At 42.7% G+C, this 125,820-nt stretch overlaps 1 protein-coding gene across 1 annotated transcript; it reads right to left on the reverse strand.

The window, feature by feature from the left end:
- Window positions 1–2,796: 2,796 nt before the first annotated feature.
- On the reverse strand, window positions 2,797–117,408 carry ENTHD1 (ENTH domain containing 1). Its single transcript, XM_043965142.1, has 6 exons — window positions 116,906–117,408; window positions 98,416–98,661; window positions 84,012–84,130; window positions 63,414–63,534; window positions 18,366–18,836; window positions 2,797–3,398 (listed from the first exon to the last, which is right to left on the reverse strand). The coding sequence occupies exons 1-6, from the start codon at window positions 117,252–117,254 to the stop codon at window positions 2,797–2,799; spliced, it is 1,908 nt and encodes a 635-aa protein (XP_043821077.1). The 5' UTR covers window positions 117,255–117,408.
- Between the last annotated feature and the right edge of the window lie 8,412 nt (window positions 117,409–125,820).

The following is a 125,820-nucleotide window of genomic DNA, read 5'->3' on the forward strand; positions in this document are numbered from 1 at the left end:
ATTGTTACAGTCCTCTTCTGCTAGTGATGTTTTCACACTCTCGAATGTGCTAAGATCCCTTAATAAGCACAAATTTAAATAACTCCCAGAGGGTGTAGAATAAGGTCTCTCCATGCTTCAAGTAGAACCCCGCTTATCTTCAGGTCCATAGCTCTCCATTAGAGAGGAAGAGATGAAGTAGGGATTCAGAGAACCCAAATTGACCTGCAGTCTAACCAGCTACACAAGCCATATTGAGATACTTTAGACTGTGGATTTTTCCTCTATTCGAAGAGCTATGACTGCCTGCAGCCATGATTTTACAATAATTACCATATCGCTGAAAACTTTTGGCACTGTCAGTGAGAAAACAGAATTCAAAATAACCAAACAAAATCATCTTGAAAATGCAGTTCCTTCTGAGCCAATTTGCTCTTTTCCTAAGTCTGCCTGCTGATAAAAGATGGAGAATATTTTCTGGTATAGCAATAATATGCTTGGCCTCCTCCAATCACTTAGAGCTTGGAAGAAAGAAAAGCTTCCGTTCCACATAGCAGAACTCTTTCATCACATTTCAGCATGCTGCTAATAAAAATAAGGTACAACCTGGCGGAAAAGTTACAGTCATCTCAACCTCGATTTTTAACTTTATTTTATTAATTCAACAGTCTATTGTTTTCAATATTCTTTTTGCTAAAATGAAGACGCATGAAAGTACTGTAGCTAAAAGAAAAAGAAAAAAAAAAGCCTAGCCAGAGGCAGCCCAGTCAAATTGAAAGCAGTTGGTAGGAAGATATGTCACCCGAACCTCTAGTGGTCTGTTTTTCAAATCTATTTGACCAATTTCTTAGCTGAGTGGAGTGTGAGAAAGCTAGAAAACTATAATTTCTACCATATTTCATTTTCAAAACAATCCTTTTATTGGCTGCGAGGCCTCTTTCTTTGGCTAGCCATCGGCACCTCTGAATCCTGACCTCTTCCACAGTTGGCCCGAAGACTGAAAACGAAACTGCCCATTTCTGATCAGTTTCCCGGAATCTTTGGTGATGACATACTCTTGTAACAGCAAGGAAACCAGGTGAGAAAAAATTCATTTCAAAAAAACCACAGGCCTGTCTTGGAGAGGGCAGCCCCAAGTACCAAGGAGAAATACAAGTATTCTCATCAAGAAATACCATCTGAGGAAGTTTGGTTTTTTCTTTTACTAAAAGACTTCAAGTTGAATCAGGTTACAATCCCTCTTCAACTCATCAAGCTAGTCTTTCTTTAGCCTTTTTTATAGAGGTGACTAAATGGAAACTCAAAGGAGGGTGGTTGTTAATTCTGCTAATTGACCAATTAAAGTATATGGGCTATGTGAAACCTACTTGGAACTTGGAGTAATATGTTGGGGGCAATTTCTCAGAGGGCCTAATTTTTGCCTACTCAGCTACCTGATTGCTTCCAGAGACTGGAAGTAGGTGTTTAGGACTGGTGGAGGGAACAAGGAAGGGAAGGGAAGTTAAATGACCTAAAAGGGCTTTTTTTTCCTTCCCTTCTTGTCAATAGTTATCCTCGGATTTGTTTTTAGTGGGGCCCTTAATAGCACCAAACTACTGCAGCGTCCTGTCCCCTAAATTATCCGTGTATTTGAAGGTTCCTTCCCTGGGGTTCATTAAGAAATGCAGGGAGCAGGGGCAGCTAGGTGGCACAGTGGATAAAGCACCAGCCCTGGATTCAGGAGGACCCGAGTTCAAATCTGACCTCAGACACTTGACACTAGCTGTGTGACCCTGGGCGAGCCACTTAACTCTCATTGTCCCACAAAAAATAAAATAAAAAAGAACTAAATATGACAAAAATCATGCAGATATGTGAAATTTAAATGTTCTCGGAAAAGCAGATTTCATCCTCAGTTTAACCTTCTTAACCATCCAAAGTACAAAGCCAAAACAGGGAATGGACTTTTCAGTGTAATGAGGTCTTTACTGCCATTCCCAGATCTCTCTGCTCTTTAAGCTGGTGGCCAGGCTTAGGAAGCAGTGAAAGCCCAGAGGAAGACTAGCAAGGGGCCTGGAGAATCACCAAACTCTCATTTTGCCCTCGAATCACGTAGTCTTGTCTGTGTTTGAAAGGCCAGCCTAGTCTACCAAGAAAAGACAAAAAAATAAGATAAAAACAACCAATTTATTTCCCTTAACAAAAGAAGAAATGAGCCAGTGTATGTCTGTAGTTATATTTTAATTTAAAGGAACAATAAAAAGCTGTGATTGACAGCTACTCAGGGACCTGCAGGGGCCTCTTTTCTATTGAATCCCTAGCTGGCCATGACACCCCAGAGAGGGAATCACAAGTCCTGGTTTATGGTTTGCAGACTCAGTGGCAGGGAGACCAAACTCCCCCTCCCCCAAGGCTAAGGTGTATCAAGAAAGGGGCTTTCTCTAAGTGAATACAAGTGGGCTCATGCTGCCTTTATTTATGACCCCTAGAACAGAGAGATTCAGTTGGGAGAGCTTTATTCATTTGGAAATAAAACAGCACATCAAAGATAAAATTCCCTTAGGCTTACAATGCACTCAGTAGCTAGAACCTGAAAATGTGGATCAAACATAAAATCTTTTCTCTCCCTTAAAAAAAAAAAGACACACACCCTCCTGCTACCACCCAAATTTACTTACTGATTGGAGAAATATTTGCTAATAAATGTAAAAGATAAAGAGAAACTGCCACACGAATCCTGCTGCTGGGACTAGAAACCTGTGAAAAGTCAACTCTCTCGTATCTTGGGAGAGCAGGAGAAGACAGGAGGAGGCCTTATTAACATGGTCCTTTGGAGGGTCAGAACTGATTGACACCATCTGTGGGAACTCTGGGCTGGAGAGGCTTGCTGTCCTGTTGGCTGTTTCCAGCCTCCATCTTCACCAGGTGGCTGTTGACAATGCGCAGCTCTTGGACCACAGCACTCAGATCTCCATGCAATCTCCTAACAGCCTTTCGGATGTCTCCTAATAGAGCCATGATGGGCGTGTTGGTGCCAGTTGCCTCAGGGAGTTGTTTGCTCCCGAGGGAAGCGGGATCTGATGCTGAGGTCAGGCGCTGCAGATCCTGAAAGGGGAATGTGACCCAGTTGCCCCTCAGAGCACTAAGAGTCCGATTGTCTGCAGAGCTGGAGTTATCAGGGAGGATGTCCGACAGGTTGATGGCATCACTCTCGTCTTCATCTGAAGAGGTTGGGCAAGGAGCAAAGGGGTGGATAACTCGGGCCTGTATCTCTTTGAAGAGCACGGAGGAGGAGGACGGCCCACGGGACGAAGGCCTATGGGAAGGTCTACCAGAAGGCAGACCTAAAGGATGGTGGGTGTTTTCTGGAGTGGCTAAATCAGGGAATGAGATGGAGAAGGTAGAAAAAGATGAAGATGTTCCTTCAGAGATGGTCGAATCTAAAACAGATGTATATAAGAGAAAGGTTGGGTAAGGTCCAAATGAGATTAACAGTTCAAATCATGTTAGTAAACAAAGATCTTGATGAGTAAACCATATTCAACTTAAGGTTTTAAATGTGCAAAATGAAAAGATCCTGAGGCAGCCTAAAGCAGGGCCTGAGAATAGCTGGAGTGGCAGGAAATTGCCTAGAAGACTGCCCGCAGGGTTAGGAGGCAGCCGCCCAGACAGCCCAGGCCCCTGCTTCCTGGAGCCGCTCATTCCACTCTAGGACCCCACAGATGAGAGGAAGCCACAACTGCCTTCAACCCTCCCCTCCAGAGCCAAGCAGAACGAGCCTGATGCCTCTTCCGTAGGCCAACCCTTCAAATACTTGAACGTGCCCTCTCGTGTCCCCCTAAATTCCTCTTTTCCAAGCTGAAGAGCCTCAGTCCTTTCACACGGTCAGGCCTCTGTCCTGGCCACCCTCTTCTAACCAAATGCTTCATTTGTCCCCGAAACCTAGCCCACAGCACGACATATTCCTTTTTGTCTTGTGTCCAAAACGCTTCTGAGGTGCCTGACTGACATAGCAGCCAGAGAGTAAGCCTTAAAGCCAGGAAGACCACCCGTGCTGGCGGTCACAAGCTCTCAGAGTCCCAGGTAACACTCTAAGAGTAGGCTACAACCGACAATGTGGAGGGAGTTTGTTCCCCTGGGAGTTCCTTCAAACAAAGAAATCCCAGGTGTAGGGGCAGTTAGGTGGCACAGTGGATAGAGCACTGGCCCTGGAGTCAGGAGGACCTGAGTTCTAATCCAGCCTCAGACACTTGACACTTACTAGCTGTGTGACCCTGGGCAAGTCACTTAACCCCAATTGCCTCACCAAAAAAAAACAAACAAAAAAGACCAAAGACTTAATTCTATTGGGGCAGCTAGGTGGTATAGTGGATAGAGCACCAGCCCTGGAGTCAAGAGGACCTGAGTTCAAATCCAGCCTCAGACACTCGACACTTACTAGCTGCATGACCCTGGGCAAGTCACTTAACCTCAATTGCCTCACACACACAAAAAAAAAGAAAAGAAAAGAAAGAAATCCCAGGTGTAGTCCCTCTCAACTCCAGGTGTAGTGGAGGTTCGATGATCATGACCAGGTCCTAGCCTTTGTATATCTTAGGGTGGGGATTGGAGTAAAGATGGGGTAAGGGAAGGCCACAGGGAGGAAGTGGCAGTGGAGCTGGCCTTAAAGGATGGGTAGGTTTTCAGTATGAAGAAGGCAATGGAGGGATCAGGGCATTCTGGGCATAGGCAAAGCAGGAGAAAAAAAGTAGAGTGGCCAGCAAGTATAGACTCTGCACTGGAGGATGTGAACAGAACAGGCCATGGCTGGAAAGGTGGGGTGGGGTGGTGGTAGAATTCCTGGGCTAGGAGGGACCCTTGAGGTCTTATAGTTCACCCCCTCATTTTATAGATAAGGAAGCTAAGTGTGAGAGAGGTGAGTGACTTGTCCGGAGTCTCACAGCTAAGGACAGGCTAAGATGGCATCCAGTCTGGTCTTCCTGACTCCAAGTCCAGCACTCTCTTCTCTGCTTGGCCACTTTTCCCCTTTGGTCCCCAAGGTCATACAGCTCATTAGTGGATGGGAGGACAATGAGTAGTCCAGGTTGGCTGGGGCAAAAAGTACATGGACCGGAATGGTCCCTATGCAGGGTGGTCCCACAGAGCAGGCTAACCAGTCTGGATTTTATTTAGCAAAACAAAACAGTAAACAAACAAGGATTCAAGCTCTGAGAGCTGTAACTATCTAAATCTGGCATTTAATGTAAGAAAACTCATGAACTTAAAACAGAGAATCCATCTCTGTCTGAAGATCACCAAAAATTAGCCACTAACTTAACTAATAGTGAGAAATTTCCATTTTCCTCCTGAGGAGCAAATGCAGCATGGCTCCCAGTACACTAACACTGCTGTCCGACGTGTTTTATCCCATATGTGCATTCATTTCTGGGAGACTCCAGGAACAGTACAAAACAACATGCAATTAAGTCTGTGGAAGGGTCCCAAGGGCCCCCAGAAACCATGCCCAGGGAGCTTAGGCTCTGGGAGCTGAAAAGGCTTTGAGCCTGGTCCCAGCACAGACTGTGCCTGTTGTCCAAAGATTAGCCTGGATTCATAGAAGGATGTTCATTGCCAGTGGGTTGGTCACCAAGAGATAATGAATTCTTTGCCTATAACAACCCATGAAACAAAGAGAAATACAACAGAGTTCTCAGACTGCACAGCCCTATTCTGCCTCTGCACTGATGGTATCAGAGTGGTGAAAATGGGGTAGAGGGAACGAAGAAAGCCAGGTTTTCAGGCTGACAGCACATTAGCTGCTGGTGGTACAATGGTCATTGGGTTGGCTTACGACTAGAGGAATAGAAACATATGAGTATTGATACTCTTGCCATAAACAAGGAAGACGTAGCTAAATGGAAGGAAGTCTGTCAGATTCTCTTTGGAGAAGCAAATAATAGAAGCTAGCAAAGCTGACTTTCTCTTGTAACCAAAGGCTCTTTCCTAGGACACTTAGATTATCTTCTCTTGTAGTGTTCATAATGAGCATAAATAAAAAGATCATTATCAAGATAATGACAGTGTAGGGGGGAGAGAGCAGATGAATTGAAAAAATCAAGCTGTATTATTATCCCAAAAGGTGACTAAGAAGGACATCTGTAAGTCCCAACTTAAATGCCTTTCTAACTTCTATAGAATATGAAAATGATCTACTGAGATCCTGATGGCATCCTTGATGAAAATATGAGAAGGAAACAGGTAAACGTTCTGCAATCAATTTTCTATGCTGGAGCACGTCTCCATTGTCACACAATAGACTTAAGGATGTGGAGAAAACAAGATCCCATCATGCTTTTAGTGAGTTGTTCAAAAAAAGGCTTGTGACTTGTTAACCTTAGAAGTACTCCTCCAACAAGATGGTTTTTAAATAAAGGTTGATATCTTACCAGTTTCCACAGAGAAAGCATTGTTCAATGTCTACCGATTATTATTAAATGAGCCATAAAACTGAGAGATATATGCTCACTCAAAGTGTTGACCACTGTCTTGGAAGCTGCTCTCTAAAAAGTTCAAAGGGAATAGGCATTCCCTATAGATGGTGAGATCTTCCAGATGTTCCTATTTGTAGAAGGTGTCATACCAACTGCTTCAAGCCCCAGACTACAGAGCCTCCTCAATGAGAAGCAAGACTGCTTGAAAGGAAATGCTTAACAACCCACATAAGAAAACCAAAATGGATGAAAAATATGCCATGCTGTTGGATGGCCAGCCCACTAATCTATCGGTAGATATTTTGGGACAAGGCACTGCAAGTAGACAAAAAGCTGGGCCCAGACTGAACAGGAGAAAAAGGGGAGGGCATGTCATCTTTGGGAAACTGATCCAACCTGCTCCCTGATACAACAATTCATCTTCTTCACATCAATAGTTTTCCAGTGATTGATACCCTATGGCTGAGAATCACAGAACACCACAACGGCATTAAATTTAATGCCGTATTTTCATTCTAAAGCAGTCTGTGCTACTAACAGATTGAAACAATCTAAACTTGTCTTCCTTTTCTTCATTTGATATACTTGAGCAAGGGGGCATTCCAGCCATTCGACATGCCAGAAACTTCACTGTTTAAAAAGACAAAACAAAAACCCTAGTGTTAATCAGTAAGGCCGTCCAAAAGTAAAGTGGGCTATTTGAAAGACAGCGAGTTCCCCGCCACTAGACATGTTCAAGCTAGGATGGGCTAACCACATTTCAAGGGCAGTGTTGAAGGAATTCCTGTTCAGGTAAAGACTGGATTGTTGTTGTTGTTTGTCTTTCATTATCCAAGAGGACCGGGATGTCAGGGCAATGTCATGACTTGCAGTAAATTGGATTGAAGGGAGGGAGGGCTGTGCAAAGTCACCAGCCTCGCTCTCTCCTCCAGAGCCCTTTGGGTCCAGTGGCAAGATAGGCATCAGGACAATAGGAGATGGCCCCTGGATATTTGAGGCATTTGGGGTTAAGTGACTTGCCCAGGGTCACACAGCTAGTCAGGTTCTCTCAACTTCAGGGCCAGTGCTCTATCCACCTCACCACCTACCTGCCCCTAAAGATTGGATTACAGGGCCTTTCTAACCCTCAGATGTGAAACATTTAAACACATGTCTTGATTTTTCCATCATTTTAGTTAGGTTCCTATGTTCATTCTTTCTTCCACAGTATTTATTTGGCTCATGCTATACTAAGGAAAATAATTTACCATGGGATAGGTTATGGATGGATGGTTAATCCCATCTCTATTTTAAAGGTGCATTCCTACTGGTAAGCTATGAGAGATGGTTAAAGGTCAGGTTCAGATTCCAGAATGAAATGAGATTGAAGGAAAAATACAAAGTAATAATATTAAGAAAGTGACAATTTGGATTAGGATAATATAGAAGAAGTTCCTTGAAACTAACTTCTCTTACTGCAACTAGGTGTGATCTCTTCCCTGCCCTGCCACGGCACCCTTTGACCATAATCAGTAGTTTAATGAGCATGATACTTATTTATCCAAATATCTTACTCCCCTCCTATGACTGTAAGCCCCTGCCCTGTAAGGGCAGGCTGTTATTTTTCATCTTTGTATCCTTAGTGCCTCATACAATAACCCCCACATAGTAGATGGTTCACACATATTTTGGGGGGTTGTGCTGAATTTCAAGAATGAGGTAGAAAAATTCGAAGTGGGAATGATTAAAAAATGGGAAGGAAGATATGAGGTTACCTAACAATAGCAAAGTCCAATGAGGACATTGGTTCCAAATCAATTTAATAAAGAACAGACAGGTGGACAGCCTTGATGTTAAATACAGATAATAATCAGTGGAGCACTTTTAGAAGTAGAGTGAGATGGCCACAACAGGGGGTTAATACGTTTTGGGGAGAAGTTCTAGTATTTACTAGAGATGAGATCCACTAGAAAAAGAAAAGCCAGCAGAAAACAGGTTTCACTAATCCAAACATGAGGCGATAAAGACACAGATCAGAACTTTATGTGTGAGAATATTGATTTTATAGAATCACATATTTAGAAGTGGAAGAAATTGTAGAAATATCTAGTCTGAGCAACTGACGCCCAAAGAGGTTGGGATAACTAACCCAAAGTCACATAGGTAGTAAGTGTCAAGCCAGAATTCAAGCCCAGCTCTCCAAACTCTAGTTCTCACGCTAGGTCTTCCCTCTGCACTAACAGAGGCACAAGTCCTGGCAATATTATAGACACAGGAAGGCCGTAGGGCAAAGGAAACTTTGGCATCTGCTTTCATCCATCCTCTGTGTGCCCTTCTGGAGTGCAGGGACTGGCTTTCTTTCCCTTATTTGTATCTCCAAGGGCTTTGCGCAGAGCCTGACACATAGAGGTGCTTCCTAAATGTTTACAGACTAAGTCCTTGAAGCGAAGAAGATTTTCAAGCCTCACATCTGACACATGCTGACTGGGTGACCTGGGAAAGCTCCCAGACTTCTCTGTATTCTAGGTAACTCTCTAAGGCTGAGAGTCCCAGAGAAGGTGCTGACCTGAATAGATAAAGGGAGTCTCCTGAATCAATGAAATCATGGGTCCAGGCTCTATCCTGGCCACAGAAACAGTAGAATATGTTTCCTTTTGGTCAGATTGATATCTTCCCACAGTTCCTTTCATTGGGCTGAAAGAAGACTATTAGAGCCAACTCTCTAAATACAAATCATTGGTTATTGGAATCAATGACACTATGGTTGTCTTATCCATGGATGTGCATGGTATGACCTAAAGACTGGCATTTATTTGTATTTTTTTTTGGTGGGGCAATGAGGGTTAAGTGACTTGCCCAGGGTCACACAGCTAGTAAGTGTCAAGTGTCTGAGGCTAGATTTGAACTCAGGTCCTCCTGAATCCAGGGCCAGTGCTTTATCCACTGCACCACCTAGCTGCCCACCATTTATTAGTTTTTCAATACTTCAGACTTCCAACGACTATACCTATTTGGCTTGTGGCAGAGCTGCTGCTTGTAAATGTGTGTCACTGTTCACCTTGTGCATCTTTTATCTTGCGGGCTATATGTCCCAAAACACGGCTCTCTCTCTGATGGCTGCCCCGCATTGGCTGCTGTCTCCAAACACTGCACAACTGTTCTGGTTACTTCACGCTGCCCTTTGGTGGGTCCTTTGCTCATCCAGCTTCTTCCTTTCTTCAGCTTCCTCCATGGCAGCCAAGGCTTTGTTATCTGCTGCCATTCATCTCCCTGTCCTTCCAGTACTCACAACATCAAGACTGCTGGGATGGCTATATTTTCATATTTCATTGGGGGATGGACCTCTGGCCATTTGGGGTTAAGAAATACTTATAGACGATGCTGATAAAACTGTTCTGAAGGGCACATGTGTCATCTGTGACAGGTCCAAGTCTCACTGTCCTGAAGGCTGGATAAGTTGGCCATCATGCTACAATTTTTCATTTAAAATCCCAAGACTGTGTAAAGTACTGTGTGGCAAAAATGTAGCTGTTTCCAGAAATGGGAATTGACTCCAAATTTATGTTTAAAACTCCCACTAGTTCTAAATTCAATTCATGATTTATCTGAAGGCAGAAGGTCTCTTCATCAGCTGAATACCTTCAGAATTCTTCACTGTAGAAAGCAGAGACAGCTTTTCATTCTTCAGTCTATCTTCCTAGTCAGTCTTTCTGCTGACACACAATAGCTGTTGTGTCAAGAAGTTAGAGACACAGGATTTAAATCTCCTCAAGTTTTTTTGTGAATGGAAAATATCCCATTTGGAAACCTATCTTAGTTTGCCCACTTGTCACTCTAGTATTGGGCACACTGTATAGGAAAGAAATAAAATGCAAACTACCCTTTGACTCATTTGGTCTAGGCCATTACTGTGAAAATCAGATAACAGATGACAGATGTATCAAGGGAAAGTAGAGTGGGAAGAGCCCTGGATTCAGTGTCAGAATATTGGGGTTCAAATCCTGGTTTTGCTCTTTACTACCTTGGGCAAATGACTTCCTTTCTCTGGGCCTTGTTTTTCTATTCTAGGTGAATTGGGTGATCTCTAAGGTCACTTCCAGATCCAAATTCTATTATCTTAAAAACCTGCCTATCAAATGTGATTTGAGGCATGCTAGATTTGAAAAGTCACCCTAGCTCATACTTGCATAGACCAGGTAGGAGCTCTGCACATCAAAGATGTTGCTGGCAACATCTCTGGGGTGAGACCAAACTGTGGGGCTTCCCTGAGGGGCACAATGGATGGCTCCCTGTGGGGATCTCCACAGTTCTTTTAAACCAGGCTGACCAGAGAGGGCTCAGAGAGCTGGATTGTTGTAGGCTTAACTATTTTCTGTCATTTCTTCACATTTCCTTTAGGGGAATCATTCATTGTTCCAACTCTGGTGACTTTTTGTATAAAAAAGGGAAAATGGCATGATTAATAGCTCCTTTTTTGTGTCCTGTTCAGTTTCTTTCACTAGCAAAAGGTGAGGGGAAGAATAGCTTTAAAGAAAAACCATCCCTGCCAACTAAAATATCCCAAGCAAAAAATGAGGCACATGAGACAGGAACAAAGGGAAGGGTCAAGGAGAATTTTTGCCAGGATCCATCAAGAGTAGCACATAATACTAATAGATTTTTTTTTCCTCAAAGCTGATTAGAGAACAAATTCCCAGGACAGTTAAGTCAACTTTACATGTAACTTTCTCTTACAAGAACATTATGCAAGTCACCTACCACCCAAAGCAGCTTCTAAGACTCCACTAGCTCTTTTGTCTTTTTCCTTTTTAATATGAGGGGTGAGTCATCATAGGCCTAAAAGTAGTATGAGGTACCAATGAATAACCTGAGATCAAAACTTCAGAGCAGGAGGAGTGAACGGCTTCCCGAATAGTTATTAAATACCTACAGGTCAAACGGGATTCCGGCAGGCCGTCTCATTCAGGAAAAATACCAAGATGCCCTAGATGACCACCTTCTAATTTGAGAGCTGCCAGATAAGGGTGAAAGAGTATTTGTTTATCAGATTGACAGAGTTCACAAGGCCATACATAGCACTTTTGTACAGTGAACACTGCATGCCACTGAAAGCATGAATTGGAATCAGATAATGGAGGCATAAAAAGGAGAGCCGGAAAGATGGGGAAAACTGAGAACAGACGGGTAGAAGAAGAGAAAGTAAGCAAAGGTCAATATGCTAAACAGGGAAAACAGTCTAAGTCTTTCTTATTTCAAGTCAAATGTGAATTCAGAAGAAGGGAGGGGAGAGATAATGGCCAAATATTTTTAGACTGTCTCATGGTAATCAATGTAGGGGTGTGATGAATCTCAATTTCCTTCTCTCTCTGTTCTCCTCATGGGGGCAAAGGGCATGGATATTTTAAATTTTTGCTATGATTTCTCACCAGCTGGAGTCTCTCGGCTTTTACTGAAAACTTGTGTGCTTTTCAAGAAGTGGTCGAAAAGACATTATTAAAGATATGTAAGAGTGAGAAAGGAGACAGGCTGGTCACATTGTGAAAATAAGAGACAACAGATGCTCAGCCCAAGCAGCACGTGGGTATCCCCAAAACGTGAAAAGAACCATTGGACAGATCCTCTTTGGAGAGTTAATGGGGGGGGGCAGCTAGGCAGCACAGTGGATAAAGCACTGGCCTTGGATTCAGGAGGACCCGAGTTCAAATCCGGCCTCAGACACTTGACACACTTACTAGCTGTGTGACCCTGGGCAAGTCACTTAACCCTCATTGCCCTGCAAAAAAAGAGAGAGAGAGAGAGTTAATGGGAAGACATAGACAAGGTGGCCAAAGATGAGAGAGAGCCCCAAACGGATGCAATCTGCACTAGCTGAGGGAGTGGTGTCCATACTGATGAGATCATTCATTTAGCCAAGCTCTTTATACTTATGTAATTGGGGGAGGGGGGGCTGGGATAAGGCTAGTGCATGTGCACACATCATCCATGTAGACGAAGCTAGGGAGCTGCTTCAGGGAGAACCATGATGTCCTAGAAGAGATTGGAGCAGGCAGGGACATCGTGTACCTAGTTCTGTTGGCTAAGCAGACATTGAAGTTGAAAAGCCTTTTGGTGCCACAGACCCTTTGCACAGGCTGGTGAAGTCTATGGATGCCTTCTCAGAATATTTAAAAATGTACAAAATACATTTTTTGCAATTTTATTGCAATGGAAAGGATAGTGAAAATAAAGATGTCATTTCCCCCCACCCATCCAAGTTCACTGACCCTCTATAATCTGCCCACATAGCCCAAGTTAATCTAGTTGGTCTAGAAGTCAAAATCCCTGATCAAGAGTTAGATGGCCAAGCTCATGACCTAGGACCAACCCCTAACTTTATGGATGAGAAAATTAAGGATCCGGGAGGTTAAATGGCCAACTCAAGGCTACTTGAGTAAGCACTGATGTTAAGATTTGAAGCCAAGTCCTTCAGAAGCAAAGCTCTTTGTCCCACTGCCTCCCTGGTCAATCCCCCCTTCAGCTTAGTGTTTTCTAAAGCCAGCTTCCATGGTTAATGCCGTCATTGTAGCAGGAAAAAAGAAGGCAGCTGGGACTCTGAGGCAGAGGAGGGAGCTGCAGGCTCGTGCTGCATCTTCCAGGATAGGTCCCATCCTAGCAAGGTTCCCTTAAATAGGTGAAGTGACTGCATAACACCTGATAGCTCTGGCACTTCCCTGGTGTTACAAGAGATCCACATGAGGGGAAGGCTTCTGCAGATCTCTTGAATTTAACCAGCCTACACTCAATGATGAGAATCAAAGGTGTGAGTTCAAGGAAGAAACCAGTTGAAGCACACCAGAAACACAGATTCCGGCAAGCCCAGTATGGCTATATTCTGGGGGATGATGATCCTTCAGTCTGAAGTCTCTCTGACTTCCACGAAATGGAAAGGCTAGGATAGATAAACAGGGTTACTGCAATTAACCAACAAGTAGTTATTAAGCACTTACAACGTGCTAGGTATTGTGCTAGACACTCATACAAATACTGAGGTCCCTTCTTAAGATGAACTGCCAACCATTTAAGCTCTATGGCAGAGAGTGCAGCTCCAATAGGTTGGCCGTGTTGTTTAAATGCCTAAAAGACTCTTTTACAGAGCATTCCCACAAGGCTCCCAGAGAGGTCAGAAAAAGCAACACAAGGACACTCTCAAGGTCTCTCTAAGAATTTATTTTTTTGGTGAGGCAATTGGGGTTAAGTGACTTGCCCAGGGTCACACAGCTAGTAAGTGTCAAATGTCTGAGGCTGCACTTGAACTCAGCTCCTCCTGACTTTAGGGCCAGTGCTCTATCCACTGCAACACCTGGCTGGCCCCAATAAAGTCCTTCTTTCTCTCTCTCTTTTTTTTGTGGGACAATGACAATTAAATGACTTGCCCAGGGTCACACAGCTAGTAAGTGTCAAGTGTCGGAGGCTGGATTTGAACTCAGCTCCTCCTGAATCCAGAGCCTATGCTTTATCCACTGCACCACCTAGCTGCCCCCTCTCTAAGACTTTTGGAATCAATTGTGAGACATGGGAGACACTGGCACAGGACTGTCCAGTGTGGCATGCCTGAATCAAAGAAGGCACTGTGCTCTAAGAGCAAAACAGAATTGCAGTAGCTTGAAAGAATCATGAGGGGGCAGCTAGGTGACACTTAACTAGCTGTGTGACCCTGGGCAAGTCACTTAACCTTCATTGCCCCACAAAAAAAAGAAAGAATCGTGAGATGTGAAAATTTAGAGACATCTCCATTCCAAATATTCACATGGACTATTTGTGCCCGACCTGTGGTGGAGCCTTCCCAGCTCACACTGGTTTGATCAGCAACAGCTGGATACACTGTGCCTGGACCCCAACACAGTGATGTCATTTTGGTCTTCCTTGAGCATGAAGGACAACCACCAATCCTTTTTGTATCCTAAACTTATCCCTTCCTCTCTGTCCACTGAGCTGGACAAGCACAGCACATCCAACAGACCTTCCAAGTAATCTGCCTTTCCAAGTGGTTGTAGAACTCTTCCCTTGACTCCTTTTTTCAGTCTTGCTATTCGGTCCTTCTCCTCCTAGGTCCTAATGACTCTCAGCTGCTATAGCTCATTAGCATCCTCTAGCAATTGTCTGGCCCCCTCTGTCATCCTTATTATATACTTCAAAAGAAAAGCAAGTGATACATAACAGGGACCAACAGTTTCAGGCGCACAACACCTTTTCTGTTCTACTCTCTATATGCAAATACCCATTCTATTTGGGATTAGATTCAGAAGAAAAATTAAAAGGAAGCTGAGTCCTTCCAAGTTCTATAGGAGTGCTTACAGCGTCTGAGACTCTGCCTCAAGACACTGTATATCCCTCCCCTACTTCTCCCATCCATCCCTGATTCCCCCAGCTGTTGGCACCTTCCCCTCCCAGCGACTCTATTTCTTGTCTATACCTTCATACACAGATATGCCTCCCTTGTGAGAATGTCAGTGCCTCGAGAGCCTAGCTTCTCAAGGCCAGGTTACAAATGGTGATTGATGAACTACATGATTGACATAACACTGATTGATAACAAGGTGCCAGTGAAGAGAGGACAGAAAGGGTCAGATTTGCTGCCCAGTCCATCCTGGAGGATTGACCAATCGTCTCGTGGGCTCACTAGAGCCAACAAGAGAGGAGTGCTCAGTAAAGAAAGCCAGGGAGAATGGGTAGACTGGAGGCAGCTTCCTGCACATGCAGAAGCAAGGAAAACAGGTAGCAAGTGTGCTATGCAGCTCCTAGTCCGACAAGGCTGTGGGTTATAGTGAAAAGGGGAGCAAGACCACAGGCCTCAGCTCAACTGTTACTTCCCACATTTAAGAGCTGGATACCCATGGCAACCTCCTTAACCTCTCTGGGCCTCAGTTTTCCCATTGGCAAAATGAGCACAAGAGTACGCGTAGTACTTAGCTCTTAAGAGCTGGAGAATTCATGATATAATTTACATATGGCCTTTGCAAACTTTCAAGTACTGAATGAATGAGTTATTATTATTGTTGTTGCTGTTGTTGTTGTGATGCCAGCAGAAAACAAATGGGGGGGCGGGAATTCAGTGAAATGAACTGTTTGAACAGAAATGAAACCCAATATCATTAATTATGGTATTCTAGGTGGGTGAATTCTCATGTTAAAAAGCAGCAGATGTGGATGGATGAATGAATGAATGAATGGATAGATGGATGGATGGATGGATGATGGATGATGGATGGATGGATGGATGGATGGATGGATGGATGGATGGATGGATGGATGGATGGATGGAGATCACCTGTGGACATTTTGAATATGAAAAATGCAAATGAAGTGTCTAAAGTCCAGAATTCATGCCAGGACAGTGTTCTACATCCAATCTCATCCTAATAAGCATAAGCATATTGGAGAGGGGGTTAGAACCTGGAAATAATCAAAGAAAAAACACAGCTAAGCTACCAGCTCATAATCACGTGCAACAGAACTCATCCTTTCATTAATTTCCAGATTCTCTCTCCAGTACTACGTCCTACAGTGCTAGTTTGAATGGGCTGTGGTATCAAAGTGATCACTTGTCCGATCAAAGAACATTGTTCATTCCTTAAAATACCTCTAGCAACAACAATCTCTTCTTTAAAGTTGTATATAGAAAAGAAGTTTTTCTAAGAAAAAATAAACAATAGGAAAAAATACAACAGCTAGCAATGAGTTGTTTGATCCTCCATTTCTCTTCAACTCCAGAGCAGCCCATGACACCCCAGGTGAGCTCTTCACCTCCACCCCAAGGGCCTGACTCTTCCCACTGGCAATGCCTCCATCCTGACAGCTTCTTCAGATTCGTGAGTTCCTTCTGACGCCTCCCCTTTCACTTCAAACCTAGACCCTCACACAACTTCCCAGACCTTCATCCCTCCCCCCTTTTCTGTTCCCTTTTATGTACTGGCCTCTACTAGAAAGCAACTTCCCTAAGGATAGGGCCTGTCTTTCTTTTTTCTTGTTAGCACAGTGCCTGGAAGATGGTAAACACTTTATAAATCCCATAATCAATCTCTCTCTCTCTCCTCTCTTCTCTCTTCTGTCTCTCTTTCTCTCCCTTCTCTCCCTCCCTTCTCTGTCATTCTCTCCCTTCTCTCTCTCCTTCTTCCCCCAACAGTTTCTTAACATGGGCTTCTAACTCTAATCCCCCAGAGAATTTGTGGATGGATTTCAGAGGGACCATAAACTTGGATGGGGAAAAATTGCTTCTTTATGGCAATAGAATTGGTTTCTTCTAGAATCCTATGTATTTTATTGTGTACCTTTCAGAACCTGATTCCAAGTGGGGTCCCTAGGCTCCCCCAGACTGCTAAATAGGTTAAGAAACCCCAAGCCCTATGGAAGAAGTGGAAAGGTACAGAAGTTCGGCTGTCAAGGAACCATGAGGATTTTCAGCTGGCCCCCCAATAACTCAGGGGCTCCCCCACACAACAGTCCATCTCCCATCTGCATGCCTTTACCCAGGCAGTGCCCCATGCCTAGTATACCCTCCTTCCTCACCTCCATTGAACGGAAGTGCCACCCCCTTCATGCAGCCTTTCCCTATGCCATTCAATGCTAATGCTCTCACCCTGGAAATCACTTTGTATATGCTTTACATTTAATTTTCTGTGCACTTGTTGTGAATGAATTCCTTCAAGAGAAGGACTGTTTCATTTTTCATTCTCATCTCCCCAGGACTAGCACAGGACTTGCTACATTCAGTCACAGGCACTTAAAAATCCTTGTTGGATGAAATCTAGGAACGGAAATATTTATTCCAATTAGTTTTCAAGAACCCTTTCCTCCTAGATTTCTAGTCAGATACATAGCAAGCTAATGGCCACCCCCAAATTCTCTCCCTTTGCTTTTCCTTTTTTTTTGGGGGGGGGTGAGGCAAATGGGGTTAAGTGACTTGCCCAGGGTCACACAGCCAGTGTCAAGTGTCTGAGGCTGGATTTGAACTCAGGTCCTCCTGAATCCAGGGCCAGTACTTTATCCACTGCACCACCTAGCTGCCCCTCCCTTTGCTTTTCCAAGGTCTCTATGAAACAAATACAGGCTCACTGCCAGACTCCTCCAGGCCAGTCCTGCAGGCGGCTCTCATGTCTCCACAGCAACAGTAAAAGTAAATTGTCCACAAAACCAACCCCCCTTTTCACTGTTACTCTGGTTCAATGCCAGTCATCCCAGAAAGGATGGTGGGGACAAGGCTTCCATATTCACTGCTCTCCCCATACCCAGCCATCCTTGATGTAGCAACTTTCAGTTCTTTTATTTACTTGAGGTCCGCATTCAAGCCACTTAAAAGCTTTAAATGAATATCAGCTGACAAGCATTACCACACCTGATTTCTACCTACAAATCAACAAAACTGCTACTTAGACAACTGCATGAACAAGCAAACTGTGCTGGTCCTAATTAAATTATAGAAATCAAATAGAATTATATAATGAAAAGTATAAACAGTGGACAGGCAAGGGCCTGGAATCTGGATCTGGTCCTGGCCCTCTCTCGGCAACCTTCTTCTAGGTTTTTTTCAGAAAGAAAGAGATCTGTTCTCATGCAATCTGTATATTGTGATTCTTTAAAAAAAAAAAAAAGAAATATACCCCAAAATACCAATTCTTTCTTCCACGGCTAGTAGCATCTAAGCAAAATGTCTGACAGAAAGCTCTTCTTAAGACTGATTTCTTCCTAATTTGTTCTACACTGCTGTGGCTCTCAACCTGTGGTAATGCATTCCCCCTAAGTGCTTGTAGCCCACAACAAATCTGTCTTGGTGCCTGAGTGCATAGGGCCAGTTTCTTAGCTGAAAATCACTCCATGACAGGTACGCACTAAGAGAAAAGGAGGAGGAAGGAAGAAAGAAAGCTGATTGGGTTCCAGAGGTTAAAGTAAAGGAGAGAGAGAGTAAGCGTTGATTAGACTTACCATGTCTTGCAAAAGGGTTGAGGCCCACACCATCCATCTTAACGATGTTGGAGCTGAGATTTGGCAATGGTGTTATATTAGTCTCAGAAAACTGTTCAGAAGGACTCTGTGTTGGTTTGGGGCACTCCTTGCTAACTGAACTCTCCTTCAAGGGCTCAAAGGTTTTGAAGGAGGGAGACATATAGAGGGTCTCTACAGAAACCTGAGATCTATGGAAGAAAGGGTCAGACTTTGACACCCTTATGTTGGTATTGCCAGCCTCTTCTCTTCCGGATGGCCAAAGGCCCTGCATAGTTCCCAAGGCGCCACAGTTTTTCTGAGGGGAATAACGCTCTAGAGATTGTGGCATAGTGTTTTCCAGGGCAAGATTTGATAAATCGAGTCGGTCAATGCCCAAGCTGTCTAGCCTTTTGCCCAAGCTCAGATTTGTATGCAGAGACGGACTTTTTTCCAAAGGAACAGGCGCAGCATCTGTAAAATAACAAACAGGAATTATTCTGGGAAAATGACGGCTGCTGTGCTCTATTTCCTACCATAACAAGGATCATTCTACTGCCCTAAATGGAGTATTTGATCCCATTTAGTAACATCTCTGATTTCGCAGATCATCATAGGAATGATTATTGCTACCTTTCACTTCTGCCTCCCGTCACTTTGTTTTTCAAGTTATTCTTGAATACAACCCCATCACTTTACAAGTGGGAATACCAAAACTCAGAAAAATGAAGTGACACCTTTCCCACTGCAGCCAAGCTAGGGTCTGAACCAGCAGAAGGCAGGAGATTCTGAAGAGAAAGTCCCATTTGGGTCAGACACCAGAGAAGAGTGGGTACAACAGAGCAGGAAGAAGAGATGGGAGCTGCCACAATTCATAGGAGACAATATCCAAGAAAAAAGCCAGAAAATAAAACCCATGACCTCTGAGATCTGTGTGCAAAAGTACAAATTACGGGTAATGAACAGGGTGGACCAGAGAACTGAAAGCAAAGAGGCAAATTCGACTTCCAAGATGTCATGACAACTTGGCAGAACGGGATTTGTTTGTTTTTTTTCTTTTCTTTTCTTTTCTTTTTTTGGTTGGGCAATGAGGGTAAGTGACTTGCCCAGGGTCACACAGCTAGTAAGTGTCAAGTGTCTGAGGCCAGCTTTGAACTCAGGTCCTCCTGAATCCAGGGCCAGTGCTCTATCCACTGCGCCACCTAGCTGCTCCCCAGAATGGGATTTGTGAGGAGAATCTGGCTCTGGAAGAATATACCATATTCAAAAGAGACAGAACAGATAAAAGGGGATGGTGTAGTGTTGGACATTAGGAGTATATGCTCATTCGAGCAAATTCAGGATTCTGAGGGTAGAAACATCATGGAGGGCATTTGGATGAGAATCACTGGAGGAACAATATAGTTGTAAAGTTGTATCTTTCAAAGAGTGGAAGAAGCAATGAGAGGAACAGCTGTGCTAAACTGTAGGAAAAAACCTAATGATAAAGTAAAAAATACAGGGGTTTGGGGGCAAGGGACCGCTCAAGATACAGGGCAGGACAGCTGAGCAGGGTCTGCTGGGTGCCCGCAATCCTGAGAGGGCAGACTTCAAATTGTTCAGGGGAAGGCAGCCCATATGGGATGGGAAGCTCTCAGGGATAACATTCTGGAGACAGAAGCAGAAGTGATGCTGGTGACAATGAAGAGGGAGGGCTGTATAGACCACTGTGGATACACAGGAAATTCAGGTTTTTGAGACACTTAGCAAGGGCCGCTAGATTAGAATGGATACAGAACATTAATCTTATGGGAGCTAAGAGTGGCCACATGCTAAGTCGCACCACATGGCAAGAAAAAGCTCAAAGAAGGAATAGAACTGCTGCTCCCCAAGCACAAGGTGACAACAAGGGGACAATACCATGCTGCTCTTATGTATTGGATTGAGAAGGATACAACCAAATGGTAATCAGTGAGAGAACAGTGAGTTAGGCAGAACGGAGGTGCCCTTCCTGAGTATGATTCACTGGGCCCATGTAGGTGAGCTACATCCAGGGCACTGAGAGAAGACACCGGAGCAGCGCTGAGCCACTGTGGGAGATCTTGGGAAGACCTCGCCTCCATTGTGCAGCTCTGCCTCAGCAGCCAATCAACACTCCGTCTCTTTACTGTGTAGTTAGCACACTGGACTTAGAGAATGTCTGTAACCAGCTCCAAAGCAAGGGGAAGGGTTCTTCAATCATACACCACATGCCTCTCTGGAAGCAAGACTGGTGGCGGCACAGAATGGGGGCCATGCTTGATGGGTGGTATTCCATTGGCCAGGTCCCTGTGACATATGACTTTGAGGAAGGCACAGGTGGCATGCTCACGGATGTGCAGATGACAAGGGCAAATGAGCATTTCAAGCAAGCCAACTCACAATGAGTATTTGCATCAGTGCATAAGATCAAAAATATCTTCACAGGCTAGACCATGGGGTTAAAACTAATCTCATGAAACTGAATGAGGCCAAAAGAAGAGTCCTACATGGGTTCTAAAAACGGGCTTCACCAAACCCAGGCTGAGGGTGTGTGGCCAGACCCCAGCTATTGTGAAGGAGACCCAGGAGTTTTAGTGAACTACTCGACTGGAGTCAACAGGATGGCCTGGCACCCACAATTATATTGCAATAGCAAGTTGCATGAAGAGAAGCAAAGGGTCAAGAACAAGTGGGGCCATAGTTCTGCTCTGCTCAGTCAATCAATCAACATTTACTAAGCCCCTGCTATTGGCAAGGCCCTGTGCTAAGCCCTGAGGATACAAAAAGAGGCCAAAGATAGTCCCTGCCCTCCAGGAGCTCACAATCTACTCTGTCCTTGTCAGGGCACTTCTGGAGGCCTGTGCTCACACTAGTTTAGGAAAGCCAGAGAAAAGGTGCATATGGAAGAGGGATCCAGTCAAGGAACAGGGAAAAGGGAAGACCAGTGAGCCAGGGGAGAAGAATGGCCTCAGATAAGAGAAGGATTAGATGGGCTCGGCTTGGCCCCAGAGGGCAGAACCAGGAACAAAGGATAGGAACTGTAGTGGGTACAAGGGAATGTCAATTCCTTGATGGAAAGTGGGTTTCTTTCCTTTTTGTCTTCAGATCCTCATCGTGCCCAGCACAATGAGATACCAAATAAACATTGTGTGATTATTGAGAGGGAAACCCCCAGCAATGAAAACTTCCCAACATGGTGTGTGATGCCTCGCCGTCTCTAGAGGTCTTTGAGCACTAGCCAGAAGAGAACTTTTGGGGAGGCTGAAGAAGGGAAGTTTGGTCAAGTACAAGTTGGACTAGGTAAGGGGCTCTTAACCCACCTGTTATTTAAAATAGTGTGATGACTAAAGTTATACATATGTATGTGTGTATATATATGCTTCTTTTTGTACTATGTATGTTATTTTATGCATTTAAAAACCTTCTGAGAAGGGCTCCATAAGCTTCACCAGATTTCCCCAAAGGGGTCTGGGACATAGAAGAGTAAATAATCCCAAGACTAGATGGCCTCTTTTGACTGTTAGATTGGAGGATTCTGTGAGCCCAATGCTTTGGCACCTTGGGCTCGAGGACGCCATGATTAGAGCTAACGCACTGGTCATTTGGCTGTTGCCTTCTCTTGCTCTTTCTCCCTGTAGTTATCAGGTAGGGCAAGGTCACACGGCTGACTTCTTGAGCATTCCCCCTTCACCACCTCTCTGCCACTGTTTCTTCTGATCCCCTTTCAAAGCATTATGCTCTCAGTCCCTCACAAATTCACTTCTTCTATAAAGTAACATCAAAGGAAATATGCCTGCAGGGCTACCACACACTTCCCTACCTGCAGATAGAAGCTCTAGACTACAGACACCTCTCCCCATATGGTATAAAAAAATAAAAATAAAAAACCACTGGGCAGATGTCATCTTTCCCTACACATTATGACAAAGGAGCATCATGTCCCCGGAGAAACAATATGACCTAAGTCTGACACTCCAGGTCAGGGAGTTGGGGGGGTTGTGGGGGTTGTGGGGGTTGTGGGGGGGAGATTGACATCTATGTGTCAATTTTTTAAAAATGTATATAGTGCTTTAGTACTTTTTTGTTTTGTTTTGTTTGTGGGGGGATGGCAAGGCAATGAGGGTTAAGTGACTTGCCCAGGGTCACACAGCTAGTAAGTGTCAAGTGTCTGAGGTCAAATTTGAACTCAGGTCCTCCTGAATCCAGGGTTGGTGCTTTATCCACTGTGCCACCTAGCTGCCCCCTAAGTGTCATTTTTATCATTGGTAACAGAAACATTAGAAATGGGAGGCCCATCAAAGGCAAGGAAGGCGAATGAATGGGTCAATATGTATGTATCCATATCAAGCAATCAGGCTCCATGAAAAAAGTCCATTTTTCTAGAAGAAAGGAGAAAATGAGATATTTATTCTAACTCAATACACATCTGTAAGAGAACTGAAATTCAAGGCAAGCCCAGCATAGGAATGTCTATTTGTCTATGAATCATTTGCCTTTGTCATCACTTCTCAACCTAGTGCTTCTTCCCATCAATCTAAATGCCAAGGCATTGAAATGATTCCATACAACTGTGCTACGAAGTAGAGTTAGAGAAGCTAGGACCCATAACAAGGGGAGGAAGAAGAGATTGGCTGTAGGGAGGACTCATGAAGCTTGAAAGGGCGAGATTCAAGAGTCAAATGAGCTATGACTGTTTACCCGTGAAGCCAAAAGGAATTGTGCTGTTGCGTGTGTACCATCCATCACATTCTACACTCATCCCGTGTGAGTTCACTTATTACAAGTGTCTGGCACTTTGTAGATGGCGAATAAATGATTTTTATTGATGGATGTCACATCCTCACTCTAAATCATGGGTGGGGGCAGGGAGGGGAGTAAGACTTCTCTGGAAGTCTGTGGCCCAGACTGTGTGCAGCCCCTGAATGGAAGAGGAAGAAGAATGTGGGCTGGGTTGTACTGGGGAAACTTCCAGAATCTTAGACTTAGTCCTCACTGACAACACTCAGTCAATACCAATATTCTCCTTGTGATGCTACTGGATATGGCCCCCAATCATAGATAATAGCTATTAATAGTAGCTAACATTGTGGCAACTAGGTGGCGCAGTGGATAGAGCACTGGCCCTGGAGTCAGGAGGACCTGAGTTCAAATCCGACCTCAGACATTTAACACTTACTAGCTGTGTGACCCTGGGCAAGTCACTTAATCCCAATTGCCTCACTAAAATAATAATAATAATAGCTAACATTTAGATAGAACTCACTATTTACCAGATGCTGTGCTAAGCACTTTACAATTGTTATCTCATTTGATCCTCCCAACAACCCTGGGAAGTAGGTGCTATTATCACCCCCATTTTATAGATGAGGAAACTGAGGCAAACAGACTCAGATTTGCCCAGGGCTGCCCAGCTAGTAAGTGTCCGAGGTCAGATTTGAACTCATGTCTTCCTGATTCCAGGCCCAGCACTCTATCCACTATAGATCAAATCTCAACAAAAAGATGCTTGGTAACTATATGCAGGCCATAGAACGCCACATGAAAGAAGTGGTCTGGACACCATTGCTGAGGACCCAGGATGTGCATAACCAGGAAAGGGCGGGCTGGGCAAAGGACAGCAGATCCATGGGCTATGCATTTCACCAGGATCCATAAAACACTGGAAGACCCTGAGAAAAGTCTCCGGTGAATATTCTAGCTTTGATATATAGTGACCTAACGCTTATGTTTGATGATGCTTGTGGGATGGACTGGATGAGGTCAAACTCCGTTTATTTTTTTAAATGAACCATTGTAGCTCTCTCTCATTCTTGTCCCCCGCCCCCTTGTCCCTCCTTGCCCCAGGGTGAGTAGGAGATAGAAGGGCCTTTGTCAGAACCTTTCCCTAGAAGTTACCCCATGGTCCTATGGAGTCTGGTTATTGTAGCAGATGAGACACCTGGCTCTGACTCCATACCACTTTGTGAACCTTAAAGCACTATGGAAATGTGACCTACTGAGATGATTCATGCGTTTGTCCTCACTCCCATTAGCCTAGAAGATTAACACTAAAGGAGATGTGGAAAGACCTGTGTGATATGATATGATGTGATGTGAGATTAGCAACACCCAAGCTAGATTCCCAAACCAGATCCCTGTGGGTCTACACCCAGTCCCCCAATGGATCTCTACTAGATTCATCATTAGGATCCTCTGACCCACTGGATTCACTAGCAACACCCAAGCTAGATTCCCAAACCAGATCCCTGTGGGTCTACACCCAGTCCCCCAATGGATCTCTACTAGATTCACCATTAGGATCCTCTGACCCACTGGATTCACTGCTGGATCTCCACCTGATTCCCACTGGGCCTTCTACCATATCTCCACTTGATTCCCCAATGGATCTCCACAAGGTTCCCCACTGGGTTCCCCCACTCTCCATATGACACATCTGCTGAGGTAGTAGAATTTCAGAAGCTCTTAAAAGGCATATGGAGCAAAAGCAATTTTGTACTTTGACAAATGCTAGGGTTTTATGTAAGATTTTACATAGTCCATTAGATTATTTGTCTTTGCTATTGGTCTAGTTTATACTTTGGAAATGTATTTTATTTTTTAAATAGTATCTTATTTTTCCAATTACATATAGTGACAAATTTTAACATTCATTTTTTAAAAATTCTGTGCTCCAAGGGGCAGCTAGGTGGCGCAGTGGATACAGCACTGGCCCTGGATTCAGGAGGACCTGAGTTCAAATCCGACCTCAGACACTTGACACTTACTAGCTGTGTGACCCTGGGCAAGTCACTTAACCCCCATTGCCTCACCAAAAAAAAAAAAAAAAAAATTCTGTGCTCCAAATTTTCTCCCACCTTCCCCTTCCCTTCCCTGAGAAGGTAAGCGATTTGATATAGGTTATATATGTGCAATCATCTAAAACATGGGAAATGTATTTTAAGACTTTGGACTCAAGGTTAGGATTCAAGGCCTCAAACAGTGCTTTACACACCCAGTAGAAAATAGATCCAATAAACTGAAACACCTAAAGCAGTTCTCTTTTTATATCAGTCATGTGCCTTTGTCATCACTTCTAAAATCAATAACAGTATAATGTCCGATGAAATCAACTAGACCTCACTTACTCTGCTTGTACCAAGCCCCTTCCTAATAGCAAAACCCCAACACTCTCTCTGCTTAGACTCTTGTCTCCTAGCACTTTTTACAAACTGTAAGCTTTTTCAAATGAGAAGGGGCTCGGTATCAGAGCTGGGACAATGATTTAAAATGCAGCAGTGAGTGAACGAAAGGAGAAAAAGGTTTCTGTTGGCACCAAACAAAGGGCTCCTGAAAACCTGGAAGAGCCAGCGCTAATGCAGCATCTCTCTATGCCTCACCGCTCCCCATCCTGTCCCTGCTGCGCACCACTCACAGCTAGATCTCCTTAAAACCCAGCTCTCCCTGAGAGCTCCTGGCCTTCTACTCAGGCTCTTATTCACAGCCTGCAGTCTGTCTGGAGTTACAGGGCTCTCCACAAACCAACCAGGCCAACCCATTGCATCTCCCCACCCCCAGCCAAACTACACAAACCCTCCCCAGAGCTGGGCAAGTCTCATCATTATCTCTACATATATACCCCAATATGTTCCTTCCCATCTCCCAACCTTTGCTTACACCATGCCCCAACCACCTTCCCTTCCTCTGGAATGCCCTTCCTACTCTTCTCTAGACCAATCCTACCTAAGGAATGAAGAATGTCTCTTCAAAGCCACCTCTTCCAGGAAGCCCTTTCAGACTAGTCCAGACAACATTGTTCTTTCCCTGATCTGAATTCTTATAGGATTCATCAACTAGATTCATCACTCACTTAGGCACTTAATCACATAAAACATTCAAATCCTCAAATTATTTTGTGCAGCCCTGAGAAGGGCGCCACAAGCCCTCCCACCAGAGGTGCCAGTCCTCCCCACCATCCCATAGGGGTAGTAACAAAAAGTTATAAGATGCAGCTTCTGTCCTCAAGGGGCTTATAATCTAATTGGGAAAGATAAGACATATTTTTAAAATAGTGCAATGACCAGTTTAGCTCCACTTAAGGAGCTTGGTGAAAAACCATTTTTTCTCACTTTATTTTTAGTATTTTATTTTCTAATTACATGTAAAGATAGTTTTCAACACTCATTTTTGCAAGATTTTGAGTTCCAATTTTTTCTCCCTCCCTTCTCCCCTTCCCAAGATGGCAAGCAATCAGATATAGGTTATATATGTACAATCATGTTATACATATTTTCATATAAGTCACGTTGTAAAAGAAGAATCAGAACAAAGGGAAAAACCACAAGAAAGGAAAAAATAACAACAAATAAAATGAAAATAGTATACTTTGATCTGCAACCAGATTCCACAGTTCTTTTTTCTGGATGTGGAAAGCATTTTCCATCATGAGTCTTTTGGCATTGTCTTGGATCATTGTATTGCTGAGAAGAGCTAAGTCTATCACATTTGATCCTCACACAATGTTGTTGATACTGTGTACAATGTTCTCCTGGTTCTGCTCACTTCACTCAGCATCCATTCATGTGGGTCTTTCCATGTTTTTCTGAAATCCATCTGCTTATCATTTCTTACAATACTCTAGTGTTTCATTGCATTCATATACCACAACTTGTTTGGTCTTTCTCCAATTGATGGGCATCCACTCAATTTCCAATTCTTTGCCACCACAAAAAGAGCTGCTATGTTTTTGTACAAGTGGCTCTTTCTCCCTTTTTGATGATCTCTTTGGGATACAGACCTAATATTGGTACTGCTGTGTCAAAGGGTATGCACAGTTCTATAGCCCTTTGGGCATTGTTACAGAATGGTTGGATCAGTTCACAACTCCACCAACAATGGATCAGTGTTCCAATTTTACCACATCTTCTCCAACATTTATCATTTTCCTTTTTTGTCATATTAGCCAATATGATAGGTGTGAGGTGGTACCTCAGAGTTGTTTTAATTTGCAGTAAAAAACATTTTATAAACTGAACTATTTTTTAAAAAGTAATTTTAAGGGTAAAGAAACTTCCTTTTAAAAGACAGTGTTTTCCATATTGCTTTTGGCTGACTGCTAATTCAGTAAATAATATAGAACAATACAGACTAACAGTCCTAAGAGTCAAAATATATGTGTGTGTGTGTGTGTGTGTGTGAGAGAGAGAGAGAGAGAGAGAGAGAGAGAGAGAGAGAGAGAGAGAGAGAGAGAGCGAGAGCTGCTTCCAAATGCAGTTGACTCTTCTATTCCCAATGGCTAACACATACAGAAAAGTTCTCCCCTATCAGTCCAGAGAAAAATGAAACAATCTTTGCAAATTCCACCTCAAGGCAGTATCTTTCGGCTACAGGGCTTTGGAAGAGGCAAGTCGATGTTTCATGGATCTTTGATTAAATAAGAACAGGTCCTGGATAAAGACGCCACTACCTCTAGGTCGCAGCAAGCATTCTTTCTGAGGAACAAGGCCTTTAATGCTCCACTGTAGAGCAGCCCACTTTCTAGTAAAGGGCCTTTCTAGTGATGAGGCCAGTACTGGAGGGTCAAACTCGGTCTCTAGCCAGGCTCCTGCTCAGAGCCTTCTAGAAGGGGAAAGAATAATGGATTTGGAGCTAGATGCTGTGGGTTCAAATCCCAGCTTTGCCACTTAGGATCTGTGCCCCTCTGGGCCTCAGCTCCTGCATCTGTAAAAGGAGGAAGATGGCCTCTGAGTTTGTGATCCTATGGTCCATCCTCAGGCTGGGAACTCAGGGCTGTTTTCTCAGCACAAGGAGACATCAGAGGAGGACGGTAGGAGGTGGGGTCAACAAGCAATCAAAGATGCAGGCCCTAGCCTTGCATGGCTTATGGCTTAGCCTTGGAGATCAAAATAACACATATCCCATGATCATCTGTGACAAATCAGATACACAAGAGCTATGAAAATAAGGAAGGAATGATCACAGTAGGATCAAATGAATTAGAGAAGACTTTCTGAAGGAGTTGAGTTACCTAAAACTTATTAGGTGATGAACATGACTCAGAAATCAAGGATACAGCCTGCCAGAAAGGGCATTTCAGGTGAGAAAACAGAATGGGATAGAGACAGATTTAGGAGGTTATGTGCAAAAGATGACAAACAGATTGGTTGGGTTGGCTGGAGGCTTAATTGAAGGGGTAGCTCAGATCAGATTGGAGAGGAATGTGAATCCAGTTGGCGTAGGCTCTTGGCTGGAGGCCGAGGAGTTTGGATTTATGAGGTGCAAGAAGGAGCCACTGGAGAGTTGGTTTTGTTTCTAGTTTTGTTTTTTTGTTTTTGTTTTTGAATAGAGAAGTAAAGGGATAAAACGGTATGTGAGGAAGAGTATTCTTGTAGTCTTTTTTTAAATAGGAAGAACTGAAGCAAGACAATCTTAGATCTGAGGAAGCCCAAAGACTATTGCTGTAACTGAGGTTTGAAGTTCCTCTCCTATTGTGCTACTGAGTAGTGTCCAGACTCCTCTTTCTTGGCATTCAAGGATTGCCACAATCTGACATCATCTTACCTTTCCAGCATTATTTCAAATGACTCCCATCTAGGCCCTCTGCACTACAGCCAAACTGGACTCACACCCTCAGCCTAGCCCCATGTGTAGACACGTCTGGCAGTTTCCTCACGCTGTGCCTTTTCACAAACCATTTTCCATGCCTAGAATTCCCTCTCTCCTCCTCTTGCTCATATGCCAATTCCTCCATGGAATCTCTCTTTTCAGCAACCCCCTTCTCCAGTGGAGCTCACTTAGCACTAGGTTTTACAGCTTTCTAACCTACTTACCAGTGGAATGGAATCCCCTTGAGGGCAGGGACTGTTTCATTTCTGTCTTTGTATCCCCAATGCTTAGCACATAACCATACCGGTAGCTCAATGAATGTTTACTGAATTTGGTGACTCACAAAATAATGTATATTATCTACTCACCTAGATGCTAAGTCCTATGCACACAGTAGGTTTGTTCAATGTTAGATAATGACTATAAGTGAAAGGGGCACAGACACTACCAGGAAAGTCTCTGCTGGACTCATCTGCCCCAGCCTTCTTTTTTCTCTCTCCCTCCTCCCCCACGGCGATCTCCTCAGCTCCCATGGGTACACTTGTCATCTTTATGCCAATGACAGCCCTACTCTTTCTTCTGAGCACCAGTCTTTTTAAAATTTTTTTTTTATTCTTTGCAGGGCAATGAGGGTTAAGTGACTTGCCCAAGGTCACACAGCTAGTAAGTGTCAAGTGTCTGAGGCTGGATTTGAACTCAGGTCCTCCTGAATCCAGGGCCGGTGCTTTATCCACTGAGCCACCTAGCTGCCCCCTGAGCACCAGTCTTGAGTCACCAATTGCCCAGTGGACATTTCCAACTGGGTTTCTCATTAGCATCTCAAACTCCCCATGTCTCCAACAGAATTCATCCTCTTTCTCCCCAGACTCAGTCCTCCTTTGCCCTTCCCTGTGACTGCCCAGAGCAGCGCCACCCTCCCGGCGTTCAGGGCCACAACCTCAGGCTCATCCTCCACTCCTCACTCTCATTCACCACCAGCCTCTCCACCCTTCACACTCCTATATATACACAGTTGACAGCTTGCATTTCTATTTTGGCACCATCTCTTGTATCAGTCCCTTTCTCCCTATCCACACAACCACCAACCGCATCACCTGGAGACTGTGGCTGGTCTCCATACCTCTAGTCTCTCTCCTCTCCAATCTATCCTGCACCCAGCTGACAAGTGATCTTCCTAACACCCAGGCCTGACCTTTCCACCCCTCTACTCTCTCCACTGGATTCCTACTATTTCTACAATCCAATGTAAACTCGTCTGTTTGCATTTATAGTCCTTCAGATCCTGGTCCCTTGCTCCCTTTCCAGCTTTCTCACTGCAGTACAACTACACTGGTCTGCTTGACATCACTGACACACAAAATTCCACCTCCCATTTCCCAGCCATTGCACCAATCGTCGAATGCTCCATGTGTGGATGTGCTCCCTCCTCACCCCCACATTCTGTAATCCCTGGTTCCCTTCCAGACTAAGTTCAAGACGGTCTTCCTGGCCTCCTCAATGGCCAATGTTGTCCCCACTAAGACTGCCCTGTATCTGCTTTGTATATAATCTTGTCTATACCTTGAACAAACAAGTATTAAGTGTTCACTATGCCTCAGGCACTGGCTGAAGAGCTAAGACTCAAAGACAGGCAAAACACAGTCTCTGCCCTCATGAAGTGCACATTCTTATAATGGAAACAACAGGTAAATAAAACAATGCATACAAGAGACATTAGGAGATTCCAGAGCAGAGACTTCTTTTCATTTTTGTCTTCTTATCCCTGATACTTAGCACAATGTACATAATAGGTGCTTAATAAATGCTGGTTGGTTGATCGACTGATTGCTAATAGAATTTTTAAATGGAAGGTACCTTAGGGAATACCTAATCTGATCCCCTTATTTTAGAAATTTACAGAATTAAAGAACATGATGAGGGTATCTGGGAAAGAACTTCAGTTTTGATTTTGATGAAAGAAACTTGCTTAGAAGGTATGAAAATAATATCGTGGAGCCATTTTCATTTCTCTGTAATGTTTCCACTGCCTTGTTTCAGGTACTATAATCAGTGCATGGTATTTTATATGCCATCATATTGTGGATCTAATAATAGGTATTACATTCCGACAGAGCTCTTGCTGTGACCAATTCTGCTATGAGTAAGACAAATAGTATCCTATTACAGATTACAAAGCAGAGAGCCGGCAAGCAGGATGTGAGATAAAAGCTCAAATGAGTCTTTCATTGCCTAGGTGAAAAGGAGCCCACCTAGCTCTATGAGTAAGGGGGGTCAAAAACATCAGTGCCTGCCCTCTGGCCACACCTTCTCAGCTTTGCTTAGTTCTGCTTCCTTCTTCCCCGTCAAGGATCATCCTTACTCCCTTGCCAATCCCGTCATGGTTTCAGTTCTCTCCCCACTGAGATCGGGCTCAATTCTATGGATTTCCAGACCCAAACTCTCACTGGACTTCTGGTATCAGCTGGTCAGCACTCTGGCCAGCTGCCAAATTGACCATCCTCTAACATGGGGCACAACTTTCCTGGCCTCTTGCCTCCAGAACAAGATACACAGACTCTTTCATTTGGCTTCCAAGGCTGAGGAAAATGAATGTAATGCTGCATTATTTAATGACCAACATTACTCTGCCCTCCATCCTTTTCCTCATTTTGTTGGACCCCACTTCTGAAGGGCCTGCATTTCCTCAAGGGTGTGATGGGCATAGTGATCACTCTCAGCCCCCAAAGCAGCCCCTTAACCATCGAGGGCTGGGCCCCTCCCAGGTGGGCCTCTAGCTTCTGCCTGGGTGTCCCAGAGCAATTGGCATTTCTGAGGCTTCAGAACCGGCATAATCAGCTACAGCTGAAGGTCATTCAACTTTCCTCAGCTGCAATCTAACCCTATCCTCATTTGTCCTGCCCATACCCCCAGTGATAGGGAGAAGCTGAGAACTCTTAACCCACATCCTCATGAAAAAAATGCCTCCCAACTGGAATTGCCTTGTCTTTGCCAGGAGAGGACCCAGCAATGTACTGTCAGGCCAATCAGAAGGAAGGCACCTTTAAAAGACACCTCGCTGGAGAAGATATTGACCCAACTGATGGGTCACCTCTAACCTAACTCATAAATTGATTGTGCTTGGAACTTTGTCTCTCAAAATTCCTACCAAGACAAGGCCCTGGCTTACTTCTCCAGGCTTATGGCTCATTACTTGGGTAACTGGGATGCTCTCCCTGGCCACTTTCGCTTTACAGAATCCCTCATCTCCTTCATAGCTCAGCTCAAGGGGCCCCTACCCTGGATCTCCTCAATCCCGGCACCCCCAGAAATTCCTTTGGCCATAGTTTGTGTTTCCCTATCAGTGCCTGTGTTCTCCTTGAGGGCAGAGGCTGCTTAGATCTTCCGTTTTCTATTCCCAGCACCAGGGAGCATATTAGGCACTTGCATGTTTTTTGAATGAATGAATGACTGTCCACAATTGGACTAAGCATGTTCTTCTTCAAACATTTTTCTCCCTCTTCTGTTGTCCCATTCAGCCAGGCTTGAACCCTCACAGGAATCTTTGACTCCTCCTTCTCCCCCCATATCAAACCCTTTGCCAAGTTCTATCAAAACTTACCATTGGAATCTACTCCTTCCTCACTCTTTCTACTGCCCTCAGACCCCAGTAGTTTAATCGCTTTTTATGTTCCTGTCTACCAGATTGTCAGTTTGACCCTTAAAATATCTTTTCCATTTGAATCAAATGTGTCAACCCACAACTGTAAACTACTAACATAGTTAGTGTCCATTGCTCAAGGCTCGAAGGCTCAGAAGCCTCCCGCCTATAGACCAAGAATAGTTTCTTGAAGAAAGTCAGAAGGCCCTGGGCAAGCACCAATTCATCACCAAAAAGTGAAGCTGTATATTCTGACAGGTCACAATGGCTATTTGTTGATGTGGTAAGCATTTCTAAATCATCTGTCTGTGTACAAGCAGACAATCGAGTTGTTAGAGCGAAATCAATATCAATTAGGAAATAGAACAAAAATAAAACACTATGTCAAACAGTTGAAACAACTCCAATCTGGTGAGTATAAACAAGCTATTAATGCCTTTTCTCCCCCACTCCTCCAAATGGGGAGGAGAATGAATAAAAGAACAGCTTAAACAATTTAAAGCAATTGCTACAGTGAGAAGACCAAGAGCACCCAGAAACCACCTCAGCCAGCAAATACTTGATCTTCTTGCCAAGTGGAGAGATATAGCAGCCAAGGGCAATACTAATTTGGAATGTAAACTCATTTGTAAAATTTTACAGTGCAGGATAGGGAAAGATTATGAATGGCATTGCCTCATAAAATAGAAAGAAACAGTGAAAGAAAAAAAAAGTTGCATAAAAGCTTGTCAACAGACCCAATTAAGCCCAAGGACATTCAAGGATAAAAACAGGACAATAAGCAAATAAAAAATGGAAAAGATCTGTCATGATTTCCATTGAAAATTCTTTTCTTCTTCAATGACACTGTATTCATAAAATTTAGCTTCTAACATCACATAATCCAATGTGTTCCAGGAAGAAGCAGAAATAGCCCCATATAGAATGAAGATGGGAAGAACAGTTAAACTGGACCAAGTATACAGAGAACAGGTTCATGTTGGAGGTTAAGAAATATAGGAAAGGGACTTAAGATGCTCACTATAGTTAGTGCAAATAATAACCCTTAGGAAGTGATCTCATTATTCACATTTTTATTGCATATTTCCATAGGACTAGAACCAATTACCATCTTTACATATATTATAACTTTGAATAGCTCAAATTCAAATAATGCAACCTCTCCAAGGGGATTCATTATTTAAAATAACCAGGACCTTGGGTGGGGAGTGGGAAGGAAGGGAGGAAGAGAAGTTGGGACACAAGGTTTTAAAAAATTGATGTCCAAATTTGTTTTTACATATATTTTGGAAAATAAAATTCTATTCAGGAAAAAAGTAAAATAACTAAGACCTTGCTGGAATGTATATATATTTTTATATCCTTTTTCTTTTTGGTGGGGCAATGAGGGTTAAGTGACTTGCCCAGGGTCACACAGCTAGTAAGTGTCAAGTGTCTGAGGCCGGCTTTGAACTAAGGTCCTCCTGAATCCAGGGCTGGTGCTTTATCCACTGTACCACCTAGCTGCCCCTGGAATGTATATTTTAATGTATTAATTTATAATAAACATTAACCATTCCTGCCAAATAATACCAACCAACCAGCATACATTTATTAAGTGCTTATTATGAGCTGCACAGCAAGCAAAGTCCTAAGAAAAAGCAAAAATAGTTCCCGTCCTCATGGAGTTTACACTTTGATAGGGTAGCCAATATAAATTAGTACATACAAGGCAGAGTAGAGGGAAAGCACAGAATATAATTAAAACAAACCTTTTAATGGGGTAGGGTTACAAGTATGTAATAGAAAAGAAAAAAATTATAATAAGGGCAGCTAGGTGGTGCAGTGGATAAAGCACCAGCCCTGGATTCAGGAGGACCTGAGTTCAAATCCAGTCTCAGACACTTGACACTTACTAGCTGTGTGACCCTCGGCAAGTCACTTAACCCTCATTGCTCCACAAAAAACAAAAACACACAAAAAAAACCCTAGAATAATCAAGATGAATATGTTTTCTCTTTGACCTATTTCCTGGACATATTCTAGGAAGAAAGGGAGGGTAGCACAATGGTTGTCTAGAGAGCTGGTCTTGGTATTTGGAAGACCTGGATTCTGGCCCTTATTCCAACACACACTGGATTTCTGATCCCAGCCAGGGCATTCAGCAATTTTCTAAAACTAAGCTGAAGAAGAAGCGCCTCACAGGAGCTCTGTGTTCTGATGAAATCACGGGTCCACTGGAATTAAGAAAACTTCATTTGGATGTACAATGAATGCTGTGTTCTTTTTTTGTGGGGGGGGGGGCAATGAGGGTTAAGTGACTTGCCCAGGGTCACACAGCTAGTAAGTGTCAAGTGTCTGAGGCCGGATTTTAACTCAGGTACTCCTGAATCCAGGGCCAGTGCTTTATCCACTGCACAACCTCGCTGCCCCCCCTTCCATGTTAATTCTTGCAAATGTTGTTTCCCTTCCACTAAAGTCCAGCTCTGATGCTTTACAGTGGCCTCAGAGTGACCCTGGGTTCTTCAGCATCCTTCACAGTGCCTGGCACGTACATAGTAGGTGCTTAATAAATGCTCACTCTGTCAAGTAGAGTGCAAGCACCTGCAGGTTGGACCAAACTAGAAAAATGTGGGTCTGTTGTTCATGGACCACCCTGGGTATTTTAGTTTAAAGTCTCATCATTGAAAAGTTGGCTCCTAGGTGATGAATCTTCTGGACACATGGATGCCTGAAACCATCTTATTCCAATAGTTTGTGGTGGAGGAAATGAAATATCTGTGCTTCCTAAGCCTCAAGGCACTCATTCTATAACCACAAATGCTGTGACCACTAAAACACCCAAGATGGCAACTGAACAAAATCACCGTAATCTCATGAAGTGTTGAATTTTACTGTCTACAAACAGGATAAGAAAACAACATTTAAAATTTTGCTGATGAGATGAGGGCATGTGGGTATCATTTCCTTTTTTGATCAAAGTAAATTCAAAATCACGATTTCATTTTCCCAAAGAAATAGAGCTATATGTTACATGCAAAAGAGGCTTCTTGTTTTTCAATCTCTGGTAAGATAGCTCTATTTTCTTTAGAAATGGATCATGGAGGGGATAGAATTATAAATTAATATAAATAAATTATAGATATAATTAACATAACATAATTAACATGGTATTAATGTGATTAATATAGATTATGAATAGTATTATAAATGGAGGGAATTAATACATGTAAAATCTTCTTTGATAGATAATATCTTTTACGACACTAAGTGCTCAGGCAATAATAAATAAATAATTTTGCCCAATAACAAATATTGCTGAAAACTAGGTAGGTCGCTTCCACACCAATATTCTCCATTTTTTCAGCTAGAATATAAACCCAATCTTATAGATGCCAGAATGTCTAGGCATATGGCCAATCACTGCACTCTGGGAAAGCAGTGAGATGATTAGGTGCCTAATGGCCAAAGTGTTTATGACAATTGGGGCCATTCCTGGAACTTGAAGTGATGATGGAGTCATTTGAACCACCCCCAGGAATACATATTCTGTGCCGAATTGGCCGATGGTTGGAGCAGCTCTGAGAAGTAGAGACAGAAGATAATCAAGCTAAGCTATAGGCAGGAACAGGATCCTGAACCAACCACGGCCATCTTTTTACCATCTTCCCTGGATTAGAATGGCAGCAATCACCCATCTTTTCAGGAGTCCGTGGACTTTGCAGTCTCCCTGGCCAGGGATGGTTTTAGGCCCAGGAGGCTCAGGAGCCCAGGGAATTCAGAAGCAGCCCCAAGGTCCCAGGATGTAGGCATGGTGCTACAGGGTCAGGGTGCCAATGAGCTTCTTGGCTTTTGGAGAGCACTACTATTTCTAGCCACAGCATGCTTCACCATGCAAAGTGAGTACTTCAGCTTTCTGTTGAGGGTGCTGCCTGATAGTTCCTGAAAGGCCATGACTCCCTCAATCCCCAAATCCGGACCTCCTCCCCAAGTCTCTTCTCTGTGAATGGTGGCGCCATCTGTCCAGGATCTCAGGCTGCACTCGCAGTCATCCTGGACTCTTCTCTGTTTCGTTGTCCAGTCAGGCATCGAGGCCTACCATGTTTACTTCCCAAGTCTTTCCCTTGGAGCCCCCTCCTCTTCAATGCTTCAGCAATCTCTGTAACCCAGGTCCCTCCTTCTTCTCTCTCATACACTTCCCTTGTCTAAGCATTCCATCCTACACATGGCTGCCCAGGTCATCTTCCTCAAGACACTGCCATGACCACTTCCATTTCATTCAACTCCATTCAATAAGCATCCATTAAAGTGCCTACACTATCAAAGCCACTGGGCAGGCTGTCAAGGATAGAAATATATAAAGGAAATGGGCCACGTCCTAAAGGGAAGACTTTCTTCTGGAGGGAGGGTACAAGTGCACAGAAAAATGAATCCAAAGGCCGGACAAAGTGCTTTCAGGAGAAGGGGCTCATTTAGATCTGGCAGCAACCTTAGAAGCCAGTGAGTCCAGTTCCTTCCTTTTAGATATAAGGAAACTGAGTCACAGGGAGATGAAGTGGCTTGCCCAGGCTTGCACAGCTAGGAAGGGACTGAGATAGAATTTGAACTCAGGTCTTCAGTCAGGCATGTGCTGGTAAATGTTTAATATCTAGGCCTATGAAAAAATATGCAAACCACTCTTTAAAATTTTCCAACTGCTTTATTAACATTTCCCCTTCTTTTAAGTCTAGATGATCGACAAACAATAACTCAAGCCCTGACTTAGAGCAGGTATATGTGCTCATGCTGACAATTGAACAATAATAGGTCACCAGCATCGAACTGGTCCCAGTACAGCCCTGGCAGTACCCGTCATGTTTCCTCCCTTCATCCCTCACGTGGACATGGGGAGGCTAAGTGAGGGAAATCAAACAGGGAGAGGTGGGGAAGTGCATTGGGATGGTCTGTACCAAGGTACGAAAGCTGGGAATGAAACTGGGACTATCCCCTGTATCTTGCCCAGGCCCAGGTCTACCAGAGCTCTTCCCAGGTTTTATTTTTATTCTGAACTTACCCAGTAGAATGGGCATTAGGATTGCACATGTGAAACCACGTGTCTCTCCATTAGGGACAGCCTGCTTTTCTTTTAAAATATATAACAGGGCAGCTAGGTGGCACAGTAGATAAAGCACCGGCCCTGGATTCAGGAGGAACTGCGTTCAAATGCGACCTCAGACACTTGACACTAGCTGTGTAACTCTGGGCAAGTCACTTAACCCTCACTGCCTGGCAAAAAAAAAAAAAAGGAAAAGGAAAAAAACGCGAAGCTTCCAAAGCTGCCCTGCTCATCTGGCTGATTTTTTTCTGGCCTTCCTTCAGTCTCCCCAGCTATTTCCAAACCCGGGTTGTTGTACATCTCCCCTGGAGGGGTTGTCTTTATCTGTTAGAATGTAAGCCCCCAGAGGGTGAGGACTGTCTTTGCTTTTTATTTATATGTCCAGTACTCAGTACAGTGCCTGGCACATAGTAAGCCCTGAATAAATGCTCTTCCAGTCATTCATGTATATGTGGAGAATAGCAAGTAGGCCAGTCCACTATTCAAAATCTTCAGTGACTCCCCACTGCCTACCAAACAAAGTTTGAACTCCAGATTAGGCATTGAAGGCCATATCCAATCTGGTTCCAAGATACCTGGTTCAACCTACCACATTCTGCTCTCCTTCCTCTGTGGCTTTACCAGCACAAATCCTCATACTTACACATAATTCTCCCTCCCCTCTCCATCTGTTAAAATCTCTCTCCGTTCCTTCAAGGCCCAACTTAAGAGGCCTCCTCTCCCGGGAAGCCTTCCTTGGCCCATCCCTACCCTAGAATAAAGTGGGCTCTCCCTCCCCAAAGTTCACCTGGTGCTCAGTCTGGATCTCCTTTGCCCATATCATAAACACATTGTACACCATATTGTATTTACTTGTGTACAGACCATAATTAATTCCCTACCCATCCTCTACCACCATGAGACAGCAAGTTCCTCTCAGTAAAGGTCTGTGTCTTTTTTCACCTCTCTGTCTCTGGGCACATTGCCTTGTGAAGAAGAGATGTTTAATAACTGTTTACTGAATTACATTATTAATTGTTGTTCAAGACCATCAGTAGGGCAGGCCTGTTATGAAAGTATCTGGCATCTATCTATACGTTTGATTCTATTCTGAATTAGTGAAATAAATGCCTGCACTGATGCAGGGCAGCTTTTTATTTCATCTTTATTTGCTCAAAACAGTTGAGCCTGGTTGTGAGCCAGAACAGAGCTGTTAAAGAGAGGCCTGTATTTCCCATGACCCTCGGCATCCCTCCTCTTGGGGCCCATGTTCCATGTTGATCCAGCAGCTGCAAAACTGAGCCACTTCCACAGGCTAACTGTGAGAGCTGTGACTGGTTTTGTAACGAGGAGGAGGGGAAAAAAGGGCTGCAAAATCATTAAATTGTAGGAAAGTGAATGTTTTCTGGACTGAAGCAACTTCTCCAAAACCAGGTCAGATGCTGCCCTGTTTTGTCCAGTTTTCTGTATCTACAATCTGTTGTGTAGAACATGACAATCTGCATTTTGTTAGCAATCTGCTGGCTTTAGGGAAACAGAGACTGCCGCAAGAAACATCTCTGCCTCTAATCAGCAACAAGGGAATAAAGGGAACTGCTGCTATATTCCCAGAACTTCTGCTATTGGATGGGGCAGGTTGGGGGATGACCCATATTTAAGGTTTTGTAGCCTGTGTGTGTTTTCCTTCTGATAATGGGGTTGCTCAAATCTCTGCAATGCCCTGAACACAAACAAGCTCCAACCAAGAGGAGCAGTTTGGAGAAATACATTAGATTTCTTTCTTTAAAAAATTACAGAGATGGGAGGACTATACTTCAGTCATTTCAAGAACACTTTGCTTGTATTCTTCACTTCCCCTCATGGGTAAATATCATAGACTTTCAAATAATCTCCTCTTCTTCCCCTCCACCCAGCCACCTAGCCTTATTTTCTGGACTTTCAGCTGTGGTTTAACTGTTATTTCTGCATCTAAGATCTAACAGACTATTTGCAGTCATTTTTCGCTTACAAAAGAGAGCTGTGCTCTCTTTCTATTTTGCCTATTACTTAGAAAGTAAGCCTGCTTCCTGGAACAGTGTGTAGTTAATAAACAGGATGTCAACATTCTTTTTTCCCTTTAAAAACTTTCAGCCAGCCATTGTAATTTACATTCTTGTTAGCATCCTTGTGTTGTGGAGGGGCTCCTTCATGGTCCAGTTTATTATTTGGGAGTAGGGATGAAAGACAGTCAAGGCTCCAGGGAAAAGGCATTGATTCAATGGGTTTTGTCATTTGCCTACAACATTCTAGATCACTGTTAACACCATCCAGATATGGAACTTTCGCAGAAAACGTAGGTACACAAATCGAATGACGTCGAATCTGCCGACTCCCCACCAGCACCTATCTTTTCCATGAGGATCTTCCCATCTCTGTGACTTCCCCGTCACTTCAGCCCTTCGGCATATCATTTGGACCTCTCTCCACTTCATCTCGAGGCCACATATGGCAGGGACCCTTCTAATTTGCCACTAAGGTATCTCTTCTGTAGCCTGTGGCACGTGATCTATAACAAATATCCTTGATACCTTGGCTCCTTTGCTGACACCAAATCTCCCCAGAATAGTCAAGCTAGCAGAAACCACGGGGGACACTTCCCTGCTGAGCTTACAGGGGGAGGGGGACCTTTGAGACTTGGGATTGTGGCCTCCTGTGAAGGGCATGGCCTATGTCAGTTGGGCCTCCAGGAAGAGAGGGAAGAGGAAGAGAGATGGCAATAGGCCAGGCCATGCTAGTTACCATGCGATATTTGATGGAAAGAAAGGCTGTGTCCCTTCTCTCCAGCAGCCCTGCCCAAGGCCGATTTCTTCTGGACGGAGGCTACAACCTTTAGGGTGACATCATAAGGCTGGATCCCTGTGCAGCTTAGGGCTTCTGAAATTGGTTCTGGCCACAATATAGAGGGGGGGGAGGACTGGTGGACTGTTTAGCAACCTCAAAGTGTTTTCCTCCAGAGGGTGCAAACCACAGAGTAACTCTAAGGCTGGATGGTTGTGTGGGTTTGTGGGGTAGAAGAGGGACTCCCTAGAACATTAAGGGGTTGCCTCTTTCCCAACCTCCTCTGCTGACTTTCTGAGATGAGGCTAAAGCAAATGGTGTTGCTGTGAGCATGGAGGAGTTTAGGACCCTGGGGGAACAGGCTACTATTCACCAGAGAGAAAAATCATATTCACTGTCTCTGACCTAGTGTGCGCCCTTTATGTGTTTCTGTGCAGGGAAATAAAGGCCCTCCTGTACCCCACAAAGGCCTTGTTACGTTGAGTGCTTTATGGGAGTCAGGAGCCCTTTTACCCATGTCTGTGGATCAGAGTGATAATGAGAAGGGACCATGATGTTCTGAGGTTTTTCAGACACGGTTGGGGTGGAGGAGTTCTGGCCAAAGAGAGTGATTGGGGGGCACCCCTCAGACTGAGCCTGGCATCAGAAACCCAGAGCAGGGACTGCTGAGCCTCGGGACCCATCCAGGGAAAAGCAGAGCAGAAGTGATTTTCCTGCTCCTATTCCAACAGAAAGACCCTGGATTCAGACATCTTGAGTCAAAATGAAGGAAGAAGAAGGTCAGCATGGCTGAAGAAGCGGGCCTTCCCTCAGTGCCCTCCTCCATGGGAAGAGGAAGCCTTTCTGGTTGCAGGCATCAGAGGCCATCCCCTTGTAAAAGAGGCCTGAGCTGCTGATGCACTCCATCCATAACCTTGCAGCATCTGGAAGCACTCAGCTCCTGGGGAGCTCTTACAAAGCCCCAGTAAACCTCCTCTGAAGCCAGGCTTGAAAAGCGCTTGCAGGACATCACTATGTAATTCAGGTCTTTCAAGAGTACATAATGAACTCTTATGTAATAGAAACCAAAGGAGAAAAATATAATTCAACAAGTCCATTATGAAAAATAATTGCATCTAATTCAGTCATTTCCACTTTTAAATAGTGTTTGTTTTTTGGTTTTGTTTTTCTAAGCAAGTCCCCCACAGCTTAAATCCGTTTGTCTCTTAACTCCCACTTGAAATTAGATACACAGACACATATTTAAAGGTCTCAGATACAGTCAGCTTGGACCCGGGCACAGGAGAAGGCAGTCAGGGTCACAAAGCACATTATTATGGTTTGGATTAAACTCGAATCTCCTCACTTGAAAAATTAGTGTGATTATGTGATGTGGTTTTATGACGAAAACACTCATTAGTAATATGGAAAGGGCTTTGGGTTGTCTACTTGACCTAAAATTCATAAATAATTCAGAAGTAAATATACCTCTAGATTTCTTTGGGGCATCATGGTAATAAAACAGCTTAGTACTTAAGGAACAAATAGAAAGAGGTGGCCTTTTAAAACAGCTACATCTCTTAAGAAATGCTTGTTACTGTGAGCTGATCCAACCATTCTGGAGAGCAATTTGGAATTATGCCCAAAGGGCGATAAAGCTGTGCATACCCTTTGACCCAGCAATCCCACTTTTAGGTCTTTTGCCCAAAGAAATCATGGAAGGGGGAAAGGGACCCACATGTACAAAAATATTTATAGCTGCTCTTTACGTGGTAGCAAGGAATTGGAAGTTGAGGGGGTGCCCATCAATTGGGGAATGGCTGGACAAGTTGTGGTATATGAATACAATGGAATACTATTGTGCTGTAAGAAATGATGAGCAGGAAGAGTTCAGAGAAACCTGGAGGGTCTTACGTGAGCTGATGATGAGTGAGATGAGCAGAACCAGAAGAACATTGTACACAGTATCATCAACATTGAGTGTTTACCTACTGTGATGGACTATATTCTTCTCACCAATGCAATGGTACAGAAGAGTTCCAGGGAACTCATGATAGAAGAGGATCTCCAAATCCAAGAAAAAGAAAGAAAGAAAGAACTGTGGAGTATAGATGCTGATTGAACCATATTATTTCTTTTGTTTTGGGTGCTGTTGTTTTTTTTTTCTATTTTGAGGTTTTGCATCACTGCTCTGATTCTTTCTCTTGTAACAGGATTAATGCAGAAATAGGATTAATGTTATTATGTGTATATATATGTGTGTGTATATATATATATCTATATGTATATGTATAGATATATATAGATATAACCTATATCAGATTACCTGCTGTCTAGGGGAGGGGGGAGGGAGAAAAATCTGAAATTGTAAAGCATGTATAAACAAAAGTTGAGAACTATCTTTACATGTAACGGAAAAAATAAAATATCTCAAAAAAAAAAAAAAGAAAAAAAAAAGAAATGCTTGTTAAAGTGAACTGTATGCGATCTTTTCTTCTTTTGTTGGTTTTTACTGCAGCTGTTTGGGGGTTTGGTCAATTATATTCACAGTTGTAGAAAAGTGAAGACTCTTTAAAAAATGTCCACAAATAGGCTTATAAGTCACATTTATTGCTTAGGGTTTGTGGTAATATTTTCAAAGAAAAAAGAGAAGTTAAATAGCCACCCTGCCGAGCAGGTCTGGAGCCAGATGGTCCAATACCTTCGAAGGGCAGCTCACCCAAGGTCATGGGGCTGCTTTCTATGAATCAGCTCTTTGGGGGTAGAAAATCTGGTATGCACATAGCATTTTGGGTTTCTCCTACAGCTCTAGGATTTAAAGTATGCTCTTTAATGTTCCATCAAATGATGTGGAGAATCTCTAAAAGCAGCTGCTCTCCAAAATGGGAGTTTCGCTGCACTAATGCTCTCGGCCAGCTGCACAACATGTGGAATGGGGTCCAATTATTTGGAGAATGTCACGTGCGCCTGGTGGCTGCCAAAAAAACAGTAACAAAGCAAGTGCTAAGCTAATGGGGTGGAGATCAAGTGGGACAATGCATAGGAAGGCATTTTGAAATTTTGAAAATGGGAAATACAAAATACGTGGAAAGCATTATCATATAATTTTCCATTTACTAAAACACTCAGCTGTTCCCCTCTCCTCAAACTTTTAGGAGAAAGGGTGTGCTTTTTTTCCTTTCCCACATTATTTCCAAATTATGTTATTATTTGATGAGCCACCACGACAGTAAGTAGCCTGCATCATTCTAAGGACTGGGCAGAAGTAGTTTCAGAAATACCCCATTGAAAGTAAATGAAGTCTCTCCCTTTGAGTGAGAGTGATTTCAAATGTCAAAAGTTATCTTAATTCTCAGGAGAGTATTTAAGTATGATATATCTTGCTCCAAAATAGTCTTGAGTTTAGAACCTGAAATGCTGACCAAAAGTTAGCCCTTTGTACCAGAAAAGCTTTTTTTCTCCTATGAATGGCACGCCTTTTCAAAATCTGATGCAAGGGTTAAGATATTTGTGCCTTTTCATAATAGCATAATGTAAAAAGAATTAAGTTGTTTATAGTTGCTTTGTAGCACTATAAACTGCAGAGATCTACAGCCATTGCTTTGCTGCATGACATATAGCTCGATTACTAGTGATGAAATATCGTAGTGATGGTTGCCAAGCTTATCTGAATGGGTTTTTATGGTCTTAATCTTAGGTTGGACTGAAGAGTCTATGTATAAACATTAGTATGATGTCTGTATTGTTTATAGAAGCTGACCAAGAAGCCGGAATTTTGATTGCAAAAAGCTTTTTCTGTTTATACTAACCCTCTAGGTAGTTTGAAAATAAAGGTGGACTTGGTATATCTTAAACTACATTGTTTCAGCTGAGTCATTCTACAGACTTTTATAGTGTAACGAATGAGGGGCGAAATCACTGCAGGCTTGTGTTGTATGGTGAACGGGTGTAAACATTTTACCAATGAAATATCGTGTTTACAAACATGAAAAAAAGGAAAGGAAATGGAAAAGGGTTTAAAGAGGAGCCCTCTTTGAACTGCCCAGTCTTCTCCACTCCCCACTCCTGCCTTCATTGATGTCAACATTAGCCCTCCAAACAGCCAAAGACCTGCTGCTGAGGAGGAACTAGTGGAGAAAAGAGATTCTGCAATAATACTGTGTGAGCACCATCCCAGCCCCCACTGCACTCAAGCTAGAAAATGCCAAGTATGAAAAAACAAATCCACTTTATTCCTACATAGAAAATAGAAACCCAAACAGCAGGGTAACCGGGGCTACAAGGACAAAAATGAAGGCAGCCCTGCCCTCAAGGTGCTTCTGATCCTGTGTCTGAAAAGAAGAGATTTATTATTTGGAGAATCCACCTGCTAGAAAAGACTGGCCAAGCACCAGAGCTCTCCAGAGGGACACCTCATCTAGTACATTCCTGCAGCTGTTCAGACAGAGCCTAGACGAGTCCCTGGAAGGGATGCTGCACAAGGAACGCTGTCTAGAATCTAGATTCTGCATGACCCAAACATAGCATGATGTATTCATTGTGCCCAGCAGAGGTCATGGGCAACAACAGCTCAAAGCAACAGAAGAGCACCTTCAAGGACAACGATTTGAAAAATCACAATGCGATATAGTCCAGCTAATGCCAATGAGGTTTTTGGGGAACCTGGTGCATATAATAAACAATGAATGCAGAAAACAAAAGAAAGCAATACGGAATTGTTCACAAGATTTTTACAAGTTTTCCACTAATCATACTACAAAACACATCCTCCTAAAATTAAAAATTGACAAATGTTGGTTTAAACCAGATAGCCACGCCTACCCTGAAGTCTTATTTTCATATTGTACACATTGTCTTTATTTATTTATTTATCTGTTTGTTTGTTTAGTTTTGAGACAATGAAGGTTAAGTGACTTGCCCAAGGTCACACAGCTAGTAATGTGTCAAGTGACTGAGGCCAGATTTGAATTCAGGTCCTCCTGAATACAGGACTGGTGCCTTATCCACTGCGCCACCTAGCAGCCCTGATACATTGTCTTTAGAACCTGAAAATGCCATAACCGAGGGTAATCGCCATGTGTGGAGTTGGATTTGGCCAAAAATACCAGTGGGCCAAGGTTCTTTGATTTGTAGTTGCAGAGGCCTTGTGGAATCTGTCACTCCCCGTGGCCCCACCTCTTCTGCTTCAGCCCAAGGTCCTAACAAGTCCCCTTAAGGCATCCAGGGTGGCCTTTGTGTCACAACAGCAAATAGTCTATCCTTCAATGCCCACTTAAAGCCTTCAGCATTCACTGAGAGTCCATTGTGTGTCAGGGACCCTGTTAAGCCCCTACCCTCAGGGAGTTTACATCATCCAAGGATACAACAGGTGAACAAATGCGGAAAGTGGAGAAGGGCAGAGAGCTCCTCCCACAGCCTCCATTGAAGGAGAGCACCCAAGCCAGCCTTCTCTTCATCTCCCACAGGAGCGGCTAGGTGGCACAGTGGAGTCAGGAGGACCTGAGTTCAAATCTCACCTCAGACATTTCCTAGCTGTGTGACCCTGGGCAAGTCACTTAACCCCAATTGCCTTAACCATCCAGTGCAATCTCTAATCGTTCTGATGTGTATCTTGCCACTGGACCCAGATGGTTCTGGAGGAGAGAGTGAGGTTGGTGACTTTGCACAGCCCTCCCTCAAATACAATTCAGTGCAAGTCATGAGAATGAGGGACAAACAATAACAATAATCCTTTCCCACCAGGCTGTAATGCTCTAGATTTCACCTCCCACCCTCATTCTGCCCCCTCCTTGTGGCGTCCTTTTATGTGGTGTCTTCTGGCATTAGACTGTGAGCTCCTCGAGGGCAGGGCCTGTCCTTTGCCTTTCTTTGTATCCGCACTGCTTAGTGAGAGCCTGGCACACAGTAGGGGCTTCACAAATGTTTACTGGCCGACTAAATAAGGAAACACAAGACAGCTCCAGGAAGGAAAGAGCACTGACAACCAGGGCTCAGGTATAATGTCTCCTCTTGCCTTGATCCCTAGAGGTTAACCTCTCTCATGATGCCCCTGTGGTGAACAAAATGGATAACTGCATAGCTGGGTGGGTTACATTGGTAGAAGGCTGAACCTGGGAAATGTTGGTCAATGGATCGGTGCCAAGGGGGTCTCCAGCAGCAGAGCACAGTGCTCAGCCCTCTGCCCTTGCCTCTTATGCATTCTTATAAATGACTGACAAGGTTATCAAAGTTGTGGACGGCGTCAAATTGGCTACTGGACAACAGAATTAGGATCCCAAAAGACCTCAACAGTCTGGGACCAAATCGAATGAGATGAAATTTCAAAGATAAGAATGGGGGCAGCTAGGTGGTACTATAGTGGATAAAGCATCAGCCCTGGATTCAGGAGGACCTGAGTTCAAATCTGGCCTCAGACATTTGACACTTACTAGATGTGTGACCCTGGGCAAGTCACTTAACCCCATTGCCACACACACACACACACAAATAAGAATGTAAAGTTCTCTACTAAGTTTCAAAAAGGAAATAGCATGGGAAGTATATAGCATGAGGGATGTCCTGTAGACACCTCAACTTTGAACTGGATGTCCATCTCAACCCCAACACACCCCAAACTGGACTCCCAAACTCAATTCTCTCCTGAACATTCCTCTTTCTGTTGAGGACCCCACACCCTTCCAACCACCAAGAAAGTAAGGGATGGAGGTGGGGGTGGCAGTAGGGAGATAGTACCTAAGTCTAAAGAATGATTTTCCTAAAGTACAGCTCTGACCAGGCCATTCCTCTCCATGATAAATATCTATGGCTCCCCAGTATCTCCATGATAAAGTAAAACTCTTGCATTATTCAGAACTTGGCCCCAAACTATCTTTCCAGCCTTATCCAATGCTCCCCCTTCTTTTGCATTCTTCTCATTGTCCTTCAGGAGATGAGCTCCATTTCCTGCCTGCCCCTTTGCCCGAGCCAGTCCCTCTTCTTGGAATCCCCTAATCCCTCTTCTCTGTCCTTCAAGGTTCAGCCCAAACATGCCCTTCTCCAAGAAATCTTGGAGATCCTTCCCTTTCACCTCAAATCACCAGCTATCTGCTTTGGACCTCTTTATGTCCCTAAATATGTCCCTGTCGGCTCACGCCCCTGGCTGGCCTGGGGATTCCTCAAGGGCAGGGACTGTTTCACTCTTATTAGGGATCCTCAGCACCCAGCACAAGACTTGGCCCACAGTAGGCACTTGATACATGCTTCCTGATTGATACACAGTAGGCACTTGATACATGCTTCCTGATTGATACACAGTAGGCACTTGATACAGGCTTTCTGATTGATACACAGTAGGCACTTGATACATGCTTCCTGATTGATACACAGTAGGCACTTGATACAGGCTTCCTGATTGATACACAGTAGGCACTTGATACAGGCTTCCTGATTGATACACAGTAGGTACTTGATACAGGCTTCCTGATTGATACACAGTAGGCACTTGATACAGGCTTTCTGATTGATACACAGTAGGCACTTGATACAGGCTTCCTGATTGATACACAGTAGGCACTTGATACAGGCTTCCTGATTGATACACAGTAGGCACTTGATACAGGCTTCCTGATTGATACACAGTAGGCACTTGATACAGGCTTATTGATTGATACACTTGATGCATGTTTATAGGTCGATTGTAATAAACACTTAGGAATTTTAGTTGATTTAATGGTGAGTATAAGTCATCATGTGGCTTCCAAAGAATGTAATTCACTTAGGATGCATTCATAGATATTCCACAAGGAGGCAGTACAGTTCATGGGAAAGAGTGCTGGACTTGGAGTCAGAGGACCTGAGATGTAATGTCAACCCTGCTACTTATTACCTGTGTGACCTTGAGTTGGTTATTTCACTTCTCTGGGCCTCAGTTTCTCCACTTAAAATACGAAGGGCTAGCACTTTTGGGGGGGGCAGGGAAATGAGGGTTAAGTGACTTGCCCAGGGTCACACAGCTAGTAAGTGTCAAGTGTCTGAGGCTGGATTTGAACTCAGGTCCTCTTGAATCCAGGGCCAGTGTTTTATCCACTTCGCCACCTAGCTGCCTTCTAGGGCTAGCACTTCTAAGCCCTCTTCCAGTGCCACAGCAATGAGCCTATGGTCTTAGCAGCCAGAACAAAGGAGGTTGGCCTATGTTGGTCAGATTCCTCTCCCTCCCAAACTAATGTGCTCAATACCATCACTGTGTTCAAGAGTGATAACAGCAAGCCAGGGCACACCAAAGGAGGGCAATAAGGACAGGAGAAGGGATCTTCAAAGTCTCACATGGGAGGCACAGTCAGAAGAAGCAGGAGACTTTAGCCTGGAGAAGAGCTGGCTCAGGAGGAACATGATGACTCCATCCCCCACTCGACTCATTCTCCCATCCATTTGTCACAGCACCACCAGAGCCATCTTGTGGATGCACAGGCCATGGGATCTGACAAGAGTCTTCCTCCCATGGGAAACAGATCCCCTGGGCTCATGAAGGCCACGCTCAGGTACAGGTCCGGGTAGATGCTGGCGTGATGGAAAGGTTTCAAGCACTTCCAGCTCTGGTGATGAACTGTGTCCACTGGCCAAGGAGCAGCCTGAGCAGTGAAAGCCATTTCCCCGAAAGCCAGACAAATTTTGGCTATGGCAACCCAGGAAAAAAATTCCAGACAATAAAATGGCCCCTGAAGGGCCCTGCTGGCATGGCGGTGGTGGACAGGGCAAATGGGACTAAAAAGGACACCACTGTTAATACATTAATTTAACTGCTGGCACTCTGAATGTCAAGTCAACATTACTGGAGGAATTGGCTCTTATCAATATTGACTTTCTCCCTGTAAATGAGGCAAGGAGATAGAAGGAAAGTGCAGCTAAATGGAAAGATAGCTCACAGTTCCTCCTTGGGGAGACAACTCCAGAACCAGGCAGAGCTGGTTTGATCCTGTGTCCAAAGGCCACCAGGAGGATCATATCCCGGGCAAGTGCTCATTTAGGCTAGCAGGGCTCACAACAAGCACAAGGAAACAGACCCCACCAAGGAAGATTTAAAAGTGCAGCTTACGAATCAGCATCTGTTGCAGAAGGAAAAGAAGTAGAAGAATTCTAGGAAAACCTCCATGAGACCCTGCACATCTTGATAAATATCTACTTAAGTATTCGGTATCTTCAGTGGAAAGGTTGACATAGAGGGAGGAGGGAGAAAACTGCCCCCCCCCCCCGTTCCCAGCCTCAGAGTCACCTCCCAATTCTTCCTCTCCCTCACCCCCTTACCAATCAATGTCCAAGTCTTGCTGTTGAACAGCCAACAAACCTCCATCTATTATCCCCTCCCTCCATTCCTGCAGCCACCCCCCTGGTCATGCCAGGGCTGTTAAAGCAGCGTCTTCATCAGCCACCAGTCTCTAGGCTCTGCTGTTACTGGACTGATATTCCTAAAGCACAGATCTGACCGCAGCACCTCCCTGCTCAAGAAGGTCCAGGGGCTCCCATTGCTTCTAGAATAGGCATTTAGAGTCCTTCACAATCTGGCTACAAACCTTTCCGGGCTCTCTACCCTGACCCCTGACCCCCCACCCTGCCCGGCTCCTATTAAGTCTAATTCCAGCCAAGCAAGTCTAATTTTAGTTCCTCTCAATGTGGATCTAACAGTCAGTCATACTCCCCCTGACCTGTTTGTAGGACAAAGGTCTCAGATCCCCTCCTCCCCCTCAGGTTAGCAAGGTCACATGGTTCAAGGAGCCCTGGTCTCAATAAGGTCCGCTCCAGAGTTGTGTCCATATAAGGAAGTATAAGGTCCACTCCTGAGTTATGCCCATACAAGGAAGAGGGGTGGGAATACTGCCTTCCGATTAGCTAGTTTTTGTTCATAGATTGTAACCCTTGAGTAATTGGACCATTGATGAAAAAGGGGAGGGTCCATTTGCATTAGGGACTAGGGTATAAAACAGGGCCTGGGAGCCCCCTTTCTGGGCACCCACTAGCTGCACACAAGGGTGCCTCCTTCTCATGAGAAGAAAATAAAGCCTTTGTCACTTTGCTGCTGAGTTCCTGAGAATTATTGAGAAGAGGATGGATTTTCCCCTCACACTTATCCATGACATTCCAGCTCTCATCCCCAGGCCTTTGCAATGGCTGCCTCCTCCCTCATGCCTGGAATGTATTCTCCCCTCACCTCTGCCTCTTGGAATCCCTAGCTTCCCCCAAGGTTCAGCTCAAGTGAGCCTGTTCCAGTGTAGGACTTGTATAGCTTGCCCCAGGACAAAGACTTGGCCATCCGTTTCCCAGGCTTGCCCTCCACCCCTTCTCCAGGTGGCCTATTCCACACATGACCCATCCAATCACCTCCCAGTTTCAGGCTTCGCTCTCCCCTCTCTAGCTCTGAGTCCTCCTTAGGCTTTCATTTCCTGTTCCCTGACCAGGCTCCCCAAGGCCATAGCTCCTGCATCCCAGGGTTTCTAGGACACAGCATCACTGCCTGCTACACTGTTGGACCTTGAGAAGGACTCTGACTAGCTCAATCGTACATCTCCCTCAATGGGGCTCTCTCCAACTGCTGATGTTCTGTCTGCAGTCATCCCTCAATGCTCGCATGCTCCCAGCCACCCAAGTGACTCTGAGTTCCTAGCTGCCAGGGTGCAGACCTTCTTCCCCTTCCCCAGATGTCTGCTTCCTTACTGCTCTGTTAGATGTCTGTGTGCCTTTCCCAGTGCCCTCTGCTACGACTGTTCCGTAACCAACAGACTTCCTTTCATCTTACACCTCGCCTTTCTTGTGCTTTTCCATCTGTTGGTACTCACTGAGACCCGACTTCCTCTGAAAAATGACTTCCCTCCCCACTTTCCACTACTAGCTACACTTTCTCCCTGTTTACAGTGGGGTAGATGGAATACTTATAGCTCCCGTGGCTACTTCCACATTCTCCCTCAAACTTCTATCACTCAGCAACCTCTCCTCCTCTGTTATCCTCCTTATTATTTAGATATTTTGGCATTTTTTAACTTTTGTGCTCCAAATTCTCCCCCTCCCTTTAGCCCCTCTGGGAGCCACTGAGAAGGCAAACAATATAATATCAATTATACATGTGAAATCATGCAAAGCATTTCCATATTAGCCATGCTGTAAAAGAACAGGCAAAACAACCAAGGAAAGTGGAAAAAATGTATTTCAATTTGCTCTTAGAGTTCATCAGTTCTCTCTTTCCGGAGAGGGTTAGCATTTTTCATCATGAGTCCTTTGAAATTGTCTTGGATTGTTTTTGTAACTGTCTAAATTGTATTGATCAGAGAATTTGCTTATGATATCTATCATCTTTTCTGTCTAAATCACATACCCCCCCCCAAAAAAAATCACTTACCCATTTTGACTTTATCTTGGTATACTGGGTGAGATATTGGTTTATGCCTAGTTTCTGTCGAACTGTTTTCCAGTTTTCCAACAATCTTTGTCAAATAGTGAGTTCATGCCCTAGAAGCCAAGGTCTTTGGGTTTATCAAACACTAGATTACAGTGATTGTGCACTACTGTGTATTGTATACAAATCTATTGCACTGATCATTCACTCTCATTATCAGCCAGTACCAGATTGTTTTGATGATTACCACTTCGTAATATAACTTCAAATCTGGTACTTTTTCCTTCATATTTTTTTATGGATTCCCTTGATATTCTTGATTTTTTGTTCTTCCAGATGAATTTTGCTATTAATTTTTCTACCTCTATAAAGTAATTCTTTGGTGGTTTGATTGGGATGATGCTAAATAAGTAAATTAATTTAGGTAGAATTGTCATTTTATTATATTGGATCAGCTTACCAATAAGCAATGAATATTTCTCTAGTTGTTTAGATCTGTATTTGTGTGAAAAGTGTTTTGTAATTGTGTTCATATAGTTCTTGGGTTTGTCTTGAGGGGTAGACTCCCAAACATTTTGTATTATCTGCAGTTATTTTAAATGGAATTCTCTTTCTGTCTCTTCCTGCTTTGTTATGTTGCTGATGATTTATGTGGGTTTATTTTATATACTGCAACTTTGCTAAAGTTAGTAGTTGTTTCAACTAGTTGTTTAGTTTCTCCAGCTCTCTGAGTATACCATCAATCATCTACAAAGATTGATAGTTTTTGCTATTTTATAAATCTTCAGGAGGTTAGAGGCTTGCTATCCAAGAGACACCAGACCACTATGAGCATCCTCTCTCATAAAGGATATTTTGACCTCTGTGGAACAGGGCATTGTTCCAGTTCCAGAGAGAGGCCAGTCCTCCTCCTGGTGACACTTAATGAGCAGAGCCATCCGTCCCCAGCAGTGCCTGGATACCTTCTCCAGAACCTAAGATCAGAGGATCAGAGATTCGGAGATGGAAGGAACCTAACAGGGCATCTTAACTGACAAAATTGAAAAAGTCTCCCAGACAGCTGGAATTGGATTCCAACTCCACTTTCTGGATTCTCTTACATCCACAAACAAGGTTTCATAGACAAGATGCTTCACCTAATGTACAAAAATACTGACATTCCCATTGTGTTCAAATTGTAATCAGAGAAAACACCATCCACTTTGACATGGCCGCCATTTTTATGAGTTCTGTTTTAGTTGGGTATTTTTTTTTTTGAAACTTATCAAATCGTAACTGTCTTTCCTGACCATAAGTGCCACAAATCATTGAAGAGAGCTCAGCAAAAGGTTATGGGATTCCTTCCTATGGGATTCGAAAAGGCTTTTCTATTAAAGGCCAGCAATACATCTCCAGGATGCTGAAATTAACTGTATGCTTCCTTTTGCCTTAGTCTATAAAGATACGGGAATATTCACTAGCATTTGTGAGAGAAGAAAACAATGCCATTTTTAAAAAAAGCAATCTGGGTAGTTGGCAATAACTGAATAAAAGATTTTTCTTTTTCTAGAAAGGATTAAATACAATCCTGCCCTAGGGCAGTATGACAGACTGAACTTCAAGTCTCTGGAGATTACTGCCGTCTCCTCAAAGAGACCCTCCCTACAACACCCCCCCCAAAAAAACCCCACATGCTATGCAGACATCAGGCTCCCTTATTCTGATTCCTTCTCATAGACAAATTCTCATAGTCTTCCTTCACTGTCACCAGGTAGCTGTACACTCAGAGGCAGGTGACATGCTCTTTCATTATAAGCCTCTTTGCTGACTCCTAAGTTTCAACTCATTGTAGCTCGGGATCCTGTTAGCTTTTGTATTGGTTTCTGGGCATCATTCCATTTTGATTTGGGTATAACACAAGCTGTGTACACTTCCAGCAGAGAAAGCCCCTGAACACACAAAAACTCTGAATGCAGAGCGTGACCAGGGACAAGTGGATAAACTTCCAGGGCTGCTGGATGATTCCCCCCCCCCAAAAAAAAAAAGGTTATCAGCAATATTGAAAGAAAAAAATATTTATTGGAATGGAAGCCAGAGATAAGAAGTTATTAAGGGATAATGGAAGTGAAGCAGGGAAGAAAAAATGTAATTATTATATCCTGAAGTTAAACTTTGGGTGCTTATCCCAATCACAGTAAGCCTTCTGAGAAATCCTCGTCTACATCAGCTTCTTCTGTCAATATTACCATGGCTACATCTACTAATGTTGCCATGATCCTTTAGAAAAGCATTTCCTCACAAAAAATGAAGAAATAAAGGATATTATTAGAAACTATTGTGCTCAACTATATGACAACAAAACCAGCAACTTAAGTTAAATAAATGAATATTTACACAAATACAAAATTTCTAGATTAAAAGAAGATGAAACAGAGAACTTAAAATCCAATCTCAGAGTAAAAAAAAAAAATGAACAAGTTATAAATTAGCTCACAAAAGGAAAAACTCCAGAATCAGATGGTTTTATAAGCAAATTGTATCAAACATTCAAAGAACAATGAATTCCAATCTTACATAGTTTCCAAGAGTAAGGAAAGAAGGGGTACTACTAAATATTTTCTTTTTTTTTTTTTTGGCGAGGCAATGAAAGTCAAATGACTTGCCCAGGGTCACCCAGCTAGTAAATGTCAAGTGTCTGAAGCCAGATTTGAAGTCAGATCCTCCTGAATCCAAGGCCAGTGCTCTATCCACTGTGTCACCTAGCTGCCCCCAGAATATTTTCTATGATTCAAATATTATCTTGATAACTAAATCAGGGGGAGTCAAAACAGAAAAAGAAAACTATTGACAAACATCCCTGATGAATATACCTGCAACATTTTAAATTAAATACTAGCAGAAGGGCTACATCAACATAGCACAAAGATCATATGTTATGACCAAGTTGGATTTATGCCAGGAATACAGGGTTGGTTCAATATTAGAAAAACTACAAACATAATTAACAATGTTATGTGAATTATACAAATACTATGAACAACAAAAATCATGTAATTATATTGATTAATACAGAAAAGGCTTTTGAGAAAATACAATTAACGTTTTTGTTTAAAAAAATAGAAAACATAGAAATAAAATTAACTTTTCCCTACCATGGTAAATAGTATATACATATATACATACACATATATGTATATACACCAAAAGCAATCATCATATATAATGAAAAGAAATTAAGAGTCCTTCCCAGTAAGATCAGGGGCAAAACAAGGATGTCTGTGGTCACTCTTTTGATATAGAGCTAGAAATGTAAGCTATAGTGATAAGACCAGAAAAAGAAATTTAAGGAATAAACATAGGCAAAGGAGAAACAAAATTATCATCTTTTTACAAATGATATTATGGTTTACTTAGAGAACCCTCGATAGTCAACTAAAAATTAAGAAATAATAACTTCAGAAAAATTACAGGATATAAATTTAATCCACATAAGTCACCAGTATTTATGTAGATTACTAACAAAATCCAGGAGGAAGATATAGAGAAATTCTACTTAAAATAACTACAGAATATATAACATACTTTGGAGTCTACCTACCATAATATACACAGGAACTGTACAATTACAACTACAAAATGCTACAGGAATAAAAATTAATTGAAGTGACATTAATTGCTTGTGGTAGACTGAAATGTATAATAAAAATGACAATATTACTTAAAATAATTTACTTACTTAGTGCCATACCAATCAAATTACCAAAGAATTACTTTATAGAACTAGAGAAAATAATGAAATTCATCTGGAAGATGAAGAATCTGAAGGGACATAATTTAAAAAGTAGAAATGGAGCCCATCAGTGCCAGACCTTAAACTATGATATAAAGCAGTAACCATCCAAACATCTTAATAATGGTCACAAAATAGAGAGGTTGATCAGAGGAACAGATTAGGTACACAACATACAGAAGCAAATTAATCTAGTGGTGGGGGCAGCTAGGTGGCGCAGTGGATAAAACACTGGCCTTGGATTCAGGAAGAGCTGAGTTCAAATCCAACCTCAGACACTTGACACTTACTAGCTGTGTGACTCTGGGCAAGTCACTTAAACCTCATTGCCCTGCCCCCCCCCTCAATTAATCTAGTGGCCAATAAACCCAAAGATCCCAGCTATTAGGGTAGGGATTCACTGTTTGGCAAAAACTGCTGGGAAAACTGGCCAGTAGTCTTGCAGAAATTAGGTTTGGACTAGTATTTTATACCACATACCAGATAAGCTCCAAATGGATATATAATCTAGCTAAAAAGGATGACCTTATAAATAAATTAGAGGATCAAGGAAGAAATTAACCCCAAGGACATATGGATAAGGGACTAAACAAGGGATGAAAGTGATAACAGAAAATAAAATACAATTTCAATCACACAAAATTAAAGTCTCTGCACAAATTCAAAGTCGTTAAGATTAGAAAGGAAATCATTGAGGAGGAAAAAATCTTTGCAGCAAAAATTCTCTAATAAAGGCCCCATTTATCAATGAGCCAGGTTTATAAAAGTAAAGGCCATTCCCCAGTTGATAAATGGTCAAAAAATATGAACAGGTATTTATTAAGAGAAGAAATCCAAGCTAAAAATGCTCCAAGTCATTAATAATTAGAGAAATGCAAATTTAATCAACTCTCACACCCATCAGAGTGGCAGATTTGACCAAAAAAATAGGAAGATCACACGGGTTGCGAAGGGCTTCTTTAAAATAGGCATATTAAAGCACAGTTTGCAGAGGTATTAATTGGTCCAACCATTTGGGAAAGCAATTTGGAACTTTATGCACAAAAAGTAACTAAATTGTGCATCTGCTTTGAACGACTGATACCGTATACTACTAGAGCTATATCCCAAAGAAATCAAAGAATATACAATATGTACAAAGAATATATACAAGGGGGCGGCTAGGTGGCGCAGTGGATAAAGCACCGGCCTTGGATTCAGAAGTACCTGAGTTCAAATCCGGCCTCAGACACTTGACACTTACTAGCTGTGTGACCCTGGGCAAGTCACTTAACCCCCATTGCCCCGAAAAAAAAAAAAAAGAATATATACAAGAATATTTATAGCATCTTTTTGTGGTGACAAAACTAGAAACTAAGAGGTTCCCATTAATTAGGGAATGGATGAACAATATGATGACACGATGTAAGAAATGGAGGAGAAGGTTCAGAGAAACATGGTAAGACTTGTATGAAACAATGAAGAGTGAAGTGAACAGAATTAGGAAACAATTTCTACCAGAACACCAATTTAAGAAGTCTGATGAACTAAATGATTAACTATGGTTCCAGAGATGATAAATGACAATGAAGATTACTTTCTGACAAAGAAGTTGTCAGTTCAATATGCAGAATGCAACACATATTTTGGGCATTGTCAATATGAGAATTTATTTTGTTTATGTATATTATCACAAGGGTTTTTTTTCTTTTGGAGGAGAGGTGGGAGCAAGTGAAAATAAAAGCTTGTTAATTTTAAAAATTAACTTAAAAAAAACCAAGAAAAGTATTTTCCAAATTTTTTTGCCCACTGAGCACTTATAGGTTTGAAATGCAGCTATAAAATCCATACATATGAATGCCAGGATATGTAAATCTCCCCAAGATAAAGAGGGCAGGGTGAGCAAGTGGTTACATATTTAATATAGACATAATTTCATATTTAATATTTTAGAAAGAGTGCAATCACATGTTCTCATGTAATCCTTATTCACACAGACACATACTGTAGAAAACATTGGTCTAGACTGTAGCATATACAACAGAGTTCCCTTTAAATTCTTACATTTCAGAGGAGTGATTCAAAGTGATTTCTAAATAAAATTTAAAAACAACTCAGTTGTATATCTTCACACACCCTTAGTTAAGCCACTTTTCTCTTTGTCCTCCAAATGCATGGTACTCATCCCTGTAGCAAAGGAGGTGTCTTTTTTTTGGGAGGGTGAGGCAATTGGGGTTAAGTGACTTGCCCAGGGTCACACAGCTAATACGTGTCAAGGGTCTGAGGTCGGATTTGAACTCAGGTCCTCCTGAATCCAGGGCCAGTGCTCTATCCACTGCGCCACCTAGCCGCCCCAGGAGGTGTCTTTATACTGTTTCCACATCTGAAATACATATCCTCCTCCCTTCCAACCTACGAGACAGAGGAAAGAATGCCTGCCAGGTTTGGAGTCCAAGGTTCTGGGTTCAAATATAAGCCTTCCTATTTAGTGTAGTGTTGGTGCCTGTGTGGGCCTCATTTTCTGGTGTGTAAAATAAGGCGGGACTAAGCAATCTTAACATTCCTTCCAGTGCTAAAATTGCAGGTCTCTAGTCTCTGATCTAAAATTTACTCCTCCTTCAAGGCCCAACCTAACTCCCACTTTCAGACCTCTTCAGGATGATTTATTCCTTCTCTGAGTTCTTGTACTTAGAGTCAATCACACACAGTTAAGCACTTAATTGTTCTCTAATGTTTTCAAGTGTATTAGTGCTTTGCAAATCTTAAAGCAGTATATAAATGTCAGTTATTCTTATTACCATTATTTGGATAACACCATAGATTGCAAAGAAGCATGAAGGATGATCCTTGCCCAATGAGATGAACACACATTACCAAGTTAAAGAACAGCACAGAAAAGGCATTGTTATATTACATTCCTTCGCATAGGGATCTTCTTTAGAGCCGTCCAACACTAATTTGAAAGCCTGCCTCTTGGCTATCTAGTGTCAGACTCAGGGCCCAATGTTGTCTTTGCCTCAGTCTACAAGAATGGGAGTTCAGTATCTTGCTTTCCCCTAAAGTGAGGCAAAAGCAGAGAATGTAATGGGCACAATTGCACAGAAAGTTAGAACACCTGCTGTCATTCAGGACACTTATTTGACTTCCTAGACGGTCACTATTATCTTCATTGCTTCAAGCCTATTAAGGTTACGTTAGATTTTTTAAAAATTAATAAAGTATTTTATTTTTTTCCCGTTACATGTAAAGATAGTTCTCAACTTTTGTTTATACAAGCTTTCCAATTTCAGATTTTTCTCCCTCCCTCCCCACCCTCCCCCCTCTCCTAGACAGCAGGTAATCTGATATAGGTTTATATATATATATATATATATATATACATACATATATATATACACATAATAACATTAATCATATTTCTGCATTAGTCATGTTATAAGAGAAAAAGAGCAATGATGAAAAACCTCAAAATAGAACAACAGCACCAAAAACAAAAGAAATCGTATGCTTCATTCCAGCATCTATACTCCACAGTTCTTTTTTTTTTCTCTTGGATTTGGCGATCTCTTCTATCATGAGGTCCTAGAACTCTTCTGTGCCATTGCATTGGTGAGAAGAATATAGTCCATCACAGTAGATCAACACTCGATGTTGATGATACTGTGTACGATGTTCTTCTGGTTCTGCTCATCTCACTCATCATCAGCCCATGCAAGACCCTCCAGGTTCCTCTGAACTCCTCCTGCTCATCGTTTCTTACAAGCACAATAGTATTCCATCGTATTCCTATATCACAACTTGTCCAGCCGTTCCCCAATGGATGGGCATCCTTCTTCGACTTCCAGTTCCTTGCCACCACATACAGAGCAGCTATCGATATTTTTGTACATGTGGGTCCCTTTCCCCTTTCCAAGATTTCTTTGGGAAAAAGACCCCAAAGCGGTATGGCCGGGTCAAAGGGTATGGACAGCTTTATCGCCCTTTGGGCATAATTCCAAATTGCTCTCCAGAATGGTTGGATCGGTTCACAGCTCCACCGACGATGCGTTAGTGTTCCAATTTTCCCACAGCTTCTCCAACACGGATGATTTTCCTTTTTGGTCATTTTAGCCAATCGGATAGGTGTCAGGTGGTACCTCGGAGTGGCTTTCATTTGCATTTCTCTAATCCATAGTGATTTAGAGCATTTTTTCATAGGGGAACAGATAGCTTTGGTTTCTTCATCGGAAAACTGCCTGTTCCTATCCTTTGACCATTTCTCAATTGGGGAATAACTTGGATTCTTATCCATTTGATTGAGTTCCCTATCTATTTTAGAAATGAGGCCTTTATCAGAAGTACTGGCCACAAAAACGGTTTCCCAGCTTTCGGCCTCCCTTCTGATTTTAGACGCATTGCTTCTGTTTGTACACATGTTTTTTCATTGAACGTCATCGAAATCATCCATTTTGCATTTTAGAATATACTCTGGGCAGCTAGGTGGCACAGTGGATAAAGCACCGGCCCTGGATTCGGGAGTACCCGAGTTCAAATCCGGCCTCAGACACTTGACAATTACTAGCTGTGTGACCCTGGGCAAGTCACTTAACCCCCATGGCCCCGCCAGGGGGAAAAAAAAAAAAAAGAAAAGAAAAGAATAGACTCTATCTCTTGTTTGGTCATCAACTGTTTTCCTTTCCAAAGATCTGATAGGTAGACTATTCCTTTCTCTCCTAATTTACCTATGGTATCACCTCTTATGTCTAAATCGTGTATCCATTTTGACCTTATTTTAGTATAAGGTGTAAGATGTGGGTCTATGCCTAATTTCTGCCATACTATCTTCCCCTTTTCCCAGCAGTTTTTGTCAAATACTGAGTTCCTATCCCAGAAGCTGGAGTCTTTGGGGTTTATCAAACACTACATTACTGGTGTCATTGACTACTGCATTTCCTGTGCCTGGCCTATTCCATTGATCTACCCGCTCTACTTTTTAGCCAGTACCAGATAGTTTGGATGACTGCCGTTTTATAGTCAAGCTCCAGGTTTGGTACCGCTAACCCACCTTCCTGTGAATTTTTTTTTTCATGATTTCCCTGGATATTCTTGATTTTTTGTTTTTCCAGAGGAATTTGGTTAGTATTTTTTCTAGCTCTAGAAAATAATTTTTAGGTAGTCTGATTGGTATGGCACTGAATAAGTAAATTCATTTAGGCAGTATTGTCATTTTTACTATATTAGCTCTGCCTATCCATGAGCAATTGATATCTTTCCAATTATTTAGATCTGATTTGATTTGTGTGAAGAGTGTTTGGTAGTTGTGTTCATAGAGTTCCTGGGTTTGTCTTGGCAAGTAGACTCCCAAGTATTTTATATTATCTACCGTTACTTTAAATGGAATTTCTCTTTCTATCTCTTGCTGCTGGATTTTGTTGGTCATGTAGAGAAATGCTGATGATTTATGTGGATTTATTTTATATCCTGCTACTTTGCTAAAGTTGTTAATTGTTTCAAGTAATTTTTGAGTTGATTCTCTAGGATTCTTTAAGTAGACCATCATATCATCTGCAAAGAGTGATAGTTTTGTTTCCTCCTTGCCTGTTCTAATTCCTTTAATTCCTTTCTCTTCTCTGATTGCTAAAGCTAACATTTCTAGGACAATATTAAATAATAGAGGTGATAATGGACATCCCTGTTTCACCCCTGACCTTATTGGGAAGGCCTCTAATTTATCTCCATTGCATATAATACTTGCTGATGGCTTTAGGTAGATACTGTTTATTATTTTAAGGAAAGCTCCCCCTATTCCTAAACTCTCTAGTGTTTTTATTAAGAATGGGTGCTGGGGGCGGGGGCAGCTAGGTGGCGCAGTGGATAAAGCACTAGCTCTGGATTCAGGAGGACCCGAGTTCAAAGCCAGCCTCAGACACTTGACACTTACTAGCTGTGTGACCCTGGGCAAGTCACTTAATCCTCATTGCCCCACAAAAAACAAACAAACAAAAAAACAAAAACAAAAAAAAAGAATGGGTGCTGGGTTACGTTAGATTTTATTTGCCAAAAAAAGGGTTCTTCTCTTTCCACAAATGTTCTACCAAGGAAAATCCTTTCTGCTAATTGAGGGAAAGGGAAAAGTTTTAACTGGACCCCAAATGCTAGAAACTCCACAGTCAAAATGGAACTCAAAACTATAAATAAAAATGTTTATTACTTTAAAAAAAAAGAAACTCCACAGTCTAGGCCTATCGGAATATGGTGAATCCAATGAAACAAAACAAGTATTGATGAAAGACAATCTTTCCCATTCAATGGTTTATCTTCTGAGAAAGTATTTCCCTTGTATCAGCTATAGATATTCCTTGATTCATCAGCACCAACTGAATAGATACTCAGTCCCTAGGGTGTGATTCATACTTTTCTTGCAATGTTAATGCAAGGGAAGTCAGGGTAACCCAATATATGCAAATAGTGTAGTCCCATAACACCAGCCAGGAATACTGGTCATAAGTACATGCTATGAGCTCAAAGTGGGAAGGCCTGTGGGCTGGGGTAGCCCAGAAAACACCTCATGAAAGAGTGGGTCTTGGGCTGGAACAGTAGAATGTGTAGGATTCAGTAAGGGGAGAGGTAAGCGAGTGTATTCTAAGCTACGGACATGGGTGGACAAAGGTGTGGAGGTAGGAACATTCAAGGTGTTTTCTGGGTTCATATAGGAAAGACATGAAAGGTGAGATTGGAAAGGTGGACCTGGGCAAGCCTTCGAGGCATGCAGAATGCCAGGATAAGGAATTGGGACCTCTAGGTAATTAGATTTTGAGCAGAGGAGTTTTAGAAAGGTTTAGATCACTACAGTGTGCAGGATAAATTGGTGAGGGAAGAGGTGAGAGGAAAGGAGGTAATAATTAAGATATGAAATGACAGCAGCCTAGACTCGGGAGGGGGCCATGGGAATGGGAAAGAAGGGGCCAGTGAGAGACAGAACAAAGAAAGACTCAACAGGACTTGCTGACCCTTTGGCTTTGGAAAGTAAAATGAGAATAAATAAACAAAGAAGTTATAGCAGGAAACTCAGGATGGGAGAGCTGTCAGTAGAATTGGGGGAACAAAAGGGATGGATTCCTGGGCCTGAAGCTTTGGAGGACCACACCTCCTCCAAGAAGCCTTCTAGGTGAGCCAGTGACAGGAAGGAGATGGCAGCAGGGGCTGCTGGGCTAAGAAGCTGGAGGGTTAAGCACAGTGAAGGTTTGGGCCCCCTGCTGTGGGAAGGGTACTGAGGAATTAACAAAACAAAAATCATGGAGGCAGCTAGGTGGCGCAGTGGAGAGAGCACCGGCCCTGGAGTCAGGAGGACCTGAGTTCAAATCCGGCCTCAGACACTTCACACTTACTAGCTGTGTGACCCTGGGCAAGTCACTTAACCCCAATTGCCTCACCAAAAACAAACAAACAAACAAAACCCAACACCCAAATCAAAGGACTTCTAAGCACTAAGGTCTCCCTGAGATGAGAGAGCATGAATGTGTTGGGAGCCATCTCTCTGGAATTTCATGCTGTGACTTTAACAATGGATTATTTGTGGATAAAAAAAACAGTTGGGAGACTGGGACCTCAATGTTTTCTCAATGCCTTGTCTTTGGGCCACTTCATTATTTTCTGGAGCTCCATGAGAAGGAGGTTTCTTTCCTAGCACTAGAATGAGTCTTCTTCACTTGTGAGAATGTTGAAGCCCGTGGTTTCCCTGCAGTTTTAGTTTATCTGCACTACCTCTATTTCTTGTCATTGCCGATAACAAAGAGTCACCTGTAGTTTCCCTTTCACAAAGTAAATATCCAAAATACAAGGGGCTCAAGCTGATGCTTCTGTTTGGGGCTGGGCTAACTACTGCTAGGCCACTTTACCTGAATCCCAAAGGTTATATCCTTCTTCACAGTCTTCTGTTGCCAGTGAGGTCAAAGGGATCGTGGGAGATGCTGTTGACAAAAGTTGCTTTGGTTCTTCATCATAAAATACCATCAGATCCTTAAAGAAAACAAGATAGCATCTTAGTTAAACGACAAAGAGCTGTGTCTTGTTTCTTAAGATGGACAAGGACCTTTTAATGTTTTAGTCAACGTTATAATTTAATCATCCACTCAAGTAAAGTAGGAATAAAATATGATGAAAATATTTCAGAGGGTGAAAATATACCAAGTGAAAAACCCAAATCAGATTGCGATAATTTACAAATTTGGTCATGTGCAAATGTGGTTTGTATATGCTTTCCTATTGTCTTCCTAGCCCTAACTGCATTCTTAGCCCACACTGAAGCATGGCTTGTGAGTCATTCAGCATTCAGGTGCCTACCCTTGGTTGCTCTTAAGATTCCTTCAGACAAACCAGTTTAGAAAGAGTTCTTTGCTGCAATTTCAATTCAAATCAAGTTAAGTATTTAGACTTCTGGGTCGTGAGCAACAAGATGGAGGACTAGACAATCTCTCTGATTCTCCACGACCTGTCAAACCTCTACAAAACAGAAATTGGGCACCAAAGATAAAGCAACTTTGAATGTCTCCATGGCTTAGGACACCCAAAATCCAAAAGGAGGTTGAAAAACACATGAGCTGATGTTCACTGCTACTGGGTTCAATCAGCACATCTCCTCTCCCTCACAAGTTATGGGCAGTAAGGCTGCACTAGTATACACAGCATAGAACGTGTAACAAAAACCAACCTACATCCTGCTCTCCCCTCCCTCTTTCCTCTGCAGTGGAGACCCCTGACTCCAGACTGCAGAACTGGGCTTGGGCAGAGACGGACGGCTAGAACAACAGATGGAGCCCTTCAGGAGCAAAAATGTCTGCTGGGGGGTGGTGGAGCAGGAGACAATCCTCTAGTTACTAGTGTGGTAAAGCCCTGAACTGCCTGTGGCCAAGATAGACAACCCTTTAGCCCTGTAGCCCAGGGGAGGCTATGCAGCATTCTAGAAGCCTGAGGGAAAGAACCTAGCATCTAGCTGGGGTCAGTCACTTGGGGCAGAGACCTACGCTGGTGAACCATTAAGAGGCTAAGATGCTTTGAGATTCAGCCCCTAAGAAAACTACCATCAGAAGGGATAGAGTCAGAAAATAGGGGGAAATGGGGGGGGGAAAGACTGACATTACCAAAGATGTTAAGGAGAAAAAAAATCCTTTAACACAAGCAGATAAATCAACAGGAAAGACATTCACAACAGCTCTAGCGAACCGGTTCAGGCATCTATGAATAAATATTGTAAAACAAAGGGAAAATAATCCAACACTCAATGAGACAAAGGACCCCGTGGAAGGTAAGGAGATCATGGAACCACAACACACTGATACTGAGCAGTTTAAAAGGGAAATGAGAATTATGAGATCAGACCATGTAATACAAAAATAATGGCCAGAAAAGAAAAACTTGAATCTTTTATGGCAAGTCTTAACCAAAGAAACAGAAGAGAGAATGATAGTTTAGGAATGCAAATATACAGAACTCAAGGACACCCTAGAAGAAGGGAAGCAAAAAACAAGAACATTAAAAGAAAACAAGTTCATTATACAAGTAAACTATATACTATATTGATCTCAAAGACAGGCTGCATAGAGATAACCTAAGGATCATAGGTCTCCCAGAAGAATAGGACAGAACAAAAAAATCTTAACACCATAATGTAGGAAATAAGAGAAGGGAATTATTGCCCAGAACATAGAAAAACGAAATATCAACTAAAAGAATTCACAGATCGTCTCCTGAAAACACACACACACACACACACACAACCAAGGCTACAAATTCCAAGATACATAGTAATTAAATTTAACAATTCAATTCTGAAGCAAGTTCCGCAAGTGATCAGGAAAAAGACCTCCAAATACAAAAGAAAGGAAATTTGAATAATGCAAGACTAGAGCCCACTAGAAAAGGTAGGAGAGAATGGAATAATGTGTTCTAAAGAGCAAAGGAGCTCAGAATGCATTCCAAGGTGAGTGATCCTGCAAATCTGAGCTTGACCATACATGAAAGAATATCAATGTTCAACAATAAAGAGGAATTTGGAACATTTTTAGAAAAAAAATTCAGAACTGAAAAGATTATTTGCTTCTCAAACACCAGAAGTGACAAAAATGAAGGAGTAAAAGAATGCAGCAGCCAAGACAGCAACAGCAACAGAGTAAAGCAGAGAGACAGTAAGAGACTTCTTTCTAAATGTACACAAGGAGACAGGGGTGAAGGCGGAAGACCTATGTAAGGAAGAGTGAAGAGGCAGGTCTGGGCACTATGAGCAGAACCTGTTGACACCCTGTGTTTAGGCAAATCATTTTTTTCTTTGTGAGATTACATTACAACATGGGAGGGGAAATGGAAGAAGGGGAAGAGAGGAACATGTGATGTGCCAGGGTCAAATTTAGATCTATGGGGGGGGGGGGAGGTGAACCCTGTGGTCTCGTTAACAGAAGAGCTTACAGGAGAATAGGTAAGAAGGAGGGGAAAAATAAAAAAAAGAAGGGGGCAGAATTGAAAAAAGAAGGAGGCCTTGTTTTGTTTACAGGAGAGGGGTTCCACTAATGAATACTTCTGTTAGTAAAGCAAGATTTGTCTGTGAAGGGAAATAGTAACCTCTTGCTGGGTATGACCTGAGAAATTTGGTGCTTTAAAAGTCTGTGTCTGGGGCAGGTAGGTGGCACAGTGGATAGAGCACTGGCCCTGGAGTGAGGAGGACCTGAGTTCAAATCCGGCCTCAAACACTTAACACTTACTAGCTGTGTGACCCTAGGCAAGTCACTTAACACCAATTGCCTCACCAAAAAAAAAAAAAAAGTCTATGTCTTACCTCATGAGGGGAAGTTGGAATTCATTGGAGCAACTGGTACCTGGTAGGGGTGCAAAAGCAAGGAACCAGGGAAGATAACTAGGGAATGTTATAGATCTGTGGTGGGCTGCATACTCAGAAACATGGTCAGGGTCTGCCATGGAGCCATGTCCTTTCTGGCACTAGCAAGAACTGGCCTTTTTCTGTGAATGAGGTACAGTGGAAAATGGGAATCCATGGGGCAAGCTTTATGAGGGTATGGCACAAATCATCTAGAGAAGAGAGTCTAGGATGGATGGATATCTTGGAAGTTTCTATTGCAAAAGGATACATAGAATATAGAGAAACTAGATAATTATAGGGGTTATGAATCAGAGGATGGGGGTCTAGAGTAAACAGAAAGAAAGGAAAGATAATGAAGGGAGTGAAAGAAATCCTTTTTGGAAAGAGAAGCAAGAAAAACGAAAATTTAAATATTTCTATTTCTATTTCTTTTGTGTTTTCACAAAAACACAAAAACTGGAGGAAAGGAAGGGGGAATCTACCTGACTAACTGAGAGGAAAAAGAAGGGAAAGAAATAGCTAACCAGATAAAAGAAGAAGATAAAAAGTAACTAGTAAACAAAACCTTAAAGGAAAAGGGGTAACAAATGAATAGAAGGAATCATGAATGAGGGGAAGAAAGTCAGGGGAACAGGGCCACCTTAAAAAAAGATTAAAATAAAGCAACTGAAGAAACATAAGACTGTGTTTACAGAAGAAGGGGGGGCAATCATAACTTGGGGGAAAATATAATTTCAGAGACAGATGGAGAAAAATATAAACTTAACATAACTTTAAATGTGAATGGATTAAACAATCCAATAAGGCCAAAAAAAGAATGGCAAATTGAATAAGAAAACAATACCCTACTATCTGTTATTTACAAGAAACATATTTTAAAAACAGACATACACAAAATAAAACTTAGAGGATGGAAAAAATTTACCACACACCAAGTAAATATTTTTTAAAAGTATGAGTTGCAATCATGCTGACAAAGCAAAAACATTCAAAAGGAATAAATAAGGAAATTATATTAAGCTGAAAGGAACCATAGACAACAAACCAATATCAGTAATGAACTAATAAATTTATATGTTCCAAGCGCCTTTACATCCAAATTCATAAAAGAAACATTATCTTAGCTACAAAAAGATAGCAAATAATGATAGGAGACTTCAATATTCCTCTCTCAGTTTAGGATAAGTCTAACAGAAAGATAAAAAAGGGATTGGGGAATATAGAACTGAACAAATTGTTGAAGAAACTAGAGTTAAGAGACTTACAGCATCTTCTAAATGGGACAGCAAAAGAATATACATATTTCTCAGCATCACATGGAACTTTTACAAAAACTGACCATATACTAGGGCACAGAGATATTGCAAACCATTGTAAAAAGGCAGTTAATACATCCTTTATATAGACCATAACACAATAAAAATAGTAATTGGTTTAGGGACCACAAACAAAAGATAAGAACCTAAATGGAGACTTAACAATAAAATCCAAATTAATGAGTGCGTCAAAGAGCAAATCATAGAAACAATTAATAACTATGTAAAAGAAAATTATAATGATGAAAAAACATACCAAAATTTCTGGGATGCAGCTAAAGTAGTCCTCAGGGGAAAAATCATATCCTTACAAACATACATTAACAAAATAGAAAAAGAGAGAATTAATGAACTGAATATGCATTTTTAAAAATTAGAAAGCCAACAAATAAACAAACCTAAAATAGCACAAAAGAGGAGATATTAAAAATTGGAGGGGAAATAGGGAAATTGGAAATAAAAACCATAGAAATGATCAATTAAACTAAAAACCAGTTCTTTGAAAAGTCCAATAAAATTGATCAATTTTTTACTATTCTGATTTAAATACAAGGGCAAAAAAGCAAATCAGAAAAAAGCAAATAAATAAGGTGAAATCACAGCAAAACCAGATGAAATAAAAGGAATGACTATAAGAATTATACACTAGGGGGCAGCTAGGTGGCACAGTGGATAAAGCACTGTCCTTGGATTCAGGAGGACCTGTGTTCAAATCCAGCCTCAGACACTTGACACTTCCTGGCTATGTGACCCTGGGCAAGTCACTTAACCCTCATTGCCCCGCAAAAAAAAAAAAAGAATTATAGGCTAACAAAATTGAAAACACAAAAGAAATAGAAAAATATAAAATACACAAACTATTAGAAAATTGGTTAGATATCTTAAAAACCCAATCTCAGAAAAGGAAATAGTTGTAAAGGAACTACCAAAGGAAAAATTCCTGATCCTGATAGATTCCTGGGAGAATTCTATCAAACTTTTAGAGGATCGTTAGTACCCATAGTTCACAAATTTTTATCAAAAATTGAGAAAGAAAACATCCTAACAGAACCCTTTTATGAAAAAAAAAATAGCCCTAATTCTTAAACTAGGGAAATATAAACAACAGAGAGAAAACTATAGACTAATACATTAATGAATGTTGACTCAAAATTTTAAACAAAATCCTGTCAAACAGATCTTTTTAAATATCATTAAAAGCATCTATATAAAACCAAAATCAAATATCATATACACGGGAATACACTAGAACTTTTTCCAATAAATATGCGAAGAAATCTTTCATTATGACAATGTATGAATCTTGACAGGGATTGTTCAACATTAGAAAAATAATCAGCATAATTAATCAGTTTAAAAACCAAAACATCCCAAACCACATAATCATCTCAATAGATGTAGAAAAATCACAACACTCTTTTATGCTAAAAACCCTACAAAGTAAAGGCATAGAGGAACCTTTTTTAATATCATAAAAAGTATCTCTATAAAACCAAAAGCAATCATCACATACAACAGGAATACACTAGAGTTTTTTCCAACAAATATGAAAATGAAGCAAGGATGTCCACTTTCCCCACTATCATTTGATATAGTTCTGAAAATGATAGCAATAGCAATAAAAGGTTAGAAAAAAAGAAAGAAAGAAGAGGCATAAATATAGGTAAAGAGAAGATAAAATTATCCCCACTTGCTGATGATATGATGGTTTCCTTGGAAAATCCTTGGGAATCAGCAAAAATACTGAGAAAAATGCTGTTGCAAAGTTGAAAGCTACAAAATAAATCCTCAAAAATCAATAGCAATAGCAAAAAACAATAGAAAAGGAAATTCCATTCCAAATAACTATGAAATGCATAAAATATCTGGGAATTAAGCTACCCAAGCACACAAAAGACTTGTTACAAAGTGTTGTCCTTAAAACGACTTTAATACCTGGAGGAATATTCAGTGTTCATAGTCAAGCCAGGCCAAAATAATACGATTTAAGATTAATTTATAGTTTTAATGCTACATGAATAAAACTACCAAGGGGACACTTTATAGAACTTTATAAAATAATAAAATTCATTCGGAAACCAAAAGATCTAGGATATCAACAAAAATGGTGAAAAGAAGTAGAGATGAATGGAGAACAGTACTTCTAAGCCTCTATATTATAAGGCAGCGATTATCAAAACTGTTTGGTATTGGTTAAAAAAAATAGAGAGCTCAGTAGAATAGATTAGATAAGGGAGATTCAAAAACATCAGAACTCAACAACCCTTTTTGATAAAGTGGAAAACAAATTTCCTAGGCAATTAAAAAACTCTTTATTTGATTAAAAAAAAAAAAGACTTCCAAGAAAACTAGAATGCATTCTGGCAGAAATTAAGCTTAGACCAACACCTTACACCATATTCCACAATATATTCTAAATGGATACATGACCTTAATATTATAATCATACTATAAAAAATTAGAAGAGAGGGGCAGCTAGGTGGCACAGTGGATAGAGCACCAGCCCTGGATTCATGAGTATCTGAGTTCAAATCTAGCCTCAGACACTTAACACTTACTAGCTGTGTGACCCTGGGCAAGTCACTTAACCCCAAGTGCCTCACTAAAAAAAAAATTAGAAGAGAAATAGATTATGTACCTCTCACAGCTATGTTGGGGCATGTATTCTTAAACAAATAAGAGGTAGAGGCAGTTAAAAAGATGAAGTAGATAATTTTTGATTACTTGAACTGAAAAGCTCCTGTAGAGAAAAAATTAATGCACTTAGGATAAGAAGGGAAATGGGTTAATGGGAGAAAAATCTTTGTATCAAATTTCTCTGATAAGTATTTGTTATCCAAGATATATTGATATATATATATATACATATAAAATGAGTTTTTATATACACATATATGTATACATTTATACCTATCTATATCCATTTCCCAATAGATAAGTGCTCAAAGGATATGAAACATCAAAAAATAAAACAAAGCCAAAGAATGAAAAAAATTGAAGAAAATATGAAATATTTCATCAGGAAAACAAGTGACCTAGAAAATAGATCAAGGGGAGATAATTTAAGAGTTATTGAATTACTTGAAGACCATGATTAAAGAAAGAGCCTAGATATTATATTTCAATAAATAATCAAGTAAAAATGCCTAGATATCTTAGATCCAGAGTGTAAAATAGAAATGGAAAAAATCCACCAATGACCTCCCAAGATTCCAAAATGAAAACCCTCAGAAATATTATAGCCACATTTAGAGCTCCCAGGTTGAAAATATATTTCAAGCAGCCAGAAAGAAACAATTCAAATATTGTGGAGCAACAGTCAGGATGACACAAGATTTAGCAGCTCCCATGTGAAAGAAGTGGAGGGCTTGGAATATGATAATCTGGAAGGCAAAGGTGTTAGGATTACAACAGAGAATCACCTACCCAGAAAAACTGAATTTAATCTTTAAGGGGGAAATGAACATTTAATAAAATAGAGGACTTTCAAGCATTCCTAATGAAAAGAACAGAGCTGAATAGAAAATTTGACATTCAAACAGAAGACTTAAGAGAATCATAAAAGTGTAAACAAGAAAGAATAATCATAAGGAACTCAATAAGCTTAAACTGTTTACATTCCTATATGGAAAGATGATACTTGTAGCTCCTAAAAACTTTACCATTATTAGGACAGTTAAAAGGAGTTTACACAGATAGAAGGCATGGATGTGAATCAATTATGTTGGGATGATTTCCCAAAAAAATGAAGGGGTGAAAAAAAGTGGTGAACTGGAAGAAGGGGAAAAGGAGAGGTAGAACGGGGACATTTTTCTCACATAAAAGAGGCCCACAAGGAAGAGCTTTTACAATGGAGAGGAAAATGGGGGGGCAGACAATGCTTGAAACTCACTCTTATCAAAATTGGTCCAAAGAAGGAAGACTATACATACACACTCTACTGTGTATACAAATGTAATTTACCCACTAGGGAAAGAGGAGGAGGAGAGAATAAGACAAAGAGGAAAGAAGGATGATAAAGGGGAGGTGGCAGTAGTTTAGAAGTAAATAGACAGGGGGGCAACTAGGTGGCACAGTGGATAAAGCACTGGCCTTGGATTCAGGAGTACCTGAGTTCAAATCTGGCCTCAGACACTTGATACTTACTAGCTGTGTGACCCTTGACAAGTCACTTAACCCTCATTGCTCCGCAAAACAAAAAACAAACAAACAAACAAAAGAAGTAAATAGACATTTTAGGAGGGACAAGATAAAGAAAGGGGAAGAAACAGAAAAGAATGGGATGAAGGGAAATACACAGCAATCATAACTGTGAATGTGAATGGGACGAGCTCACCCATAAAAAGGAAGCAGATAGAAGAATGGATTAGTAACCAAAATCCAACAACATATTGTTTACAAGAAACACACTTGAAACAAAAAAGATACACACAGAGTTAAAATAAAGTGCTTAAGCAGAATTTAATATGCTTCAACTGAAGTAAAAAAGGCAGGGATGGCAATGATAATCTCAGACAAAGCAAAAGCCAAAAATAACCTAATTAAAAGAGATTTTGCTAAAAGGTACCACAATGAAGTAATATCAAAAAATTTTATAGCAAGTTTCTCTGATAAAGATCTCATTCTTCAATTAAATACTGAGTACAGAATTGAGTCAAATTTATAAAAATGAGTCATTCCCCAATTGATAAATGGTCAAGGGTATGAACAGGAAGTTTTCAGAAGAATAAATCAAAGTTATCTATAATCATTTCATATGGGCAGCTAGGTGGTAAACCCTAGAGTCAGAAGGACCTGAGTTAAAATCTGGCCTTAGAAACTTACTAGCTGTGTGAGCCTGCCCAAGTCATTTAACCCTGTTTGTCTCAATTCCTCATCTGTCAAATGAGCTAAAGAAAGAAATAGCAAACTGCTCCAATATCTGCCAAGAAAACCCCAAATGTCCAACAAGGAGTTAGATGTGACCTGAAATGATTCAAACAACAACAAAGTCATGAGAAAAAAATGTTCTAAATCATTATTGATTTCCACCTCACATCTATCAGAAATGGCAAATGCTGGGGGGGATAAGGGGAAAATAAATACACTAATGAACTGGTCCAACTATTCTGAAAAACAATTTGTAACTATACCCCAAGGGCTATACAATTGTTCATACCCTTTGACCTAACAATGCCTCTACTAAGTCTGTACCCCAAGGAGACAAAAGAAAAATGAAAAAGACCTATATGTACAAAAAATGACCTCTATGAATTTATAACAGCTCTTGTGCTGGTGGCAAAGAATTGGAAATGGAGGGAATGCCCATCCATTGGGGAATGGCTGGACAAGTTGTGGTACATGAATGCGATGGAATACTATTGTGCGATAAGAAATGATGAGGGGGTGGTTTCAGAAAAACATGCCAATATGTATTTGAACTGATGCAAAGCCAAGTGAGCAGAACAGGAAAGGTGGATGGACTCCAGGCTATAGAGAAAATAAATAGATTTGGGGGGAAGTGAGGTAGAAAAAAATTGAGAGTTCAAGATCATGAAGGTAGTAGAGTTGGAGGTGATGGTGAGGCCTAAGGGGCCACTCCTGAGGATGGCCAAAGTGGAGAAGAGATATGGTGATGAAAGCTGAGAAAGTCGATGAAGCAGGAGGACAGGGTATTGGGAAGAATGCCAGGATGAATAGGAAGCCCTCAAGTATGAAAGAAGGAGCTGCAGAGGAGGAGAAGTACCTTCGCCTGGTACCAAACTCCTTGAGAAAGGAGTTCTTTGGACAGAAGGCTGGAAGGATCTCACCAAAGGCAGTGATAAATATATGGAGTTACAAAAGTCTTAATGCAGTTTGAAACTACTCATGCTATCAAAGGTCAAAACTTCAAGCAGACCTTTAAGACATTTGCACACACAAATGGAGTGAAACTCAAAAGAGACAAGGAAGCTTAAGCGACAGGAGGACACGGGAGGGTCCAGAATTGGAAAAGGAAAGGAAGCAGCATCCAGTTCCTCCTCAAATTTAACTTGATTTGATCCAAACACAAATACTGACAGGGTCAGTCTGAGGATAGTCATTGCCCAGGTCTGCCCATCCTTGCTAAGCCACTCTCATCAAGATAAACAGTGACTGGGGGAAGCTAAGTGGCATAGTGGATAAAGCACTGGCTCTGGATTCAGGAGAATCTGAGTTCAAATCCAGCCTCAGACACTTGACACTTACTAGCTGTGTGACCCTGGGCAAGTCACTTAACCCTCATTGCCCAGCAAAAAAAAAAAAAAGATAAACAGTGACTGCTCCCTGGGAGCTAATCTTCCTGGCTCCTCCTCCCTAAGAATCCCCTTAGGGGCCACTGTCCCAGGGGCCTCTCATTCTGCTTTACTGGTCAATATGGGACTGTCTGTGGAGACCTCCCATTCAAAGAATTTCCAGGAACACCAAAGGAAGTTATGGACTTGAAAAACAAATGCAGAAAGCAGACAGAGAAATAATTAACTGTCATAAAATGCAGTGCCCAGGGGCAGCTAGGTGGCGCAGTGGATAGAGCACCAGCCCTGGAGTCAAGAGGACCTGAGTTCAAATTTGACCTCAGACACTTAACACTTACTAGCTGTATGACCCTAGGCAAGTCACTTAACCCCAATTGCCTCACTGAAAAAAAAAAAAAGAAAAAAAACCGCAGTGCCCATTTGTACAAAACTTTTGCCTAGTGAGTTCTGATTGATGATAAATAAAGTACCAAGTTTAATAATGCCTTAAATATACAGCACTAATCATTTAGGCAAATTAGTAAATTGAGGCATTGAGCACTGAAATAACTCCTTAAGATCTCTCTCTCTCTCTCTCTCTCTCTCTCTCTCTCTCTCTCTCTCTCTCTCTCTCTCTCATACATGCACACACACACAAGAAATAATTTTCTATTTCTTTACTCTAACTTAGTAAGTCATAACCAGACTAAAGGTTTTGGTGAGCTCTAATTTTATCTGAACCAATTCACATCATCTCTATCTGTTGCCATGGAAATGACTGTGGCCAAAAAAAAAATCAACATTACAACCTCATTCTCCAATCAAGTCAAAGAGGAGAAAATGGGTTTCAAGGGGGGGAAATGTGATCATCTGAATATAAATAGGTTTGTTAATCAGCAAATTTTGCAATAAAAATTACGAACAATGTGCAGAAAGAAAACTGATTCATGTCTAAGGGGCACAAACTAAAAACCTTTCTTTTAGAATTAAACCATCACTGAGCCAAGTAGAATCATGTGTCCGTCTGCAGGCTCCATTCTGTTAGGAGCGTTAGATGCTGCTTTGGGAGGTAATTTTCCTCTTCATATGTGAAACAAGAACAAGTTAACAGTTTCTATTTCAAATTGTTTCTTTAAAAAGATGGCTCTAAGTGGTGCCCGTGCCCACTAAACCAAAGAAATGATCCTGTTTAGATTCCTAGTCAGTGAAAAGACGACGGTGTGCCTCCCCCCACCCAGCCCTTATGTGGCACATGCAGCATCACTAATTAGATTGACTGCTTACGTGTGCCAGGTTTCATCAGCTGCTACCAAAGCAGATGACTGAAGAAAGGGCACGCCGGCTTTCCTCAAATGCCACTGACATTAACAAGAGATGATCGTGGGCGCACTAACAGAAGATTGCTGTGATGCCGGGAGGTGCAGAAAAGGGGACAGTCAGATTTCTAACCCTCTCTCCGAGACAAGGAGGCACTGTTTGGGGAAAGTGATTTAGGACATAGCAGGGACCAAACCAACTCAGAGTCAGCCAGAGAAATGAGGAGGACAAAGACAAATCCGACTCTGTTTTATTTTTCTGTATTCAAGAGGGATTTAAGTCCTTACAATGGCGAGGCCCTGTATTAGGGACTAGGGATACGAAGACAGAAAGGAAATAGCCCTTGCCTTCGAGAAACTTACATTTTATTGAGGGAAAACAATAGGTATTTAGAAAACGAAATACAAAATAATTTTGGGAGAGAGGGGATGAGTAGTAACTAGGATCATGGAGTTAAAGCCAGAAAGAACCTTAATGGTCCCCAACACCAACAACCTCATTTCACAGAGGAGAAAATGAGGCACAGAGAAGTCACATAACACACAGCTAGTGCCTGAGGGGGGATTTGAACCCAGTTCTTCCTGATTCAGCCCTCCATCCTGAGCTAAGCCTTGAAGGAAACCAGGGTTTTTAGGAAGCAGAAGTGAGGAACAAGTGCACCCAGGTATGGGAGGGGCTGAGGGGAGCCTGTATACAGGCATGGAAACCAGTGGTGCCACACCTGCAGAAAAGCCAATGGGGCTGGAACAGGTCAGTGAGCAAGGTGCATAAAGCCTAGTGGGGCAGGACAAGCCCAACCATGGAGGAGTTAAGAACCAGAGGAGTTTGGATTTATTCCAGAGGTAAGAAGGAAAAACTGGGGTTTCTTGAGCAAGGGAGCAACAGGGACAGAACTTTCAGTGTCTGTCTAGGGAGACTGGAAATGGGGAAGCTGGGCCCCCAGAAGCCCAGTGGCCCAAACGAGAGGGAGTGAGGGCCTGCACCAGGGGCGTAGCTGTGTAAGATCATTCCAGACTCACAGAACTGTTAGAGTATGCTTCCACCTTCACCCACATCCAATAAATGATGCGCCACAGGTTAATATGTTAAAAGAGAATTGTCCAATTCCTCTATCGATCCATTTTAAACCTGTTTCATCAATGGACAAACAACGACAAAATGAGAACAGACTAATAAAATTTGAACTTACTTATTCCTAGAATCAATAAATCCAAGAGTTAGAAGGGACCTTAAAAATTAACTACCTGACTTCCAAAAACTCTCAAAAACATCCCTAACGAAAGGTAATCGAACCTGTGCTTGGCAGGGAACTCCCAAGTCCCCCAAGGAAGTTCTCTGAATTGTCCAATAGCTCTAAATGTTAATGTTATTCCTTCGGTTCACCTTCTATTCTGTGGTCCTAGTTCTCCCTATGGAGACAGACAAAATTCAATTCAACCAACCCACCTATGGCCTACATTGTGCAAGTGCTATGGATAAAGCAAAATGTATTTATTCTCTGACCTCGAGGAGCTTATCATTTTGGAGGGGGAAGGGAGGAATGAAATATATTCACAAATAATTATAATACAAGTTAAAACATGATACAACTTGAAGGAAAGACATTGATCTCTTATGGGGGGACACAGGTTCAGTCTCGTGGAACTCTTTCATACTAAATCTCCCCATGGCTCATTTTGCCGTCACCCAGGCCGCCAAGGTGAGGACCTTTCACTTGGCTCCCTTCTAGGGTATGTGAATTGGCAGAATCTGCCACCAGGTCATTCTCCCTCCTGAGAACGGGACATGCTGCCTTCTGCCCACCTCCTGCCCTTAGACATTCATGTCACTGCTCCCTCAAGGACCCAGATCTCATTTCTCAACTCTGCCTTGGCCGTCCAAAAGGACGGCACACTAGATTTCACCGTCACTCACAAGGATTTGGCTTCCATCATTAAAAGTCTGACATTCCCCCTCCTTTCCCATCATCATGACCTCCAATGTCCACAACCCTCAACACTTTTCCAAGCCATCACCCCTGTTCCGACTTGACTTTTCTCCATCAGTCCCATAGTTTACCAGCTCCATTCCACACCAAGCTCTACTCTAGAACCCTTTCTCCCTTTCTAGCACTGATCACCCCTGTCAAATCCCCGCCCCAAGCAGAGGAAGACATGTGATTCCCTTGCTGCAGTGAAGGCCCAGTTGAGGTTGGCTTGTATCAGTTTGTAGTCAACCCAGCACAGTTTCGTAACTTCCTGCAGCCCCAGGAATTGGTTCCCTATCTCATTCCCCACAGAAGCTATTCCAAACCTTCTCTTCTCTCAAGCCTCCCACATCTCCACCCCTCTGCTGACAACCTCATCTCTTACTCTACTGAGAAAATTAAGATCATTCGACATGAGCTCTCTTTTTGCTCCTCTTCATTTCCAAATGGCCTGCCATCTTCCCCACTATCCCTTCCTTTACTCTATTCTCTGCTAATGAGTGGCCTTTCTCCACACCAAAGCCAACGCCTCTGCAAATGCTCTTGTGGCCATCACCTCTCATATTCACCAACATACTCCTTCTTCCATTACATCCCTCTATAGTCCTTATCCTCTCCCAATCTCCTCGTCTCCCATATCCTTAAAAACACTAGACCCTCCCCACCTTAAGCGATCATCCTCCATTTCTCCTCCTTTTCTCAGCCAAACTTCTGGAAAAGGCTGTTTCTCCTCATTCTTGCACTTCCTCTCTTTACTCATTCCTTAGTCCTCTACAGTCTGGCATCCCTAATGATCTCTAATTGCCAAATCTGATGGTCTTTTCTCATTCTCAATCTCTCGGCTGCATTTGATATGGTTAATTATTCTCTCCTCATGAATACTACCTCTTCCCTGGGTTTTCATGATCCTGCTGCCTCCTGGTTCTCCTTCTACTTTGTCATTCTCCTTTATGGATTCATCTTCTATGTTATGTACACTAACTGTGGGTGTGCCCCAAGGGTCTGCCCTCCTCTGTATATATTCCTTAAATATAAATACAAAGAATATTATATATTTTGTGTATATATATATATATATATGTATAGGTATATATAGGTATATTCAGCTCCAGTATCTTCCCTGACTTTCTTTCTCACATCACCAAATACCTATTGGACACTTCAAACTGGTTGTCCCGGAGAGACATCAAATATAATACGTCCAAAATAGAACCCATCTCTTCCACCTATCTCACTTCTCTTCCAAAGCTCCCTATTTCTGTTGATGGTACCAGTCCTTCCAGTCTCCTGGGTTCATAACCTCAGTATTATCCTCATCCCTTTCCCTCATTCCACATCTCCTTTGTTGTTGTTGCTGCTGTTAATCATTTTCAGTTGTGACCCCATTTGGGGTTTTCTTGGCAAAGATACTAGAGAGGTTTGCCATTTCCTTCTCCAGCTCACTTTACAGATAAGTAACTGAGGCAAAGAAGGTTAAGTGACTCACCCAGGGTCACACAGCTAGTCAGTGTCTGAGGCCAGATTTGAACTCAGGAAGATGAGTATTCCTGACTTCAGGCCCAGCACTCTGTGCGTTGTGGCACCACTTAACTGCCCCTATCAGTTGCTAAATCTTGCCATTTCTCCTCCCACCCAATCCATCTTGTATCTGGCCCTTCTCTCCCATAACACAGTCACCACCTTGGCCCAGAACTTCATTATCTCTTGCCAAAACTACTGCAAGGTCTCCCCAGCCTCAAAGTCTCTCCCATCTCCGAGCCATCCTCCATAAAGCTGTCAAAGTAATTGTTTCTCTGACCATATCACTCCCCTGCTCACTAAACTGTGGTAGCTCCCTGTTCCCTTCAGGATATTCTAAGAATGCCTCTTTTCAAGCCCTTCACAATCTGAAGTAGAAGACAAGGAAGGGAGAATCCATTCCAGGCATCTGAGCAAAGAGACAGAGATGGAAGAGGTCAGCACAAGACCAAGAGGCAGACCAGAGCAGTCAGACTGGCAAACAGAGTCATGGAAGAAGGAACAGGATGAGATAAGACTCGACAGTTTGGAGCCAGATTACAAAAGGCCTCAAAGCTCAGGATCAAGAACTGATTCTCTGTCTTGCAGGCAGAAGGGACATGATCAGAGCAGTGTCAGAGAGATGAGTCAGGCGGTGTGAACAGGAGGGGGTGTAGACTAGATGCAAAGAGTGGAGGACTAGCAGAACACAGCTAGCTGTAATGGGAACTGAGAGGAGGAGAGAGATGGGAGACATGACAGAACTCAACGAGTGATCAGAGAAGTGGAACAGGCTGGACAGAGAAGTCAAGGATGAGCTGCCCAGTGGGCACAACAGACAACCACAGCACTAGCAGAATCTGCTCCTTTTCCTCTTCTGTCCTGGAGCCAAGCTAGGTACTCATGCAGCATAAACCTTTCTCTTGCCATCATGCAATGCAGTCAAGCCTTCTTCAAGTTGGATAAGTACGGTCTCATCTAAGCCATTAATAAAAATATTGATCCAAATAGGGCAAGGGACAGATGCCACTATTGCACCACTAAAGATATTCTTCAGATTGATCATGAGCCATTAGCTGGTCATGTTTGAGCTTAGCCATTCTGACAGTTCTAAAACTATCAGCTGTAGTATCATCGAGCCCACATATCTCCATCTTGTCCACAAACACAGGAGAGACTTAGTCAAATGACTTGCCAAAATTAGAATGGATTTTGTGTATTGTACCTCTTTCTTCCAATTATCCAGTTGAAAAGAGTATGACTTGTTCTTCAAGAATCCAGAATTGCTCCTGGTGATCACTGAAGCCCTTTCTAAGCACTTGGAAATCAGAATTTTAATAATACATTCTAGAATTTTTCCTACAATCAAGCTTATCAATTTATGATATAAAAAATTTACCTTCTTCCCCTTCTATCTTGAGCTGCTAGCCTGTCATTTAAACTGAATAACACATTTAGGGGATAATTACATTATCAAAGCAACATAAAATAATCATCACAAAGGATCAAATTTACACTGTTACAGGGAATGAGACTCCTAAATAGTGAGATCTCAATTTTTTGGATAATCTCCATCAATCGACATTTTTCAGTTCATGTTCATCTTTGTTCTGTGACCCCCAAACAGTTATTTCAAAATATGTATAAAATGAGCAGCAGTCAGTTCAATCAGAAGGCGACGAAAGTATCTCAAGCTTCTAATTCCAATTACCTAAGTTCCTTAAATAAAAAGTTTGTCAGAAGTTAGAATAATGTAGAAGCCCTTTATGCTGTGAAGGAAAAATTAAAACAGTGTCAAATGCACAATTTCACACTGTAGAAAATACATTTTTTTGGCCCGGACTTGTGATTTCACTCTCTGAGGAACGCCCAGTGTGTTTTGGAACACTGCCTTTTAACTGAGGCAGGTCAGCCATTTTTCTACAACTTAGAGAGACACCTCAGACGCAGAAAGGCTAAGTCACTGGCTGAGGGTCATAGCGCTGGTACGTGTTAGAAGCAGATCTTGAACCCAGGTCTTTCTGGGTCCTGTCTCCTAGTCTACCCTGGGTCTCCAAATTCCTAGAACCTGTTTGTGTCTCCATTTATTCCACAGCTGCTCACAAGCCCTTGTATTTCTCAGAATCTCCCTTAAATCGCTAGAATTAACCACAAGACATCACACCTGTGTAAAGGGGCATTTACTTACAAGAGAATACAAAGTATATAGTAGGAAATGGAAATTTCCCAAACTACAACCTCTCCCATTTCCAGAGAAGGTAAGTAGTGAGCTCTTTAGTTTTGGCTTCCTACGCTGGCTTATCAGGCTGGCATTGTACTTCAGAAGAACACAAACATATGTTTGTTAATTCCTTCTCTCTATATCCCCCAAGCTGCTCTATCCATGCTGGAAGCAGCCCCAAAAGGTGGGGGACAGGGCAAGGAGAGAAGGGATGCTAGCAATTTGCCCAGTGACCAAACCTGGGGTGAAGGGAGGGAATAAGCATTTATAGAATGCCTTCTATGTGCCAAGCACAGGGCTCAGTGTTCTTTACAATTGTGAATGATCTCACTTGATGGAGCTTCAAGGTCTGGAAGACAGTCATTCCATCACAGCGCTGATTGCAACAGAGCTTCTCGGGATAGGAATCACAGCTAGAATGCCTGTAGCCACTGTTTCCCAGAAAAAAAAGGGAAGGAGCTCCCTTTGGGGAGCCGCTTTGGGGCTCTGCGCCTCCTTCTCCCTCTCACTACTGCAGCACCCTGCTTGAACCTTCCAGGGCACTGCCCCTTTCCTGAGTACTGTCACTCTGCCTCCTGCCAAGCACTCTACAAGTGTTCCTGTGCCACCAGAGGCTGGGCTGGAGGAGCGCCATCACCTGCCGAGCCTCACACGGGCTTCTGGGGGATGTCATTCCCAAGCTAAGCCGTGTTTGCACCAGAGAAGGGGCTGAGCACTGGAATTGGAGGATCATGAATCCACCTTCCGCACCACGGTCCTAATCTAATGCCTCATTGGACTGGAGCAGGGACTCTGGGCCCTCCAGAGCCATGCCAGCAGAGCACAAAGTGGTGACCTGGACCACTCTGTGCAGCCTCTGCTCCCTGCCCCAAGGCAGCCCGCCACTCCTTAGAAGGCTGCCAAGGGTGCTGCAGCTTGTTGCCTTATACCAATCTGAAATTCGCCTTTTGCATCTTTTTCACACTGCTCCCCATTCTGCCAAGAACACCTCCACTCCTGCATGTCAACCTTTCTAATGCTCTCAGATACTAATCAATGGGGCCCCCACATTTTCTCTTCTCCAAGCTAAACAACCTGGACTCTTCCGATTGACCTTCTGTGGCCAAACCTCAGGGCCTTTCAGCACCTCGACTGCCCTCCTGTGGATGCTCTCTTGCACATTAAAGTCCTTCCTCAAATGTGACAAAGAGAACTGGCCTGTCCAGAACAATGTAGAGCAGGAATCTCACCTTCCTAGGCCTGGACACCAGGCCCCCCTTAATACCACCTGAATATGAGAGCATTAGCTTTGGGATTTCCAAATTACATGACAGATTCATATTGAGCTGGAAGGCCACTAGAGCTCCCAGATCTTTTTCAGATGCAGTAATATAGATCATAACACCCTTGTCTTTGGTAGAGACAAATACCAAAGGCCATCTGTAAGGTGGTTCTTTAACCCAAATGTAAGACTCAAGATTTATCCCCATTAAAAGTCACGGTACTGGACTCCATTTGGCAGGGGAACCTGTCTCCATCTTTTTGGATCCTGCCAGTTTTCTACCTTGATAGCGCCCCCTCCTAGCTTTGTGTAGGCTTCAAATTTGGGAAGCATGTTATCAACACTTCTATCCCAGTCATCGATAAGAACACTGAAGATGACAAGACTGAGGACAAATGTCTGGGTTATTCCACCTAGAAACCTCCTTCCACAATTGATAGCAAGCCACCCAACCAGTTCCCAATCCATCTACCTTTACTATTGCCTAGCCTGCATCTCTCCATGCCTTTCACAAGAACAAGACTGTCATTACAATCTATGTAAGCTATATCTAGAGCCCTCTGCTCATCCACCAGTCTAGTAAGCCTATCCAAAAAGGAAATAAGGAGAAGCCATGCAGACTCTTGGATCATCATTCCTCCTCTGGCTCCTAGCCACTAGCCATCCCTTTCAGGATCCAGAAGGGCTTCCAGAAGTTTTCCTGGGACTGGAGTCAAGTTCACTGGTCTAGAGTTGGCAAACTCCACCATCTTCCTTCATTTGAAAATAGGACCAGTGACCGCTTTGTGACTCCCTATCTCTTTCCCATGATTTTTCAGAGCCCATGGATTGGCAATCACATCCACCACTTTCTTTAGCACCTTGGGCTGTAGTTCACCTGTGCCTGGGAAGCTTGGTCCTGTCTGATTATCTTCTTATTGGGTAGCAACTCCCTGTGAGCCATGTTGGGCCTGTCTTATTTGGTCCAAAGATTCCTCTCCTTGACAGAGAAAATAGGACAAATACACAAGTTTTAAGGACCCCTCCACTTCCATTAGCCCCCTTGCCAGCAGCTGCTCCACCTGGCCTGACCCCTGATTTTCCCCTCTAGAGCACAACACAAACAGCCCCTGGCTGGAGTTAGCTTCTCCCACCAGCCTCCACTCCTGCTGAGCTCCAGGGCTACCTACACTGTGTCTACAGGACCAGAATCGTTCTTCCCCTTTGTACTCCTTCTCCATGACAAGTCCTTGCTTCCTTCTTCTCCCTGGACCTTTTGAAAATCTCAGTGTTCAGTGAGCTTCCTGAACACCCACAATGGTAAACCACGTTTTTTCTCAGTAGAATTGCTGCTCTGTCTTCAGGTTTCAAATGGCTTTGAAGAGTCATATTTTCTAGGGATTTCTGCATAGGCAGGGCAAATCAGAGGCCAATCTAATCTCCTAAACTCCCTCTATAGTTAAATTAGATAATATAAAGTTCAGTTTCTGGAGAAAATCAACCATCCCATGCACCATTTCCTTGTTTGGAAAATGAAATTCCTAAAGGTGTCTTGCTTATATTTTGTTATCCAGCACTCCAAGAGGAGGTAAAAATAAGTGAAGCCAGAAGTGGAAAAGATCTGAACATTTACCAGGTGGATGACCCTGGGTAAGTCCCTTAGCCTCTCCATGTCTCAGATACAAAATGATGGGGCTGCACTCAACTGCCTCCGAGGATCTTCCCACTCTAACCCTGTGATCCCACGTGAAGACTGAAAAGTATCAGTTTTCCAGCAGCTACAGTTTATTCCTCAGTGGGCCAGACGCTTCTCTATGGGTTTGTCTCAAGACTTACTTCTGCTGATTTCCAGGCATTTATTTTGAGTGGTAGCGCTTCCTGGGACACTGCACTTCTGCTCGGCATATGGACACAATAGCTTTGCTCTGGTCTCAATTCTGTCTTGGAAGTACTTCCTGTCAATGAAAAATACCTAATTATTTTGGTGAAAAGGAAGGATGATTTAACACAAACGTTACATTTCTTAGTTAATCATGCTGAAAAATGCTTCTGAAACCTTCCTGGATCTGCTGAAGCTATATCACTGCCTGCCAATGGCTAGCAATGAATACTAATAGTTTAATACCACTTGGTGATCACTTACAAGCTCAGACAGAGTCAAAATTCACCCCAACCTTCTATTCTTACCTGTCTTCCCCCTCAACACTTCCATAGCCTCAGAATTTGAAACATGCCTCATCCAAGTAAAACAAAGTAGGATATGTGGAAATACAGAAAATAGGGTTTGAAAATTATTCAAATGGATTTCCAGCCAATAAGGGATACCACTAGTACTCCTCCCACAGTCATTATATCAATTAGTATGTAAAAGAAACTTTATTATGACATTATGAGTTCCATATACCAGAAAGGGAAAAAAAGGAATTTTTAGACTATTTGACAAGAAAACTGCAACTAGCAAGACACTGAAGAAGAAATGAAGTACAAGATGCCATCAAGAAATTATATAAGATGGGGCAGCTAGGTGGCACAGTGGATAGAGCACTGGCCTTGGATTCAGGAGGACCTGAGATCAAATCCAGCCTCAGACACTTAACACTTACTAGCTGTGTGACCCTGGGCTCACAATTGTGTAACCCCAATTGCCTCACAAAAAAAAAAAAAAAGAAATTATATAAGATGAACTGATGCAGAGTAAAGTGAGCAGACCCAGGAGAACATTGAACACAGTAATAGCAACATTATGCGATGATCAACTGTGATAGACTTAGCTCTTCTCAGAAATACAACGATCCAAAAGACTCATGATGGAAAATAATGATGGAAAATGCTCTTCACATTCAGAGAAACAACTGATAGATTCTGAATGCAGATCAAAGCATACTATTTTCACTTTTTTGGTTTTTTTCCCCATGTTTTTCTTCTTTGCTCTGATTCTTTTCTCACAACATGACTAATATAGAAATGTGTTTTACATGATTGAACAAGTATAACATATCAGATAGCTTGCTGTCTTGGGGAGCAGGAGGGGAGTGAGAAAAATGTGGAACTCAAAATATTTCAAAAAATGAATGTTGAAAATTGTCTTTACATGTAATTGGAAAAATAAAATACTTTTAAATTTTTTAAAAAGAAATTATATAAGGGAAGATGGGCTGGTCATAGGATAAGGACAAGGAATAAAGGGACAGCCAAAGTCCTTCACTGATATTCACCAGATTTCAGAAGAAAGTGAAGGCAGCCTCCACACATAGCATGGACCTCCCAAGGCAAATTTATTGGGGCACCAAAATAAAAGTAGCATGGGATCATGGGACAATAAATGCATACTTGGCCATTAGAGTCCCTCAGTGGACTCACAGATCTCTTAATACCCTCATTTTTCAGATAAGGAAACGGAGGCCCTGAGAATATAAGTGATTCCCACTGTGGCATCCAGTTAGTAAGTCATTCCTGACTTCCATTCCAGGACTCTATCCATCTCACCACGCCAGCTAGGCAGACATGGATAGATTGTGATCTGTGGGATTGAAGGGAACTTCCAAATCAGTGAGATCACCTGTCTGTGTGATTTTCTGAGAAAAGAGAAAAATAAAATACATTCCTTCTGGGAAAAAATCTTTGAAGGGAAATGGAAAAAATATACAGATGAAATCCTTTTAGAGATTGAAGATCTCTAAGTTCTTAAACAAGAACACTGCCCTTGCTATAATGTTAATTATCAATCACATATTTCATGCCTGGCGCTCCATGGGGTGCAGTAGGGAAATAAAGGAAGTATAAAACTTGGACCTTTTCTTCAAGGCACTACAGTCTAGATGCAGAGACAAAATTACCTCAAACCAATAAGAGGGAATAATTAAGTGCTAAACGGTGTAGTAATAAAGGATGTCAAAAAAAGGCAGTGCAATTTGAGAAGGCCACTTACTAGAGAAGATGGAATTTCTGCAGGCCCCTGAAGCAGCCATAAAACATGGAGAAAGCTAAGGCAAGAGGAGGAGGAGGAGAAACATTCTCAGGGATGGAGGAAAGAGAGGAGGGTGGGCAGGAAGGTTTAAAGAATGGCCGTTGCTGAAGGGATTGTGGGAAGATGGCAGGTCCAGAAATCATTCAGTCAGATAAGCAGCTGTCCAGCCTAAGACAACTTGGGAGGATGTTAGGAAAACATGGATAGGAGTTGGGGAGGGGTGGCCAGAGTGAGGCGAAGACACCTCCAAGCAGATGCTGCAGAGTCAACAAACAATAAGCCCCTGGGGCAGCTGTGTGGGCAGCAGCCTCAGCTTGGGGAGCTTTAGCCCTATAGACCTGGGAGGGTTGGGTGCCAGAGCAGGGGAAGACTGGAGGGGAGCCCTCCCTTGGCACTGGAGGGGACCAAACACTTTGACCAAACAGGTCTGGGATGTGGCTGTGGGGAAGGGGCACCTAGCACAGGCCCCATGAGGGGCAGGGCCCTACTGCCTGTGGTCCCTGGTTTGGCTTTAGGACAGGGGGACAAGCTGATGCAGCCTCAGGAGGGACTGCAGGGAGCAAGAGCATTTATGGTGAGAGCAGTGCTGGGGGCCCAGTACCTGAGATCACTCACAGACCAAAGAGTGAGTTGGAAGAGAAATGACCACACCTGGCCTTAGATTATAGCACAATGGAAGAATCAAGAGGTCAAAGGCCCCCAGATAGAGCTCAGAAAACAATAACAAGAAAAACCCTGAGGCCTGAGACATTATCCCCCATACCCCACTCTAACATAAGGTTAATAGCTAAGAGATGGGCCATTTTTTAAAATGAGCAAACAGCTGAGAAAGAACCCAACCACGGATAGTTATTATGGTGATAAAGAAGAACAGGGTTCAAACTCAGAAGAAGACAAAACAGCTTCCTATAAAACTTCAAAGAAAAAATATAAAATGATCATTAAGCCCACAAAAAATTCATGGAAGAGATTTAAAAGGACTTTAAAAATCAAATAAGAGAGGTTGAGGGAAATTGGGGAAAAGAAATGAGTAATGCAAGAAAAACAAGAAAATTATGAAAAGAAAATCAACCAATTGTACAAAAAAAAAATCCAAAAACTCACTGAAGAAAATAACTCCTTAAACTTAGAAATGGGAAAAAGGAAGCCAATGACTTTATAAGACATCAAGAAATAATAAAACAAAATCAAAAGAATGAAAAATGAAAAAAATAGAAAAGATTCTGAAACATCTCATTAGAAAAACAACTAACCTAGAAAACAGAATAAGGAGAGATAATATAAGAATTGTCAGACTACCTGAAAGTTATTACTAAAAAAATAATCTAGACACTATACTTCAAGACATTAAGGAAAATTGCCCTGATTTTCCAGAACTAGAGGGTAAAATAGAAATTGAAGAAAATCCACTGACTGCCACCTGAAAAAATTCCCAAATTAAAACTCACAGGAATAGTATAGCTAAGTTTCAAAGCTCCCAAGTCAAGGAGAAAATGCTATAAGCAACTATAAAAAAAGCAATTTAAATATTGTGGTCCTACAGTCAGGACAACATAAGATTTAGCCGCTTCTACGTTAAAAGACCAAAGGATATGATATTCCAAAGAACAAAAGAACTGGATTTGCAACCAAGAATAACCTAACCACCAAAGCCGAGTTTGATGCTGCAAGGGAAAAAATGGACATTTAATGAACTAAAGGACTTTTGGCTATTCTTGAAGAAAAGACCAGAAATTAACAGAAAATTTAAGAATCAGGAGTGACATAATGAAAGACTAATTATAAGGAATTTAATAAGGTTGAACTCTATTTCTTACATGGGAAAATTATATTTATAACTCTTTATAATGTCTTCATTACTAGAGTGGTTTGAAAGAGCATATATACATAGAAGGTTTGAGGTTGAGTTTATTATAATCCTAAAAAATAAATTGGATAGAAAGAGGTAAAATGGAGCCAATTATCTCATACAAAAGAGGCATGAATGGAAGAACTGTTACAATGGAGGGGAGGATGGGGTGGAAGGCAGGTAGTGCGGGAACCTTATTCTCATTGGCATAACATACATTCAGTAAGTTATAAAGGTTTTCTCAATTTACAAAGAAATAGGAGGGCAAGAGGATAGGGTAAGGGAGGGACTTTTAGAAGGATATGTGATCCAGAAAAAAGAAATGTGGATTCTGAATGCAGATTGAACCATTCTGTTTCTACTTTTTTGTTGTTTTTTTTTCTCTTTTTTGATGTTTTTCCCTTTTGTTCTGAATCTTCTTTCGCACCATGACTAATGCAGAAATGTGTTTAATGTGATTGTACATATATAGCCTATATCAGATTGCTTTCTGTCTTGGGAAAGGGGGAGGGAAGGGAGGGTGGGAGAAAAATTTGGAACTAAAAATCTTATGAAAACAAATGTTGAAAACTATTTTTACATGTAACTAGAAAATAATAAAATGCTCTTATGATTTGAAAATTTTTTTAAAAAATAAAAAATAGAAAGGTGTGTGGATTAGGGAGGAGTAAATTAGCAAATTCAATTTAGTAGTAGTAGTAGCAGCAGCAGCAGCAGTAGGAGTAGGAGTAGGAGTAGTAGTAGTAATAGTACATTCGATTTCTGAGTACAGATGGGGTAAAAAGAGTTGGCCTTCTCTAGTGCAGGGCTGGAAGAGAGGGAGAGAAATAGCATGGAACTCAAAAGGAACCCAAAAATTTAATTAAAGAAAAAAATAGACAAGGTCACTGGAGAACAGCCACCCTCCCTGAAGGAGGGAAAAACACACGGAGAGTGAAGAGACCTAGGGGAAATTTTTATCCTTTAGGTGAACAAAATGTGTCAATAAATGTGGATTTTACATCAAAAATAAGTTAGACGAGAGTGAATTTAGCATAGACTTGGAGATTTGGAAATTAGCAATGGTGAATAGGAACATCACCGTAAAAGCTCATGAGTTAAGTTTTGGCCTATTTGATCTACTTACAACTGATTTTAGCAGCGACTATGTCTTATTTTTCCTTGTCTTACATACATATAAAACACCCTGGGCATCCAAAAGATAAAATGACTTTAAATAACGGGAATTTATTCTATTTTTGAAGACTCTCGGGTCTGGAATAAATCAACACCTTTAAAGTGCCTGAGAAAGCCAGGAAGGGAACAAGAATGGAGGGGGAAGGGCACTTGTAGAATAAAAAGCACTAGGCTGTCACCATCAAGACAAAGCTCTAAAGTTTGGAAAGCATTGTACATGGATTATATGCATCCATACCACAGCACCCTGGGAAGTAGTGACTTTTAGTCTTATTATGTCACCATTTTCAGATAAGGAAATTGAGGCTCAGAGGGGCTATGATAGATTTAGAGCGGGAAGGAATTTTAAATCATCTAATCCAATCCCCTCCTATTTTAGAGGTCCAAAGAGACTGATGATTTCTCTGGGGTCACACAGCTAGAGAGAACCTAAGACAGGCTCTGAAGTCAGACGTTTTCATGAGCTAGGAATTGCTGCAAACAGTGATCCAGATGCTAGGAAGTGAGACTGAGGGGCAGCTTGTTATCAGACAAGACAAGACTGGAAATATGCAGTGTCTCCTGACACTATTAGACAGAGGTAAAACGACAAGAAGAATTTACATTTGGCTCTTTTAGGAAACAGACTCTCCTTGCTATGGTAAACTGTTTTTATCAGTTTGGGGTGTGAACCTCAAAGGAAGAGGGAAGACATGCCATAGGCAAAGGTACTAATGATTCATCAGAGGATAAGCGCTTAGATATTAGGGTGGCAGTTGCTATATTAAAACATTTCTAGTGAGATTTAAATTCCTGTGAGGCCACACTGCTAAGATGATACCACAATAACAGAACAAATCTCGAGAAGTTGTGACGTGTGTCAGGTGGGACAGGAAACTGACATCCTAACAGGTTCATTCAGGATGCCAGAATCTGTTTTGGAAAATGAAGAGGTGGCCCATTGTTCTTTGATCCTGGACAAATTCCCAAAGTGTTCCCTTTATGATTTCCCATCCGAGCATTGTTGCTGTGGGTTGACAGGCTTTCTTGCCATCTTACCAATCACAGAAAAGACTCAGTGCCTGCTCAGTAGCCTAAAATCTGAATAGGACAGATAAAATCAGCCAGAAAATCCGGGGAGGAGGGGTTAAGTTTCTCAGATGATAAATAGTTGGTTTGTCTGTTTATTTCCCATAATCATAAGCTTTGGAAAGGATGCTGAGACAGTGTTATCGTCCTAAGACCACACCGTACCAAACTTAAGCATCCTGAACTAACTATTGCTTGTCAATTTAAAAACATATATACAGGGAAGAGTTCCAAAACCTACATCCCCTTCTCTTCTATTCCTCCTTTGACTCTTTTCCTCCAGGAAATTCTTCCATTGAAGGGATAACAATCCAATGATTTTAACAGCTAATCTTGAAAAGAAATTTCAAAGAGTTAAGTCAGCTTGGTAGCCAAGCATGAATAAGGTGTTCATTGGCATGGGTAGGGCTGGTATGGCAGAAATAATGATAGGAAGGGGGGAAACAGGAACAATCAATTCAGATGTTTTAGAGAGAATTAAAGAAATGGGATTTTGTATAGACAAAAGGGGGAGAAATGATACAAATTAGAGGCTGGGAGCCCAGGAGGACGTAACTGAAGCCTATTGAAGTAGCCTCCTAACTGTCCTGCTGTTTTCAGGCCCTTCCCTCTCAAATCCATCCCCCAAACAGCTGCCCAAACAATGTTTCTGAGAGCCAGATCTGCCCACAGCTCAGGGCCCGGTTCAAAACTCTGCCCCGGCTCTTCCACAGCCTCTACAATAAAATACACACTCCTCAGCCTGCAGGTGCTGCCCTCTTTAATCTGGCTCCCCTCAGCCCTTCTGGTCACCTGCTCCCCACTCCTCACCATTCCCTAACTCCATCCTTCCTTCTCCCACTTCCATACATTTGAACACACAATCTTCTGTCTTTGGAAGGGACTCCCCTATATCTCTATCTCCTGAAATCATTCTCTTCTGTCAAGGCTGAACCCACCTCCTCTAGGAATCCTTGATGCTTCTAGCTGGAAGTGACCCCTCTTTCCTAAGGCACTCACCACAAGTCGTTGTGTTTGGCCTCTCCCTGGCATGTAATCCTATCCTAACATTTTTCATTATTTGTCTGGGCTCTGAAGCTCCTCTGATGGAGGAGAGGATGGAATCTCTAAGAGTATGCCAACAGAGCCACAAATCCTGGAAGACACGACCAGGATGGAAACCCTTTGGCTTGCCTACAGACTGTGTCATTATCTGCCAAGAACAGGCCTAGCCCATTTCAGAAACATTAGGTGGGTGATGACTCTGAGGCCATGGCACATGACAAAAACCTACCAAGGCAGGGAGAGACTGCAAACAACACTGAGAGGGAAGGTCCACAATCTTGCAAAATCGTACCAGTGCCTCATCCCTCTGCTAGACTGTAAGCTCACTGAGGCCCTGCAGGGACTGGAATCATTTTTTCATCAGGGTATCTCAGTGCCTAGCACTGAGCTTTGCATGGAGCATTCACTAAACATTTGCTGCAATTAATTTAATTGATGAATAATAACAAATTAATTAACAAATAACAATTGGTAACCATTTTGCAAAGGGCTTTTGAGTTTTACAAAGCATTTTGCATATATTATTTCATTTGATCCCTACAACAAATCTGTGAGGTAAATGCTGTTATTATAATACCCCATTTCACAAGTGGGAAGCCTGAGCTCAGGGAGGTTAAACTACTTCCCCAGGGTCACACAGCTAATAAGTCTGATACAAAATTTGCACCCAGGTCTTCCTGACTCTAAGTCAAGCAGTCTGTGCACAACACCACCTAGCTGCCCCATGGAAAATCCTTTTGTTTTGGCAGTGCTGTGGAAACAGCATTAACCCTTGAGCTCTTTATTAGGCAAAAGACAGGTTATTAGTTTGGTCTGAGGACATTACTGTCACCCACCTTATAGATTGTACTCCATCATTTGGTTCTTTCAGAGAACATGTTTTGTTCTGTGGTTTATCCAAAACTGTTATAACGAAGTATGTTAAAATCGGATTCATATGGGAAGTGGGCAAGGAGGGAAAAGAGAGACAGAGGAGGGAAAGAGAGAGAGCAGAAAGACAGAGAGACACAGAGAGAGAGAGAGGCAGAGATAGAAAGACAGGAAGAGAGACAGAGGGAGAGAGTGGGGAGGGGGGATGGGGGGGGAAGCTGGTTAAGCCATAACTGGTGATCAATGTGTCTTATTCTGAGTGTCTATCAGAGGCACTGTGTCTCCATTGGCCATCAAACGAAAAAGAGGCAGCTCTCCACAGAAAGGGTGCCCCCTCCTTTAAGGCTGCGTTTTAGGTGCCATTAAAACCCCACATTCCCACCCAGAACTCTGCTATTTCCCTATTTCCATGATGAGCTTCCCGAGGGCAAGGGGTCCCCTGCTCTGCTTCCTTGGTACACCCCCCATGTCCTCACTTCTTACAGACTGCATTGCCAGTCCTGCTCCTGACAGAGTCAAAGGAAGACTTGAGGGATTGTCAGAGCAGGATGGCTCTGGGGTAGTGTTCAATATTAGCATTTTTAATGTACACAGCTGTTTTGTGGAGTTCGCCAATCATGAGTGAATGCCCTTAGGATTGCTAAGATTCCTATAACATGTAGGAATGAGTCACACGGGAGGCAAGCTTCTGAAAGCACGCTAGCTGTGCAGCTGCTTCCCGGCTTTCTTCCATTCATGGTACGAAGCCACATTCATTGGCCTCACCCTAATTTACCCTTCAGAAGCGGCATGGCACAACAGCTAGAGAAGGCAGGGAGACGAGTTCAAGGCTTGCCTTTGATGCATCCTAGCTGTGTGACGCCAGGCAAATCATTGAACCTCTCAGTGCCCTGGGAGACTCCTCAAGAACAGCAGTTACACAGAAAGTGCCAACTTCTCCCGGCAGAGGTATTTCTCTTGTGGGAGGCCTCTAGAGCAATGAAGCCAAAGCCAGGCCTATCCCCTGAGATTCACTGACCCAAATCACACACCTTGGACAGTCAGTGAATATTTATTAAGCATCTACTGTCTGTGAGGTGCCCTACTACACACTGGAGATATATAAAAAGGCAAAAGACAGCCCCTGTCCTCAAGGAGCTCACAGTTACAGTGTTCTTCAGTCCCCAGATTACCCTTTGTTCCTTATTTTCAGTAGGCGACCTTGAGCTGGAGGAGCTTGGGCAAGGTGGCATCAGGAAACATCCCAACTCTGATGTTCCCTAGTCCAGTTCAAGGTCAGGAAGGCCTGAGTTCAAATCTGACCTAGACACTTATTAGCTGTGTGATCCTGGGCAAGTCACTTGATATCTGTTTGCCTCAGTTTCCTCTTCTGTAAAATGGGGATAATAAACGCCCAGGGCTTCCAGAGTTGTCGTGAGGATCAGATGAGGCGACATTTGCAAGGTGCTCTAGATGTGCTTAAGATGATTCTTAAGCTCTCTCCCTGCCACAAGATCATCAGTTCCTTAAGGATCCATGTCTCCTTTGACGTGGAACGTGACAGGGCAGATCTCTACAAGGATGCTCCAGGTACCGCTGTGCTTTGCTTCAGACGCCTCTCAAAGGCATCATGCAGGGCCAGTCACTTCACTCCACCCAGTTGTCCCAGGTCGATCTCCAAGATTGTAAGCCCCACAGCAGCTACTGACCAAGACTCCCTACGTTGGGACGATCCAAGCTTTTAAAAATCACCCTGAGATCACAAATGTGGTCCCTGTGGATGCTGCCCCCTCAGCAGGTGCTGGATTCAGCAAAGCACAAGTATCAGCCATGTTGAATACTTCCCAGTACTGAGCCCAAACTGAGGCCTCCCTTCAGTCCCCTTACCTCTCTGACCCGGTTTCCTCATCTTTAAAAGGGGGAGTGCATGGTTAGATGAAACCCACCCCAAGGGAGGGTTGTGAGGACCCCCTATCAGAGCAGATGTTCACTTGCAATGGGCTACACACGTTAGCTTGAAGAAACAATACAGAGTTTGCAAACAGGCATGGCAGGTGTGGATGGCACTAGGTCGGTAGGTTTGCACCGCTTGGCTCTTCGTTTCTTTCGTCAGTCCCTTCCCAGGTTTCCCTCGTGTGCGTTTCTGCTCCCATTTTTAGCCGTCTTGGCCTCCTGTTTACCCAACACGTCATCACCTGAGTTTCTCTGCCCTCGGCATTAGGACAGCAGGGTCCCCAAACTTCTAAGGAAGCTCCCTATGGGAAGTATTTCTTTTCCATTCTTCATTCTGAATGCAGGTGCTATTATCTCTTCTCTCTTGGCTCTATTCTGCTGTTGCTGTATTTTCCCCCATTCTTCCTACCAAGCTCCTTTTTCTTCCTCCCACACTGTGCACACCAAGCCTAGGAAGATGGGTTCTTAAAAGTCAGCATGTTTAAAATCTGAGATGGAAAAAAATGTTTTAAGGGGCTTCTGTGGTATTCTTTTTAAGTATTCTAAAATTTCAGCTTCTGAAATTCCATTTCTGTAAAACATGACAGAGTAGAGATGTTAATTGCCTCTATGAGGATGAGACATGAATCCTGCTGCTGTGATATTGGTGGCGGTGGCAAAAACAGAGATCCTGTCATGCCAGCTCTTGCCTAGCTCTCATTCCTCATGGCCTGGACACAATGGGAACAGCTTCCAGTCAACACTGACCTCCCATGGCCTTTTGAGCCCTTATTCTCCCATCCTCTCTTAGGATCTTCGATTTAGAGCCAGGAGGGGCTGGGCCGATCCACAAGTCCAGGCTTCTCATTGGACAGATCTTTCTTCACTGCTCACCGGGCCCTCCTCCGGAGCTGTCCCAAGGTCCATGCCGACAGTCCCTACTACAGACTCAGGTCATCCAATCTCAGGAGAAATAATTTCGCACTGTGGATACCTACAGAGCAGGTCTCCAAGCTGGAAAGACCTGGGTTCAAGCCCTGCCTCTGATGCCTCCTGGTTGTATGACCCCCTATCAGAGCAGATGTTCACTTGCAATGGGCAGCTGGAGTTTTGTCACATACCGGCAACATCTCATGGCCGGTCCAAAAAGTGTTTCTTCCTCCCTGCTTGACTCCCTACCACACCCTTTGACAACTTTGGCAAACTTCTTTTTTCCCTTTAGCCTAAGCCCCGCTCCCCGAGGCACTGTCCTGACTCTCGCTCCCCTCCCCCCCTCCTCCCAGCCCCTCTCTCCTCTGGCCCAGCACCCCTGACATGGTGGATGCTGCTGTCTCCAGTTCTTTTCCCATGTGCCTGATCAGTCCTCTTCAGTCTCCTGTGCATCCTAAGCTTGGCTGCCTCCAACTTTGGCCCCCAGCTCTCTTTTCTTCTCAGCTTTAGTGATGTCCTTTATTCTTGTGGATTCAGTGATTGGCCTTGCACAGACGGCTCCACCAGGCCTCTCGCTGGTATTTCAAAGTGGGCGTATCCAAAACAGAGTTCCTCAGTTGCCTCCTAAACCAGGCCCAAACACCCATCTGCCTTAGGACATCCTCATGCTCCTCTCCATCCAGATATGTAACCTCAGTCACACCGGGCTCTTCCCTCTGCCTCAGGCACCCTGTGCAGTGAGCTGTCAGGGCCCCCACCTCCTCTTCTTCACTCACACAGGCCGGCATTCTCTTTCCCCTGGACTCCGTTTAAGATCTCCCTGCTGCCAGTCTTTCCCCCCTTCCTTGTCCATCCTCCACAGAGCTACCCAAATAAACTTCCTAAATAAAATACAGATTTCCTGGCATATCATTTAAAGCCACCCCCAACCTGATTTCCACCTAATTTAGCAAATAAAAGAGCAACCCTTTCACATCAGATCAAAGTAGCCTCCAATTACGACCGTCATTGTTGATGCCTTCTGCATTCCCTTTTCTTTTTTTCCTTTTTTTTTTTGATGTAACATAGGATGAAATTTAATTACTTAGCAATAACATAAATTGAACATTAAACATATAACAGTCCAATATAAAGTTCCTTATAAGTCTGTTCCTTGAGGGGCAGCTAAGTGGTGCAGTGGATAGAGCACTGGCCCTGGATTCAGGAGGAACTGAGTTCAAATCTGAACTCACACGCTTGACACTTATTAGCTGTGCGACCCTGGGCAAGTCACTCAACCTTCATTGCCCTGCAAAACAAAACAAAAACAAGTCTAATCCCCTCAATAGCAGGCATTTTGCTTATTTGATTTTAGAAATTAATTACACATTAAGAGTTTTTTAAGATACATTTGGAACTCCGCAACAATTAAACGTGCTCTCAGGAATTCAAGTGGCCCAGCTTATTCAAATGACCACCAACCAAGCATTACCAGGCTCTGTACCCCAGTGACATCTCCCATGCATTCCCTCCTCAACACCACCTCTCCAGAGATGCTTTTCTTCCCTCAAGGATCCCCTCCATGGAGGATTCGCAGACCTCCCCCTGCCTCCGGGGCTGACCGCTGTCTCCCTCCTCCAATCACTTTGCTTATAGAATACTGTGTTGGAGTCCCCTCCCAAGACTATGTCCTGCCCCCACCATGTGAGAGCAGTTTTACATCCAGAGCCTAGAACAGAGACTTGAACATAGCTGGTGCTTAAAGAATGTGTGTTGAATTAAACTGACCATGCCACAGTGGAAAGAAGCCTGGCTCTAGAAAAAGAGGATCTGTATTCAAATCATGCCCCTTACACTCCACTTCTATGACCCTCAAGAAGTCAGCTGACCTATTTGTCCTTTTCTGAGGTGGCCTCTGAGGTACCTTCTAGCACCTCATAGGATAACCTTAGGAATTCTTGGACCCCTAACTAGAAATGGGGGGATGAATTTTCCTAGGAACACGCCCCAAATAGCATTTTGAGCCTTTATTTCTCATCCTCTTACCTCTCTAATATTTAAGTTAACGAATCGGTCTGTTCCCACACCCTCAGGAGGACCCTATGCCAAAACAACAAACAAAAATCCCCTCTTCCTGCACTGATGCTTGGAGCCCTTCTGTCCTTTTACAGACTCACATATCCCAACAAAGTTGGCAGTTAAGTGAATACTATTTTCCATTATAAATTGTAAACTATTCAAACACTGATTACAAGAAATACCATACATTGCTCTCAGTAAACTTATTTACAGAATTATCAGTCAGAGAAATTCCAAAAGCAAATCAGTCATTCATTTTAGTGAGTCCAAGCACATCATATGTCAGAAGGCAATACCGGTTGCCAAAGTATGATCTTGCGATCTAGCTCTATGAGACACTGGAAACATCTAGAAAAAAGTCATGCCCAAAGTCCAGAGAATTTGCTTTCATCCTCCTTTCCGGTAAATCCAGCCTATTTGGGGAAATTTGGGAATAACTGACTTAACTAAGAAAACCACAACAAACCTCTGTCGTAGTGCTTAACAAAGAACACTGAAACATCGTCTAGTCCAACCCTCTCATTTTTCAGAGGCCTAGCGAGGATCGGCAATTTGCATGATGTCATACCAGCATTAAATAATAGAGCCAGAATTCAAACTCAGGATTTCTAGACCCCAAAACTAATATTCTTCCCACTGCCCCACCATGCCCCACCACATCACATTCCTTTCACACTGAATGTTGCCATACTTTCTTTTTCCAGGCATGCATACCACCTCAAGGTTGCCCTGATGCAAAGTTGTTTCATTATGGATTAATTTGGTAACTTCTGGCCTTAAGGAAATTATACTTGAAGCATGTTTTTGTATTCAAGAGTAGTTCAAGGGGGCAGCTAGGTGACACAGTGAATAAAGCACTGGCCCTGGATTTAGAATTCTTTTTTTTTTTCTCCTTAAGTGAGGCAATTGGGGTTAAGTGACTTACCCAGGGTCACACAGCTAGTAAGTGTTAAGTGTCTGAGGTCGGATTTGAACTCGGGTACTCCTGACTCCAGGGTTGGTGTTCTATACACTGCGCCACCTAGCTGCCATTGGCCCTGGATTCAGAAGGACCTGAGTTCAAATCCAGCCTCAGACACCTGACAAGTACTAGCTGTGTGACCATGAGCAAGTCATTTAAACCCTCATTGCACCACAAAAAAAAGAGTAGTTCATTAAAATGACAAATATGAGCAATAAATCAATCATTATTCCTCTGTGTATCCTCTTTACTTTTGCCCTTTATATCTGAACCTAGCATTTTGATGTTTATATACATAAATTTAAACATATATATATACACCTGTGTGTAGATACATCCATCTCCATATATATTTCTTAAACATGGGTCCCCACAGTGCAGTCTCACTACCTTTCCAAATACGCACTTGTGAGGTGCAGCCTTGAGACCTTGAGAAGTTTACGCTTGTTCTCTGAAGTGGAAGTGTCCGATGCCAGAGCAGGGCCTGGTAAGTGAGTCGAGGAGTGGCCCGCACCAGGCAATCTTTTCGGAAACGTCATTGAGTAGGATGTCCGCCTTCTAGTCCGACTTGCCACCTCACGCTCTTTATGCAGCAGCTGCTCATCCATCAGCAAAGTGATGATTTGTTTAGATTTTTCCCGGACATAGTAACCTGATAAACATAGTGAATTGCTTAGAGAAGGAAACACTCAATGGTTTTATGATAGTTTTCATTTTAGAGACAAGAAAACTAATATCACAACTACTTAAATGATCACAGTCACCAGCAACCAGAGTAAACACAAAGCAATAAAAACCTCTCTGCTGTTTATGCCCATCTTACCTTTTCCAAGGGGAAAAGCCGAGTGTCTATACTCTCAACCTGATGGAATTTGCATTATTTTGTTACATTATGGAAAGCAAAAATGCTTTGCAAGTCAGTTTTTATCCATCTACAATGAAGGAGTATTGTTATACATTGTTGGTAAACATTCTGTTCGACTTTCTGCCCTGAGAGTGAGTTGGAACTTTCAAGACTCAGATCTCAGGGGAGGATATCTCCCCTAAAAACAGGGGTACAGTGGCACCGTAGAGAAATAGAAGGAGTCCCTAAGGACTCACTACACTTGTTTGGGATGTGCCAAGAGTAATGAGAGTGTTCAAGGCTGCCAGCTAAAGGGAAAGTAATTCTTTCCCAAGGGCAATCTTGGCATAAAAGGTTGTTCTCCCCTCCTAAAACAGGGCATATTAATTTCCAAGCATGAAGGGATGATCAAACAGATTGCTCCTCAAAGGCTATAACACAGAAGTGTATGTCAGGATGCATCGGCAGATCCCCTTGTCTACTTATACTGAAGCAATAACCCAAAGCTTGGTGGAGCAAGTTGGGCTATGGACAAGATTATCCAATGATACTGAGGCCCAGAATCTGAAGTAGCTGTGAAAGAGGGTTTGGATACCAAGTATAATAGGAAAAGTGAACAGAGGAAAGGAAAAGCCAGTCTCAGAGGAAGAGCAAACGATCATTGTTCCATAGTGAACAATGTGAAATCCAGACTCAGACAAGCAGTGCCTCCATTTCCTCATCTACCCAAAAAGGAAGGTGGAGTCCATGGACCCTAAAGTTCCTTCCAGCTACAAGTCTGTGATGTTTTTGAGTCTGGGATTCTTCCTTAGTCCGGCACAGGGCAAGTTTAGCCTGGAGGGGGATGTGATAGCTGTTTTCAAGTATTTGGAAGACTGTCACATAGGAGAGGAATTGGCCTCAGAGGTCAGAGCCAGAAGCAATGGAACAGTGAGAGAATGTCTTCCTGGCCCAAAGGGCCCAAACTCAACCTTAAAAGTAACAAGAGGTCATGGGAACAAATCAGACTTGAACTCACTGGGCTTCCCTTTTCTGAGGTAGAAAAGACATGAGGAAAAAAAGAAAAGCTATCCGAGAGTTGGATTATACAGCAAAAGGGTTAAGAAACAACACTGTAGGCTGGGATTTCTTGTTCATAGGCCCAACGCCAAGGAAAGTATAAAAGATGGGAATTAAAGGAAAGCTTGAGATTCTTGACTATGGGTATTGACACACTACAGAAAGAAGAGAACTGGATCAATATTCACACTCTCATTATGAATGAAAGCACAAGACCTAAGGAGCCTAAGCAGAAGGGGGGGGGGCTCACAGAATCTTATCAGAGATGCAAAGAAAAGGGGCAGTTGGAAGTATTTCCCACACAATGGATCATTTTGCCTTACAGTGCTCCTAATAAGCAAAAGCTCAAAGGAAACTACACAGACAACAACATCTTATTGTGCCAACATCTGTGGCAAAAAAAAAATAGAAACCTAGAAAAAATTCTCTGAAGAACTTGCCAAGATCCTTCAAAAATACCCATTGTGTACATTGATGGTTCGATACAAAATTTGGCATGGAAAAAATGGCCAAAAATTGGAAAATATCATTCTGGATTTTGAAATGAAAGAGGACAAAGAATGGTAGGTTACTCAGAGCCTTAACACTCATGAATACTTCCTCCAGAAGGACTGAGAAGGTATTTGACATGGTGGGCAACAACCACCGCCACAAAAAGCAAATTGACAGGAGATGATTCATCACACATATTGGAGTCACCAGTTAAAGCAAAGGTCAAATTAACACTGAATGAGAGGAAAGGCACACTGCTTTTGAGAAGGTTCTGGGGGTGGGGGGGACTGAAAGCTCAGGAAGAGTCAGTCATGGGATGTGGGGCAGAGCTTCTGGGAATAGCAATGAATCATCCCATGGTACTCTTCCCTGGTCAGAACTCGCCTGGACGGAGGTGTTCAATTCTGGGCACCACTGAGCATGTGCGTCATGATACTGAGAAGCAGTGGACGGCACAGGGCAAGTTTAGCCTGGAGGGGGACGTGATAGCTGTTTTCAAGTATTTGGAAGACTGTCACATAGGAGAGGAATTGGCCTCAGAGGTCAGAGCCAGAAGCAATGGACAGAAACAGCAAAGAGGCCAATTTGAGCTCGGTTCAGAAAACTACTTCCCAACACTTCCAGCTGTCCAATAATGAGTTGGCTTGTCTCCAGGGGTCATCATGTTGCTATCCCTATGGGAAGTGCAAACAGTACTCAAGAATATGGCATCAGGGAGACACTGGACCAGACCAAGTATACACAGAAGAAATCTGCACTGGAAGTGACAATCTCTAAAACACTAAAAGATTGATTTTCAAGATGTCTCAAAGTGGGGAAGAAATGAAATGCTTGGGGAGAAACCACAGACATTATAACCAAAACTGATTGAGAAAATATCTGTAACTACTGATCAATATGCCCACTTTCTCACCTCTGTAAGAAAAATTTTTTTAATAATCTAAACAGATATTGGTGGTATGTGTCCTTAATGAAGAGGTAGTCTTTTTTGTATCTTTTCATTTTTATCTATAACTTTTGTCCTTACATCACCATGAGAATAAATGTCTAAAATATTAGCTATAATTCTCAAAATATTAATAAAAATTATCTTAGTAGTTTTTTAGTAGTATCTGACTCTTTGTGACCTCATTTGGGGTTTTCTTGGCAAAGATACGAGTGGTTTGCTATTTCTCCAGCTCATTTTACAGGTGAGGAAACTGAGGCAAACAGGGTTAGGTGATTCAATCAGGGTCACACAGTTAATAAGTATTTGAGGTCATATTTGAACTCAGAAAGATGTGTCTTCCTGACTCCAGGCCCAGCACTCTATCAACTGCGCCACCTAACTACCCTTTAATAAAAGTAGAATATCATTAAAAGGCATCTGACTAAAATTATCCAAGTTAACTCAATCATCAAACAAAACCAAAGGATCCGTGGATGGGCTAGGCCCATTTCTTCATCCTGTGTGTCTCTTATCTATCATTTTACATATAGTCTGCACAGTGTACCCCCAAACAATGAGGATTTCCCTCTTGATCTCTTGGCATTATGTGTGCCAAGATCTCTTGGTCTTTGTGTGTAGCTACATACTACCCCTATCTATAACACCCTTCTCCCCCTCCCCCAGCTCACTCCATGGCCAACCAACTTGTCTCTTTTACTGATTAGTATAACAAAGTAGGGAAAGAGATGGATTTGGTCTCAGGGCATCTGGACGCAAATCCCAGCTCCTCCACTCACGACTTGACCTCTCTGGATCTTCATTTCCTCGACCATATAGTTATGGGGTTGGACTAAATGATTTCTCCAGTCCCTTCCTGCTCCAACTCTAAGCAAATCATGAGTTTTCTTGCTGTCATTGATATATTCTGTGCCACTTCATCAGTCTCTTCATTGCTTTTTATGTGACCAGACATTTAGAATCCTCAGAGATTGCTGTATCTCATGATATACAAACAGAGAGAATCAATGACAGTACCTTAGTCTTAACAAGACGGGATATTTTTGTGGATAGAAGCTTGGGAGTCACAGTGCAATTTCCCCAATGCAATATGCCATCCTCTTTTCCTTCTATTCAATTCTAGGCCCAGATCACTGGCCAGCTGCACTATGGGTCCCAGTTCTTTGGCCAACATATCCAACTGCATGCCAGAAGCTAGGTGATCCATCATCTTCATCTTCACTTATTGAATGGAATCTCTGGGTAGGTAAGCAAACTGAGCTATTTTGAATGAGTTTGGATCTCATTTAGGAGGTTCTGTAATCTCCCAGCACAATGTCATCAGCAATCAGGAGCTTCTAGGGGGCAGGGAATGCCTTTGTGAACTGGACTCTGCTGGCCATGCTCCATGACAATAGTACAACACCCTAAACCGATATTAATAATCAGAAGATCAAACAGCATTTATCTCTGCTGTTGCATCTACCAAGGAATCATGTATGATCTCAACCCATGTAGAAGAGAGCTCTTCTCAAGAAGAGCTTTTCAGGTGGCATTTTGTCTTATTGAATCAAATGATTTTTTACGGTGGGAGCTTATATTCTCTGCACCCTTCAGTCAATTGTGGAGCTGAGGAAATATGATCCACTGTAGAATACAGTTCACTAAAGCCTTTCTGTTCCCTTTTATATTCTCATCAAGGATGCCCTCAATATGTATGCAAATTATTCTCATGAAGATGGCAAAGTAGCCAGATAAATCAATAGTCACCCTTTTGGATAGCAATACAGTCATGGTTTTTTCAAGTTGTTTGATGTCTTCTCCTTTCATATATCTTGAGAATTCATTCATCAGTGCTTGCTTTCAAAAATATGTTGCCTCCAGCAAAGACCTCTCATTTACTGGAGCTCATTCAGCTGAGTCTCCCATCTTTCTTGCTTTGGTGCCACTTCCACTTGCTCACAGACAAATAAAAATATACTACAGGACTAGAAAAATGTGGAAATGTGATCGCCTTTAACGTATCCCCTATCTGATTCCTACTGGACAAGTACTCAGCTCTAAACTTTAATAACTGAGTTCAAACCTCAAGCCATCTTGTACCTTTAATTTCCTGTGCAAAGTAATTCCTTCTTTTGGGTTTGGTGGGTTTGGGATTTGTTTGTTTTGGGGGGTTTTTTTTGCATTTATTCTGTCTCTCGAACACTTGTCTCCAGACATTTTTTAACTTTAAAGTTCATTTCTATCTCCTCAAAAAGGATATAAAGCACATGTAGCCAGGGACTGAGATGTTCAGGACTGGATTAGTAAACCATTACCATATCTCCTGAGGTATATGGTCCTCTGGCGACTGATTAATGTCTAACAGATTAACTCCGATAGGTAAATTCATCTATTTCCCCCCTGTTTACTCTTCAGTTCCCAACTTAATGAATTGTTTAGAGCTAATGCTGTCACTGGGGGCACTCAACACATTAAAAAAGGTCACAGTCGGGGGCAGCTAGGTGATGCAGTGGATAAAGCACTGGCCCTGGATTCAAGAGGACCTGAGTTCAAATCCGACCGTGGACACTTGACACTTACTAGTTGTGTGACCCTGGGCAAATCACTTAACCCTCATTGTCCTGCAAAAGAAAAAAAAAGGTCACGGTCTATTCTTGTGGACACACTGACCAATAAGAAAGTGCTAGCCTCATAGACACTGGCCATGTTATCATAAAAGATCTGGTAGAGTGAGAGGGCAATTCAACTAGTGGAAAAAGAAAAAATGACTGTAATAGGTTCTCTCAGCACAGCATGCCAGTCCTTCACAATCAGGAGAATGCAGTCCTTTAGAACATGTTGCATTAGCTTCACTGCATCTCACGGCACCAAGGCAAGCCTTTTCCACCTCTTAATCGACTCATTATCCACTCACCACAGTGACTTTTCCAGACTTTTTCATCCCTTCTCAAATCTCCTGTGATTTTCCCTCTTCCCACCCTTCTCAGCTGAGAACCTTACCTCATAGTTCACTGAAAAATTTCAGGCCACTTTCCAAGAACTCCCTCTTCCCCCTTCCTCTTCATCTCACATCATTCGGGCACTTTCTGCCGCTATCTCCTCTGTCTCTCCTGTCTCCCATGAAAACATAGCCTTTCCCTATATGCACAAATGATCGTGTCCATCCCATCTTCTCCAGCAGATTGCTTGCCCTCTCTATCATCCCTGCTCTATCATTGATTTTCAATCTTTCCCCATCTACTGGCTGCTTCCTTACTGTCAACAAACATGCCCACGGCTCCCCCATCCTCAAAAAAGCCTCACTTCATTCATCCATCTGCACTAGCTATTATAGCTTGTACCTCCTCTCTACAGTGGCTAAACTCCTTGAGAAGACCATCTATAACAAGTGCTTCTACTTCCTTTCCATCTCTCCTTAACTCTTTTTTTTTTTTTTTAGTGAGGCAATTGGGGTTAAGTGACTTGCCCAGGGTCACACAGCTAGTAAGTGTTAAGTGTCTGAGGCCAGATTTGAACTCAGGTACTCCTGACTCCAGGGCCGGTGCTCTATCCACTGCACCATCTAGCTGCCCTCTCTCCTTAACTCTTGACAGTCTGACTGTCAATTTGATCATTCAACAGAAACTGCCCTTTCTGAAGCTACCAAAGAGGTTATCAACAGATCTAATGCTCTTTTCCCATTCCTCACTCACCTCGACTGATCCACAGCCTATGACATTGTCAGTCACCCTCTTCTTCTTGAGACTCCCTTCTCTCCAGGTTTCTGTTCCCTCCAGGTCCTTCTCCTATGTGGCCAACCATTCCTTTTCAGTTTTCCTCACTGGACCTTCAACCAGGTCAAGCCTGCTGACTGTGAGTGTTCCCCAAGGGTTCAGCCTGAGCCCTCTTCCCTTTCCCCTCTATACTATTTTGCCTGGTGGTCACATCAGCTCCATGGATTCAATGATCACTTCTATGCAGATGATTCTAACATCTACTTATCCAACAATAACCTGTCTCCCAACCTTCAGTCTCACGTCTCCACCGCCTTTTAGACATCTCAAATTATACTCCCACAGACAACATCTTAAACTCAGCATGTCCAAAACTGAACTCATTATCTTCCTAACTTCTCTGTTACTCTGGAGGGGGCTCACATTCACCCTCAACTCCTTGCTCTCACCCACACCCCCGTCCAATCAATCTTCTGCCAAATCCTGTCATTTTGATCCTTCATAAAATCTCTAGGCACTCCTTTCTCTCCTCTGACACAGCTCTTCATCACCTCACACTTGGACCACTGCAGTGGCCTGCTGGTTGGTCTCACTGGTCACTCCAAACCATCCTCCACTCAGCTGTCAAACTGATGACTATGTTACCCCCACTATTCACTAAACTCCAGTAGCTCCCTATTCTCGGCAAGATCAAATAGAAATCCTCTATTGGACTTTTAAAGCCTTTCATAAACCAGCCCCTTGCTACCTCTCACTCACCTAAACATACTCTGTGATCCCATGACACTGGCCTCCTTGAAGAGGACACCCAACCTCCTGACCTTCGGCACTTTCATTGGCTGAGCCCAAAGCCGAGAACTTTCTCCCTCCTCCTCTCTACCTCATCGCTTCAGGTCACAGCTGGAGCGCCATCTTGTGCAAGAAGCCTTTCCCCATCCTCCTTAATCCTAGTGTCTTCCCTCTGGAACTGTTTCCAGTTTATCCCGCCTAGATCTTGTTTGTACTTAGTCACTTGCCTGTTGTCTCCCTGATTAGAATATGAGCTCCTTGAGGGCAGGGACTGGTTTTTTTTTTTTCTTTCTCTGTATATCCCCAGAGCTTAGCACAGTGCCTGGCACACAGTATGTGCTTAATGTTTGTTGACTTTACTTCAGTGGGAAATCCTGAGTTATAATCCCTAGTCCTACAGTTCTAGCTGTGTGCGAGTCCCTTAATCTTTGTGAACCTCAATTTCCTCATCTGCCAAATAAAGATAATTATCCTTATACTGTCCGCCTCACAGAGTTGTTATGAGGAAATATTGAGAATAATGATGAGTGAACATTTCTATAGCACTTAAAGTTTGCAAATCACTTTACTTAACTCCTTTGATCCTCACAACAACCCTCTGAGGTAGAGTCTATTATTATCCTCATTTGACAGTTGAGGAAACAGGCACAGAGGGGTAAAGTGACTTGTCAAGGGTCATACAGCTAGAGAGTCTCTGACCTGACTCCAAGTCCCGTGCTCTATCCATGGTACCACCTACCTGTCTTAAAAGAAGAAAGTACTTTGTAATGCACAAAGGGATAAATAATGTGAGTAGTTATGATTATTTACAATGAATATAACCATTATCTCTGCTGCATTTCTCATGGAAAGTTTTAATGGAGTCATAAGACTTTTATCTTCTCAATGAGTCCCCACCGCCTCCACCAGCAGCCGCCAGCCTTCTCCAGACTGAGCTCAGTCAAGCTTCCAACAGCTGACCCAGTCTCTTATCAGTATGACCCTCTGAACATTTCCAGTTTGGGAGAGCCTGACAGAACCTGAGCTCCCCCAATGGTCATGTCTAGTTTACAATGTGATGCATTCGATTCAAACGCACTTAAAAAGTATCTGCTAGGGCAGCTAGGTGGCGCAGTGGATAAAGCACTGGCCCTGAATTCAGGAGGACCTGAGTTCAAATCTGGACTCAAACACTTGACACTTACTAGCTGTGTGACCCTGGGCAAGTCACTTAACCCTTATTGCCCCAACCAAAAACAAAAGTGTCTGCTAGGTACAAGAAACTGAAAAGAGAAATGAAAAACAATCCCTGCCTTCATGGAGTTTACACTCTGTGGGATACACAGAAATCAAGAGATAAAAAACACAAAATAATTGAGGAGAGAGAGGACACTAAGATACAGGGAGGCTGAGAGGACTTCCTGTATATCACAATATATTAGCTGAGCCTTAAAGGAAGCTGGAAGTTCTAAGAAGATGGCAGGAAGGAGTACATTCTAGGCACAGTGGATGGACTGAAGAAAAACATGCAGATTTTAAGGCACAGAAAGTAATCCAGTTTGGCTGGAACATAGATCGTGTGACAGGGAATATGAAGTTTAGAAAGTTAGACTGAAGTCAGATTGTGAAGGTCCTTATGGGCCGAGTTGAATTTGTATTGTATCCTGGAGGTAACAGGGAGTAATTGAAGATTCTTGAGAAGAGTAGTAGTGTGATCAGACCCATGCTTTCAGAAGATGATTTTGGCAGCTGGGTAGAAACAGAAGAAAGCCGCCAGTGCATTGCATAGAACTGCTATGGAACATTTATGGAAAGTGCATGATTCCTGCATGATGAGAAGGCATAGATAAATTACAATCTGTACTAGTGGATTAAATAACAGATCCATCAAAGAACTAAAATATACTGAATGCATAATTTAATTATGCATTGAATTATGAATTAAGTCTGGGATTCACTAATCCAACAACTATTTGTTCAGCGCTCATTCAACTTATACGGCCCCATAGTAAGCAGTTGGTCAATAAACATCTATTAAGAACCTACCATGAGAGGCAGCTAGGTGGTGCAGTGGATAAAGCACTGGCCCTGGATTCAGGAGGACCTGAGTTCAAATCCAGCCTCAGACACTTGACACTTACTAGCTGTGTGACCCTGGGCAAGTCACTTAATCCTCATTGCCCTGCCAAAAAGAAAGAAAGAAAGAAAGAAAGAAAGAAAGAAAGAAAGAAAGAAAGAAAGAAAGAAAGAAAGAAAGGAAGGAAGGAAGGAAGGAAGGAAGGAAGGAAGGAAGGAAGGAAGGAAGGAAGGAAGGAAGGAAGGAAGGAAGGAAGGAAGGAAGGAAGGAAGGAAGGAAGGAAGGAAGAAAGAAAGAAAGAAAGAAAGAAAGAAAGAAAGAAAGAAAGAAAGAAAGAAAGAAAGAAAGAAAGAAAGAACCTACCATGTGCTAGACACTATACTAAGTGCTGGGATACAGAGAAAGGCAAAAAGCAGTGCCTGCCCTCCTGGAGCTCACAGTTAATGGATCAGATGACCTGCAAACAACTATGGAAAAACAAGCTATTTACAGGATGAAGTAGAAATGATCAACAAAGGGAAGGCACCAGAATTCAGGGAAATCAGGAAAGATTTCTTGTAGAAGGTGGGACTTTAGCTGGCACTTGAAAGAAGCAACAGAAGCCATAGAAGAGAGGCCAGAAAGCATTCTGGGCATGGGGACAGCCAGTGTCAGACTAGAGAGGGGCTATATCTAAGACTGCCAAGATTTGGCAATAGATTGAATATGGGATCTGAGAGAGAGAAGTCAAGGATGACACTCAAATTGGAAGCCTGGATGACTGGCAAGGGGGTGGAATCCTCCACCCTAATAGGGCAGTTAGGAAGGAGGGAGGCTTTGGAAAGGAAACGTAGAGTTCTGTTTTGGACATTTTTGATTTTAGGATAACAATGGGACATCCAGTTTGAGATGTTTAACAGGCAGCTAAAGACATGAGACTAGAGGTCAGTAGAGAAGTTAGGGCTGGATAAGCAGATTTGAGAATCATCCATGGAGAGATGATCATTGAATCCATGGGAGCAGAGAAGATCGCCAAGTAAAATAGTTTAAGAAGAGAAGAGCGAAGACAGAGTCCTGTGGGAGTGGGTGTGACCTGGATCCAGCCAAGGACATAGAGGAGCTCATGAAGTGACAAAGTGAATAAATACATGGTCTCTGCTTTCACAGAGGTTGTGTTCTAGTAGTCAAGAAAAGGCTTACAGGGACAGCTAGGTGTCCCTAGGATAAAGCATTGGCCCTGGATTCAGGAAGATCTGAGTTCAAATCCAGCCTCAGACACTTGACACTTACTGGCTTATGACCTTGGGCAAGTCACTTAACCCTCATTGCCCCATATAAAAAAAAGAAAAAGCTTATCAAATATTCTCAAATGGATTTGTCACCTCATAGATCCTGATGTTTCTTCCAATGATATAAATCACTGCCTTCCCATGTCTCCCCATAATGCACATCCTCCAATAAGTTAGCCACAAGTTAGTTCATTGGCCCATCCTTGATCTCTCCTAAAACCTCAAGGACACCAGTTGAACATTCAGGCTGCCTATTATCCTTGGTTCTCACCATATGACCAGCCCATCTACTATTTCATTCACACATATGACCAATGACATCCTTTACTCCTGATTTTCAAGATTAATCATTTGTTATATTTCTGCGTGTTCAGACTCATCACTCATCTCTCTGTGGCCCTGTGTGGCACTCAATTTTAATTTCTTCTGGAGTCAGAGGACCTGCGTTCAAATGCCACATCTGCTACCTGCATTTGCTATCGGTGTGACCTTAACCAAACTACTTCATCTCTTGGTGTGGCCTCAGTTTCCTCATCTCTAAAATGAAGGAGTTGTGCTGGATGACCTCCAATTCCCCTTCCAGCTCTAGATTCATGAGTCCCAAAACACTAGAAGAATGTTGGTGGTAAATCATTCCTGGAACAAACAAAACGCCACTAACAAAGTCTCATGACTTCTTTCTTCCCTCTGGTTTCATTTATAGAGAGAATGTCAAGATTAGTAAGGGTCAGTTCTCCCAGTAGTACGTCTACTAGCACATTGGATAAGGCCCTCGTGTTGAAGAGTTTTTGATTCTGCTGAGCCACACGCCATCTTAAAAGCTTTTCTTGTCCAACAAGGTGTCTCCCATCCATATATAGGTATATATAGGTATCCAATATTCCTTGGGAGATATCACAGAAATCATCTTATTCAACAAGCCCTTTGATCCTAATGAACAGGGAGACACAGGCTCTGCGATGGTGTTCCCCTCATTGATAGCAGAGATCCAGCACAGAGTTCAAGTTGGACAATAACTGACTATTTGGGAAGGTCTCCCAAATATTCTCATTTATCCAGGACCTCACATCTGTTCCAGCAAGCCCTGGAACATTATAGTCTCATGGAAAAGATCTATAAACACTCTGTAACACTTTATGGCCTAACAATCCATAGTGGGGAAAACTATGTGGACAAAGAACACCTAACGCCCAAGTAGAAGGTGAGAGGACAACATGTCTGTGTGACCGTATACATCTCTATGTGGATGCTTGTGTATAGATGCATAAATGTATGTGTGCATGTATATATTTTTATTATTGTTCATTTGTTTTCAGTCATGTCCAATGCTTCATGACCTCATTGGGGGTTTTCTTGGCAAAGACCCTGGAGTAGTTTGCCATTTCTTTCTCTAGCTTATTTTACAAATAAGGAAACTGAGGTAAGCAGGGTTTAGTGATTTGCTCAGAGTCACACAGCTAGTATGTGTCTGAGGCCAGATTTGAAGTCGGGAAGATGAGTCTTTCTGACTCCAGACGTGGCATTTTATCCATTGCGCCACCTAGCTGCCCATGTGCATACGTATGTACGGACAGGCAGAATAAATGGTCAGAGATGAACCTTGAATTAAACAGGAATAGGAGAGGGGACTGAGCTGCTTTCAGAAAATGGCAAAGCTCCTCTGCTAAGTACAACGAGAACATAAGGCAATATGTGATAAGTGCTATGTGATGAGAGGTACTGATAACAGACTAGGAGAATATAGGAAGGAGAATTAATTTTTAAGTAGAGGAATTAGCAAAGGTTCCATGGAGGAGATGACTTCTCATGTGGGCTTTGAAAGCTGCAGAGAATTTGGATAGGCCTGGCCAGGTAGGAAAGACATTCCTAGGTGGGTGGTGGGCATGGATTTCTATTATTAAATGATTTTCTGCTTGCTGAAAATCTGTTGAATTTTGTCATAAATTGGTGGCCTTTCTTTACTGGTAAAGACAAGTTTATTGAGGGGGAGCAAGACTACCTTTCTTGAGCCCTTTAAATTACAAAAGATAAGTAGCCACCAACTGTGCTTAATCACAAGACCAGCCCTGGATACAAACATAAATTGACTGTCTTAGTCATCTCATTTTCTGCATGAATAATCATCGTCATAATAATAATAATAATTCACATTTATGTAATGCCTTAAAATTTACAAAGCCCTCTGTGAGAAAATACTAATCATAATACTCAGTATACTCACGATAATACCCAAAGTATTATTAGTAGCAATGTATGCTGAATTTAAAATGTCACAAAATAAAAATACTGAGAGTAAAAAAGGTACAAGGGTAGAAAATCTGGAAGTTTTGGGGACTCTGGAAGTAGGCACCCCCAAATCCTGACCAGTTTGACTACATGGGGGTAAATTTTCAAAGTCAAGATACCAGTGGTGTCATCTACCAATGTACAAATTCTAATTACGAAGCATATTTAAACTTTGGCTTCTTGAAATATGCTTTTTTTTCCTGCTTTCCTTTCAATTAACTAGTATTATTGCTAAAAATGATAATAATGATCCATTTCACCAAAATTGACCATGATTTTGTGAATTAATTCCTTGAGAATAAACTTTATATCTAAAGTCATAATCCACACATTCATTTCTTAGAATTTAAATTGACTCAATGAAAAATACTATATACTATGCAAATAGCCCTAGTTCTAATTAAGAATGAGATCGTTTTGGTGACATAAATGGGGTTTGGGGCTTAACAGGTATTTTTAGGCAATTTTAATTAAATTCATTCTAATATTACAATGAAATGCTCTTAAAATGTTTTTAAAGGATCAATTACTTAAATCTTCCTAAGAAAGAAAATTTCTTAGCAGGAAAATGGAAAGAAATTTATTCAACCATCAATTCTGACATCTAAATGGTTCATCATTTCATTAAAAGAAAGGCTATTGCTATAAATCTGCTAAAAATATACAAGCATAAAACTATTTGTATTAACTGCATCAAGTATGTATGAATATAGCCTAAAGTACTCTACCATAGTTATTCCCCTCCCTTTTTTCTCATCTTCTCTTTCCCTGTCCTTTTCCCTGTCTTAGTCACAAATTCCCACCAGGTTTTCCCCAGCAACCTCTCAAATTCTGCCCAATCCCTTTCTTTTTCCAACCCCAGGATCATATAAGCAGAGATCAAGAGCCAGAAGCTATCTTAGAGGCCACCTATTCCAGGCCTCTTATTTTACAGATTAGGAGACTTGAGTTCCAGAGAGCTTAAGTTAACTTGCAAGTAACCATACAGCAGTAAGTGGCAGAGCAAAGGTTGAAATCTAGGTTCTCTGGCCCCGAATCTAGTATTCTTTCCACTGCACTATGCTCATCCCTGCTTTGTGCCACCCCTGTATTTAAGATATTTTCTACTAATTCTATAATGTCACAGAAAAAAGGCAGTTTCTCCATCTCTGCTCTGGCCTCCTAAAGTTTCCATTTCTCTTGTGCAGTTGTAGCAATATAAACTTGGGATACATGAGAGGAAGATGAGGGGGGAAACAATGTCAACAACTGGATGAGCTATTTGTTTATCTGCTCATCTCTGAGGATTTGGAGAGAAGTGTTGTGTTAATCGTAGACACAACCAGCTCTTTGGGGGACAAGTAACGTGCCCTGGGACTGGCAGTGTGAAATGATACCAAAGACAATGAAGAAAAAGAGCCAGAGAGTGAGAAGTCAAGGATTCCATCCAACTGTGCATTCACTGAGCACTAGCCAGGTGCAGGGCCTATGGTAGGTGCCATGGTAGGCTCTGTGCTGGGTAGACATTCCTAAGACAACTGAAGGAAGCTCCCAGTTGGTAATCACTATTGGCACACAGAGCAGTGGCCAGAATAGCAGCAGGTTAGTCCAATAAGACTCACAGAATCACAGAAGTTAACGACTGAACAGATTTCCGTGGTCATTTAATCCAACTCACTCACAAAAGGAATATCCGCTCTCCTATAACCGACAGGTGGCCATCCAGCCTCTACCCAAAGACCTCCAAGGAGCAGTAACCCGCCGCCTCTTGGTACAGCCCACTCCACTTTGGGCCATCCCAAAGCCTAACCTGAGCTGGCTGCCCACTTCCCTCCATTCTTCCTGGTTCTTTTCTCTGGGATCAAACAGAACAGATCTAATCCCTCCTTCACAGATAACTCTCCAAACACTTGAAGGCAGCTGGCATGGCCTCCTGAGTCTTCTCTCCTTGAGGTTGAACGTCTGCGGGGCCTTCAACCATGGTGCCCAGAACTGAAGACAAGGCCCTGGAGGAAGTCTAATTAGAGCATTGGACAGTAGGACTATCTCCTCTCTCCTCCCCATCTGTCCCCTTTAGCGAAGTTCAAGGTCATGTTAGTTCTTCGGAAGGCCACATCACACCATTTCATTGCCTATAAATCCATTCTTTTCCGTTCTCTCTGCAATGGTCTTTATCCAAGTGAAAACTCAGGTCACAACTGACTCAGATGATCATAACTGTCTCATCACTGTGGTCCTCACCTTCTGCCACTTCTCTTCTGAAATAGCACCCAAATCAAGGGCCATTTTGATCACGTGTATTCCTCTCCTCAAATCTCCATCAATAACTTTTTTTGTGAAAAATGCTGACCCAAGGCACTCCATGGCCTTCCCACCAGCTAGCTTCTCCATGTCCTTTTTCCTGGCTCATATCTTCCACTCTAGTCAAGCAATGCTCCCTTGGTCTCCCACTTCTGCCCAACCCTCTCATGTGCCTAAGCACACACGCAGAACAATTCACATGTTTGGAAGGCATTCCAACTCTCTTCTCCTAACACACACACACACACACACACACACACACACACACACACACACACACACACACACACACGCGCGCCTTCCTTCCTCTAAAACGTAGTAACAAATTGTACCACTTCCCAGATTTCCTTGACACAAATAAGTATAATCTACACCCATCATTTTTATATCCTCCCATATGTTTCAACGATGGGTATCAGTGTGCATCAATAGCAAAATGTTGATGAATGATCTGTAAAGGATTCACATTTCAGTCCACAGGATCATGGGTTGTGGCATCATAAATTTAGAGAAGGGAAGGTCCCTACAGGCCACCTAGTCCAGCCCACCCATTTTAGAGATGAGGAAACTGAGGCCCAGAGATAAGAAGTCTCTAGTCACACATGTAAAATGTAGCTAAGTCAGAATTTGAACCCATATCTTCAGACTTCACACCCACTGTTCTTTGCCTAGCACCATGTTGCCTAGCCTGTTCATTTGTGGCTGTGGATGTTAATACATGAAAATATTTACAGAGGCTAATGAAGTGGTAGCACATACCTACCTGTGTTCGCTTTTGTGTTCCCCAAAGCTAAGAATGTTCACATCCTTTTGAAGGAATCATCTGTACTGTACAGGTATATACAGCATGCTTACCTAGATATTTATAATGCAAATCTAGACACACACACGTGTATACATGCTCAGAAAGGAGTACACATAGAAAACCAGACACTTCTTCATCTGGAAGTTCCCTATGGCACCAGAGACCCAGGCCCAGGACGGTCTCCCCATTAACCTCATTATTATACTCAAGGAAGGGGCAGTGTCAGTTCTTTGTAGGGCTTCCCATTACATCCACTAGAACAATACAAAACGGGTGCTCGAACAGCAACAAGGATGTTTGAGATCCTTTTACAGAATTCCTATTCTTTCTTTGACCTAAGTCTTCCCCCCTTGGGGTGGGAAAATTGCCTTCGTTTTATTCATTTATCTGGAAGTCACCCCAGTAGTCCCTGTGGGTACCACTGCCTTGGCATTTTGTGGCTTACAAAGCATAGCACAAGTATCAACAATGTAGGCTTTCTTCAGTCTTCCTATCGTTAAGCCTCACCCAGGATCTACAAGAAACACAGGACAGACGGGAATGTTCAGTCACAATGGCTTCCTTCAGTTCTTGGCCACTTAGTTAAGCTGACAATAAGATGTCAATTAATAACCAGCTTTGCATGTCTCCTGCTAGAAAAGTGTCCATGGTGCCTCATAAAAGCAGAAACCGTACATTTCCTTCTCAGAGGAAGAGGTGACACTCATCGTCAGCTGAATCCCAGTCATAACCAGTCTGTACCAGAATGAAAATGATGATCTAGAAGGAAATGCCTCAAGATGACCCTATTCTTTTGCCTATCTTGCTAAGCTAGGTCCCTAATGGTCATCTTTGTGTATGTGACTCTCAGGATGCAGAAGTATTATGAAAGAGCTTCAGCAAGCCTTTTCTTCCATAAATACAAATCAAAGTGCTGGTCTATATTCCAAATTCTTACAATCTCCTCCCTGTGGATTGCATTATGTCCACTGTTATTGAATAGCTCAGTTGCTATTTCCTTTGTAGGCAACTCCTGGATGTTGCTTAGATCCAGACACTTTGCTTGTTGTTTTTTTTTTCCTTGAATGCTATAATATAAAATTACTTGTCTATAAATGATTTGTTTATTGCACTGAGAAATAATTTTTTTCTAATCTTGTTCTAGTGTGACATTCAATCAAGATGGCATTTGAGTTGTGATAATTACCTACTTATATTGTTTTTCAAGAAATTGAAAAATGAAAACTTTTTATTCACAAAAACTTTAACTGCAAAACCAGTGACTTTGGGGACTATTAGCTAACACTGCTGAATTTGAATGCAGAGGTTGAGCAAATGTCCAGGAATGATCAAAACAAGTTTTACTATATTTTAAATGATCCAGGACAGGATTTCAGTAAACAATTATTCTGTATGGTCAGGAAATAGGAAGTTCTGGTTAATAAATCCTGGCTAATATTAACTTTGTATATAAGTCATATAAAGATTATAAATTACCAAATAATTAGGACTTTTAAAAAAATTCTCAACACTAACACCATAGAGTCTAGGCCTTGACTCTGACACTTACTGACTGTGTGACCCTGGGAAAATCACTTAAGTTCTCTGAGAGTCTGTTTCTTTATCTGTTAAATGGGGATGATATTCGTTCACATGACTGTTGTGAGAAAAGAGCTTTTTAGTACACCTTCGTGTACTATATACACGTGTGCTCTTGTTACACCAGCTGTGATAGAACCTTTCTCTCATAACTCCAAAGAGAGCACAGACTGACAGCAAGGGCTCAGCGTCATCACTATAGACAGCCCTTATCTCTGGACTCTAGGTCACAGCCTTGTCCCTGTAAGCATTGGGTTCTTTCTGTGTTGTGGCACCCTGTCAGCATGCTGTGCAGAAGGTCTTTCCAGACCTTCCCTCTTTGTCATTTGTTTTCTTATAACCTGGCATTCTTAGTCATGCATAGAGCTCTTACTTTCATCTGGAAACTCTCTAGAGCCCATGGAAACACCACCTCCCTTTTGTTACCAAATTAGCTTTCTGATATAGGAAGTGCTAGAAAATTTCCATCCTGTGCAGGGTTATTTTATTACGTCAAAAACAATCTGTGTGCTCCCTACAGGCACTCCTTCCTCACTGTGGCTCCTGTCCTAGTCATTTTCTTTGGACTCCATTTATTCTGTCTAAGCACCAGAAACATAATTGCCTCCTCCTATATCTCCTTTTGAAGAAAAACCATTGATCTGTTAAGGACTTGGCACAAATATTTCAAGTGGTAACCCTATCTCTCATAGAAGAAAGATATCCTAAGCAGCCATTTTCCCTCAGTTCTTCGTTCAACTTATTCCGCCAAAACCCTTATAACTGTTGTTAGTAGGTCCTACCAACTTTAACTGTTACCTTGGTCTTTTCCAGCTTCATCTATGTGACGAAAATCTTTTAATGTCTGAATGTTAAAGAAGCCCTCTCGGCAAAGCTGAATGACTTTCTTGGATCCATTCTTGATCAGGTAATCCATGAGTGTGAGGGACTTGTATACATGGCGCCAATTCTTTCCATGGTCATTGAGTCTCTGCCACAGCATACTCATAATTTCTGAGAGAGAAACTGTATTGAAGGTCAAGTCACTGATATCTAACATCAGAGAACTTGAAGGACCCCAAGGGTCATTCGAAGTTGCTTCCCGGACTTTAACTTGTGCCTCTGAGTAATTTTTCACAAAGTTTTTCACTTGCCTCCTGAGTGCCATGGATGAGACCAGATCGGCAGGGGAAAGGGAAGGGGGAGGAAGCAAATGGAGGGGGGAGCAGTATGCTTGCTGTACAGAGCTGTTGACAGCTAATGGAGTTCCTGTTTTGTTGCCCCCAAAAACAACTTATCAGTTTTCATCTTGCTAAGATATCAAGTTCCTGCAAAGAGAAGAATAGAAAATGTTATTTATACAGTTAAAAAAATTTATTTCTAGGGGGCAGCGAGGTGGCACAGTGGATAAAGCACTGACCCTGGATTCAGGAGGACCTGAGTTCAAATTTGACCTCAGACACTTGACACTTACTAGCATTGCCCCACAAAAAAAAAAAAAAAATTCTAGAAGATTCAGCCAGCATGAGAAATCCAAATTTAGTTTCTAATTCAGTCACTTAGCTGCCTCAGCCAAAATGAGGATGAGGACTGGGTATATGTTTGCTATTTAACAGAACACAGGAAGTCTCTCCAGTCCTGAATGTGCCTATAGGTAGGGTCAACCAACCTTCATGGATGGAAGTAGGGTGACTATACCAAAAGTAAGAGGACTATTAAATACTGCATCAAATGGACAAAGAATAGAATAAAAAACAGCTGACAATTTGTGCTGAAGACATTTTGCCCTTATAGAAATACCTAGAACAATTAAGACGGTTAAAAAAACAACAACAAAACACAAGGACTGATTTGGGCTAGGTGGCCTGTGTTTATATACTTGGATACTACATGACATTCGATTCAGATCAAAATTCAGATCTGACTCACATTTCTTTTTTTTTTAATTGATAGCATTTGTTTTTACATTCTCTACATTTCCAAATATATCTTTCCCCACCTCCCCAGACAGCATTCTTCTTTTTTTTATTTATTTATTATTTTTTTTTTAGTTCTCAACTTTTGTTTATACATGCTTTACAATTTCAGATTTTTCTCCCTCCCACCCCTCCCTCCCCCCTCCCCTAGACAGCAGGTAATCTGATATAGGTTATATCTATATATCTCTATACATATACATATAGATAGATAGATAGATATACACACACACACACATATATATACACTTAATAACATTAATCCTATTTCTGCATTAATCCTGTTACAAGAGAAAGAATCAGAGCAGTGATGCAAAACCTCAAAATAGAAAGAAAAAAAAAAACCAACAGCACCCAAAACAAAAGAAATAATATGGTTCAATCAGCATCTAAATTCCACAGTTCTTTCTTTCTTTTTTTTTCTTGGATTTGGAGATCCTCTTCTATCATGAGTTCCCTGGAACTCTTCTGTACCATTGCATTGGTGAGAAGGATATAGTCCATCACAGTAGGTCAACACTCAATGCTGATGATACTGTGTACAATGTTCTTCTGGTTCTGCTCATCTCACTCATCATCAGCTCACGCAAGACCCTCCAGGTTTCTCTGAACTCCTCCTGCTCATCGTTTCTTACAGCACAATAGTATTCCATTGTATTCATATACCACAACTTGTCCAGCCATTCCCCAATGGATGGGCACCCCCTCAACTTCCAAAGCATTCTTCTTAATAAAGAATAAAAGAGAGAAAAGAACCAACACATCAACCAAGATTGCTAGCATATGCCATGTTCTGCACCCACAACCCCCCACCTCTCTAAAGAGGGAGGGAAGCACACTTTATCATCTCTTAATTGGGATCAAGCTTGGTCATTCAAATGACACATTATTCAATTTCAGCTTTGTTGTTGTTGTTTTTTTTAAATCTCCATTTACATTATTTTGGTCACCAGTTCTCTGTTTCCTCTGGGAAAGAGAAAGCCTTTGCAGAAGTAAATAGCTGCCCCTCCCAGACTTGTGTTATTTCTCAACCCAAAGGAGATCTGACACATTCCAATGAAGAATCTAATTCTGTTTTCCTCAACTGCAGGAAAAGGAGAAGAGGGAGCCAGTGGAGAATATAAGAATTTCCCTAATAAACTGAAGCTACAGCAGCATTTCTAAGTGCTAAGCCTGTGCCTGTCAGCTTTCACAATATACCCACACAACAGGAAGCACATTTAGGTTCAGACATCAAAGGGTATAGAGCTTCCCAAACTTTAAATGATGCCTGTGAATCGTCAGTTCACAGCTTTATGAAATGCCCCCTCCCTTCTTAGTTTGCATTAGTTTGCATTAGGATGGGTCAGTCAGCTTGCAATTTCCCTAGTGAATCACCACTCAAAGCCGTCAAGATAGTGTATCAAATTGATTGCAAGCCCAGACAAGCACCCAGACTCAGCCAGGCTGAGACAATCTATAATCAGATTTTAAAATTAAAACTGCACACACAAAAAAAGAAAAATATTAGCATTCACATGAAATGGGTTTCTACTCTCTCTTCGGTTTCCTCTTATTGTCCTTTCTGACCCCCATCTTGGGCTTGATTGATTAATACGAATGTTCAGAAAGGCTTGAATGGGAAGCAAAATCCCCCTCTTCTTGAGAGACTGAGAGAGATGGAGAAGAACAGAGAGATAATTAACCTTTCTTATCAAAGTATGCACACCCTCAAATAAGCAGGACAGAAAATGTAGTGGTTTCATTAAGATCTCTCAGGGACACCCTTGCCATCCCTAGGAAACTGCAAACGAGTTAAGGGGTCTTCACTAGGAAGGCCTAGCTCTTCATTTTTACAACTCTGCTTTTCTCTCTTGTTTGCACTTCAGAAAGAGGCAGTTTTTATCTGTCTCATTCCTGCAGTGAAAACCCTAGTTTATAATGTGTTTCAATAAGCTATTAAAATTTTCAATCATGAAGGTTTTCTTTTTCCATTGTCTTTTTTTCTCTCTTCCAAATCTCACTTGATGCAGAGATGCACTGTGACATTGGTGATAGCAGCAAATATTGATCTGTTTCTTCACGAGTCTATTAAAAAACCCTGTTTGACTCCTAAGCTGCTGGAAGGCAGCGACTGGCATCAGAACGCTCTGCTGGCTTGTTTGGATAACCACCTATCTGCATTTCTGGAGGACAAGCCTGGCCTTTGGCACTTTCTCCTACCTCTGATGATGCATGTTTTCTTAAATGTCCTTCCTATCACAAGAAAACACTTCAATCAGCAACACCAGGGTGCTTGACTTCATCGTTTCAACGTATTTGACACGAGGTATTAGCTACCACACAGAAAAAATTCAATGCGATCCCAAACCAGGGGAGAACAAGCAACCAAACAAATCTGAGGAAGATGGTATCCCCTGTTCACCAGGGGGCTACTTAAACAAAGAATAAGTAAATTTTCCATTTTTCCTCATCCATTCAGTCTCGGGTCTTTCCTCAGGCCCCTAACTAACAAGAGTTGATTTAATCAGTGCAAGTTGTAGGTGACATTTGGGTTTATTATGCGTCATGGGAATCTATCCACATAGAGCTGCTCAATTTACAATATTACCAAACAGCCTTGACATTGTAATGGGCTGACATTTGAGACAAGATTAAGACCCCAGGGTGGGGGGTTGGGGTTCATTGTCAGACCTCAATAATCAGGCTGCCGTATTCCTATAATGTCCTTAGATTTACTATTGCAGAAAATATGTTGAGGGAAGCCTTGTCATCATGAGTTTATTTTGCAACACTAACTTGCCTTTTGAATAGGCCTATTCTGGACCAGAAGATCATAGATTTAAAGTGGCAGGGGACATTAGGAAGCATTTTAAAAATGAGGAAACTGAGGCCCAGAGAGGGGAGGCATCTGACTTCAGATCCTGTGAGCGCCCCTTTAGGGCCACTTCTCGATCTACATCGTGCTTGTAAAATCAATGGGAATTCTCAACCCTAAGTGTTGCTCCTTTGTGATCGATGATCCTGACATTCCTCTCTCCAGCCTCAGCTCTCTATCATTCCACCACGCCAGCCTCTGCCTCTTCTCATCATCCCAAAGATGTCCCGTCACTCCAGAGCCGGCTTGGCGCCGCCTCCCCTCCCCAGCCGGACTTACTAATTAATTTCACCACGTGCTCTCCTCTCCTTTCCACCCCTTCACCGCTGGTCCCATGGCGGAGGAAAAGGACAGGCAGAGAAATGAAGAGCAGGCTGCTGGGGATCACAGAGCTGCTAAGAGCCCGAGACTGCCCCTCTCACCGAGTCACCGCCCTCCTAGGGGTCTCCCAGCCTCCAGTCTGGCCTTCTGTTCACCCTCCTCACGCTGCTCATCACTTTCCTTAAGCACAGCTCGGACCAGGTCATCCCCCTCGGGGGGCTTCCGATGGCCCAGTCCTCTGCCCCAAACTATCGGCCTCGTGGGACACTGGGGAGGGGGCGAGGCGGAGGCTCCAGGGGCTCCCACCTTCCATCAGCAGGAAGGGTGATGCCCACGGACTGCGGGGCAGAAGTGGGCGAGGGCAGGAGACCCTCGGGGATCCGCCAGAGGCAGAGTTAAAGCAGACGAAGAGAATAAAAATCATATCAAAAAGGCCTGGCCTACCCAAGTTACCAGCAGCTAAATGACTGGCCCTGGGTTCGAATCCTGCCACTAGCCCCAGGGGGCTAGTGACAGAAAGGCCAAAGATGGAGGAACATTGCGATAGGGCAGCCCCCCCCCAATCCGGGCTCTGACACCTGAGCCCCGGTCGCGGTTACACTAAGGGGGGGTGGGGCTGGCTAATGGGAGCCCCTCCCTGGCGGCCTCCTTGCAGGCACTTAATAAAGGCTTGCTGGAAGGGGGAGGAGCGAGCCCTTAAGGACCCCCTGATCTAATGGGGGAGACGCGGCCTCCCCGGAGGGAGGGACAGGCCATCCCTCTTTGGGAAGGGGAGAAGGCACCCTTCCTTAGAGCGAGGCTAACACCCCCATCGCGGAGCCCCCACCTGCACTTTTTACAGATAGGGAAACTGAGGCCCAGAGTGTCCCCCTTCCCCACTCTCCTGGGGTTGGAGCAGGCTCCTCCCCGAGGCGGCTCAGCCCCTCTCCCGCGCCCTGGGCCCCCCAGGGGCTCCCCAAGACTAAGAGACCCAGTTACCTGACCAAGCACCGGAGTCGCTACCGTTGGCGGCACGTTCCCGCCCAAATTCAAACAGATGCCGGTCAAGCCCAGGGCGCCTCGCCATCCTCCAATCAGAAAGGAGCATGGAGGCTGAGGCCCGCCCACCTCTCCCCATGTCCTCTACGTCATCTCGGACATCCCCCAGGAGGAGCGCTCACTCTGCCCCTCCGCAGCTCCGGGAGGGGCGTGGCTTCGTACAAGCCCCACCCCCTCTTCTCAGCTCCATCCCTAGGAGTCCGAAGGCTTCAGCCCTCCAGGAGCACGTGCTGTCCACCGCGGGCTTTGCCCACGTGGAGGCCCAGGCCCCTGGACTCATGTTCCAGTCGGAGGGGCGCTGGCGCCCTGGCGTCCACCTGGGATGAATGCTCACTATCGAAAACACTTAATCAACAAGGGAACCCTGGGGATTCAAGGCAAAAATAATCCCCCGAACACAAGAACCCCAAGATCTAACTGGAGGACAGGCCTCCCTAATTTGGAACTTGGAAGATCCGTACAGAAAGGTGGCCTTAGAGGGAAAGGCATCTCAGCAACTGGAGGGGCAAGACAAGGCCTCCACAGAGGGTGGGGACTAAGCTGGGCCTCCCTCTGGACTCTCACTGGACTCTGAAAAGAGAGGGGTCAGGGGTGCACCAGATGACCTTTAAAACTCCCTTCCAGCCCGGGATAGTCGATCCTGTGATTGACTGCCTGTGTGATCTTGGACAGGGACTGCTTCTCCCTGGGCCTCAGTCTCTTCCCCTCCCCCCCACCCCGGCCAAAATATGAGGGGATAAGCCTAGATGGCCTCAGGGTCCCTTCCAATCTAAGCCCATAATTCTATGGCCCGACCTGTGATTGGCAGTCTCTGTTTGAGGACCTCCAGTGATGGGTCCCCCACCTGTCTATGGAGAGATGTGAAGGGACCTGCCAGCCCTAAGGATCTGTGATTCTATGGAGTGTGGCTAGAGAGAGGAGAAAGGGGGAGAGAGAGAAAACTGATAAAAGGAAGAAAGTCCCATCCGGTGGGAGGAGTGGGGAGCCACCAGTAGTGACCTCAAGGGGCCAACAAGGGATGACCATGCCCTTGATTGTCCGTGTATCTATTGGCATCTCTGGTCTCAAATCCCACCATATCAAATTTGAGGAAAGTCAGAGATTAGGGAGCCCATCAATATTTTTTTTTGGTGGGGCAATGAGGGTTAAGTGACTTGCCCAGGGTCACACGGCTAGTGTCAAGTGGCTTGAGGCTGGATTTGAACTCAGGTCCTCCTGAGTCCAAGGCCAGTGCTTTATCCACTGCACCACCTAGCTGCCCCCATCAATATTTTTAAGACAGGCAACTGTCATCTCTCACAAGGTAGATCCGTTGTTGTGGTGGTTGTTCGTCCTTCCTTCTGGAAAAGGACCATGACATCGGGAGGTGATGATTTGTAAGTGAATTGGATTTAAGTGAGGCAGGCTGTGCAAAGTCACCAGCCTCTCTCTCTCTCTCCTCCAGAATCGTCAGAGTCCAGTGGCAAGACCGGTCAGGACAACTGTTGATGGCCCTGGATGCAGTGGGAGACCTTGACCTTTCTAAGCTAAGGTCTTTTCCCAGATGTCGGTTTATCTGAGGCAACACCCATTCAGTGATTAAAGGCTAGGTAAGAATTGAGGCAATTTTTTTTTCGTTTGCCTTCTCACCAGAATCAGTCTGAGAGGGGAAGACCGTCAGAGTTCCTGGTCAGAACCAACAAAAATAACAAGAAGTGGAGGGATGGGAAAGGGTTGTGAGAGAGACCTTTTAAAGGCATGTTCCAAGTATAGGGGATTCGCTTTGTTCTGCTTGGCCCCAAAGGGTGACAGTCAGAAGCAACAGAGGGAAGTCGTGCAATAAGAACTGCCCCAAAGTGGACCAAGCCGCTCGTCTGGGCAGTGAGTCCCGCTCTCAAGTGGAGGCTGAATCTTCACTCACCATGTATGTTGTCGGGGGCTGGGGCATCCTTTGTCACTGTGGGCTAGCCTAGATGCCCCTTGGGTCTCTTCCAACTCTGAGGTTTTCTGTTTTTACGCCTTCTTGCACCCCCACAATTTACAACTGCCTAGCTCAGCACCTGACCTTGGTGCTGAGCAAACCTCAAGTCAGAGGGAAGTCTGATAAGGGAGGAGGGAGAGACATCTGCAGCAGAGAAGGCCACTTGGAGACATTTCTTCCCTTTGGTCTCCGTTCCTGTTCTTATATTAGCATCTGCCAGGTCTTCACTGACAACCCCAGAATGCCCTTGCAGATTGGTTTTCCCACTTCACAGGTGCCCAGATAATAAATCCAGCTACCCGGGCAAATAGTAGTTCCCAGTGTGGCCCCCGGGGATAGGACTGAAGCCCCCTACTCCTAGGTCAGAGAAGAAGGAGCTGAGATCTGGGACCGGGGCTAGGGCTGTCATGTGGTGAGGAACACTGTCCCAGCCTCCTTCCCCTCTTCCTCCATCACTAGTCCTGGGAGCATGGAACTCTAACCCCACCTGTCTCCTGGCACCAGCATTGTGGGAGGCTGTCTCCACTCTGCTGTATCTGCCCTCTTACCCACTATCAACAGACCACCTAGGACTAGCATGTCATCACTTATTTTAGGTGGGAGGAGTATTTTGATTGACCTACTCATTCCCCCCCACCCCTTCCTTAACCCTATGTCTCTAATCTCCCTCAGTCACACAGGGAGATGATCACACTCCTCACTTCACTGTCGCCCAAAATCCTTTGTCCTCCATTTGCTTCACATATATTTTGTGTCAACAGATCTGTGTGCATGTTGTTTCTCCGAAAATACGATCTAAATTCTTTGAGGAGAACTTCATTTTCATCAGTGTCCCCAATGCCTGGAATGTAACAGGTGCTTAATAAATGCTTGATCAATCCAGACCTCTGGACTCCCTCTGATGACCACAGCCTCCCAGTCTCTCTGCCTCAGCCCTTCCAAGCCTATTCTTCACAAGTGTGGCCTTTTGGCTGTTTGCCACATTTCCCACCTTGGCATAGGTTACCCCAAAGAATGTCCTTCCTCCTCACTCTTACCTCCTTCAAAACTCTCCTTAAACACCTTCCTAATGCATAAAGGTCTTACTGATTCCGCCCCCTCCACATACCACAGAGTTTGTTGTTGAGTTATTTTCAGTCATGACCAACTCTTTGTGACCCCATTTGGGGTCTTCTTGGCAGAAATACTAGACTGGTTTGTCATTTCTTTCTCCAGATTATCTTACTTATGAGGAAACTGAGGCAAACAGGGTGAAGTGAGTTGCCCAAGGTTACACAGCTAGTAAGTATCAGAGGTCGTATTTGAACTCAGGTCTTCCTGGCTCCAGCCCAGTGCTCCATCTTCTGTGCCCCCTAGCTGCCCCCCGCACAAAGCACCTTCCCCCCAAATAGATTCATGTTCTCTTTCCCGACTGAATGTAAGCCCCCTGAGAACAAGACCTATTTCATTTTTTGACTTTGTATCCCTAGTGCCTAGCACAGGGCTGGCATTTACTGTGTTTAGTAAGTGCTTATTGATTGAATGGCTGATCGATTGATTAATTGGTTCATTAATTGATTGATTTCCAACCACTCCCATTCTT

The sequence above is a fragment of the Dromiciops gliroides genome, chromosome 5 (genome assembly GCF_019393635.1).
Source record: "Dromiciops gliroides isolate mDroGli1 chromosome 5, mDroGli1.pri, whole genome shotgun sequence".
In the NCBI taxonomy this organism is placed as follows: domain Eukaryota; kingdom Metazoa; phylum Chordata; class Mammalia; order Microbiotheria; family Microbiotheriidae; genus Dromiciops; species Dromiciops gliroides.

Excerpts from the sequence above, each read along its gene's own strand:
- ENTHD1 (XM_043965142.1), bottom strand. The coding sequence starts at position 117,254 with ATGGCACTCAGGAGGCAAGTGAAAAACTTTGTGAAAAATTACTCAGAG. Across the intron at positions 84,131-98,415 it reads CTCAAGGCTGCACCTCACAA|GAAGTACTTCCAAGACAGAA; the intron begins GTGCGTATTTGG and ends TTTCATTGACAG. Across the intron at positions 3,399-18,365 it reads CAACCCTTTTGCAAGACATG|ATTCGACCATCTCTGAAGGA; the intron begins GTAAGTCTAATC and ends CATCTGTTTTAG.